This window comes from Myotis myotis, unplaced genomic scaffold (genome assembly GCF_014108235.1).
Source record: "Myotis myotis isolate mMyoMyo1 unplaced genomic scaffold, mMyoMyo1.p scaffold_m19_p_3, whole genome shotgun sequence".
Lineage (NCBI taxonomy): Eukaryota > Metazoa > Chordata > Mammalia > Chiroptera > Vespertilionidae > Myotis > Myotis myotis.
In genome coordinates, this window is record NW_023416335.1 from 192754368 (window position 1) to 192888378 (window position 134011).

The window sequence follows — 134011 nt, forward strand, 5'->3', positions numbered from 1 at the left end:
GGGCTGGGAGCCGGTGGGGTGGGGACTTGGAGCTGGAGCCGGGGCGGCTGCTGGCTGCACGCGGCCACCCGTCCCCTTTCTCTCAAAGGCGAGAGCGCGGAGGCTGAGGAACTTCTCGAGGCTCCTCGGTAGTGACACAGGAACAGCCGAGAGAGGGCGGGAGGGGCCCCTGCGCCCGCCGGGGGCCCTCTCCCAGCCCCCCTTCCCCTGGCTCCGGGCCTGTCTGGGCAGGGGGCCTGGGCCGGGCGCGGAGCTGCGGGGCCGGAAGGGTAGGTTGAGGGGGAGGCATCTGCGCTGAAGGTCACGCTGCCCTGCAGCTCGGGCAGCCGGGAGACCTGATCGCTGGGGCAGACATGCCGACCCCGTATGCACCAGCGGCTCCCCCCCCCCCCCCCCCCCGGCCTGGCCCGGCCGAGGGCGGAGGGACCACTGCTTAGGGGCCACCCACAAAGTCGCTCCTGGGAACCGGAGGGCTGTGCCGCCGGGAGACAATGCCCCTTTCACCCACTCCAGCCCGGGGCAGAGAGCGGGACGTGCGGGCGGAAGTCCCTCCCCGTCCTGGGACGTGCTGACCAGCCCGGAGCCAGGGGCTCTCCTTCCCTGGCGGTGCCCGGGCCATGGTGGGGGCAGGGTGAGGAGTCTGGAAGAGGGGAAAGATGGGGAGGTCCTGGGCACCTGGTGGCAACAGGTAGGGGAATGGAGCCCAGTGGGTCAGTAGCCCAGGCTGTGCCGGGTTTGGGCTGAAGATGGAGGGCTGGTTCTGAGCACTTGAGAGGGAGGGTTTAGAAGGGGGTGGGGTAAATGGACATTGCCCATCAACAGGTGTGGGGGGCCGGGATCTGGGGCCTCTGCTGGCCCAGCATAACCTGACACCAGCCCCCTTTTCTAACTAAAAGCCTGGAGCTAAGTTTAGCTGGTGATAACCTTTGCTTAAAAGGCAGAGAGCACGCTGTCCTGCACCCCGACTCCAGCCCCAGTCCCTTCCCTTTCTGGGATTGCCGCCTCCAGGCTGTGTCCAGGCAGCCATCAGCATGGTGGTGCCCAGGCTTTTCATGACCAGATCAGGGCCAGAGGGCACCTAATGCTGAGAGGAGGTGGGAAGCCCACACTGCAGAGTGGGCTGGGCGGTGGAGATGCAGCTGCTACTGCTCTGCCAGGACTATCAACCCTTCCTGACAGGGGCTTTAGGAGGCCCTCCATGCTCCTGCACTGCCCACAGCATGTGTCCGAGGTACTGGCTTCCCCTCTGCCTCCATTTTTTATTACTGTCTCCTGTTAAAAAACACACCAATAGAGCTCAGTGCCTCAGCGCCCACTGACGCAGTCTGTTGTCATGACAGCAAGCTCAGCCTCCATTTCCAGGTGACTCAGCAGATAATTGGGGAGGTAGAAGGGGTGACAGGCTTCAGGTGGTTGCACATTAGCAGCACCTGCACCCTAGGGGCTGACTTCCTGCAGACCCCGTACCATGGGGAGGAGTTCCAGGTATACAGACACTGTTTCAAGATTGTCTAAGCTGGAGGGGATTGTGGCCTGGCCTTACATCAGCCAGGCCAGGCACCTGTCTTTAGATAGGACTAGGGAGCACAAGTGGGGGTGGGGCCAGGACACAGAGGAAGCCACCTTTGGCCTAGAGTAGGGTTTTTCAAGCTCAGCACTATTGATTGACATTTGGGAGCAAACAATTCTTTGTGAGGTCTGTCCTGTACATTGTAGGGTATTTAGCATCACTCCTGGCCTCTGCCCACCAGATGCTGATGGCACCCCTCCCCTCTAGGTGGTGATAACAAAAAAGGTCTCCACACATTGCCAGAGGTTAAAAGTTGCCCCCAGGTTAATAAGCACAGAGCTGGAGACTGGACACTACACATTCCGCACAGTGGAGCAATGTCGTCACTTGTGCGGGTAGGGAGGTTGAGAAGGGAAAGAGGAGGCACTGAGGAACATGAGTTATCAGACCTTGAGGTGGGCCCCGTACCCCTGGGCTCATCTCTCTTTCTGGATCAATAACACTACGTGCTGCCTGCATCTGGGCTAATGTGAAAGGTGAAACAAAGACACGCTTAGGAAAAATGTCTAAAAGTATAAAAACATTTATTCATTACAAAACAAGGAGACTGGCAAACATATTCTAGTGAAAGCAGCTCAACTCACTTTAGTTAGGCTGGCTTAAGAGAAATGCCTTACATATAAAAATGATTTATGTATTAAAAGTCTGAAGAGACAGGCAAACAAATATTTTACAAGAGGAATGGAATTCAAGGTCACCCCACAAGATACCCTACACAGCAGGGATGGGAACAGGCAAGCCAATCTCTAGGATCGGTGCTTGCGAGAAGATGCTCGGCGGATGGGGGTCGTTTTCTTCGGAGTCTCATCTTCCGTCATCTCTGCTGAAAGCTCTATTCCAAGAATTGGAGGAACGAGAAAAAGCTGAGTCACAAAGGTGGTGAGCAATAGATCGCAGAGAATAAACGGGACAGGCCCAGCCACACTACAGAATAAAGCCCAAACTATAGGGAGGAAGACGACGGGGGGGAGAGGGGGAGACAGTGGGTGGAGGATCTGCACAGCAGGACCCCATGGAAACCAGTCCCCATCCCCCAAGCTGTGCCCCTCCTAGGCCTGCCATACCTTCCTCGCTGGACTCATCACTCGAGAAGACAATTTTGGGTTTCTTCTTCCTAACTCGCTGCTGGGTGTTTGGCTGCCGACGGGCAGTGCGGGCAGTGCGGCGGGGCTCAGGTGTGACAAAGTCGTTGTCTGAGGCTGCAGAAGCCAGATGCTGGTGCCTAGAGACTAGAAAGGCAGAAGCATGAATGTAAAGAAAAAAAAAGAACCTCCATCTGAGAGGAGGGCTGGGCTGGTTTCTCCACCCCTGGGGCGGCCTCACATACGGGAGGACTGTTTCTTGGCTGCTGGCGTTTTCTGGCTATCCCCTTGGCCAATCTCAAGTTCCTCTATCGCGTCCAACCCTCTTGTGTGACAGGCCCGAAGCTTCTGCTCAAATTCATCTATTACAGCCTGGAGGGGAAGAGATTGAGATCAGGCTTGGAAATAGTTATGTCTATAATTAAAAAGAAACAAGGCCATGAAGACATGGTGAAAGCTTAAAACTGGAAACGTAAAAAGATCAGTGGGTGCTGCTGGGGGTTGGGGGAGGGAGAAAGGGGTGCATGGGGAGCACAGAGGGTTTTTAGGGCAGTGAAACTATTCTGTATGATACTATAATGGTAGACTCATTATACATTTGTCCAAAACTACAGATGTACAAGCAACAATAGTGAACCTAATGTAAACTATGGATTTTGGATGACAGTGATGTGTCCATGGAAGTTCATCAATTGTAACAAATGTGTCACTCTGGTGGGATATTGATAATGGGGGAGGCAGAGGGCATATGTGGGGGCAGAGGGCATATGGGAGAACTCTATACTTTCCACTCAAGTTTGCTATGAACTTAAAACTGCTCTAAAAAATAAAGGCTATTAAGACAAAGAGAAAAAGAAACAGGAATTGGAGACAGAAAGATCTGGTCTCAGGTCACCCTGGTTACTGGGGTGCAGTCACGCCGGGGATGAGGACGGCAGCACTGTGGGGGAAGAGCCTCAGAAGGCCCAGCTGCACGAACTAGCCCAGAACGCAGGAAGCGGCCCACCTTGCCCTCGGGCTTGGCTCCTCGGCGCAGCTTGCCCACAACTGACAAAAAAGCACTGAAGACAGACTCATCTGACAGTTTATCTCCAAAGCATTCAAAATTGTCCAGCATCTTGCGGAGGCCTCGCTCTGTGAGGGGCAGCTGTGACACACAGTAGGCCAGGTCCCGGTACTGCCGCTCGGTTCTGCAGACGGGAAAGGCCTTGTGAGGAGCATCGAGACAGAGGAAGTAAAGGCCCACCCTCACCCTCCCTGAGCCCAGGATGCTCTTTCTACTGCAGGGCCCCTCCTCAGCACCAAGAAGCCTCAGGAAGGCAGCATACCGGGCCGTGCGGAACCGCTGACACAGCTTCTCCACTAGGCTCTCGGTCTGCTTGTCCTTGGTGATGTAGGAGAGCAGCTGCCTGCAGGGAGGTGGGATGCTGATGAGCTATCGCAGGAGCAGCTTTATACCCACCACCACCAGCTTTATACCCACCCTTCTCCTAGCACTAGCCCCTGCCAATCTCTTGCCTTAGTAGAATCTTCTCTGGTGTGGCCCACGCCTACCACACTATTCATTTCTTCTGCCTTCTCCCAGAGAAGGGTCCATCCCACTCCCCTGAGGAATTTTCACTGTGAATGTAAATTTGTAACAAAAACAGCTGCCATCTAGTTAATACTATGGGCCTACCACCATGCCAGGAACTTATCTTACTGAATCTTCTCGAGAACCAGCGCAGGTACGGTGGTGGTTCCTTAAGATTCTAACGGAGCTGAAAAATCCCTACCACCTATTATAGCTGTCGTAACATCGAAGCACAACGCATCTCTCTGTGCCTGTGTTGATGCTGGTGTAAACTCACTACTCTGCCAGGAGTATACCATATACATACAATTATGTACAGTACATAATACGTGATGATAATAATCTGTTATTGGCTTATGTATTTAGTGTATTATACTTTTAATCATTTTATTTATTTAAGTATAATTAGTTGATTTCAGAGAAGGAGGGAGAGAAACAGTAAGGATGAGAATCATCGATCGGTTGCCTCCTGTATGTGCCCCACTGGGGATCAAGCCAACAACCTGGGCATGTGCCCTTGACCGGAATCGAACCTGGGACCCTTCAGTCCACAGGCCAACACTCTATCCACTGAGCCAAACAAGCTAGAGCTAATCATTATTTTAACATACACTCTATTTATTAAAGAAAAGTTTGCTGTAAAACACAATGCTGTTACCTGGCAGCAGCCTCATACCTCTTGTGTTTACCATGTACTTGGCTACACCATTTTCCCTTGTGCGTGATTTACCCTCACGTGGTTTGCACAGGAACCTGCTGTACAGGCTTGTAGCCTCGGAGCAACGGGCTATCATAGAGCCAAGGTGTGCACAGACTATACCATCTAGGTTTCTATTCTTGCACGCTGATGTTCATTTCACACAATGATGAAATTGCCCAACAATGCATTTCTCAGCCAGTATTCCTATTAGGTGGCACATGACCGTGCAGGTCTGTTTGATTGCTAAGCCTGTGCTAGGTGAAAAAATATGCCCCAAGGCCCAGGGAACCATACTTCATGATGGTGTGAAAAGGCTCTTCCTTCACCCCTCCCTCAGGGTCTGACAGGCGGCTGATAATATCTGGAAGCAAGTTATAGATTGCATTGCCCTGTAACAGAGAATCATGTTAAAGATAGGAGGTGACCTACATGCTCCCTCGGCAGCAAACCCCAAGCCTCCCTGCCTCCCTGCCTCTCACCTTGTGGGAAAGCTCATTGAAGAAGTTCTTGGCCAGGGCAGCGATCTGAGGCACAGGGTCAATGAGCAGCACAGCCATCTCGCTAACCTGTCCTTTCACCTTCACCATGTCCTTGAGGATCAGGTGCGTCATCACCAGCCCTGCTGTTTTCCGCACTTGCTGAGCTGGGTCCCGGAGACTAGGAATAAAACCTCGTCATTGGGACCAACACCATGGGCTATACCCCGACACTAGTAGAAAAGCCCTCAGCAGGAACTAGTACCCCTTCTTACTGATTCTAGAAGAAGCTAGAAAGTTGTCTAGAGCTGAAAGGTGGAATTGAGGAAAGAGGTCAAGCTTTAGCCAAGGCTTCAACAGTTAGTTTGTCAATCCCTTTCAGGTCATATGTAGCCAGGGCCTGTACAGGTCAAGTACAAAGCAGATGTTCCAGGGTGATCCTAAAGGCTAGGGAAATACAGCTTCAGTGATTCTCATACTGACTTAACTAGACCCTCCCAGAGCGAGCATGACTGCTCACACTTGTGAAGGATCTCTTACCGAGCATACAGATGAGGAGTCCAGGGGTCCACCAGGTTGGGGAAGCGGATGGCCAGGTCCCCAGTAGCAATCATGATGTTAGACCGGAGAATGGGGAGCGAGGACTTTTCTAGCATGGTGAACAGAAGACGAAGCTGGGAGTCACAGAAAGTGGCACTAGGGGCAAGGAGATGATCATTAGGGAGCTCATGCCATCTTCATCCTCCTTGAGAAGGCGTACCAACACCAGGGTCTACCTGATCATGCAGAACTTGCCAAGGGCAAGCGATGCAGCTGCACAGAGCTCTGGATTGCTATAGAGGCCAGGGTTGTTGCAGACTTTAAGCAGAAGTGGAACAAAGGCAGCCAACATCTGTTCGCCTATTGGAAGAAGAACTCTAGGTTTGGGATAGGTTATCTCAGTTGGGGAGAAGGTCACTCAGCAATTCTTCTTACCTCCGAATAGTTCCATCTCACAGATATTGCGGATTAGTTCTGCCTCTGTGTCATCAGCAGTGGCCCCAACCAGTCCCATCTCCTCCTCCATGGTGGTCTCAGTGCTTGTATTCTAATGGGAAAGAAGCCAGAGATTATGGGTGATCAGAGACTAGTTTTTATTCCAGCCTAACCTTCATTTTGCATAAATATCTGGGAAAAGGTGAATTCTGCAAAACCATTCATAGAATTATCTGTAGAGGAAGAACTCCTGAATTTAAGAGGAAAAGAATTAGGTCCCCTATATATGCTTTTAAATTGCCAAAGCATATTCCTACATCTCTTAACTCATCCTCATAAAGTAACTGATTTCCTGTAAATGGCAAATAGATGGATCACGCAAGACAATGGTTCAAGGTCATAGAGAAGGTCAGACTTTACCCCACTGCTGCAAGGCTGTGTCTTATATGTTTGCAAGACATCACTGCCTCTAGTGGAGAGAATACAAGGTCCCGTCAGGTGGCAGGCCCAGTCACAAAAGCTGATGGGTATGTGCATGTTCTGACAAATACTGCCTCAAGCAGAGCCTCTACTTTATGCTGAGGATCTAAGTGCTCTGTATTTACACAGAACTTTCTCAGGTGATCATGGGCACATTGTTCCAACTTTGTTCTCACTCATCTCAGAGTAGTAGCCGCAAGGAGGCAGTGTCGTCTTCATTTCATTTATTAGTAGGAAGAAACAGAGTTCCCAGAAGGAAATGTGAATGACCTGAGGTCATGAAACAAGTCTGGGAAATGCTTGGGACATGAACCCAAATGCCCAGGCGCTCCTTTACCTTCTCCTTCGGCTCTTTAGTTTTATTCTCCCGTTCTTCCCGAAGAACTCGGCGACGACAAAGCTCTCCACTGACGGCCTGTTCCAAATGTACCAGCTGCTGCAGAGCCACATCCCCAGCCAGGGACAGCAGGTTCATCAGCAGGAAAGTGGGGAGCATGGGGGTCTCCTCTGCGGGGGAGGAAAGGCAGGGAGAGAAAGACATAATCAAGTCTCTCAGGACGCTGCCTCCTGTTTCCACCAATCTTCTCCTTGCTCAGGTACTACACAAACTAGCGAAGCAAGAGATGGGGCGGGGGAATAGTGGTGATGACTGGTCCAACTTGAGTGACAAAGAAGCAAGTGTGGGCTGAGGGGTCAGGAGTTGTTGTAGGAAGTGGTGGTGGCAGTGGCTTCTGGCCACTGGGCCCACTGACCCTCCTGCCCACTTACTCGGGTCACCCTGGGGGGTGCTCTTCTCCACGAGCTTCTCCAGGGCCTGCTTCGCACATCTCTGCAATATCTGGGCACAGATCACCTCGGGGCCCTCTGCCAGCTGGTAAATGAGGGTCACAGCCACCTCTTTGAAGGGGATCCAGAGTGGGTCTGGGTGGACAAAGCCTGCACAGGAGAAGAGAGAAGTTGCCCACCACAGACAAAGGACTCAGTTCTGCCCAAGGCCCTTCGTGATGGCTCACCTTTTGTGACCATCTCCTGTAGTCGCTCAAATAACCTATGTTCCTGCGGCAGCCGGAAGGGAGGGTGACGTTTGCCCAGGGAAGGCTGTTGGGAACAGAAAGACAGCGTGTGGGTGTGTAGAGGTGGATAAAAGGACACCCCCCCCCCCCCCCCGCCCGCCAACTCCTTAGTTTGGATGTAGCCACCCTACATACCTTTCTCCTGTCAGAGATGTTGGCAATGGCAAGGCACACCTGCTGGGCCAGCCTGTAGTCCTGTGGAAACTTCTCTTCCAGCCCTATGCTCACCAGTGTGTCTAAGTTGCTACCCACAATTTCTGGTTTTCCTCTAGGGGAAGAAACCATAGTTAAAGCTAGTCACAGACAGGACTCTGTGGGACAAAGCCGGGGTAGGTAGGTACCTATGCCCACACAGGGCTTCCAGAGCCTAGCAACACTACAGAGGCTCTGACCCAGGCCGCCCCTCGGAATCCCTCTTTCTCTACCAATGCCACTATTTCTCCAGGCAGGGGGTGCTGGTACTTTCACTATCTTATTTTCCATGTAGGTAGCCAGCTCAAACAGGGCTCAGCGGGGCTTAACTACTATTACTGAAGGATAGAGCGCCTTCTCAGAACCTCCCTTTCCTCTCTCACCTGACTGCCCGTCTGGATTTGAGCCTTACCGTGACATCATTCCAAGAAGCATGACGGAGGAACAGCGCTCCAGCGGGGAGCAGGGGACCTTCTCAGTTGCCCGCTCCCAAAGCAGCTGGGTCACTGCCGGTTTCAATTCATCCTTCTGCACAAACTCACAGAGCTGAAGAGAAAAAAAACGGCTGAGGGTAAAAGGTAACAATTGCCCTGGTCCTTGGTCCACTTCTCTGCAGAGAATATGGAGAACCTGAGGTGGGGAAAAGCAATACTCCGGAATGGAAATGGAAGGAGGAGGCTCAAAACGTAAAGTAGTTTGGGGAGGTACTTCCTGTTCTGCTACTTTTCTACTCTCATGTCATCAAAACTACGTTCATTAGGATGACACACGGAAGCTGACCTTGTTGAGCTCCATGTGCTCTATAGTTCTGACTACTTTCTAGCTGTTACTACAAACCCAACATGTCTAAAATGGAAGCCTTCCTTGCCTTTTCATTTTGCCAGTGATTGGTACCAATACTCTCTTAGTCCCATATGCTTAAAATTTCAGTTATCTAATTTTTAAAAATTTATTTTTTATTGACTTCAGAGAGGAAGGGAGAGGGAGAGAGATAGAAACATCAATGATGAGAGCGAATCATTGATTGGCTGCCTCCTGCACGCCTCCTACTGGGGATCGAGCCCGCAACCCGGGCAATGGGCCCGGGACCGGAATTGAACCTGGGGCCCTTCAGTCTGTAGGCTGACGCTCTATCCACTAAGCCAAACCAGCCAGGGCAGTTACCTAATTTTTTATTAACCAGTCACTTAGTCCTACCTATTCTTCAACATTTGTCTTCCAAAGTTCAATTCTATAGCTTTCCCTCCCACTCCCAGGGCCTAGCCCTACCTTGTCACTGTACACCAAAACAGCCTCCAGGGACCTTCCTGTCCCTCATCTCTGCTCCAACCAACTTGAATGTTGTATGCTACTGTTGGACCGTCTCCACTTCCTAATGCCACACCATGGCTGCCAATTAGAAGGCTCTCTCCTTTGCCTACTTTAGGGGCTTGGACCAAGAGCTAGAACATGGGCTCTCGGGCCAGTTGCCACCACCAGGCTCTTTTCCTCTTCCAGCAGGGAGACAAACGTGCTGGCAGGAGTGCTCCTGCCAGTGGAAGCTGGTGGTCCGCACCACCTCCACCCTTTGTCCCCACAATCCAAATGCTTCAGGGCAGACTTGTCTAAAATGCTGGGGTCCCTGGCTAACAAGATTAAAGTCCTAGACTCTGGAAAGGCATCCAGGGACTTTCACAGTTTTGTTTCAACTCACACCCCAGCTTTATCATCTTTTCCAGATAACAATTTTGAGCCGGAACATTATCTTCCTCATTTTACAACATAGACTGTGCCCTTTCTTGGCTTTCTGTCTGGAAGGCTTCCCTCCTTTTTCTAATTCTCTAAATCCTACTCATCAAGACCCAACTTGAGTCCTACTGCCTTCAGGAAGCTTTCCTTGCCCATTCCACCTCACACTGCTCTGTCCCACTCTGCATTCATCAGTGTAACATATAAGTTATGAGTGTGTTTTCTGGAGCTCTTCTGCCTGAGTTCAAATCTCAAACTTTGCCGCTAATTAGCTTTATATAGCCAAGTTCTTTCATTTCTTTGTGACTCAGATTTCTCATTGTAAAATATAGATAATAGAATTACCACACAGGATTGCTGTGAGGATAAAACACGTTAATATGAGTAAAGTGTTAATAATGCTTAGAATATACAGTGTTATTATATTACTACTAGAGGCCCAGTGCATGAAATCGTGCGTGAGTAGAGTCCCTAGGCCTAGCCTGCGATTGGGGCCATGTCCCCGCCCCTCCGTGACACCCTGCTCCGCGATGATTGCCGCCGAAGCCCCGCAAAGCTCCGTCAGGCTCACTGCTGCCCACCGAAGCTCAACAGTCCCCAATCATTGTCCCCACCCCCCAACCCCCTCCCGTTCGCTGTGGTTCCCTGTTTGCCATGCTGCGATTGGAGCCTGCGGGACGGGGGCAGTGGGGAGGGACCGAGAAGTGGTCAATGCACCTCATGGTGACTGGTCGAGCAGTCGTTCTGGTCGTTCCGCTTATGGTCCTGCCCTTTTATTATATACGATTGCTACTATAACCATTGCCTCGGCTGCATATTTGACAAGTGGTTTATGTATTTTGGCTACTAACTAGACTGTTGGTTCTTTTTAATTTGGAAACTTAGAAGCAAATAGTCTTATCCTTTGTGGGGCTGAATAAGTTGCTGAACACACAGTAATCACTAATACCTGTTGAATGAATAAAGAGGAAGTGAGGGGACTTACAATTTCCTCAAGACATTGAATTGTCCCAACTGAGGCATCCACTAGCAGCAAAGAGAGATTCTGAATCAAAACCTGGGCCTTGGCTCTGGGGGAAGAACAAAGATTAGGGGTCATTAGAAGACTGATCACCGAATCTTGTAAACAGGTGATTAGGGCTACTAGCACCCCCGCACCCCAGGGCCAATAGTGCTTAGGGTGGGTTTTACTGAAAGGTCAGCCCCACTCTGAGCCCCACTCCGAGCCCACTCTATAGACCTACTGCTTACACATTCAGAACTCCTCTAGAAGGATGCCCCCCAATTCTCAGGAGACTAGAAATATTGAGAAGCTCACCTTAGAAAAGTCAGCAAAGGCAAAAGTACCCCATATACCTGGCAGAGTCCCCTTTGGGGTTGAGGTAAAGTTGGTGGTAGGCATTAAGCACAGCTTCCCGGATACCAGGCTCCTTAGACCAGATGAGAGGCAGCATGCGGCGTACCCCAAACAGGGCCTGAGGTACCCCAAATTGGAATGCCATCACAAAGAATTCAATCACCTCCTGTACCACTGAGAGAACACACGAATGTCACCCATGTGCTTGGCAAAACTGTCTTCCTCCAAAATCAAGACAGAACTTTCTTGATGTAGCAACACACAAGGAGACCTTCCTCATTTTCCCTGAGACTGTTGTCTCCTATAATGCCTTATCATGAAATACCACATGCAGTAAAAAAGGTGAGCTCCATGAGGCTATACAAAGCAAACAAAAAAAGGATTCCTTATATATAGCAAACAACCAAAAAAAAGGATTTTTTTAAAAAAATTGATTTTGAGAGAGAGGAAGGAAGAGGGAGATAAAGAAACATCAATGTAAGGGTGAAACATTGATCAGGTGCCTCCTGCACACCCCCTACCTGGGATTGAGCCTGAAACCTGGGCATATGCCCTCCCGGAATCCAACCGGCAACCTTTTGGTATATAGGATGATGCCCAAACAACTGAGCCACACTGGCCAGGGCAAGAATTCCTTCCTTCCTTTTATTTGTTAATTTAAAATATGTTTTTATTAATTTGAGAGAGGGGAAGAGAGTGGTAGGGATAAAAACATAAACGATGAGAGACAATTTTCAATCAGCTGTCTCTTGCACACCCCGCAAACGGGATTGAGCCCACAACCCGGGCAATGTGCCCCAACCGGAATGAACTGTAACCTCCTGGTTTATGGGTCAACGCTCAATCACTGAGCCACACAGGCTGGGCAAGGATTCCTTTCTTTTAAAGGAGCAGCTAGGTATCAACAATATATGGACAAGACTGATTTTTCCAACCTCAAGACCCATCCTTACAGAAAGGAACTTGGTATACCACACCTGTGGTTGTGTTTTCATACATCATCTTGCTGATGATGCCAATGGCCTCTGTAATCTTCAGAGAGAAGTTATAGGCATCCTGCAGATACTGCACCAGCATCTCTTGCTTCACCAGTTCATCCTTTCCCTTGGATTTCTCAAGCTCTGACACACTGGGATTGTCTTTATAGTCAGTCTGTCCTGGGCCCATGTTCTCTGCAGATGCCGGGGGACTCTTCTCCTGTGTGGAAGCTGATGCACCTACGAGTTAGAGCATGTTCAAGATGAGGAAATTCAACATCTATAACATCCTGGATATTTCTTTTCACAATAAAAGGTACAAGTTTAGAACCTATTCTAAAATATTAGTTCATTTCTCAAAAAAAGATTCCTGAAGTTCTCAGTGGTTTGGAAATACCCTTTCACAGCCTGTGACTATCAATCTTGACCTTGGGTACCTCCATTACAGAGCAGAAGCATTGCCAACTCCCCTTGGGTCTCTTTCAGCACCAGGTTCTGTTAGGTAGGCCCATGTCTGGCATAAAGTAAATGGTCCATGAACACTAGTTGAAATGTTCTGTTTGTTGACGGAAGAAAGGGAATTACCTTTAAAAATAGTTCCTAAGAGATTCAGAAATCTGGTCTCCTCCGACTCCTCTGGGTCCATATGATTGAAGGGTTCAGACTCCTGGAAGTGGCTTAGGGCTTCTCGAGTGAGAATGATGGCCTGCCTAAAAGAACATCAACTGTCACCAACTTAGCACCCATAAAAGCATCACTGCAGCCTTTTGAAAAAAAAAAAAAAAAAAAAAAAGTATAATTGACATACAAGAGTGTCACTGTAGACTTAAGGAAGCTACATGATAATCTCATCAAGCACCTAGACCTACTGTCCCAAGGAAAAGGAGCGCTTCTCACACTGATGCATATAAGAAGGGGTGGAGCTCAAACACTTATTTCTGAAGTGATAAGGCTTAACTATAGTCTTCAAAACACTCAAATAAGGCCTTTGAATTTTAAAAATCACAAACATCTGTTTAAAAATTTTGCCAAGAGAAAATGTGGAAAAAATTAACTTTCAATACAATGGGATTATATGTAGCCACATTTTATTCATATTTAGCCCTTTTTGAACAGCCTAATTAAGTAAGAAGTAAATAAATAACTGTGGCCAAGGTTTAAGAATACCTGATGACAGCTCTAAGGTCTGTTTCTGCAAAGCTGCTTCAAAGTTCTTGTGGTCTCTGCTGGAAGCAGCAGATGGATGTTTCCCTCTTGGTCAGGGCACATACTTATATTTACAGGTTTTCTCCTCAAAGAGGGACTTTTGTTATCTTTAATACAATGCTATTTATATTTAGTAATTTTAGTAGTTTAGTAGTTTCTCTTAAGCATTTGTAAAAGTCCAACAGTAGCCTGAGCCAGTTTGGCTCACTGCATAGTGTCAGCCTGAGGGTCCCGGGTTTGATTCTGGTCAAGGGTACATAGCTCGGTTGCAGGCTCCTCCCTGGCCCAGGTCCTGAAGGGCCTGTGCAGAGGGCAACCAATGGATGCCTTTCTCTCACATTGGTATTTCTTCTGTCTTTCCCTCTCTCTTCCACTCTCTAAAAATCAGTGGAAAAATATCCTCAGTGAGGATTAAAAAAAAGTCAAAAAAGCATGCTTAATTGTGGACTATGCCTTTGGTATAAATCTGATGTTCAGACCATTACTACAGTGAAAACACGTAACATCACCTGGTGGCAGCATACTCTAAGTACAGCTCATTTTAAAGAAACATTGTTTCTCGAAGGTTAAACACTAAACCTAAACAGGCCATTAGAGAATATCTCATTCTTCACATACTTGTAACTAGCTTTGGCAAGTAACTGACGGATGCGTCCTTTCACCTCTTCTGTGGTCTCTGTAGTAGCAATTTTTTCAGGAATCTCCTCTTCTTCCTGGGGAGGTGTGAGCAGCTGTTGTAAGGTAGACTTCAACTCCGGCAGCATGGCTTCCCACTCCTCCTCGGGGTCCAGCACTGCGGCTGAATGAGAAAGTCTCACTTAGGCTCTTTCACTGGTGTTTCTGCTGCAGGGAGGACTGTCTGGGGTGGGATTCCTACGCATTAACTCACAAGCAACTGCAGTTTGCCTCTGCGCCCTCATCTCTTGTAATTTCTGGGTTTCCTTCTGCAGCGGTCCAGCAAGGTCAGTATCGCTAAGCTATCAAGGTAAAATGAGCATCAGGGTCACCAAGTCACAGAATTCCATCCCCTGTTCCCTTTAATCCCTTCTCTTTTGGATGGCCCAACTCTACTTACCTTGCAGGAAAAGGGATTATTGGTGAGAAAACTGGCCAGCAGCTGGATAGCGTTTTTACAAACTAGCACTGACTTGTCTGCCAGACGGCCGACTGCCAAGGCCACCACTGCCTGGAATCGTGTCAGGGGGAGAGCCTATGTGGGATACAAAAAGAATCAGCTCACATCCCACATCATCCTTTCTGCTCAAGATGTTCTTGAAGTAACTTTAAATGAGCTACCTATTCATTCCTATTTATATCTGTGGGATATAAAATAATTAAGGAGTACTCTTTGCAGTGGTTAAGACACAGTACAGTCCTTAAATGGAGCCAGACATCCTAGGATGCCCTTTGGTAGACAAAGACCTTTATTACTGGCAGTAACCACCTGAATTCTAGACTCTTGTTTGGGACAGATTTTTTTTTTTTTTTTGACACTGATTCCTCTTTTCTCTGGCCTATACACTGAATGGTACCATGTATCTTTATTAGGTAGAAGGCTGTTCACCTTCTGCTGGACGATTCGGGTGAAGAGTTGCAAAACACGGCTTCGTACAAAGGAATTGACATCATGGCCATGGGCTTGCAGGGTGTCCAAGAACTGGTCTCTGGTGTCTCGGGCTGCTTCCTCCAGCTGATCACCATTCAGAACCTGCAGTATCATCTCTGCCATGGCTGCGAGCACAGCATTGCGCATCATGTAATTCTGAGAGAGAAATGAAGTTGGTATAAGCCTCTGCATCACTACTCACTTTCCCTTTCCTAATTCTTAAGCCTGTCCAGGCACTCAGAAGGGGCAAGGCCCTTTAGTCAAGGTTAAACTTGCTTGTCTTAGCTATAACTTTCCCTGGAAAAAGCTGAATCCCAGAGGAGCTTTGTTTGCTCAAAGAAGAATGTAGAGATAAAATAAACAAGAGCCAAAAACCATTCCCCCCCCTAAGGTTCATCCAGGTAATCATGGTGGTAGCCAAATATGAAATTGAATCTACCCACCAATATACATTTGAAAAGCATTAATGACTACCTTTCACCACCTTTGATCCTTACTAATAAATACGCCCTTTCCTCCCACTCCCCTATTTTACTGACAGAAAAGGAAACACAGAGAAATAGAAATCAGTCCTATAGTGCCAGCAAGTCCATTACAGAATCTGGTAGAGAAGAGGGTTTAGGGTTATTTTCTAGGCCAAGAGCCAGAGAAGGGGGTCTTGCACAAGAAGTTAACAATAAATTAGATGAACAAGTGGGCCGTCTTTGTCCTTGATATTATTCACCTAGGAGTGCCCTGCATTAGTTTGGGAAATGACCAGGTTGGCATTCAGGGACAGAAGAGAATTGAGCCAGGCTGGTATGGCTCACTGGTTGAATGTCGACCTATGAACCAGAGGTCATGATTTGATGCCTAATTTTGGGCTCAACCCCCTAGTACAGGAGGCAGACAATCAATGATTCTCTCTCGCCATTGATGTTTTTTCTCTCTCCCTCCCCTTCCTCTCTGAAATCAATTAAAAAAATATATATATATATGTATGTGTATATTTCTAAAAAGAGAGAATTGAGAGAGATGACATGGGTTGATTGGAGAAAGTTTACTGTATTGAGGAAGAAAGGCAAGCCAGATGGTAGGAAGAAGCTTCATCCTGATAAAGAAACGGATGGGATTCAGAATCACAGCTGTCACTCTCTCTGAACTTAAGCTGTGGAACTGTCACCTCCCCTACCAGACCTAGAGAACACCAATGTGACACTGAAATAGGCTCTTTATTCAATAAACTTTATCTGCCTCTCTACAGGAAGGAAGTGCCACAGTGATAAGGCCAGACAACTCGACTTCATGTGAAAGCTACCTCCTTGGTAAAAAAACATACATAAATCCCCAGAAAACCTGAGATCCCCAGTGTACCACCTACCTCGCCATCCAGGTGATCTAGCAAAATGCACATGCTGGACATCAGGATGGCTGGGATACGTTCTGCTAGTTCTGTCAAGAAGGCTGCAAAGCCCTTTGCCCCTGTAGGGTCCCGACTCAGTTCCTGGGGACACTTCTGTCCAATCTCTCTATGCAGGAAAGAAAACAGCCACAGCAAGATACTCAATTCCCAGTAAGAGGAGGTAAGACTGGTATCTAATAGCTGAAGGAATCTAGTATTGCACAGAGAATATACTGTATTTCTAATCTTTCCTTATGTTCTCCCTGAGAGAAATGAGAACTAGAAACGTAGAAGCAAAGAGTTACCTTACAATCTCTCCCACTATGCTCTTCATTCCATAATCAGTGGCCCACAGACTCACAGCTGCCACCAGTACAGGTGCCAGGTGTTCAAAGTGCTGCAGCATCTGGATGATTTTCACTGTGGCACCTGTGGAAGTACTAAACATGAGGAATTATGGGCAAAATGAAAAGGATAGGGGCACAGTGAAGGGCTAACTTACTGAGCATATGGTTGTAATGTGTCAAGGCGACACCAAGCAGGCGTGTTATGGCTTCCCGGGTAGAGCGGTTCTTCTGGTGACTAATGGTGGGGTTCTCCAGAAGGCGGTAACAGCAACCAGTAACCAAACTGAGAAAGGAACAAAGTGAGATGACGAAATCTGGAGTCAATTGTATTGGGGTCTGCCTCATTCATTCTATTTCTACTGCCACCAAAGTCAGGGTCTTCTAGTTTTCTTCATTTATCTACCACCTTCCATACCAAGTTGCTTTGCTGACCTCAGATAGGTACTTGGTCCTTTGAGATTACCAACCTTAAACCAGTTAGGATGCCTGTACAGAACCTGAATACAGGGGTGCACAAAAGTCCGGTTTACAGTTGTGAGTATGTGAAAGAGTTTATTCGTGTATTATTTATTATTGCACTATTTACCATACAAACAACTATACACCTACTTTGCCCACCCCTGTATATGATAAAAGATAGGACAAAATCACCAGTGACTTCTCATTGTTAAACATAAGTCAATTCAGTCCTTAGCTTAATCAACTTTTCAGCTCCATTTGACATAGTTGGTCACTCCTTTCTCCAAAAGAAACATGCTTCATATGGCTTCTAGAATGCCAGTCTCCTCTCAGTTTCTTTGTCTGATACCTCCTCATCACCCCACCTTCTTAATGCTGAAGTATCCCAGGGTATAGTCTTTGGATTTCTGCTCTATTGTGGCTACTTACTGATTAATAATCTCCTTCAGTCTTACGGCTATAAAAACATATATTCCCAAATGTGTACCTCTAGGCCACACCTCTTTCCTGTGCTCCAGATCTGTACATTCCCCATCTGAATCTGACATTATTTGGATATCTAATAAGCACCTCAAACTCTGTATGTTTAAAACAAAACTTCTAATGGTCTTCCCCAAAACATACCCCCATAGCCTTCCCCATGTTTCAGTTACAGACAATTCCATTTTCCAAATGCTCCGATTTCGTCATCCTCCCTCAAACCTCACACACATCTGTCACCTCATCTTGTAAGCTCTACCCTTAAGAAAATAAAGTATGAACTACAACCACTTCTCTTTATCTCCACTAACACTCTCTGGTCTAAATTATCATCATCTCTTTCCCAAGTTACTGCAATAGCCTCCGAACTGGTCTTCCACTTCTTTCCCTCCATAGTCTGTTTCAGCACAACAGCCAAGATGGCCCTGTTAAAGACCGAGAAAAGAACACCCGTTTCCCTGCTCGGAACCCTTGAGGGATCCCACCTCACTCTAAGAAATGCCAATTACCATGAAGACCTATAAGCATCTGCAGTTTGGCTCCCCCATGCCCGCCCTGACCTATAACCTATCCCTCTCTCTGGCCTCATTGCTAGTCCTTGTACACGCTGGACACGCTCCCTCCTCAGGGTCCTTGCCCTCTCATGGCTCTGATGACTTCCTCGGGGTCTTTGCTCAAATGTCACTGAGTCAGAGATCTTGCCAGAATGACTGAATTAAAATCACAACCTTCTTCCATTAAATGCTCCCCCGCCCCATTTTTCTCCATAGTAATAAACCATAAAATATACTATATATTCGTATTTTAAAAATTGGCTTCTGCTCTATAAAATAAACTGAGGGCAAAAATTTTTGTTTCTGGTGCCTATAATGATACCAACTATGCACTTAGGAGATTCTCAGTAAATAATGTTTCATGAATGAATACATGGATATTAAAGACGAGAAATTAGAAAAAAAAGATGGGAAATTCACAGCAGTTTCTAACATTCATTATCTACTTCCTAATAACTTAATGTTTTGAGTATATTTCTAGTATATTACAGATATAACTGAGGCATGAAATGAAGTATTTACAAGGTAGGTCCAGCAAAAGAGCCCTCATCCACATAGCTCAGTATCATCTGTAGTCGCTCTACCTGCCTACCTGACAAATTCCTCTTCAATTATTGAGTGGTTCCATAGGTGACGAATGTCCAACTGGAGCAGCTGTGTTAAAAGCTGAAGAATTGGTTGCCTCTCTTCTTCCCAGTCAAAGCCATGGGCTGACTTGGCCCTGGCTTTCTTGCCCTAAAAAAAGATCATGTATACATTTAGGAAAAAAATAAGGAAAAAAGTAAAGATCTGCTAGTCTGAGTGCCTAAGCTAACCAGTATCGAGACAAGATAGAAGGTAATACACAAGAGACATAAGTTCCAAAATACAGAAAAGCTGATTGTCACGGAAGGGTATGTTGTGATACTTTTGAGCATAAACCCGAAATAAGAACAGAAAGGAGTTTCAGAATCATTGGCTTTCCTTCTTTCCTATCAATTCACCCATCCTTCCTATTAAATGAGCCAGGAACTCCAAGTTACCTTCCCACCAAGGTCCAGGTCCACGAGATTCGTCTGGGTGGTCATAGTCTCAAAGGATTCCAAGAGGCGTACCAGAGCATAGCAGTTCATTTTGAGGGCATTAAGGTGGGCGCTTCTATCTGATACACTCAAAGTTGCATCATCGAGGACAGCTGGAAGTTCCTGAGCGTGGCGGGATACCACTGCCAGGGTCAGAATCGGAGTCAGTTTCATTCCCTTTCCTCATAGTACCCCAACCTCCAAACACCCTGCACGCGCAGCCATCAGATTACCAAAGATCTGTGTTTCATTTCTCAGTGGCCACAACACCAGCTAAGTCCTTTGGGACCCTTGACCCTGATACCATGAACATGCCTTGTCCCTCCCTACTCACTCCAGTTACCACAATTTCTTCCTGGCAACTGGGAAGAAATATCTCCATGAAAGAGAGATAGTTCAAAAGCAGGAAGAATTTCTTGTTGGTCTGCCCTTACAGTGAACACACATAACTCTGTATTGCCCACCAAGATTACAGACCTAATAGGTCAAAGGTCCCTGGGCTTAGCCAAACCAACTGAATCACCAAAGCCTTGATATCATCATGTGGCTGATAAAATGTAGTAAACAAACAACAAACACTTTCTATCCCATTCTTGCCCCTCCCACCCCCCCCCATACACACCTTTTATCAGGAATTCCAGGGCATCTTCCTTGAGGCCAGGATCTATACTTCGAAAGTGACTATGAGGGAAAGAAAGTGCAAGGGTTGAGACAGGAACCTGCAGAACCCATTCTAACAGATCAGATCTAACTTGAAGAACCTAATGGCGCCCTAACCGGTTTGGCTCATTGGATAGAGCGTCGGCCTGCGGACTGAAAGGTCCCAGGTTCGATTCCGGCCAAGGGCATGTACCTTGGTTGCAGGCACATCCCCAGTAGGAGGTGTGTAGGAGGCAGCTGATCGATGTTTCTTACTCTCTATCCCTCTCCTCTCTGTGAAAAATCAATAAAATCTATTTGAAAAAAAAAAAAAAAAAAAAAAAAAAAAGAACCTAATGGCTAAAAGTACATGTGAAATTGCTCAACTGAAAAAATATGGTGGCAAGTTGGTGTAAATGCTCATCAGTAGAGATATCAGCACCCAGAACAATTTTTTTAAAATGTATTTTTATTGATTTCAGAGAGGAAGGGAGAGGAAGAGAGAGAAACATCAATGATGAGAGAGAATCATTGATCGGTTGCTTCCTGCAAGCCCCACACTTGGGATCAAGCCTGTGACCCAGGCATTTGGCCTTGACCGGAATCGAACCTGAGACCTTTCAGTCCGCAGGCCGATGCTCTATCCACTGAGCCAAACCAGCTAGGATGCACCCAGAACAATTTATCAATGAACATAATTTAGAATTTCAGGACTAATATGCAAAGTTAGTTCAAACAGCCACCAGTTCTTTCTTTCTTTTTTTAAAAAAATAAATAAATAAATAAGTATTTATTTATTTATTTTAAATATATTTTATTGATTTTTTACAGAGAGGAAGGGAGAGGGATAGAGAGCTAGAAATATCAATGAGAGAGAAACATCAGTCAGCTGCCTCCTGCACACCTCCCACTGGGGATGTGCCCGCAACAAAGGTACATGCCCTTGACCGGAATCGAACCCGGGACCTTTCAGTCCGCAGCCCGATGCTCTATCCACTGAGCCAAACCAGTTAGGGCGCCACCAGTTCTTTCTTTACTTACTGTAGAATGCTGTAGACAGTATCAAAGTGCTCCAGCATGGCCAGGGGCCCCTGAGCTCGGAAGGCAGCCTGAAAAGCTATAAAGATGAAAGAATCTGATCAATACAGAGGGGAGAGGCACTTTTGGTTCATTCTATTCATGGCAGAAAATTGAGTTAATTGCTTTTATTGGCAGAATCACAAAACAGTTCATTTCAATGTAACCTATTATAATATCTTACATTTTGTCCTGTTTTATAAGTAAAGCCTTTCATCGTATTTCTGAGCTAGACAAAGCAGACAGTATTACGCCTATTTTATGGGAAAAGAAATGGTCAAAAAGTAGTTATGTGACCTGTCTAGCTTACAGTAGTTAGTAGTGAACTAATTTTAATTTTGAAATTATTAATTAATCTATAAATCTTATTTGAATTTTGCCAGTTGTAGCTATGCCCCTTTCTGGTTCAGGATCCTATCTAGCACACCACAGTGCATTCAGCTGTTGTCTCCTCTAATCTTTCTTTCATGATCTTGACACTTTCGAAGTATACTAGCCAGTTATTCTATAGAATGTCCCTCAGTTTGGGTTTGTCTGATATTGTCTCATGATTAGAGTGAGGTTAGATTAATTTGTATTTTTATTAAATTACCATGGAAGGGAGGTTGGGTCCTTCAGATGCATCATACAAACAAGTATGTGATGTCAATGTCTTAGTATTGGTGATGTTAACTTTGATTAGTTAGTGTTTGTCAGGTGTCTCCACTGTAAAGTTACTATTTTACCCTTTGCAAATAATAAGTATCTTGTGGGGAGATACTTAGAAACTATGCAAATATCCTGTTTCTTATCATATTCGCCCACTAATATAAGCATCTATTAATAATTCTTGCCTGCCACAATTATTATTGTGGTATTTTCTAAATGGTGACTTTTCTATCTCCATCATTCCTTTTACACTTACTAATGGGAATGCCACTATGAGGATGAGCTGTGCCTTTCCCCTCATTTATTTATTTATAGCAGAGTGGATTCATGGATATTTCTTTTATTCTGTGTCTTAATCCATTCGTATTACTATTTATTTTGTTGCTCAAATCATCCCAAACTTGACTATTGGTAGCTCCTTTAACTTGGCCTGTGTCCTGACATGCCTCCTGCACTTGTTCTCTTGTACTTTTTTGTACCACATGATGTTCCAGCTCATCTTATACTTTCACTGACCCTGTTCTGGCATCAACATTCTCAACAGGCCCTGGCCGGTTTGGCTCAGTGGATGGAGCGTTGGCCTGCGGACTGAAGGGTCCCGGGTTCGATTCCGGTCAAGGGCATGCACCTTGGTTGCGGGCACATCCCCAGTGGGGAGTGTGCAAGAGGCAGCTGATCGATGTTTCTCTCTCATCGATGTTTCTAGCTCTCTATTCCTCTCCCTTCCTCTCTGTAATAAAATCAATAAAATATATTTAAAAAAACAAAAAAAAAACAAAAAAAACATTCTCAACAGAATTCTGGTTCCTTTTATGAGAGTATGTAGAAAGCAAGTTCTAGGCACTAGTTAGGCTTACTGCTATTGGAGCATCATTGCTTTTAGACCCTCTCAGTAGAGAAAAGCAGGATATATACATATGTATGTACACACATATCTATTTTATCTCTGTCTATATTAAACATGTGAGTTCATTTACGTATTAGCTTAGTTAACCTAGTAAACACATAAAGCAGTTTTAGAATTACTAACCCACACCTTATAAAAAATAAATTTACTGCCCTGGCTGGTGTTCTCAGTGGTTAGACATTGGCCCACACACTGAAGGGTGGCAGATTCAATTCCCAGGCAAGGGCATGTACCTGGGTTGCAGGCTGGATCCCTGGCCCTGGTTGGGGCGAGTTTGGGAGGCAACCAATCGATGTTCTCCCTCACATTGATCTTTCCCTCTCTCTAAAAAATCAATAGAAAAAATATCCTCAGGTAAGGATTAACAAAAACAAGCAAACAAAAAACCCCACCAAAACAACACAAGCAAACAAACACACCATCATGCTGGCTATTTTCACTTTAAACTTATGAGTTACTAGAGGCCTGGTGCATGAATTCGTGCACAGGTGGGGTCCGTCCATCCAGCCGGCCCACCGGGATCTGGCTGATCAGCCGGGGGGAGGGGCCCCGGGCGGTTGGTGGGCCCGCCCTGCCCCCTGGTTGAAGGGACAATTTGCATATTAGCCTTTTATTATATAGGATTATTTCTTAAGCCTTTTACAAATCCCTAAGGTTACTCACTTTCTTCTAGGCAATGTTTCACTTTCTTCTGCTTATGACATCAAGAACTCCTTTCTTTTTTTTTTTTTAAATATATTTTATTGATTTTTTACAGAGAGGAAGGGAGAGAGATAGAGAGTTAGAAACATCGATGAGAGAGAAACATCGATCAGCTGCCTCCTGCACATCTCCCACTGGGGATATGCCCGCAACCCAGGTACATGCCCTTGACTGGAATCGAACCTGGGACCCTTCAGTCCGCAGGCCGACGCTCTATCCACTGAGCCAAACTGGTTTCGGCAAGACCTCCTTTCTTAACTCACCCTCACTTAAAGGCATCACTTCCCATCTCACGGAGAAAACAGAATTGGGACAGAAGAGAACTTCTAGCTGCCCCAAGCTCTGTATTCACTGCACTACCTGCATCTGTGCTCATAGACTGCCTGCCTTCTCTTTTGCTACTGCACACAAACTGTCCACGCTCTAATAAAACCATTTCCCACCTATGTACCAGACCACATACTCTTACCTACTAAAATATATTGTTCCAATAATTGTTTCCTCTCCCTTCTGCATCTTTAGCTTTTCCCTCTCTGATCATTTCCATTCAGCACAGACACATGTAATGCTGCCCATCTTACCAAAAATATCCCCCATTGACTCTACCTCCCCTTTTAGCTACCATCCCATTTCTCTGATACCCCTTAAAGCAAAACAAAAAGTTATCTAAACTTACCACCATCTCTAATCTCTCTCCTCCCATTTTTTCATAAGCCTATATCATGGTTGCCAGCAACTGCCAAATCGCTAAATTCAGTAATCTCATTTTGCAGTTGATCTTTCCTTTTTGAAATGTTCTCTTAATGTAGCTCCCACTTAGTGCCTTAATTCACTTTCTGCTTCAATAATTGGTCCTTGGTTTCTTCTACAGGTTCTTTCTCATCTCTCCAGCCTTTAAATATATTTTTATTGATTTCAGAGAGGAAGGGAGAGGGAGATAAAAACATCAATGATGAAAGAGAATCATTCATTGATTGGCTGCCTTCTGCACACTCCCTACTGGGGATCAAGCCTGCTACCTGGGTATATGCCCTCACAGGGAACTGAACTGTGATTTACTGGTTCATAGGTCAATGCTCAATTACTGAGCCATGACGGCCGGGTTCTGCAGCCTTTAAAGGTTGGACTTGTTTCTGGTTTTATGACTTCAATTGTTTTTCTTCTCCAACTGCTTTCACTCCAATCTCATGACTTTAAATGCCCTCTACATGCTGAAAATTAAACCTCAAATATCTTTAGCTGGAACCTCTCCCCTGAATTCCACAGTCTAAATCTGCTCCTCTCACATCCTGGTCTCAATAAATAACAACTCCATTCTTCTAGTTGCTCAAGTCAAAAGCCTTGCAATCCCTTCTTTTTTTCTAGCCCTATAAATCCAATCTGATCCGACAATAATCCTATTGGCTCTACTTTCAAAATATACTCAGGCCCTGATCAGGGAGCTCAGTTGGTTAGAGTGTCATCCTGATATGACAAAGTTTTGGGTTCGATCCCGTCAGGGCACATATAAGAACCAACCAATGAATGCATAAATGAGCGGAACAACAAATCAGTTTTCCTCTCCCTTCCCCTCTCTCTCTAAAATCCATTAAAAAAACACACACACAAAATATTCAGAATCTAACTCTTTATGATCCCCTCCACTGCTATCATCCCAGGCAAGCTACCAGTTATTACTGTAATAGCCTATTACTCTCCCTGCTTCTTCCCTTGCCCTTTACAGAGAGTCTCTGTTCAACAGAGTAATCCTTTTAATTTTTGTTTTGTTAATCCTTACCCAAGGATATTTTTCCATTGATTTTTAGAGAGAGTGGAAGGGAGCAGTAGAGAAACACCGATGTGAGAGAGACACATCAATTGGTTGCCTCCCACAAGCTCACTAACCAGAGCAGGTGCAACAGAGATAAGTGCCCTTGACTGGAAATGGAATCCTTGACTCTTTAGTCCTCAGGCTGACATGCTATGCACTGGCTTTTCTGTCTGATTGGAATGCCCTGCCTTGAGATCTGCATAGATCACTCCCTCACTTTTAAGATCTCTGATCAAATGTCACCTATAAGCAGGCTTTCTCCAATCATCCAACACAAAATGCCAGTCCCTGCCAATGGCACACTCTATCTTTTTCATCTTGTTTTACTTTTCTTGTTGGCACTTACAACCACCCGGCATACTCCATATTTGCTTATTACTTGTTGAGAGCCTTGAGAAAACTGTCATCTTGTCTGTTTTGTTTACTATTGTGTTGCCTAGAACAGTGCCTGGCACATAGCATGTCCTCAGTATATACCTGTTGAACAAATCAAATGATCTGATTTTGGATATTTATAAAACTTATATTGAGGATTTTAAACACCAAAAGCAATGCAAGTGTTATTTAAAGACTCTTAAAGAGAGTGACCATCCATTTAAAAAAATAATGCATTATAATAACTGAAGAACAGTTTGCTATAGTGTGCAACATGTGCAATTGGTGATACATATATCTACGCAATAAGGACAGAACAGTCTGTGACACTGTTGATTGGCCGCCCATCAGTCAGTCGACCTCCACACTCCACCTTATTCCTTGTTTACCAAATGGTGATATGTTCAGGTTTAGGGAGACTAAACCTAGGTAATAATCTTGATTAATTTAGCCAATTTTAGTAATTCCATTTCTCTTACTAGTAACTAGTTAGGGAAATAGCGCATGATCCAATTATGGCTAAATCTGTTGGGAAGTTTCTGGTAAAAATTTTTAAAGAGAAAGAAAAAGCACAAGATGGAATGGCTAAGAGGAGATAAGCGGGAGTTTATCAGATTATCAAGATGCTGCATTAACTGACCCTCCTGTTGAAGAAGATAGTAAGTGAAGTACAGTGGGGCCTTGACTTACGAGTGTCCCGACTAACGAGTTTTTCGAGATATGAGCTGTCTCTCAGCCGATTTTTTGCTTTGAGTTGCAAGCTAAAATTCGGGTTACGAGCCAGCTTCAGATACCCCACCGCTAGTTGGTGCAGCGAACGTCACAGTGAATGCCACAACATCAGCCCAGCATCACGTGTCTCACTCGTTCACAATTGATTTGACATAGGAGTAATTTGAGTTACGAGCTCCATCACGGAACGAATTAAACTCGTAAGTCAGGGCTCCACTGTATTATGCTTTTTCCCATTATTGCACACTCTTAGAAACAAGAGTTCTAGACTCTAAAAATAAAGTTTTACTTGAAACAGGTCAGGTAAAGTCCCAGACACTCTGAGAAAGCTATCTTCTCCTGTACCCCTTAAATCTACTTATTTCAGCATATGTAAAGAGGTAAAGACCTGAAATAATCCCCCCCGCCCCGCCACCCATATACACTAAGGATGTTTATTGAATAACTGAGATAAGGTGGTCAATGAGTGCATTCTTCCTGTAATGCATCCCATGCAATGCTGAGGAGGAAATATTAGGGAAAATGAAAGAGTTTCCTTGCCCTTATGGAGCTTAGTGGTGTAGTGGAACAGACAGACAATTTGATTACACGTGGAATGGTTGTTTTGAAGTGCTAGGCACAGTGCCAGCTATGGAGTCTTACCTTTAAGCTGTGAGGGAAGATTTCTGACGGACAGTACCTCTTGCACAACATACTGATTCACCCCTCCACTTTTCAACAATTCCTCTGGGGTTAAGGGCAGATGGAACTCACACAGTTGGGGAGACATCCTTCTCCCACTGGCTCACAGGGCTGGAAACCAAACAGAAAATATCTAAGGCCTATCTTTTCTTCTAGTTCTCCTCTCCCTCCCAATATAGAGTGATTTTTAGTCTTACATCATGCAGGTAACATCTTAGAGGATATGAGATCAACCCAGGAGTAGAATCTCATTTCACTCATGACTCTGCCACTTGGTCATGCCATGGACCTCATCTGTACAATGGGGTTACTAGTTTCTGGTCACTTTACATAGGTGCTCTGAGTCAAGGGGTATTAAAGTGTGTAAAGAACTGTAAAGCGGCCTATCAATCCCGTGTTTGCATTATTATTTGTTTTTATGGACAAAGCTTATTAAGTAGAATGTCTCTCCTGAGACCAGAACAATGGCCTGGCATGTGGGTTTCCTGGCTCCAGAATGGGAGAGCATTAATATTTATTACATGTTTACTGTATGCCAGGTCCTATTAGGCTATTTGAATAGACCATATCTGATTTAATTCTTCGGATCCCACTCTCATGGAGTACATAACACAGCCCAATTAACAGATGATGAAAATGAGGCTAAGAAAGCTTAAGCCTTAAAGCAAGAGACTCACGCAAATTCTGCCGCAGACTTATCAGCCTGTTTCTACCACATCGTACCCCCAGGATATGCCCACTAGACCTCCCTGCCTCTCGCAGGCCGCCTAACACCGCGTCCTATTACCCGTGCCCCCGGTAGCCTATTTTCCCAGTCTTTCCATCATCCGCTCTCCATTACCCCCACATCTTACCCGAGAACCTCACCGGTCGTTCCTGGGACTCGGGTAGTGGAGCTGAAAAGGAGAAAACCGGGCGTGCAAAATACGCACCAATCAGCGGGGCAGCACTCAAGCGGGCAGAGAAACCGGCCAATCCCCAGCAGGCGGAGGCAAAAACCTGCCTCTGAGCCGGGCGACGCGCGGGCAAAGCCACAAATGTGGAGTTCAAATCCCAACGGCCGCAAGAGGGCCAATCGCGACGCTCGCTGCAGAGGCCGACCAATCACAGCGCAGGATCCGGAAAGCCGGGCCGCGCCGCCTAGAGAGGGGCGGGGCCTCGTTACAGAATCTGGACTCCAGTGCCCTAATCTTGCGGCTGCTGCCTTCCCTGCTTGGTCCTTGCTCTCAGTCGGTGGGGAGGAGGCCCCGGCAGTGTCCGCCAGGGATGCCGCGTTCCTAGCTGGGCAGTGGTAGAGCCCCTGGAGTAGTGACCCACTCAGTCAAACCCAGGACTGGAGCCAAGTCCAGGCCGGGACTGAGAAGGTTTAGGATCTAGTCCGGGTTCCGCCATTTCCTCTGCTACGTGACGTCCACCAAGTCACTTCACTCAGGAGCCCGATTTTCTCCTCTGTACAATAGGGGTAGTAAAAAAAAAAAAGCGACAGCGCAAAACTGCTGTGAAGCATAGAAAAAGGAAGCTCTGGGTTCCAGGGTCTGAAACATCTCCCTCGCAGCTGAGGGACGGCCAAGGAAACAAAAGAATGAATTTTCTTGAAATCCAGTTTGGGGACACACAACGGAGAGACTCCCTCACCTCTTCTACCGCTCCAAGACTTCCGGCTCGCAGAACGGAAGCGCCTAGGCGGGGCAGGGTCTGAGTGACAGACACCCCGGGCCGCTGTGCGCCGGAACCCGGAAGGCGGGGCTTGTGGCTGGGGAAGGAGGGGCTTAGGAGCTCGCTGCGCCCAGAGCTACCTGGGTAAGGCCCAAGATGGCTGCTTTCACCTAGTACCGACGGGAGGGCAGCACGAGCGGTCCCTGCCATCTCTTTGAAGCTCACGTCTGGCCAGCACTCTGCCATAGCTGCATGCTGTTGTAGGGGAGAGACGAGAACAATGGCAGGGTGCCTCGCTGCGGACGCAGGAAGGCGCCTGTGGAGCTGGGTGCCCCAGGCCTGCAGAAGTTTCTCTCTGGGTAAGTGGCGGATGGAGAGAGACGCCCGGAGAACTGCTTTTCAGTAAGCGGCCAGGATTCAGTCTCTTCCTTCTCCATCCCTAGGTGTTCCTGACTTGTATTTTGTAAGGCACACCGTCCCGCCCCCCAAAGTGGTTGATCGTTGGAACGAGAAGAGGGCCATGTTTGGGGTGTATGATAACATCGGGATCCTGGGTAAGACTCGACTCCCTTGCACAGAATTTAAGAATGGCAATTACGTTGCAACAGTGGCCTTTCCATCCCCCACCCCACCCCAGCTTTTTTAGGAATGGTACCGTGCTCAATAGCAAAGAGCAAACACTTATGTGGTTATTTACGTTATACTGGGCATTGTTCTGAGTGTCCTACATGTATTAACTCATTAATCCGCATAATAACGTTTTCATTTTATAGGTGAGGAAACTGAAGCATAAAGAGGCTAAGTAATTTTTTCAAAACTAGCAAATAGCAGTGTCAGAATTTGAACCCCAAACAGTCTGGCTCCAAAGTCTGTGCGCTCTTGATACTGTAGTGTGATGTGTCTTGTCTGGAGGGGCTGCTCTGAGCCGTGCAACTGTATGTGGAAGGCTTAGCAGCTGGTCGAGGCTGTGTTGTTTTGGAACTAGTATGTTCTCTCACATTACACAGGAAATTTTGAAAAGCACCCCAAAGAACTAATCAGGGGCCCCAAATGGCTTCGAGGCTGGAAGGGGAATGAATTGCAGCGTTGTATCCGAAAGAAGAGAATGGTTGGAAATCGGATGTTCAGTGATGACCTGCACAACCTTAACAAACGCATCAGCTATCTCTACAAACATTTTAACCGACGTGGAAAGTACCGGTAGAAGAGTAAGCTGGGGACTGTGGAAGAGGCATATCTAACATCCAGGTGAAGGGAAACAGTACTTTTTTCCCTATGAGGAAAGGAATTTGTATGCTCTCCGTAATAAAATGAGGCTTCTTTAGAATCTGTTATCCACACTTTATTTTCCTCTAGATGCTACTTTTACTTGCATAGACTATGAAGTCTGACTCATTCCTAAGTCTTAGAGTCTTAGATTTGGGCTTTACCACTTGCCTTTTGCAGTCTAGCCATGTCTATGGCCTTTAAAAAAGAAAAATTGTTGTTGGCATTTTTTGACATTTGGGCTTCATATATTGAAAGTAGTAATTTTTAATTGCCTCTTAATATTAAATATATTTTAAAAAATCCACAGTGGGTCTGGCTGGTGTGGCTCAGTGGTTGAGCATCAACCTATAAACCAGGAGCCCAGGTTTCAGGCTTGGTCCACAGTTGGGGGCAGGAAGGAGGCAGCCGATCAATGCTTCTCATCATTGATTTTTCTATCTCCCTCTCCCTCTCTGAAATTAATAAAAATATGTTTTTAAAAATCCACACTGGAGTGAAATGTAACGGAAAAGTGGCATTATATTTCTGTACTATTCTTATAAAAACTATTGGTTACTTTTTCTGAGCAGAAAATTGTAGGAGAAACAAAAATGTGTAACATATCCTTGACCCACTCTCTGCATATGCTTTTCTAGTTAGGGATATCCTAGCCTATCCTATATAATAAAAGGGTAATACACAAATCGACTGAACAGCAAATGACCGGTCGCTATAACATGCACTGACCACCAGGGGGCAGATACTCAATGCCGGAGCTGCCATCTGGTGGTCAGTGCGCTTCCACAGGGGGAGCGCTGCTTAGCCACAAGCTGGGCTGACAGTTGGCAAGCACAGTAGCCCACCTCTGGCAGCACTAAGGAGTGGGCCTAAGCCGCGGTCGGACATCTCCGAAGCTCCTGGACTGCGAGAGAGTGCAGGCTGGGCTGAGGGAACCCCACCCAAGTGCATGAATTTTGTGCACCAGCCTCTAGTGCAGCAGTTCTCAAACTGTGGGTCACAACCCCTTTGGGGGTCGAATGACCCTTTCACAGGGGTCACCTAAGACCATCGGAAAACATATATAATTACATATTGTTTTGTGATTAATCACTATGCTTTAATTATGTTCAATTTGTAACAATGAAATTGGGGGGTCACCACAACATGAGGAACTGTATTAAAGGGTCGCGGCATTAGGAAGGTTGAGAACCACTGCTCTAGTGTGTGTGTGTGTGTGTGTGTGTGTGTGTGTGTGTGTGTGTGTGTGTATTCTTCAGAACACCTTGCACTTAGCAGTCTCAAATATTTGATTGTCTCCTCTCCAGTCCCACCAAATCATGTAAGGTATTCCAGAGCCACTCATATTTCATACCCACCTCTCCATTCTTATATCCAGCTCTTCTCCAGCCATCACTTTGAAAACACTCTCCAATATTATGAGCCCCGATACATAATATATACATTTCCATAAGACCCAGGATCGTAATTTATGTTCACACATACCCATATCCATTTCTCTGAAACCCTAAACTTTTCACGTGGGGAGCAGGCCTAAGCTGGCAGTTGGACATTCTTAGCGCTGCCGGGGGAGGCCAGAGAGGCTCCCGCAACCACCGCTATGCTCGCCAGCCGAGAGCCCAGCTTCTGGCTGAGCGGTGCTCCCCCTGTGGAAGCGCACTGGCCACCAGGGGGCAGTGTTTGCCCCCTGGTGGCCAGTGCGTGTCATAGCGACTGGTTGTTCTGCCATTTGGTCGATTTGCATATTAGCTTTTTATTATATAGGATATTTTAGTAGAACATGTGAGTATTAGTGAAGAGGAAACTGATAGTTCAGTTCAGTGAGCGTTTATAAAATGTTTCCTGCTGTGAAAATATAAAAGGTCTTGTTTTCAAGGACAGAACAATCTTGTTTTAGGTGTGAAACAGTATATAACATTTTCATTCAATAAACACTGAATCATATGTGCAAGGTTATTTGTAGGGACATAAATCACTGTCAGGATTGATTCCTAACTCTCAGTTGCTTTCATTCTACTTAAGAGATATATATGTAAACAATATGAATTTGAATATGGTAATTGCATAGAAAAATTAGAGACTTCTAAGAGTTTTTTCTTGGCTGGGGTGGGGGAGTGGGTAGTCAGAAAAGGTATTTGTTGAAAAGATGACATTTGAGCTAAGTCTTGGAAAATTTCAGCTTAAGAACATGGGAAATCAATGTTAACTATGAACAGTAACATATGGGCAGCAGCTTTGATGAGTAAAAATAATTGCGGTGGGTAGGGGAATGGGGGATAGCCTTGTCATGGGAACATAGACATGTGAGCAAAGGTGGCAACTACTGACACAGGTCCATAGGATTAAGTTAATGATCATTAACATATCAGTAATATTTTTCTAATAACAGGAAATAAGTTTTAGATAGGAAAAATAGCGCAAATGACCAGGAGTCTAGCCAGGATGAAGACCTTAGTTTTTTTTAACCCTGTAGACCAGAGCTGTTCAATCCTGGTTACATGTTAGAAACTTCTCAGAGGCTTCAACAAAACAAACAACAACAACAAAGAAGACTCGGACCCATCCTACACCATGAAATCAATCTGAGACTGGGTTCCAAGCATTCATGTTTTTAAAAGCTCCCAAGAGGTTCTAAATTAGGATTGAGTACCACTGCTTTGGAAAATGGAAGAAGGCAAGGGAGTGCTTTTTAGGGTTCCTTTACTTTGATTTGGCTGAGTCTCTGAACTCATAATATTTTTGCTGTTTGATTTTGCTTGGTTTAATGTGTCTGTGTCTGTCTTCCCCATTAGTTAAGCCTCATTCCCACTGAAGGTAGGGACTGTCCTGTACATATTTGATTGCTGCAGTAGTTGAATATCTGGCATATTAGATATTTTTATATATGGGCTCTTTTTAAAAATATCGATTTTAGAGAAAGAGAAACATTGATTGGTTGCCTCCCATAGACACCCCAACTGGGGATCAAACCTGCATCTTAACTATGTGCTCTGACCAGGAATTGAACTGTGACCTCCCGTTTCATATGTCGACACTCAACCACTGAGCCACGCTGGCTGGGCTCCTTTTTATGATTAAAATAAAACCTGTTAAACTAGTAACAGAGGGAAATTTCATTAATTTGATAAAGATTATATACTGGAGATTAACAACATACATTTATGGACATGTATTCCCTTTAAAAATCAGCAACAATACAAGGATGCCCACTATTACTGCTGCATTATAACTTAGTACTAAAGGCCCTAGTCAGTGTTACAAAAAAATTAGTGTTTGCTAAGGGTTAGGGGTGGGGTGGGTGTGGCTATAAAGAGACAGCTCCAGGGAGTCTTGTTCTAGTGTAATAGTTCTGTACTCTGATTGTGGTAAAAGGAATCTACACTATTTCATAAAACTATATACACATGCAGGCGCGCACACACATACACAGGAATGCATGTAAAAATGGCAAAATCTGAATAAGCTCTGTGGGCTGTATCAATGTCAATTTCCTGGTTTTAATATTATAGGTGAAGGGCTATAGGGGAACCTCCCTGTATTATTTTCTTAATTTTAAAAGTATTTCAATTAAAAAAAAATTCAGTGACTTAGTTTTCAGGGGAAAGTTGGTGGGGATACTTAGGTGTTCATGCTGCCAAAAATAATTCTTCCCATTGATTTTGTCTTTGAGGGTTTATGATTTGTTTTCAGTTCCTACAAGTTGTCATTTTGGTGTGGTTATAGGAGGTAGATGGATAAACACATGATCAGTACATTATGTTTCCAAGAGCAATTGTTCATTAGTTTTAAGCAGGGTTGTGACATTTGCATAGAGCATTCTGGTGGTTCCTTAAAGGATGGATATGAGGGAGGGCAAGACTAGAAACACAAAGATATTTCACTAATTCTAAAATACACTTTTTAAAAAATGTTAACATCTAAATTAGGATGTTTCAATATAACTGTTAGCCAAATGAGTGTCTGAGGCATGGAAGAAAATTCAGGGACAGCAGAGGAACACTTTGAGAAATGCTGTCTCACCAAAGTTCTTGATGACTAACTACATTGTGTGGAAAATTATGAAATCTAAGATTGAGTCAAAAAAATGAATCATAAGAGCCTCAATATGACGTTTTAGGAATACTGTTACCGTGTTATTCTTTTGTATTTTCTTTTTTTACATATGCACCAGAGTGAAATATAAAAATCTCTATATAAGTCTATACTTTCAATAAATATAAAAACAGTTCTGATAAGAAAGCATCGAGCCGAAACCGGTTTGGCTCGGTGGATAGAGCGTCGGCCTGCGGACTGAAGGGTCCCAGGTTCGATTCCCATCAAGGGCATGTACCTGGGTTGCGGGCATATCCCCAGTAGGAGATGTGCAGGAGGCAGCTGATCGATGTTTCTCTCTCATCGATGTTTCTAACTCTCTATCTCTCTCCCTTCCTCTCTGTAAAAAATCAATAAAACATATTTAAAAAAAAAAAAAAAGAAAGCATCGAGTCAGTTTGCTACCTTGTTTTCCTAGCGGGAGCTGAAATAATGTTGAGTTTTACAACGGATAAGAACAGTGAGACAAGGGGAGAGCATTCTTGAAATACTAACAAGGAAAAATCGACTCGACTTGGTGAATTATTAGAGGAGGGGTAAGGATGAACGGGGAGTTAGTCCAGGGTGGTGTCCGTTTGGGCCACCTGGTGGGTAAGGTACCTGGAAGGCACGGGAGGAGCAGGTTTGGCGGGAGGTTCAGTGTCGGATACACGGCGTGAGACGCTTGTCGGCAGCGTGGAAGGAAACGGATGAACGAAGCCTGCGTATCTGCTTTGTGGGGACGGAACCCCCGCCCGGTACTTGGGCCCGAGAGCCTGCCGTTCTGCCTTGACGGACTCTGCCTCCGCGGAGTTGTTGGTCAGAGGCGGGCAGGTGGGTGGGACGCCGGACAGATCTGGGCGTCAGGGCTGTGCGTGGACTGACATACCACCGACTTCCCCGGGAGTCCCGGCCACTGTGAGCCGGGACACTCGGCCGCGGTAGGCGAGAGCGGCGCGATTGGCTGGAGCTGCCGGCGCTGGGACCTTGGGCGGGGCCAGGCTTCAGAAGCTGTTCAGCGATTGGCTAGCAGGCACCAGAAAAGGCTTAACTCGAAATGTTGGAGTTGCCCCTCCTGAGTGTTGAAGCGTGTTTTCACAACCCCCTGAAGCTTAGTTACAGATTAGCCAACTATAGTCATCTTTGTCGCTGAATGAGGAAACTGCTCCTTTGATTGGCCAATTTTCTCGGGCTTCCCTTCTGGACTGCGCCTGTCCCGGGCTTGGATTGGGCCGCGGGATTGTCAATCTTTTTTTTTTTTTAAATATATATTTTATTGATATTTTACAGAGAGGAAGGGAGAGAGATAGAGAGTTAGAAACATCGATGAGAGAGAAACATCGATCAGCTGCCTCCTGCACACCTCCCACTGGGGATGTGCCCGCAACCCAGGTACATGCCCTTGACCGGAATCGAACCTGGGACCTTTCAGTCCGCAAGCCGACGCTCTATCCACTGAGCCAAACCGGTTTCGGCGGGATTGTCAATCTTATCGGGGAGGCGTGGCCGGCACTAATAAAGACCGGGACCTGCAGCTGCAGTAAGTTCCACCGCAGCTAGAGCTCCGGGTGGTCAACTAGACTTGCAGCTCGTCAGTTCCGTGGACTTCAGCCGCAGCGTTCCCCTCGCCGGGTGTCTCGCCGCAGCCTCTGGAGAGGAGACCGATCCTCACTTCTCAGAAAAATGTGAGTTGACTCTGGTGTAGGGAGCTCGACCCTCCATGCCAACTGTCACCGCCAGCGTCAGACTCTGCGGGATGGAAATGGCGCATTGCAGCAGATGCAGCGACGCGGGGAACTACCCCCGCGCGCAGCCCCCAGACCTGACCACCCCCAGCGAGGAGGGCAGCACTCCACTTCTGCACCAGCCACAGCCAGCACCCCACGGGCGGGGCAGGGGCGCAGGGGTCCCACATTCATTGCACCCATTCTTCTCGCCCGAGGGGCGCCTCATGCAGCTCTCGGTCTAGCGGAGCCCGGGAGAGGGCGAAGGTGGGGCATGGAGTTATCGGGTAGGGTCTGAACGAATCTGTACGTGGTTCCTCTGGAAAGACAGTCGTAGGTGCATCTGCTAGTTAGTAATTTCTGTATGTCCCTCACCCCAACTGTTACGTGTTGCCTCCCTCCCACCTTGGCAGTGAGCAAAGCTCCAGATACTTATCTGCCAGTTCTCAGAACTCAGGGGGGGCAGTGCCCTATGATTCCAAACTGCCTTCCTCCCATGGCCACCCTGAGGTGTTTCCCTTCACTGAGTCTCAGCCAAGTTCCGGGAAGAGAAATAGACCTGAGGATCCCGGTCTTCCCCAGCGCATTGCATTTAGTCTCGGACCATCTTCAGCATCACCCGCATCCTAAGATCCGAGGGAGAACCGTGGCTGGAGAAGTGAAGCACTCCCCTGTCAGGACCACTGTCTGCTTGATAGAGGTCTTTCTTCCTTGCCATTGCCTGGAGTCCTGGCCTGGTCCTAGACAAAAAACGGGAAAAGGTTTACTTATCCTACATAAAGGTTGTAACTGTTCTGGATATTTTATTGCTGAGTGTTCCCAACTCCCAACAAGTCGTACGTGGAACGGTCCCTTCACATGCTTTATAACCATGTCACATTTTCTCAATTGGATTTCTGCAGCTTTTACTCTGTGACATTCTGTGCATCTTGGCCAAGTCCTAGGAACCCATTTGTTTGCATTTGGGGAAGGAGGATCCTTCTCGGCTGACTGGTTCCCAGGAGCACCCATGTGGGATGCACCAAAGGGGGTGGAGAAAGTGCGGGGACCAGCAGGGCATCACAAGGCCTCTGACTTCAGTGTTGTCATTGCTGCCGCCATCCTGGACTGCTTCCAAGACCAGACAGTGGCTCCTACCCACTCACTGGGTTTTCCGTCTTCAGAGAACTAGATTGCTGCTGAGTTCAGTGGTGGCACAAGAGCCTTCTGGCTTCCATGGCTTTGGGTCTTCCCTTTGCGCCTTTACGCCTTAGAAGTGAGACAGTGATGTTAATGGGGACACGTCAGATGTAATCTGCTAGTGTCTCCTTTCTGAGGTGTTATTCTCTATCTTTTTAGACTTGAAAGAAATTCATTTAGGGAGGAGGAACTTCTGGGTATTAGGTCTATTGTGAGTAGTCAAGGCATTTCCTGCGTGGTGACTTGGTGATGGTTTAATCCCTCTATCATTCATTCTTAGACTGCTCCTAGGAGGTATGTTTTGTGGGATTCAGCTTCTGTTTGAGGAGTTCTTATTGTAATTTTATTCTCCATCAGATTTGAGAGACCTCCCTCCTGCTGGTAGGGTCTTCCTTGGGAGAGAAAAATCTCATGCCGTAGGTTAGACTTCATGAAAAAGAGTTTGTCCTGAACATGTTAATCCCTTCTAAGGCAAAGGGAATGAGGAGAGGACAATCACTGTGGGTAGTAGTGTAAACCAAAATTTCTCTTTGGGACATAAGGGACATATGTCTCTTTGGGACACAGGGTAGTTTCCTGAGATTTGTTGCCAAACCTAAAAAAAGAAGGGACAGAATGTCAAAGATGCATGTACACTGAGGCCCATTTCTCTTCATTTTGCCTCCTGTCTATACTCTTGGAACAGTTCCATAATTAATGTAATTGTTTTAGGCCCCAGTTCCATCTAAGTGAAATTTCCATCTTCTCTGCCAAAAACAAAGCAAGCAAACTGTTCTGACTCACTGCACCTACAGAGGCTCTGCCTTTGGTGATTCTCCAAGTTGTCCTTACAACAGCCCCAATATACTAATTGTGGAATGAAACATAACCAGTAAGTGGATCCCCTTAAGCAGAATCTGTCAGCTTGCTCTTTGTAGATTTAGGCTTTGGGGAAAAGGGCTGTTTAGTCCATAGGCTTATCCTGAGGGTTTAGTCTTTTGTACAAATTTTTTTTTTTTTTTTTTTTTTTGGTTTTTTGGTTCAATTGTTTTTTTTTTTTTTATTAAATCTTTATTGTTCAGATTATTACATTTGTTCCTCTTTTTTTCCCCCCCATAACTCCCCTCCTCCCAGTTCCCGCCCCACCCTCCGCCCTCACTCCCCACCCACTGTCCTCATCTATAGGTGCACGATTTTTGTCCAGTCTCTTCCCGCATCTCCCACACCCCTTTCCCCCCCAGGAATAGTCAGTCCATTCCCTTTCTAAGTCCCTGATTCTATTATATTCACCAGTTCATTCTGTTCATCAGATTATTTATTCACTTGATTCTTAGATTCACTTGTTGATAGATGCATATTTGTTGTTCATAATTTGTATCTTTACCTTTTTCTTCCTCTTCCTCTTCTTAAAGGATACCTTTCAGCATTTCATATAATCCTGGTTTGGTGGTGGTGAACTCCTTTAGCTTTTCCTTATCTGTGAAGCTCTTTATCTGACCTTCAATTCTGAATGATAACTTTGCTGGATAAAGTAATCTTGGTTGTAGGTTCTTGCTATTCATCACTTTGAATATTTCTTGCCACTCCCTTCTGGCCTGCAAAGTTTCTGTTGAGAAATCAGCTGACAGTCGTATGGGTATTCCCTTGTAGGTAACTGAGTTTCTTTCTCTTGCTGTTTTTAAGATTCTCTCTTTATCTTTTGCTCTTGGCATTTTAATTATGATGTGTCTTGGTGTGGTCCTCTTTGGATTCCTTTTGTTTGGGGTTCTCTGCGCTTCTTGCACCTGTAAGTCCATTTCTTTCACCAGGTGGGGAAGTTTTCTGTCATTATTTCTTCAAATAGGTTTTCAATATCTTGCTCTCTCTCATCTTCTGGCACCCCTATAATTCTGATGTTGGTACGCTTGAAGCTGTCCCAGAGGCTCCTTACACTATCCTCGCATTTTTGGATTCTTTTTTATTTTGCTTTTCCGGTTGGGTGTTTTTTGCTTCCTCGCATTTCAAATCATTGACTTGATTCTTGCGCTCCTTTGGTCTGCTGTTGGGAGTCTGTATAATATTCGTTATTTCAGTCCGTGTATGCTTAATTTCTAGTTGGTTCCCCAATATAAGATCGAGGGTCTCATTAGTTTTCTTGTAGATCTCATTAAGTTTATCGGCGGCTTCTAAACAGTTCTTGAGAGACCTTAAAAGTGTGGTTCTGAACTCTATATCTTCCATTGACAATTTTGTCCTGTTTCTTTGTCTCCGCATTTTGTTATGCTTCCTTGGTGCACCCCCTAGTGGTCTTTGTTCGAAGTCTTATAGTTAAATCTTGATTGTTGTAGCTAATACCAGGGAGGGTTTGACCTCCAGGCCAAGTGGCTATGAGAATCAGCTGTGTCAGCAGTGAGAGAACTTCTGTCCTCTAGGGAGGTGCTAATCTAGCCTTTGCCTGAGGCTATCCGGCAAATGCCTGTGTGCAGGGCTTGGGCGGGGCGGGTCGCACAGGATCAACAGGGTGGGCCGGAGAGAGCAGTTATGGCGGCTCTCAGTCCTGTCCCCAGGGGCTCTGCCTCTCTGAGTCCCAGCACCCGCTGCAAAGCTCGGAGAGAAAGCTGCACTCGCTCTGACCGAAGCCAGACAGTCCCGCTTCTCCCGTTTGAGTCTGGGTCGCTAAAGACTCGCCCGGATCTGGAGCTCAGAGTCTGCGACTCCCTCCCGATTGAAAACGCCAACCGCGCCCTCCGCCGCCAGCCCGCTCCGCGCACTCCGCACCTCAGAATTTGACTTCAGCACTGCGCCTCCTCTGAGTGTCCATATGCGTTTCTCTTTCCTCCTAGTTGTAGAACTTCCACTCAGCCAGCGTTCCTGTGGTTCTGGGTGATGTCCCTTCCGTTTTTTGGTTTCACTTTTGAAGTAGTTGTTCAAAGCAGCAAACTCCGGTGTTAACCTATGCCGCCATCTTGGTTCTCCCCAAATTTCTTCTAACCTGGATTGCAGGTTTCCAGTTTGACTTTATGTGAAAGGCTCTGACAGCCAGGGCAATGCCATTCAGGCCAAAGGTAGCACATTAGTCCCTGGAACTATTGTGTCAGAGGATGTGTGTGAGTTCAGGTCAGAAGATGGCCCAAATAAGATCTCTTGATATCACCCTGGACGTCCCTGACCCCCACTAAATGTTGTTACAGGATCTTTTGTGAATATCCCACGTCCCGCGTGGCTCAGGGTTTGGGATCTGGAGAAGGGGCCGCATGCAAATGAAAGAGACGAGACAAGAAATAATAATTTGGAAATATTGGGGGCCAGGTGGAAAGCCCAGTGCAAGGGAAAGGACTTCCACTGGTGCCCAGGCCTTGCCAACCTTTTATTCAATTTTGGATACACATCTAGCTCTTAGGCAGGTAATTGTAGTAACAGGCAGACTATCTTAAAGGTCAGTAAATATTAGAAAGATTTACTCTGAAACTGTTCGGTCAGGAAATAGCTTGAGCCCCCATTGTCTGGACTAAACAATCTGTGCATAGCTCTGGCCCTTGCCAGGGGCTCAAGGTTCACCAGCTTTCCAGGATCCTTGTTTACACTTCCCTGAGAGTGAAGACAATGGCTGGCTTCCCGCATCTTTTATCTTTTGCTTCTTGTCACTGTGCTGTATCTCCCTCCTTAGTAGGGCCAAGGAGCTAAAACCCCTTCTAATTACATAAAGTAACCTAATTGCCATGAATTCGATGGTGTGGGGTGAGAGTGCACATGATTTCTTTCTTGTTTTGGGTACTTTGTGTACTCTGTACACTTTTCTTTCTTTCTTTCTTTTTATTATATTTTCTTTTAAAAAAATCTTTATTGTTGAAAGTATTATTCAGGCCCCCCCCCCGCCCCATTAACCTCTTCCAGCCCACTCCCATCCTCCCTCCCACCCCAGGCCCTCAGCACCCCATTGTCTGTGTTCATCCATGGGTTATGCATATATGCCTACAAGTCGTCCACTTTTCTCTACAGGTCCGATCCAGCTCAGCCGCCCACTGAAGGGGCAGCAGAAGGGACTGCCCCAGGTGGGGGTCCCCCTGGCCCTCCTCCTAATACGACCAGCAACAGACGACTACAGCAAACCCAGGCACAAGTAGAGGAGGTAGGTGGAGCGTTTTTCCCCGAGGGTTTCCAAATCTTGGTGTTTAGAACTTTTCTTTCTTATAGAGCAGTAGTTCTCAACCTTCTGGCCCTTTAATACAGTTCCTCATGTTGCGGTGACCCCCAACCATAAAATTATTTTCGTTGCTACTTCATAACTGTAATGTTGCTACTGTTATGAATTGTAATATAAATATCTGATATGCAGGATGGTCTTAGGCGACCCCTGTGAAAGGGTTGTTCGACCGCCAAAGTGGTCGCGACCCACAGGTTGAGAACCGCTGTTATAGAGAGATAGCTAAAGGCTTTGGGAGGCAAGGCATCCGTTGGAGTTACACAGGGCAACCCTGTGATCCCCTGGTTGTTGTTCTTTCCTGTGTCCCTGGTGGAGAGCTTGGCAGCTTTGTTTCTGGCCCCCCTCAGGTGGTGGACATCATGCGTGTAAATGTGGACAAGGTCCTGAAGAGGGACGAGATCCTGTCAGAGCTAGATGACCGAGCTGATGCCTTGCAGATGGGAGCGTCACAGTTTGAGAGCAGCGCTGCCAAGCTAAAGAGGAAGTATTGGTGGAAAAACTGCAAGGTGAATTTTCTTGTCCTTTCCCCCTTCTTTTTCCTGGGCCACAACTCACAGAAGGCAAGAAAACCCTCCGGTTCTAAAGGGTGTCCCAAAATTCACGCAAGAAGTAATTTTGATAGAAAACACAGGTTTATAATTAAAAATTGTAAATTTTTTATTGATTCATAAAGTATACAATATAGGGTTATGTATGGAATAGCATATCGGGTAAATGGCCTCCATAGCACAAAAAACTGGATTATCATGTCGCAAAAGCGAGCACCATTAACTTATTGCTTGAGCAGCCGCATTTTGGTCATGGAAAATTTCAACAAAAGAGTGCGTATGTGCCAGCAAAGCTGTGGAGGCCATTTACCCGATATGCTATTCCATACATAACCCTATACTGTGTACTTTATATGTGCTGCCGAAGCGAGCACAATAACCCTATACTGTGTACTTTATGAATCAATAAAAAAATTTACAATTTTTAATTATTAACCTGTGTTTTCTATCAAAATAACTTCTTGCGTGAATTTTGGGACACCCTTTGCATTCCTCCCCTTTAGTGATACAGGACCTTCACCCTGCAGAACTCTTCTTGGGAGGGAAGTCTTAAAAGCCTCCTTGAGCTGCATTACCCAGAATTGGCCACCAGGGTAGGCTAGAGTATTCAGACCCACTCACCGGGGACACCCTGAGGAGTTTGGAAATGGTTAGTCAAGCTGCCTTTGCCAAAAGGACCCCTGGGAAATTTTTCACCTGGCCCTTCCTCAAACACCCAACATGGACACAATGACTGGAGTAGATAAATGTACTCAAATACATGCAGCTTTGAGGAATGAGCTGAACACTTCACATTGAAAAATGAACCATCTGACTGCAGATCCATTGCAGTTCTTTTCAACACGACAGGACCTAAGGAAAAAGAAGCAGCTACAAACGCTCTGATGTTTCTGAGGAGCTTCCCCTGTGGTGCAGGGGTTATTGTCTGATGGGGAGCATGGGGGCTGGGCTCTCGCCAAGAGGCCTGCAGATCTCCTGGGTGATGTGTGTTTCTTGCATTGTCCCAAAGACAGAGTAAATTCTCTTCCTGGCTCCTTCCTTTCCCAAGTCCAAGGACCCATTTTTTGTCAATTTCTCCTCAGATGATGATCATGCTGGGGGTTATCTGTGCCATCATCGTGGTAGTTATTGCAAGTAAGTATTCCTGAGGTTTCTGGTGGGGTGAAGAGGTGGGAAGGTCCTGGAGTCTTCTCCCAGCCCTGCCTGCTTGCCTCCCTGCCTGAGGAGTGGGGCTGCTCTGACTGAGGTATGGAGATCACTGTTGTGGAATCGTCACCTGGCTCAGGAGGGAGGAAGGGCAAAGACAAAGGACTCCCTTGATGGACAAGGCTTCCCTCTGCTGTTTGTCACTGTCGTGGGTCAGAGGGAGACATGGGGATGGGACACCTACCACGGAAAGACCCGAACGCCTAGTAACTTGATGTAATTTGTGCTCTTGTTTTCTCCTGTCTCTCTCCCTTCTCCATCCTGGACTTCCTGACTCCTGTGTCCAGTCTACTTTTTTACTTGAGAATGTGCCACCCCTTCCCTGTTCTCCATTGCCATCCAAACTCATGTTCCTCTCCTTGTTTGCTCTCTCAACAACTTCCCCATCTACCTTCCTCCATCCCAGCCCAGCTTCTCTCTCCATCGCTCACTCCTCCTTTGCTGTTGCTTTCATTTGCACTATGTCCCTCAACACTGGAAATGCTGCTCCTGGCGCAATTTGAAGCAACTATCCGAAGAGCAACAGCTGGCACCTCCTCCCTACCTGCTTCTTGTATACTCGCAAATTCCTCCAAAGCCAAAAAGAGATGGAGGCCAAGGGAAGGGGATGGGCGTAGCTGTAGTGATGTGTCCACAAAAGTGTCAAGATTTGGGGAGGAGAAGGGTATCAGTGCCCGTGGTGCCTCCAGGAAAGCCAGGCCGCTGGCAGGAGGAGGCCTTAAACACCTGCGAAAATGGTGGCTCACTCAGGGCTGCCCTGGTCACTTGGAGCTCTTCTCCTATGCCGGGCCTGAAGAGGATCCTGGGTGGGCACAAAGTCCAACTCGGTCCTGGTGCAATACCCTCTTAGAGAGTAAAACCTGTTTTTTGCAGTTATTTCTAATCTGTTAGTCCAAGATTTTCTACGTCTTCAGGGATCTTACAGCCTTTTACTTTGTTCTCCAGCGACCTGGAGAACACATATTAATTGTGAAAATACCAGAATTCTCATTGCCATCCTAGAAGCAGTCCCACAAGCTCATAACCGGAAAGGGTTGTCCCTTGTCCACATTTTCTGCAGCATTCTGTACTGTTCATGAGAGTACCAAATAACTTCATCTAGCCCAAGTTTGGGGCTCTTGATTAGTTTCCACTGTTGGCAGAGAATGCCTATTAGTTAGAGAGAAACAGTGAATGAAGGGCCTAATTTGAAAATAACAAGCTCAGTGGAAGCCACTTCTTGCCCTCTCGTGAAGGAGGGTCCTGCTCCTCCCTTTCTGTTGATTAAGGAGTGTGAGGGGTCCTTGGACTTTCAGGGACTTCCTGTACACCACTCCTGTGTACTTGCCAAAGACAGGGATGAGGCAAGATGTCCTTCCTGAGGCCTGGCCGATTCTGAATATTTTAGAAAAGCCCAGTATACCCACCAACTCAGTCTTGGGGTAGGAGACGGACAGTGTAGAGTTTGTGCTATCACGGGGCCCTTTCACCTAGAGCCACCTGTCTGTCCTTCCTGCATTGTACTCCCCTTCTAAACCACGTGTACCCATCTGAATTCCACTTTGCCGCCTTTCCTTTCCTCTTTGCATGGCTTGTGGGTACAGACAGTGGAATCTAAGGATAGGAGCTACTCAGCCTGTGCAGGGGCCACTGCTGGGCTTCAGGATAGGGTATTGTGAGGGGAGGCAGGCAGGCTGGGAACAGAGGGGAAACACCCATGCGCTTGTATTCCTTCTGTCCCCTGCCCACAAGCAGGAAGAGGCTGGGGCCAGGCTGGGCCGGGTTGGACGCTCACTTTCCATGCAGCAGCATTTCATTGCGCAAAACCATCCTTCCTCTCCCTTCGCCCCTGTTCCCCACCTTCCCTTTGTCCTGCCCCAGGGTGGGACTGAAGAGCTGGAAGAAAGCAGTCAGTGTACCCTCCCAACGGTTCCCCCCGAAGGTCTCCACTCTCCTCTGGGCTCCTCTCTGCCTAATGCAGGGGGTCACCGCTGGAGAAGAGCCACCACTGTCCTCGATGTGTCACAAGCCTGGAGCAAATTTGCCCTCTTAGCCCACCCACCGCTGTCACAGGAATTATTTCCTGGGTGTCTGTCCCTCTGAGGCTCACCAGATATAGTTGGCTTTGTTCTTTTGGAGATGTCAGCCCTTCTACTTTCTTTCTCATCCCACTGTGTACCCTCTTTTGTGTCTTTGTTGTCCCCTTTCCCTCCTACCACCCATGTGCATGAGCAAATGTGCAACTAAACCCTGGGACTTTGCAGTCAAATGAAGCTGAGCTTCCCAGATCCCCTTCGGTTTGCCATGAGACGATGTGGGGTTTCCACTGTGTGTCTGTCATCACCTCTTTGTCTTTTCCCCTAACCTCAGTCTCATACGTGTATAGAATAATAATTGTACTACTTCACTAAAGGCATGTGGCATATTTACCAATGTCATGTATTCTAAACAAAGGCGCAAAAAATATAAATTCCTAACTACACTGACTTGGGTGTTGTTTGGGTTGGAGTAACTGAGCAGAGAGGGGGAGATGGGGAGTGTTGCTTCTTTCTAGTAGTCTGATGTTGCTTTAGGCCGGAAGGGCTGGCTTATGTGTGTCAGATGGTCTTCGGAGATTAAAGCTCTGTGTTGGCAAAGGAAGTGGTCTCTGCTCTCAGCATTCATGCCTGACGCAACCCAACTCTTCAGGTGCCAGTGAGAGGAAGTGACAACAGGAAGTTGAGTGAGGATCTCACACTGATAAACAACTGCAGGTTTTCTCAGACATTTCCTATCTACCTTCTTCCTTCCTGGGGAGTCCCACTGTATGGACTAGCAGATTTTAGAAATGAATAAAAAAATATCTCTCCCTGGCAGCTGAGTCGTGTGAGGAGTAGGGATGAGGAGTTGTAGGTATCCTGAAGTGACCAGCAACTGTCTAAGGAGCAGAACCTAATTACAGCTCCAGGTTACACAGAGCAATTGAGACGGGCCCTGGGGCTGCCTTCGAGGGCCTTTATTTCACACCTTGAACACTTTGCAGCAAGGCCCGGGACACAGCTCAGTTGGGTCCAACACGGGAAGATAGGAAAGTGGAAAAGCTTTGCCGCCAAGGGCCCAAGAGGCTTTTATTTGGATAGAGTTCAATATTTGTGTGTGGTGGCCCAACCTCTATCCCTTTGTCCCACTGCCCCTCACTTGCTCCTTTCTTAATTTCTTCCCATTTTCTGTTCCTACCACTGTACCTCAAATCTGGTTCTTGTTTTAACTTCTACCCAGACCTTCCTGATGTCCTCTGTCCTGTTTACCCCAGGCAAAGCCCAGACGGCACCTACAGCATCTCCTCCCTGACGCAGGAGGAAGGCAGAGTCCTGCACATGTTCAGAGCCAGTGCCCCAGTGATCTGTGCTTTCTTCATGCTTTTCTTGGGGTATTTTTGAGCTTTGAGGCTTGGCTTAGAGTCCTTCTGGGAGAACGTGACTACTCTTTCTTTTTACTCGGAGGCAGGAGAGTGGTTTCCCAGAGGGCCTCGGAGTCTTGGCAGACCTTGGATGAGGTAGCTAGGAGAGAACAAGAGGGAGTGAGGTTGGTTTCAGCTGTGGTAACCCCCAAAGCTGTGGGCTGTGGTGGTGGTGGGGGGCCCGGCTGGAACGTGGGATGCTTGGGCTTCATCCCTGGTCTGGGTGGGGAGGTGGTTAGCGGAGGCTGGTCTGTAAGTGAGGTGGGTCGGGCTGAGCTGAGGGCAATGGACTCTTACCTTTCCATCTCTGTAGTCCCAGGTACAGTAGTGCAAGGAGGAAGAGGGTGCTGGCAAAAAGGACTCCAAAGGCCACAGTTCTCTGCTCTGTAGGTGAGAAGAGTGCAGGCAGGAATCAGTGCGCAGGAACCAGCTCAGCCCACGCCAGCAGGAGGACAAAGGGGTGTGTGTGAGTGTGTGAGTCCCCGTGTGGGGAGCTCTTATCAAGAGTTCTGCTCTCACCCAGGAACTGGGCACACAGTAGGATTTGTACTTGCTCAAGGTTGTTGGATGTTTGTGTGTTTCTCCACACAGAATTCCTACCGTTTCCCACCTCAGGACAACATTTTTTTTTATTTTATTGTTTTGCAAGAGAAATTTAAGTTAGATAGCGGTTGGCAGTTAAACTAGGATTTTATAAATAGCTGGAGAATGATGTAAGCTGAGACAAAACCCCAGTCTCAAATAATAATGCCCAGTGCTCCTGGATGTTTACATTCTAGGTACTGATTCTTTCCTGTTTAAAAATTTTACATAATATTCTGTGGCTTCAGGATGAAGTTCCAGCTTGAAGGCCCATCAGTATCAGCCCACTAGCCCTGGTCAGCGTGCCCAATGGTTAGAGCATTGGCCTGCACACCAGAGGGTCATGGGTTCAATTCGCTGTCAAGGGCACATACCTCGGTTGCAGGTTAGTTCCCCAGCTCCAGTTGGGAGTGGGAGGCAACCCCAATCTCTCTTCTCTCCTCCTTGCTCTCACCCCTCCTTTCCACTCTCTCTACAAATTAATGGAAAAACATATCTTCACACCTCAGGTGAGGATGAAAAAGAAAAAGTGTCACCCCACTAATAGCAGTGGAGGGTTTGAGGTTCTAGTGTAATCAGGCTGCCTGATTTTTCACACTTCACCCTTTACCATTTACTAGGTCGGTGACCTTGGGCACATTACTTAACATCTGTAAGTGCCAGTTCACTCATTAATACAATGGGAGTCATGCTAAGACATGTGATCATACATCTAAGTGCTTAGCATAGTGCTCAATTCATGTCAATGCTCAGTAAATACAATTACTTCTCAAGCTTAAGGCCACTTCCCAGTTTTCCCACACACTCTCGGCTCTAGCTGTGCAGTTCCCCGAGTGCTCTTTAGGCTGCGTTATACTCGGCCTTCATACATGTCGTTCTTTCTGTCTTGGTGTTTCCTTGCCCCTCGAGCTAGCTAACTTGGTTTTCATGCCCTCCCCCTTCCCAGGTCATCTTCCCTGCCTGCCTAGTCGGTCCCTCCAACTGGGCTAAGCTCCTTAAGGGCAGGATCAGGAGTTATCCAGCCTTCATTTCCAGCACACCGCCTGGTGCCCTGGCACCTGGGGCGTACTGAAGTCTCAGGATGGTGGTGGCAGCTGTGGAGGCTGCTGCCCTGGAAAGAAGCTGAGACTGTGAATGAACATAGTGTGATGGGAAGCAGAACAAGACCAAAGATGAGCTGGAGGTAGGAGAGCCACAAGCCCAGGGTAGAGGTGGGCACCCCAGTACCTGGTGGGGCAGCCCAGGTGCTGGTCACAATGGGCTCATCCAGGGAGATGTGGGTGACCCGACAGGTGTAAGTGGCACCAGCAGAGCCAGGTTCCGCTGTCAGGGAGGAGGAGATGCTGTAGGTGCCCTCTGCGCTTTGCCGGAGGCTGGAGAAGGAGGCATCAGAGACTGGGACTGGGGCTCCACCCAGTTCTTCTCGGGTCCACGTCACAGTCACGTCCAGAGGATAATAGCCAACGATGTTGCAGATGAGAGTGGGTGGCAGAGCTTCATTTGCCAAGCCCAGTCGTACTTTGGGAGAAGCTGGAAGAAAGAATAATATTCCGAGGGGTCAATGGGACAACAGAGAAGCCTAAAGCCTTCTCTCCCTGCTGAGAGTGAGCTAGGATGTGGAGGCTGAAGTTTCATCCTCAGTGGAGTGCCAAGGGGCGGTGAGGAGTCCCCCCTGGATGCAGGCCATAAAGGAGTACGTTTTCCACAGGTAATTGAAAGACGCTAGTAAAACCAACTAATGGCGGGCTTGCTTCTTATCATCACTATAAGCAGTGACTTGAAAGGGTATCAGTGATGAAACCCTCTTCTCGATCAGGGCCACTCCCACTGCGCCTCCTGGGCTTGCTCTGCTCCTTTAGGGAGTGTGATTGGAGGCAGCCAGCAGGGCAGGGCAACCGGATCCTGGGCTGGAAAGTTTCTCGATGGACTTATCCCGAAGTGTGACAGAAGACAGTCTGATGCCCTCTGCACCTCTAGGGCGGAGATGGCATTTAGGTTGTGGGAATGCAGTCTGCCTCTCAGGAAATGCCCTTATAGTTGGACTCCACTATGGAAAACACTCCGAATAAGCATATCCCTTTCCCTCTCCCCCAGAGAAGTGAGTTCTGGCCTCACCTTGGACATGGAGCTGGATGATTTGTTGAGCTTGGTACAGAGAGGTGGTGATCTGGCAAATGTAGGTTCCCTCGTCCTTCAGAGTGAGGCTGGGTAGCGTGAGGGAGGCGTCCCCGGCCAGGAGGAGCTGCTCAGGCCCCAGGGTAGCGCCCTCTCGCTTGGCCTGCCCCTGCCCTGTGGTCCAGCTGTACACCAGCTGGCCGCTGCCTTTATGCTGCAGCCGCCACTCCACTCTGGTGAGGTCCAAGCCTGGCGTCATGGAGAAGCCGCAGTGCAGGGAGGCTGAGGATCCCCGCTGGAAAATCAGGGATGGGGTATGTGTTGTCACCTGGAACTCCACTGTGGTGAGAGAAAGAGGGGGATGTGCTCGGCGGCCGCTTGAGACCACCTGATCTGAGCCGTGGGCATGTTGTGGGTACACATCTGCCCCTCCCACCTTTCTTGGACAGTGAGGGCGGTTAGGCTCATTTCCCAAACAGATGGAACCACAAAAAAGGGGGCTCTAGAACCACATGATTTCACTCACATGTGGAATATAAAACTGAAACTTACGAACACAAACAGCAGCGTGGTGGTTGCCAGAGGGAGGGGGGTGGGGGAGGAAAAGGGGTCCAAATGTGAGGTGACAGGAGAAGATGTGACTTTGGATGGTGGGTACATGGTGCTAGAGACAGACTTTGTAAGTTAGTCACCCACACATGCAACCTGTATGTTCATGTTGACTAATGTCACTCCAATAAAATTTTATTAAAAAACAAAACAAACAACAACAAAAAAAGAAGTGGGCTCTGGAAAGGCAGTGTGACACACAAGCTGATCTTAACTATTTTGGAGTCGCCCCCGGATAATCTGAGGAAAGCTGTTGGCCTCTCGCCAGGAAGATACACATGCAAAATGGTGGGTTACTGTTGGCTCTTGGGTAAGACCCACGGGAGCAGATAAAACATTTTGGAAGCCCGATTCTTCCATGTGGCCGCTCTGTGGCCTTGGACAAGTCTCTTAGTGTTGCCAAGCTCCCCTGCCGGAGGCAAGGCTGCTGTGAAGTCTAAGTAGGAGTAAGAGTTTAAAAAGTGCACTGTACGCCCAGCCGCTGTGGCTCAGTTGGTTGGGAATCGTCCTGTGCACGGTTGCCGGTTCGATTCCTGGTGGGGGCACATACCTGGGTTGTGGGTTCAATCCCCGGTCAGGGCATGTACGGAAGGTAACCGATCGATGTTCCTCTCTCACATCACTGTTTCTCTCTCGCTCCCTCTCTAAGCATGAGGATTAAAAACTAAAATAAAAAGCACGCAGTAGTATTTGTGCCAGACATGCTAAACCTAAATCTAATGAGGAAAACAATCAGGCAGTGGGATATGCTACCAGACAAGGGCCTAGGCTCTTCAAAGACGTCAGGGCGATGAAAGACCGTTCTGGAGTAAAGGAGCCTAAAGGCACAAGACAGCGAAATGCGTGTGTGGTCCTTGCTTGAATCCTGGACTCTACAAGAACCAGAGAGCTACAAAGGACATTATTGGGGTAACTGGAGAAGTTTGAATTTGGACTTCATACTTGACGGTATTATTATCATCAATTTTTAAATATTGACCTTAAGTATGATGCTCAGTGGTGTAGCAAGGGGGACTGCCCTGGCAAATACGTTCTTAAATTCTTGACACACTGTACCCCCTTATTGTCTGCACCATGGTAGACCACCCCACCTTGGTTTGCTGAGGTGCTGGTTCTGTGATGATGGAGGATATCCCTGTCTTTGGTTATAAACCAAATGCTATAAACCACATGCTATACATGGCAGTATTTGGGGTGAAGTACTGGGATTTCTGCAGCTTTTAATTTATTCAGCAATATCTATAATGAGAATTCAGTTGATGGGACCTAGGTGTACGACATACAGGTGTTCATTACATTATTCTTTCACCTTTTGTAGGCTTAAAATATCCCAAAATAAAAAGGGACTATCTAGCTATACCAGGACTATGAGGACTCCTCTTTTCTGGTGTAGCAGGATACACTTAGGTTGGACCACAGAAAGGTCGAATGTTCTGGGGCTTTCTAAGGATAGGTGGGTAGCTCCCTAATCTTTGGACTTGGTTGTCTCCTTTTGGAGGTAAAATTGTAGATTTAATGAACCCTGGAGAAACTTATCCTCATGTCCTCAATTCCCTGCGCCCTCTGGGATGTGCTGGAGAAGGCAGGAACTGGGTTTTACTAATAATATTAATAAGGGGCAACGAACAAATTCCGAATCCCTGTGCTTTGCTCTCGTCAAACACCAGACCAGGATGGCTTTTCACTGGGAGAAAACTGGTGCTTGGCCCAGTAAGCCTACTATGAACAGCAGACATGGAATAGAGCACCACATGTCATTTCCTCAGGCAAAACAGTGAGGAGAAAGTTATCCCCGTTTTGGACCTTTTGAAAGAAAGGACTGAGGTCGAGGGGACACTTTGAGATGACATGTGGATGGAGGTGAACTTGTTCCCTCCCTTCTTCTATTTCTTGCCCAGCTGGCGTGGCTCAGTGGTTGAGCGTTGACCTATGAACCGGGAGGTCACATTTTGATTCCCAGTCAGGGCACATGCCTGAGTTGCGGGCTTGATCCCCAGTGTGGGGCCTGCAGGAGGCAGCCGATCAATGATTCTCATCATTGATTCTATCTCTCCCTCTCTGAACTCAATACAAATATATTAAAACAAAACTTTCTGCTACTTTTCATTTTCTTACCTGTAGTCAGCACAGTCCCCTGGGGGCCCAGGGGCAGGTTCAGTGTGGGGGGCATGACAGCCCTGTTCTCGGCATCCCTGAGAGCCTTCATCAGGATGGAGACCCTGGGTCCCCCTCCAGAGACCTGCAAGTTGGTGATGAACCAAGCTGCTGTCTCAACAGCCGCCTCTTGTCTGGCCTGGAGAAAATAGCGGGAGATCTCGCAGGTCACCTCCTTCTCGCTGCAGTCAGCATGGAGCAAGGCCTCTGCGTGGGGAATCTGCACCAGACTCACTGCGGGAGAAGGGTGGGCGGCACAGGGTGGACTGGATTGAGGACATGGGAAGCAGATGCAGGTGGGCGCACTGGGAACTGGGCTGTCCCAGTGGAGGGCGCCCAGCAGGACTGGGACACGGGGTGGAGGCTCTTACCTGAGGCCTCAAAGGTAACAGGTGGGTTGTCTTTGGACAGTGTGCTCACTTGGAAGTCGGTGAAGCCTTCCAGGGAGCCATCATCCAGCACTGGCACCTGCTTCAGCACCAGCAGGGCCTTCACCATGTTCTTATCGCTGGCAAAGCCTCCATGGTGCTTGCCTTCCTCCACCAAGAAGCAGTCCAAGACCACGTCCACGGCCCGCCACTGCCTTTCTGCTGCAGGGAAAAGAGTGGGCTGCAGCCACACCCTCCCGCCCAGAAAGTTACTTCTGTGCCTACTCCCTGCCCCAACTGCGGAGTCACTGGGGGTAAAGGTTGTGTTCCAGGGGCCCAGCTGTCTCTGTCCCTATCTTGTCACCCCCCAGGCCAGCTTTCTGGGAAGCACCTGCCTTTCCAGGTACTTCTTGATGCGAGTGATTTAAAGTCCTGGGTTTGCCTTGCTCCGACGGGTTTATGCTTTTACTTTCATTTCCAACCATCGAATGAAAGCTATTTTCAGGAAAAGGAGTTCTCAGCAAAGCAAATAAGTGAGCAGCATTGCCAGGGGGAGAGGCGACAGGCCATCATGCAGCCCAGGGTGTTGGCAGCCATCTTCTCTACTTGCCAGCCGACAACAGGTCTGCTCTGCTTTCTGCCCCAACATGTGGCCTTCCCCTCCCACCTCCCGATCACCTTCCTGGTGACTTCCTAGCTGGGGACCCTTTCTCTTCCAAAGGTGTCCCCTCTCCCAAGGACAACAGTCCCACCACATTCACTGTGAAGGCCCCTCTTTCTCATTTGGCTTTTCCTCCCGGGTCTCTGCCTTTCTCCCCAGCACAACTGGTTCCATTGTCAGCCACTGAGCCTTTCTCCCCTTGGGCTTAGAAGCGATTGGCTCCTCTCCCCTTGTGTAATCCAGAGGGTGGCTGTCCGCAGCTTCCCTGGCCTCACACTTCCCTCCAGCCTATCCCACTCACCCATGTCCACGGCAGCTCCGGACAGAGCCAAGCAGAGCAGCAGCCACCAGCCCTCTGTGCCCATGGGGGCTGCTCTCAGGCCCCCTCCGCTGCCCGTCTCCACCGGCTCCCTGCTGGCAAGGTCCCAGCTGGAGAAGAGGGGTCTCTCTCAACACTCCTTTCAATACTCCTTGGTGGCCAACGGCTTGTGAGTTTCTCTCCTGTCCTCCGCCTACGTCTCTTTCACTTTCACTTTGAGGAAGTGCCACTGCGGCTGCCTTCGCCTCTGGGTGAAGCCATTTCTTGCTGGTGCCAGAGTCCTGTTCACTGTTCTCCTCTCCAGCCCCACTGCCCACCCCCGTCATCCCCTGGCGATTTCAAGACCTGACTTCACTGCGTGCACCCTTCTGCTCCCCACCCTCCCCAAGAAAGTGGAGCTGTAGGGAAAGGGAGGTGGGAGGAGGAAGGGAGAGACCGAAGCTAGAAGCAGGAACCCCCTGAGTCTGGGAACCTTTTCTCATTTTCTGTTGGTGCCACACCTCCTCCCTCCCCTGCTGGGCAGGCCCCAACAGCAGACCGCAGGGGGGAAGGCTCCTCCCTCCGATCCCTGATGGAGATGGGGCTGGGAGTGGCCTGCGTTGTGAGTGGAATGTCAGAGAGGCGGCATGTGGCAGTCTGTCACTTTATTCTGCTGAGTTTGTAAATACAGCACGTGGGGCTTTCCTGGGCTTCAGTGTATTTTACAGCTGGAACCCCAGCTCTCATCCAGCACGGAGGTGAAGCTGGCTGGGCCAGCACACATCCCGCTTCCCACCCCCCACCTCCCGCTGTCCTTGTCACGCCAGTCTCAAAGGGTACTTTCTCAAGTCTGCACACAGGAAAGGGCCCTGCCAGGGTATGGTACTGAATTTGCGGTTGCTGGGTCTCATTGCCTCTGGCTGGGCAGTGGGCCGAGGTGGAGGCCAGGCCTTTTCTGCAGTGATGACCCCCTCTGGGGAGTGCCGGCTCAGAGGTAGGAAGCAGGCTCAGGCTTTCGGTAATCCTCCTGGACAGGGATGGCTTCGCCTTCCTCCTCCCTGGGACAGCTGTAGGGACAAGGCTCAGCAGGCGCCGCGTGACTTTCTCCTTTGTCTGCAGAAGCAGAAGCAGATGACTCTTGGCCAGTGGTCAGGGGAGGAGGCGAAGGAAGAGGAGATAAGCAAAGCAGGAAAGCTTGGGGAGGGCTGTCAGGAGGACCTCAGCTAAGAGGAGAGGAAGACAAGGCAGGAGCCAGGGTGGATACAGATGGAGCGAGGGAGGCTTCCAGCACGTCCCAGGCATGGGTGGCAGGGCTGCGGAGGTGAGGTGAGGTGGGGTCAGAAGCAGGACTGGAGACTTGTATTTTGTCTCTTACTTAGTCCATTTTTTCTTCGTTGATGGAGGAACAGGGCTCCGCCCATGGTGAAAACAAGGAACATTCCAGACAGGATCACGAAGATTCTGATGCACTCTGAGTTGCATAGGAACCTCTGGGCTGTGATAGGCAGGGGCCACACAAGGGTTTGGGAGAAGGGCCCAGCCCTAGATGCCTCTCACCCCAGCCCTCCCCTCATCTTTGCCTCTCTCCTCCGGCCTTCCTCTCCTCCCCCCATCATTGGACCAAGTCCTCTCTCCATCCCTAGACTCTGCTCCTCCTCCTCTTCTCCCCACTCCTAGGAGCTGGCTTCTCTCTTGGACTCTCCCATATATATTCTCTTGGAGTGGAGAATGTGGAGAAAACTCACCTGGCCGTTGAGTCGAGAGAGCTGGGGCAGGCAGCCTGAGGTCAGCCAGAGTTTGCATGTGCCTGGCTGTCCTGGCCTCCAGCAACTCTGGAAAAACAGACATAGGGTGAGCAACAGCAGGGAGCCTGCAGGGAAAGACCAGGCTGAAGGCCTAGAGGCCTGGGAAGAGTTGGATGAGATGGAAAAGCAGAGACAAGCCAACCAGGCAATTCATGTGGGGGGTGAGCTCAGACGGGGTGCTACTTGAGAGTGACCCTTACCCCAAACTGGACAAAGAGTTCCCTGGAACTTACTTTTGGTGTAAGGTAAGTGGGTGGGTTGTGGGCCGGGGGCCGATGATAGATGAGGGGTCAGCGTGGGGGTTCTAGCAGGATCACACTCGGTACACTCCTTGTCCTTGCACTCCCAGCCTGTGGGGCAGGTACACACGGCATTGGCGGTGGGGGTGCAGTTTCGAATGAGATGACCTGGAGACAGAGGCGGCGGGAGGAATAGAAGACACTCAGGCCTCACGACCTGCAAGCCCCCCTTGCTTAATCCTCTCCCCCAGGCCCACCCCACCCACACAGAGGCTGGCCTCTCTCTCAACACCACCCAGTCCCTTTGCCATTAGTATTATTGTTATTAAGAAAAAGAAACTTGGACCTTTTAGAAAATTCATGGTTCAGAAAGAGACACTATGAAGAGTAGAAACAGTCTGAGATTTTTACAATTGGATTATAGAATAGAGAAGTTTGGTATCAGTTGGTCTCACAAGTATAACCAGCAGCAGGTTAAACAGAAGATGACCAGTAGGGGGTGATCATGCAGCTGTTTGTCTAAAAGAAGGGAAGGGCTAAAGAAGGGGCTGGGCCTGCTGGCCTGGCTCAGCGGTTGAGCATCCACCTATGGACCAGGAGATCACAGTTCAATTCCTTGTGAGGGCACATACCCGGGTTGTGGATGTGCAGGAGGCAGCCAATCAATGAGTCTCATCATTGATGTTTCTCTCTCTCTCTCCTTTCCTCTCTGAAATCAATAAAAATGTATATATAAAAAAAAAGAAGGGGCTGGGATTGGGTAAAAATGGATGAAATGCCATTGTTTTCAGTGATGAGTATCCAGAAATCTGGAGGTTTTTTTTCCCACCATGTGTAACATGTGCACAAAATTCTAGGCTATCTGGTACTTCTCCATCTTACAAATGGGAATACTGAGGTTGAAGAGGACCAAACTCATTCAGCCTCCTCCCTCCCAGGCCAGGCCCCTCCACTCCCCTGCTCTGTCCAGCAGCCAGGTGCTGCCTGAGTGCTTTGAGGAACGTATGGGCTGTGTCTCATAGAGAGAAAGATCATGGATTGGGCTGGGCTGGAACATAGCGAAGGGAACACAGGCTGGCTCAGTGCTGGGAGAAGGCTTTCTGGTGGGGCCTGCAGAGGGACTGGGGCAGGTTTTGAATTTTAAAAGTCCAACCCTGCTGGGGTTGCTGTCAAGAAGAGAAAAACGGCTGTTAATGGTCACATTTTTAAGTTACGTGGACTGGGGAACGCTTCTTGTGTATGCAAGCTGTTGCTGTTTGATTTGCAATGGCAAAACCTTTTTTATTTAGTTAATTTTTTAAAGAACACAGTGTTAAAAGCCCAGTGAGACCAAACACATTTTAAAGGCAAGTAGTGGAATAGCTCAGCTAAGTCGTCCGTCCTCACAAGTGTCGTGCCGCAGGGCACCTGTTCAAAGGGTCCCCGTTAAAACCTGCCACTCCTTGTGCACTGGCACCTCCTCATTCCTGAAATCCCAGCTACTGTGGAGGAATAATAAAAGGATTCCGAACACAGCCACAGATATTACACTTCCTACTTTAAAAAAATAAAAGAAAGTACGAAATTTCATTTGTGTGTGTGGCTGAAATCAGGGGTTCTAGAGCCACTTCCTCTTTTTTAGTGTCTTGATGCCAACCATGGACCCGTTCTCAGCGGTCCCTTGGATTTTGCCTACTCTTTCCCTAAACACTCGAGTTCTCTTCATATCAGCATCCCTGCTCCCCGGTGCCCCATTTCCCCAGCATTGGCTCCCTTGCCCTAGCCTTGAACTCTACCCCCTCTTTGCTCCTCCACACCCAGCTCTGCCACCTTGCTCCCCGGATGCTTGCCCATCTCACCGGAGTGACAGTGCCGGCAGCTCTCGCAGTGGGGCCGGGCGTTGTGGTCTGGTGAGAAGGAGACCCCCGGTATACACGGTTCACACTGAGCAGCCGCTCTCTGCTGGTCGCAGTGCTTCTTGAGGAACGTTCCTGTGAGCAGAGGTCCAGGGTCAAGGCTGCTTCTCTGCCCTCTGCAAGGTGGTGCCTCGGGCACTGCAGGATTCCTCCCCCTGCTGGAGCGCAGACTCCCGTTCTGCTGCTCTTCCCCCCAATCCCAGTCCTCTCCCATATCAGCCTGCCCCTGGCAAGGCGTCCTCTCTTACCTGGCTCACACATCTGGCAGCACAGTTTCTTCTGAGCCCGGTAGTGCTTCTCTGGGCAGCTATTGGGGGCTGGGGTAGCTGAGAGCCCTGCCAGAGCCCCCAGAACCCACAGCCAGCAGGAAGGTGGCCAGGCCATGGCTCCTGCCCGGGAAGCTAACTGCTGGCCTCTACACTGGGCGCCGTTTCCTCCTCTTTGCACCTCCTGGGCAGCAGCTGCGGGTCTCCGTGTAGTCCTGCTTCAGGTGGCAAGCTACCTTTTGATGGCAGTTGAAGCTCTACTGTGACTGTTTTTTGTTGTTGTTGTTTGTTTGTCTTTTCAGCAGCAACCTCTTACTCCTCCACCCTTTTTTCGTGCTGGGTGCTGGGGAGAGTCGTTAAAGGGCAAACTCTGTCAGAAGACCTGCTGCTCTTCAAAGTCACCCCCCTCCTCCCCCCCAACATGCAGCTTCTCCGTTTCCGTCTCTGCTTGGTGCCCGTGAAGAATGTAACCCATGTACGCCCGCCTCTTTTATACAGCGTTGAGCATGCAGTCACCCGCCTCTCATTCACACACTTGTACTCAAAGGTGCCCACATTACGGCCCTGTTCACAGGTACAAGCTAATTGGCACGTCCCTTCTGCCCTCTCCGCAGAGGATAAATTAATTTTTTTCACAGAGATAAGCAATGCAGAGAAGGAAGGGGAACAGGAACTGAGGATCTGAAACAGGGTCAGGTGAATTTTAGAACTGAGAAGTTTTCAGGTTTGGGGAAGGAACTAGCACCACAAGACACCTTCACGGGCAGGGGTAGCAATCGCAGTCCAGTGCAGTATTTCTGCAGCAGGACGGTTGACTATTCATGCTAAGTGGGGTGAATAATGGCCATGACTAGCCTTGGTTTTATGGCCAAAAGAGTTTGTGATGGAAGCGTTAAAATGGCATCCAAGGGACGTAAACCTCTGTCACGCTCTGCGCTAGATCACACATGACCTCATTTAGTGTTCCTGCCAGTCTGTGATACAGGTATCACCCACTGCCCATCTGTCCTTCCCTCCTCACCCCACTAGCACCTTCATCTTCCCCTTGCCACCTCTGACTGTGTCAGTTGCTGAAGTCCTGGAGCCCCCAGGGCCTCTCCCCCATAAGCCTTGGGCACTGAGGTTAAAGGTCCATGCCTGTGAGTCATCTCGTCCCTACTTCTATGGTTTGGGGAATATTGGACATAGCTGGACTTTCCCCTCTGAGTTCTAGGAACTTATGGGTCAGACGGCTGTCCCCTCCTTTTTCCCTGAGGAATGAGGCGTGGGTGCCTCATTTCTCTAGGGCCTCGAGTCTAGGCTATTTTTCACTCAGGGGCTTTGCAGTTGTTTTCACAGGTCTTGTAAAATGTCACACCCCTGTGATTTCACTTGCTATATTGGTTCTCTGTCTTACTCTTTCATTTCCTTTCTCTTCATTTTTTCCATCCCCTTGCCCTTCCCCGACCCCCTCAAGTCTTCAGGTGGTCCTGTCTACTGGGGAGCCATATATGGGTGTGATTTGAATAGCTACTTATGCAAAAACCTTCATTTTCACTGTTGGGCAGGGTGCCTGAATTCCCATCTCAGAATGTTAACTTTGGGATCTGAGGATTTTGCGGTCGCTAACAGTCCTGCCCCATTCTCAGGTGATGGTCAATTTCTCTACTGTTAATTTTCAACATCAAGGAGGCCATGGAGAGGTGGGATCCTGTGGGGATGGACGTGACCCCAGAGGAATGATGAGTTGGGGGCTTTTAAGGAGAAACTTGCCGCAGGGGGACTTGGAGGACACAGAAGACTAACAACCTTGACTAGAGACCCTGAGCTGCTCACTCACATGAGTCTGTGTTTTCTGTGCCAAAGCCCATGCCCCCTCTTCTACTCATCACTTCTCTGTGGGGGAGAGGGCAAGAGAAGGGTCTGCCTGGCTCTCCTGGAGGACCCCTGGTTGGGAGAAGGAGAGCCACGTTTCTAGATCTTACTATTCTCCTGCCTTCTGTGATGCAAAAGTTGCATCAACTTTTGGTGAGCATTAGCCTGTCCTAGGCTGGCTTCCTGGACAGTCTACAGGCTCTGAAAGTGCAACCTGCTGATCTTTCCCTCAAAATCTTCCATCACCTCTTTTTCTTTGGGGTTCAGCTCCCCACAGTTGTCTGGCACAGATATGTGGTGTTTTTCAACAACTCCCTCCTTTTCTTACATCTTCAGAGACAGACCCACCGAAGCCTCTCTTTTGATGACTTTCATTACTTTTGAGGGGTCCTGACCAAACCCTCAGTCCGGCTGTTTCCTTAACCTTTGCCCTACCACAGGTCCTAAATTTGGGATACAGTCCTTTCTTGAATTTTCCTATAAACCAGCTGTAAACAGAAGGTTGTTAGGTGTGCAACATTTTTACAGAAGTTTTATATATCATAAGGATACCACTTAAAATAGTATTTGGCATATTCCTGTTCTTTTTTTTTTTAGATTTTTTAAAATTACAGTTGACATACATTATTATATTAGTTTCAGGTGTATACCCCAGTGATTAGACATTACATAACTTATATATGATCATCCCAATAAACTTCGCACCCGTCTGGCACCATACATAGTTATCAGAATACTATTGACTATATTCTCTATGCTGTACTTTACAACCCCATGACTATTCTGTAACAATCAATTGTACTTCTTAATCCCTTCACCTTTTTCATCCAACCCCCCAACCCTTTCCCATCTGGCAACCACAAAATGTTTTCTGTATCTATGAGTCTGTTTCTGTTCTGCTTGTTTATTTTATTTTTTAGATTCAATTGTTAATAGAGATGTTTTTATTGCCATTTTGTTCATATTTCTCCTCCTCCTCCTCCTCCTCCTCCTCCTCCTCCTCCTCCTCCTCCTCCTCCCCTTCCTCCTCCTCCTCCTCCTCACCCTTAATATTTCATGGTGATGGATTCCTTTAGCTTTTTCTTGTCCGGGAAGCTCTTAATCTGCCCTTCAATTCCAAATAATAGCTTTGCTGGCTAGAGTAATCTTGGTTCCTTGCTTTTCATCACTTTGAATATGTCTTGCCAGTCCCTTCTGGTCTGCAAAGTTTCTGTTGAGAAATCAGCCGACAGTCTTATGGGAGCTCCCTAGCGGGTAACTAACTGCTTTTCTCTTGCTGCTTTTAAGATTCTCTCTTTGTCTTTAACTTTTGGCATTTTAATTATGATGTGCCTTAGTGTGGTTCTCTTCGGGTTTATCTTGTTGGGGAGTCTATGCGCTTCCTTGACCTGGATGTCTATTTTCTTCAGTAAGTTAGGGAAATTTTCTGTCATTATTTTTTCAAATAGGTTTTTAATTTATTGCTTTCTCTCTTCTCCTTCTGGCACCCCCATGATGCGAATGTTGGTACACTTTAAGTTGACCCAGAGGTTCTTATACTACCCTCATTTTTAAAAATTCTTTTCTCTCTCTCTCTCTCTCTCTCTCTCTCTGCTTGGGTGTTTTCTGCTTCCTTATCTTCCCAATTTCTGATTTGATTCTCTGCTTGCATATTTTTGTTCTTAATGGTCCTTTCCACCCCTGAGATTGATCAGTGTTCTAGTTACCCTACAAAGCAGTAAAGGCACTGGCCATCTTGCTGACACCTCTCTCCTCTCCTCCTTCCTTTTTTCTGGTCCCAGATTAACTTTCAGAAATATGTCAGGCATCATATCTCATCTCTCTTCAGCCCCTAATCCCAAAATCAATCTTGGCTCTTTATAAATCAATAACCAGAATCAAAGTACTCCATGGAATTAAACTCTCTTCAAGATGTTTCCTTAGAAGGAAATTTTGTTATATTACATAGATGTCAGAAATCACTGTTTGTGATCCTTATCAACCAAACCCTTTAGTTTTTCTAGCCTTCTTTGTCTCTCACTCCATTTCTTATTTCTCCATTCCCGTTTTCTTTGATGACCCCAGCCTCTCCCCCACTGCTTTAGATCCTCCTTCCCAGAGAGCCTTTAGAGAACAGCTGGGCAGGAAAGTTGGGTGGACTGATTAACAAGGGTCTGGTTACTCATGTCCCCATTCTGTAATTTGCATTCCTGGGGCTCCCCAGTCTGGGTCTCAGGGGGACTCTGCTGTGGGCATTTCTTTCCATCTCTGATCACTTTCAGCCACAGCTCCTAGTATCTCCTAGCATGTAAGGCACTCACTATATATTAGATGGTCCAGTCTTAGCCTTGTTCCTTGACGGTTCTATCCACAATTATAAAATTGAAATTTTAGGGATCCCAGGCCACATTGACCTCCTAAATTCTACTTCTCATTCACTTGACAAGTATTTGTTGCAAATCCATTCATTCCAGGTACCAATTAAGTAATAGGACACAAAGGTGAAAAAAAATAAACACATGATTTCTGCCCTCGTGGAGTTGAGACAACAGTGAGAGAGTCAGACACTGATAAAATAACCTCACAAGACAAATGTAAAGTTATTAGTAATGGTCATTATTCAGCACCATGAAGGGGAGAGTCAGGGTGCAATATAGGTGCCTGACCATTAATAGGGGGGTTCAGTGCTTCAACCAGGAAGCAAAGTTTAACTGAGAGATGTGCAGATCTGACAGCTCTCACCTCTGGAAAATTGTTTCTTCCTTTGGTTTCTAGATATCACCCTATTCTTCCTTTGACCACTTCTATTCTTTGATCAATGATAAATTTTCTCATATACAGATTTTACAAATTAGGGATGATCTGTTCCTTCAAGGCCTGGAGTGTGTGTGTGTGTGTGTGTGTGTGTGTGTGTGTGTGTGTATTTTGAGTGTAGATTTTTTCACTGCTGATTATTCTAGAGTCAGTTTCAGTAGGTTATATTTTACCAGAAAACTGTCTATTGAATTTGTTTCATATTAATGGGCATAAATGTTTAAAGTCATCATAAGATCTGCAGTTATTTCCCCCTTTTCACTCCCAATATTATTTATTTATAATTTTCTCATTTTTTCTTGATACATTTTGCCAGAAATATGTCTAATTTATTAATTGCTTCAAAGAACCACCTTTTGATTTTGTGTTTCCTTATTATTTCCTTCTCTGTTTTATTTTACACTTTGATCTAATTTTTAAAAAAATATATTTTATTGATTTTTACAGAGAGGAAGGGAGAGGAATAGAGAGTTAGAAACATCGATGAGAGAGAAACATCGATCAGCTGCCTCCTGCACACTCCCCACTGGGAATGTGCCCACAACCAAGGTACATGCCCTTGACCAGAATCAAACCTGGGACCCTTGAGTTCGCAGGCCGATGCTCTATCTGCTGAGCCAAACCGGTAAGGGCTTGATCTAATTTTTAAATTATTTTCTTTCTTTTACTGTCCTTAGGTTTATTCTGCATTATTTTTCTAACTTCTTGAATTGGATGCTTGGTTCATTAATTAAATTTTTTCTTTTGAATATATGCATTTAAGGCCATAAACTTCCCTCTAAGAACTACTTTAGTTACATCTCATAAGTTTTGCTATATTGTGTTTTTATTATTGTCCATTTTTCTTTTTTCCCATTATATTATTATTATTTTAAGTATTCTTTTAAAATATATGTTTTTATTCATCTGAGAGAGAGAGGAAGGGAGAGGGAGAGAGAAAAAGAAACATGGATCAACTATATACTGCATGCTCCCTTCTGGGGATTGAGTCTGCAACCCAGGCATGTACCATTGACCAGGAATCAAACCGAAGACCTCTGGTTGCATGGGACAATGCTCAACCAATTGAGCCACACCGGCCAGGGCAAATACTCTTTTTTTTTTTTTTTTTTTTTGGTTTCTTTGTTAATCCTCACCCAAGGATATTTTTTTCCATTAATATTTTTAGAGAGAGTGGAAAGGAGGGGTGTAGGGGCGGGGAGAGAGAGAGAGAACATTGATTTGTTGTTCCACCCATTTATGCATTTATTCATTGGTTGATTCTTGTATGTGCCTTGACTGGGGATCAAACCCGCAACCTTGGCATATTGGGACAATGCTCTAATCAACTGAGCTGCCTGGCCAGGGCATTAAAATGCTATTTATTTATTTATTTATTTATTTATTTATAAATTTCCCTTACATGTTTCCAGCTTATGTGGGAGGATGTCCTTTCTAATTTCCTGGCTGATGGGGCCCAAGGTTTTCCTCTTTGGACCGATGTGGGGTTAAAACCTCAGCCCCTAGGTGACTAGAGGCCCTCAGTGGCTGTTTATGCACTTACCCCAGTAATGTCCAGTTCTGCATGCTTCTCTGGCACCTAGGATTCCCCTTTCTTTGTTGAGAGCTCCTCTCTCTTTTTCTTTTTCTTTTTTTTTAAATATATTTTTTATTGATTAAGCTATTACATATGTGTCCTTGTCCCCACGTTACCCTCTACCCCCCACCCCCCCACCCCCGCTCATGCCCTCACCCCCCCGTTGTCCATGTCCATTGGTTAGGCCTATATGCTTGCATATAAGTCCTTTGGTTGATCTTTCCCCCTTACCCCCACCCTCCCCTACCTTCCCTCCAAGTCCCGACAGTCCAATCAATGCCTCTCCGTCTCTGGATCAGTCCTTGTTCATCAGCTTATGTTGTTCATTATATTCCACAAATGAGTGAGATCATGTGGTATTTATCCGCTCTCCAGTTCCATCCATGCTGTGGCAAATGGTAAGAGTTCCTTTTTCTTCTTCCTCTTCTTAAAGAATACCTTTCAGCATTTCATATAATGCTGGTTTGGTGGTGATGAACTCCTTTAGCTTTTTCTTATCTGTGAAGCTCTTTATCTGACCTTCAATTCTGAATGATAGCTTTGCTGGATAAAGTAATCTTGGTTGTAGGTTCTTGCTATTCATCACTTTGAATATTTCTTGCCACTCTCTTCTGGCCTGCATGGTTTCTGTTGAGAAATCAGCTGACAGTCGTATGGGTACTCCCTTGTAGGTAACTGACTGTCTTTCTCTTGCTGCTTTTAAGATTCTCTCTTTATCTTTTGCTCTTGGCATTTTAATTATGATGTGTCTTGGTGTGGTCCTCCTTGGATTCCTTTTGTTTGGGGTTCTCTGCGCTTCCTGGACTTGTAAGTCCATTTCTTTCACCAGGTAGGGGAAGTTTTCTGTCATTATTTCTTCAAAAAGGTTTTCAATATCTTGCCCTCTCTCTCCTTCTGGTACCCCTATAATTCTGATGTTGGTACGCTTGAAGTTGTCCCAGAGGTTCCTTACACTATCTTCATATTTTTGGAATCTCTTTTCTTTTTTCTTTTTCGGTTGGGTATTTTTTGTTTCTTTGTATTTCAAATCTTTGACTTGATTCTTGGGGTCCTCTTGTCTGCTGCTGGATCTCTGTAAATTATTCTTTATTTCAGTCAGTGTATGCTTAATTTCTAGTTGGTCCTTTTTCATGTCCTCCATGGTCTCACTATACTTATTGAGGGATTCATTAAATTTATCGGCGGTTTCCATAAAATTCTTGAAAAACCTTATAAACGTGGCCTTGAACTCTATATCCAATCGTTTGCTTTCCTCCATTTCTGCCATTTGTGACCTGTTTCTTTGTCTCCGCATTTTGGCAGCTTCCCTGTGTTGATAGAGTGGCCCTGTGCGCCAGGTGTCCTGTAGGGCCCAGTAGCTCAGCCTCACCAGTTACCTGGGGTGGACACTCTTGGTGCACTCTTGGTGCCTTGGTTGTTGTAGAATCACTGGGAGGAATTGACCTCCAGGCCAATTGGCTGTGAGAATCAGCTGTGTCTAAAGTGGGAGAACTTCTGTGCTGAAGACACCCTTCTGGGGCAAGACTTGCTTCAGTGGGGCTTTGGTGCTCACTGAGTCTGCTCCCTGAGTGTGTCCCTTATGGATCTGAGGAGTTGCAGTCTGGATGGACCCCCTCTGACCACTGGGTACAGTGGCTCCTGGATCTAAGGAGGTGCTAATTCAGCCTCTGCCTGAGGCCACACAGCAGGAGCCACGAAGAGGCTCAGCTGTGAAGCAATGCAAGCCGCGGCGGGGCCAGTGAAGGACAAAACTTCTCTTGGAAGTTCAGGGTCTGCCTGGTTCGGCTGCAGTTAGGTACATTCACATGCAAAAGCCTCTGCCGCAGCCTGGGTGGGGCGGGGTCTCAGGGAGTCAAAGGGCGGAGAAAGCAGCTATGGCCGATTCTCCGCCCGGAGTCGCGCGTCTCAGTGTCCCGGTAACGGCTGCAAGCACCTCTGAGGGAAAGCCGCCCTCAAGTTCGCCCGCTGCCGGACAGACCAGCCTCTCCCCGTATGAGCCCTGGGTCCCCAGAGACTTCCCGGAACTGGAGTTCAGAGCAGTCAGGAGCTTGTGATTCAAAAAGACAGCCGCGTCCTCAGGTGCTACCCCCTTTCCTCGCGCGCGCGCCGCCGTACCTCTGCACTTCACCTCCGCAGCGCCTCTGGCTCTCAGCGTGCTTTTCTTTCCTTCTAGTTGTAGAATTTACACTCAGCCAGCCTTCCTGTTGTTCTGGATGATGTTTGCTCAGTCCTTTGCGGTAATTTTCAATTGTTGTGTGAGGCGACAATTTCCCGGTGTTTACCTATGCCGCCATCTTAGTTGCTTCCTCTCTCTCTTTTTCTTTTTAAAAAAACTTTATTGTTGAAGGTATTACATATGTCCTCTTTTGTCCCCCATTGACCCTTCTAAGCCTTCATTACTCTATTGTCTGTGTCCATGGGTTATGCATTTATATGCATACAGTTCTTTGGTTGATCACTTCCCACCCACCCACCCTCCCCCACCTTCTCTCTGAGATTCCGCATTCTGTTCTTGCTTCTATGTCTTTGGATCTATTTTGTTCATCAGTTTATTTTGTTCATTAGAATCCACATATGAGTGAGATCATGTGAGACTTGTCTTTCTCTGATTGGCTTATTTCGCTTAGCATGATACTCTCCAGGTCCTTCCAGAGAGTTTAATTCTTCATGTAAAAGAATGTTATGTAGCATTTCATGACCTTTGTTGCAGAAGTTAGAAGTCCCATTTCACAGGGTGCTCTGTGACCTTCTTCCTAAGCACTCTTTCTTATTTAGAGCTTGTCGAGTATCCTGATTTTATGTGGTATGTGGTTTAAAGAAGTAATTCTGGTTTAAGGTAAAGCTAATTTCTGAAACCAGACATTATATAAATAGACCCATGGATGGTTTGACTGCTCAGGTTTTCTGTCAGTCATGTAGCCAGTGAAGGACAAAACCAGGAAAGGGAAATTCTCAAAGATGCCCGGGCAAGGGGAGAAAGAGTGAGGGTCCTGGGTCCCAAACCCACTGAGACACAAGGATCCCGGGGTAGGTGGACAGAGTATTGCTTTCAGAATCACCCAGATTGGTGGTCCACAGGCATCTCCTCCAGTTATTACCCGGACCTTCTCGGGTGAGTCCTAAAACCTCTCTGAACTGAGTCTGTGTCCACTTGGGGATAGTGTAACGTACTATGCAGCATGTTGGGAGAATTATGGGTAACTATGTAAATAAAATGGCTTGCCTCGTTTGGGTACTCAATAAATGCTCATTTCTGCCTTCCCTTTCTTGGTGTTTGAGGCTGCAAGTTCCAAGAAATGGGGTTGAAGGAACACACAGTCTATTCAACTGGAAAATAAGCCAAAGGAGCATGAAAGAGACAGAACAGCTCGCTAAACTGAGCAAGCTGTGCATGGGCACTAGGTCTATTGTACTATTCAGAGTCAGAGCATTCTTCATAATGCAGAAACGTGATTTTGCAAGGGGTACGGGATATTTTCTCTTACAGTGGACTCCTGGGCCCTAGCATTTCCTACTTGCTCTTTTCCTGAGTGATTCCTTTTGCCTACCCAAATTAGTAAAGATTGTATACAGTGACATTCCCTGCAGGGGGGAGGCAACTCTGATTTCTCCAAACTTACACTGAGTCTAAAGCACTGTGACTTCTGTGAGTAACTTGCCTTTATTTCCCCTTCTAGCCTCCAAGGCTGTCATTTGAGCCTTAACTCTCTTTTTTTAAAAAAAAAAAAATATTATTTTTTATTGATTTCAGAGAGGAAGGGAGAGAGAGAGATAGAAACATCGATGATGAGAGAGAATCATTGATTGGCTGCCTCCTACACGCCCCACACTGGAGATGGAGCCTGCAACCTGGGCATATGCCCTGACTGGGAATTGAACCATGACCTCCTGGTTCATAAGTGGACACTCAACCACTGAACCACACCCATTGGGCTTACCCACCTCTTTTATACCTAAGACTAGAGGCCTGTTGCATGAAGAGATTCACGCAATAGGCCTTCCTTTCCCCTGTCTGCTGGCACCAGTTTGCCTCCAGCACCCAGGGCCCAGGCCTTCACTCTGGCCGAGTTCTGGCCGGAGCCAGCCCCGGAAACATCAGGCCTCGCTGCTCCACTGGCCCTGGAAACGTCAGGCCTCGCTGCTCCGCTGGCCCTGGAAACGTCAGGCCTCGCTGCTCTGCCGGCCCCAGGGCCATGAGGCCTTGCTGCTCTGCTGGCTCCAGAAACGTCAGGCCTCGCTCCTCCACCGGCCCTGGGCCGTCAGGCTTCGCTCCACCACTTGGAGCCTACGTATGCAAATTAATCGCCATCTTTGTTGGCAGTTAATTTGCATATCATGCTGATTAGCCAATGGGAGGCGTAGCGAAGGTACGGTCAATTACCATGTTTGTCTATTATTAGGTAGGATGATCGACAGCAAGGACATTTAACTTTCCCTTTCTTATTTGGGACATGGTAGATTGCTTATGTTCTCCAAAGGAAATATTACACAAGTCTGCAGTGATCTAACACAAAGCAAGAAGTAAAGCCTAGGGAACAAATCATGCATTGGCTCTCTCTGCTTGTTAAAAAATTAGCTTTTGGCCCTAGCCAGTTTGACTCAGTGCATGGAGTGTCGGCCTATGCACCGAAGGATCCTGGGTCGATTCAGGTCAAGGGCATGTACCTCGGTTGCAGGCTCCTCCCTGACCTGGCCCTGATTGGGGCACGTGCAGGAGGCAACCAATCTATGTGTTTCTCTCATATCGATATTTCTCTCTGTCTTTCCTTCTCTCTTCCATTCTCTCTAAAAATTAATGGAAAAATATCCTTGGGTGAGGATGAAAAAAAATTATCTTTTAGAAATGGCAATTTCATGTATTTTTCCCCCTTTAATTTTAATATTGATTTGACCAAGAGAGATTTATTATTCCACTTATTTATGCATTCATTGGTTGATTCTTGTATGTGCCCTAACCTGTGATCAAACTGGCAACCTTAGTATACCTGGACAATGTTCTAACCAACTGAGCTACCCGGCCAGGGCTCTGCTGCATGATTTTCTTACATTGCTTTTAAAATCCATCTTTTCTGTTGGCCTAGCATCTCAATCTGGCAGGCAGAATTCTCCAAGGGCCCCAGCACATTTGTATTTTGGCTCCTCTCCCCCCCCCCCATAAATTATATATATATATATATATATAGTATACTAGTATATCCACCTAGAATTTGCTTTTTGCTTTTTAAATCCCATAATATATCTTTGGAGATTATTTTATGTTATACAGATATAACTGCTCATTTTGTTAAATAGAGAATGGCTGAAAATAGGCTTATTAGCCATTCTTCTATTCATGAATTCAATAATAAGGTTTTCCCCAACGTTTCACTATTACAAATAATGTCACATATATAACTTACATTTCCCTGTGCATGTGGGAGTTTCGCTTTAGAGTAAATACTAGGCATTAGGATCGCTGAGTCATAGGGTATGCACATTTTTCATTTTATTAGATGCTGGCAAGTTGCCCTCCAAAGTGGCTCTACCACTTCACACAGCAGTGGAACAAGAGCACATATTTTCTCACATCTTGCCAACCGCTCATATTAGCTAACTATTTTTGACAAGCTAAATGAGGAAAAATCCTGCCTCAATGTTTCAGGGTACATTCCTCTGATGGCCAGAAAGGCCGAGCATCTTTCCATGATCACTGGTGGTTTGTATTTTCTCCTTTGTGACAAATGTCTTCTTACCCTTGTGTCACCACCAGTGATCTAAAGTCCACTCTTGGCTCTTCTCTACGAAAATCCTCTATCTTGTGACCCAGCCTGTGGGCCCCTGCAGATATTGGCCATCGGCTCCAGGGACCGGGGAAAGCCTCCTGTGGCAGGGGAGGTGTCCCTGTTACCTTTTTGCAGACTCAGAAGACCTCAGACCTGGCCCTCACCTCATTTGTGAGATGGCATTTGGGACTTGAGTGACCCCTAGACTCCTCTGCTTAGCACTGAATGCCTCAAGACTACACTGGCCTCCAGCCCAGACTGAAGGGCTCCATGGTGCCTGCTGACTTTTTAAATTGAGATAAGATTCAACATTTTAGCCACTTTATAATGTACAATTCAGTGGCTTTTAGTATTTTCACAAAATTGTGCAAATATCAGCCACCATCTAATTCCAGAACACTATGATCTTCCCTATAAGAAAACTCATACCTAAAACTTATCATGTCTCCCTCCCCCTTCCCCTGCCCCCTCCCCCAACCTCACTAATCTATTTTCTGTCTCTATGGTTTGGCCTATTCTTGGCATTTCATATAAATGGAGTCATATAATATATGACCATTTACGTCTGGCTTCTTTCAATTCAGCATAGTATCTTTAAGGTTTATCAATATTGTAGCATGTATTATCAGTACTTCAATCCTGTTTGTGGCTGAGTAATATTCCATTGTATGGATATGCCACATTTGGTTATCTGTTTATCAATTGATAGATGTTTGGGTTGTTTCCACTTTTTGGCTATCTATATACATAAAAGCCAAGAGACCAGAACACCGGAAAGATGGGAACAACCGCTTGCTTTGACGCACACTATGGCCCCGATCAGCTCCCCCCCCCCCCCTCACCCCGATCAGGCCAGCCTGCCAACCTCCTGCGGCCCCTCCCCCTGGCCGACCAGCCCGATCAGCCCAATCAGGGCAGGCCGGCCGGACCCTACCCCTGCATGAATTCATGCACTGGGCCTCTAGTTATGAATAATGCTGTTGTTGACATGCATGTACAAGTTTTCTGTGAATATATGTTTAGAATTCTTTTCAGTATGTGCCAACCAGTGGAATTGTTGGGTCATATGAAAACTGTGTGTTTAACTTTTTTTTTTTTTTTTCTTGTGTTTAACTTCTTGAGAAACTGACAAACTGTTTTCCATAGCTGAATCATTTTACCATCAGTGGTACATGAAGGTTCTAGTTTGTCTGTGTGCTTAACCAACACATATTAATTTTCATTAAAAAGTATAGCCAGCCACATTGGTATGAAGTGGTATTTCCTTGTGGTTTTGATTTGCATTTCCCAAAGATGAATGGTGCTGAGCATCTATCATTATTTAAAATTGATATTTGAGAGAGAGAAAGAGAGAGAGAAAGAAACATTGATTTGTTTTTCCACTTATTTGTGCATTCATTGGTAGATTCTTGTATGTTCCCTGACTGGGGATCGAACCCACACCCTGACATATTAGGACGATGCTCCAACCAACTGAGCTACCACCTGCCCAGGACCTGAGCATCTATCTTTCCAAGTGTGCAGTGGCCATTTATATATCTTCGTTGAGAAATGTCTGTTCAAATCACTTGCCTGTATTTAAATGGGATTATTTGCCCCTTTTTTTGAATTGTAAGAGTTCTTTACTTATTCTGGATACTAAGTCCTTATCGGAAACATGATTTGTAAACATTTCCCTATTCTATGGGCTGTTTTTTCATTTTCATTTTTTGGTTAATCTTCAGCTAAGGATATTTTCCCATTGATTTTTACAGAATGGAAGGGGGAGGGGCAGACAGAGAGAAACATCCATGTGAGAGAGACACATTGACTGGCTGCCTCCTGCACACACCCCAGCCAGGGCCAGGAACCTGCAACTGAGGTTTGTGTCATTGACCAGAATTGAATCCAGGACCCTTCAGTCCACAGGCCGACGCTATATTCACTGAGCCAAACCATTTAGGGCTGTTTTGTTTTTTAAAAAAATATATTTTTATTGATTTTCAGAAAGGAAGGGAGAGGGAAAGAGGGATAGAAACATCAATGATGAGAGAGAATCACTGATCAGCTGCCTCCTGCACGCCCCCTACTATGGATCGATCTGCAACCCAGGCACGTGACCTTGACCGGAATTGGACCAGGGACCCTTCAGTCCGCAGGTCGACACTCTATCCACTGAGCCAAACCGGCTAGGGAAGTTTTTTCATTTTCTTGATAGTGTCCTTCGATATACAACAGTTTTAAATTTTAATAAAATCTAATTTTTCTTTTTTCTTTTATTTTTTGCTGCTTGTGATTTTGGTGTCATAATAAGAAATTGTTGCTTAATCCAAGGTTACACAGATTTACACCTGTTCTTTCCTAATAATTTTATAGTTTTAGCTCTTAGATTTATTTTGAGTTACTTTTTGTATATGATTTGAGTTGGGGTCTTATATCATTATATCAGTATCACAGTATTTTTTTAAATATAAATTTTATTAATTTTTAGAGAAAGGTGAAGAGAGAGGGAGAGAGAGAGAAACATTGATATGAGAGAGAAATATCAATTGGTTGCCTCCTGCACACTCCTTGATCAGAACCTGGACTGGGGATCAAATTTGCAACCTGGGTATGTGTCCTGAGTGGGGAATCAAAACCTGTGACCCTTCGGTGCATGAGACTATGCTCAACCAACTGAGCCACACTAGCCAGGACAGCACTACACTATTTTTTAAAAATGTTTTTATTAATTTTAGAGAGAGGAAGGGAGAGTGGGAGAGAGATAGAAACATCAATGATGAGAGAGAATCATTGATCGGCCGTCTCCTGCGTGCCCCACACTGGGGATCGAGCGCACAACCTCGGGCATGTACCCTGACCAGAAATTGAACTGTGACCTCCTGCTTCATAGGTTGACGCTCAGCCACTGAGCCACGTGGGCTGGGCTGCATTTTCCTCTTTTTGATGGTATTGTAAATGGAATTGTTTTCTTAGTTTCATTTTCAAAGTGTTCATTGTTCACCTCTCACGTTGGCTTTTGAAGGAGGCAGTTGTTTACTCCACAGAGTTGGAAGGTGATGCCTTGGGGTGTAGGTGTGTTGCTATTACATCCTGTGGGCCGTTGCTTAAGCTTCCCTGTGACTGATCTGAAGTCACAGATGTAGAGTTTGGTTCTATGACACAAAGGGAAACATGTCTGACTCATCTTTCCCACACTCACTTTACTTCTGATGGCTCCCTCACTGGGAGAGGAACAGACTGGGTATTCTTCAGGGTTTTGGGGGCACCTCTAAAGCCCTGAAGGCAGGGCTGTGGCAATCTTCTCTTACTTGCAATTTGGGCCAGCATCCTCCCTCTTTTAATGGACGTCATGCCAACAGAGCAGCGATTTTTAATCGGTGGGCAATGGCACACTGGTGTGCCACAAGAATTTTTAAACATGCAATACCTGACTATTTGGTTAGGAGTATTGACCTGTTTTCCCTTAGATTGTCAAATCAAAAAATGACAACAGCCAACGTAACAATAGCAGTCCAGTGTGAATGAATCACAATTATACCTATATTTTTGAACATTTTTATTTTATTGATATTAGAGAGAGAGGAAGGTTGGGGGAATAGATAGAGATAGATAGAGAAACATTGATTTGTTGTTCTGCTTATTTATGCATTTATTGGTTGATTCTAGTATGTGCCATGACTGGGGATTGAATCTGCAGCCTTGCTGTATCAGGATGATGCTCTAACCAACTGAACTACCAGTCCAGGGCTATACCTATTTTTTTTTTTTGTCAGTTAGGCAAAAAATATATATTTCTTGATGTGTCACAGAATTTTACTAATTAGTTTATGTGCCACAAGATGAAAAAGGTTGGAAATCACTACCACAGAGGAATATTGAGAGTGACAGGTTCAGGCAGGGTCCTGGAGGCAGTGGAGTTAGAGGAATCAGGAGGGTATATAAGGATCAACCATATGGTAAAAATCAGAGAAGTGGAGGACCATTCAAGGTAAATATGTGCTGCCTGAACCATGTCCGAGGCCATCTCTCTGCTTGATCCCTTGTTAGCAGGGCCAGTTGCTCAAGCTGCTCGTTTCCACTATAACATGGGGATGAGGGAACTTACCTCACAGCGTGGATGTGAGCAGTAACATGTACAGGGGAACACCCTGTACAGGGCTTGGCCCAGAAGGTGCCAGTTAATGTTCCTGGGAGTATGAGTTGATTATTAAGCTCTTTTCCTTCTTGGGGTTTGGGCAGTGTGAGAGTTCATGATTGCTCAAGTGGCATAGAGCTCATAATGGAATGGAAAGAGTGGGAAAATCCACCAGGAGGAGGTATATGGGAGACAAATGGGGCAAATCTCACCTTTCCTAGCGCTCAGAGTTAGCAATTCAGATGGGCAGTGTGGTGGCTCTGGGGCTAAGGAGACCCCATAACATTTTCACGCCAAAGGAATGGAACAGCTAACTAGGGACAGCTGCAAGAAGCAGGCTATTGCCAGTTTCTGTGTTTTGATATTTGAGGGCACAGAAAAAAAGTCTATGCATAGTTACGGTATTTAAATTTTAGATACTAGTTTATTAAAGTCATCAATGTCAAAATCTATTTTTCCTTATGTTTTTAAGTTCAAATTATAAATTGTCATTCTATTTTGAATCTAATAGAAATTTGAAAATATTACTTGTTTTTCTTTCATTTCAACCTATAGATTTTGTTTGACAACTTATAGTAAAACAAATAAAATAATCTTGACTTTTTGGGTGACATTTTTTATTGTGGTGAAGTACATATAAACTTGACCATCTTAACCAGTACATTCAGTTCAGTGGTATTAAATATTCACATTGTTGGGATCATATTTGTCCTATTTCAAGTTTGCTGATTCTTTCTTCTGGATGCTCAAAAGTGCCTCTGAATTCCTCTAGTGAAATTTTCATTTCAGTTATTGTGATTTTTAGCTCTAGAATTTTGTTGTTGTTTCTTTTTAGGTTTTCTATTTCTTTACTGATATTTCCATTTTGTTCACACATTGTATTCTTGACTTTCTCCACATCTTCCTTTTGCCATGGAGATGCACACAGGCCTTGCCGTTGCTTCAGTTCTGGCTTTTTACCTTTCAAATCTCATAACACATTTCTCTTGTGGCCAACCCTAACCAGGAACCATACTGGGAGGGAATTCCAAGAAATGTAGTTTCACCTTAGCTAAGATGACATACTAAAAAGCCACCCTGTTAATTCCAAACTTTCCTGGAGTTAAAAGTATACCTGTCCACTAAGGGAACAGTTTTACTATCTCAAGTGGACAGTCTATGACCATGATCTGTAATTATCATCTTAAGAACATTGAAGTTGTCTATTTGCCAGAGATTTGATGATGGGATGCCAGACCTGGGGTCTACATACATGTAGACAAGTCTTCTTGATTGAGTACACTAAAGTTCCCATAAATGTTTTGAACTCTAAGCATTTAATGTTTTTGATTTTGTCTAAGTCCATACCCTTCTGATGGGTTCAGATTTGCGTCCTGACTTCTGGATCTAAGTTGCATCCTCACTAGAGTACAATGCAGTCGGGATCCCTAACCAAGATACAGCTACTCTTAGTAACCCGGTCTAAGTGAATACTGGATCCTCTCCTTATTCTTCTTGTCTGAGTGGATCACAGCTCTAGAGATATTTTATGACACCCCCTGCATACCTCTGCAGGGCTCTCTCACAACCCCGAAATCATGCTAATGGCTCTGAACACTGGGTGTGAACCCCGAGGGCCCAAGAGTAACTCCAAGAATGGAGACCAGAAGTGTGTGTGCTACCCTCACCCAGAATCAGGATCTTTGCCATTCAAATGACATATCCAGGGGAGACTCTAGGGAGGAATGTGGGGTTCAGGTCACCCCTAGGGAGAGGACTGAAGCCAGCAAGAACCATACACAAACTTTGCGCTAAAAAGAGCATTGAGGACCCTTAAAAGATACTGGGTGTGGGTAGAGGGCTTTGGGGCCGACTGTAATACCAGGAGCTTCAAGCGTTGGGTCCCCGTGGAGGGACTAATCTGGTCTCCAGTCACAGGCTTGATTTGAGTGGAGTCAGGATGTTTGGTGTCCCATCTGTCTGGGCTTTGGGTGCCCCCGTGTGGCAGAAGTGATTCTTGTTTTCAGAGGGTCTGTGCCCTCTCAGGAACCCAATCTTCTGTCTCTCCAAGGCCATTACTGCTATTGAAACATAAGAGAAGAGATGTCACACCTCCGACACCCCCCTCCCTACCCCCAAAAAAACTTTCCTGTATCTGCAGAGCAGGCTGGATTTCAGCAAGTCCAACGGATTTGGAGAAGCCCTTAGGGAGGACCATTGTATGGGCAGAGGGACTCAGTCCCAAGGACTCCCTTCTGTGGCTGTTGGGGAACCCTTCTTTAGTATAATCCAAATAATACACCAGAGCATTATCTAATCTTCAAAGCCCCTTTGAAGTACTTTCCAGGCTATTTTAGCCCAGACTCTAGACCAGTGGTTCTTACTTAGCTTTTTTGGAGTTAAGGGGCTCCTTTGAGAATCTGAAGAAAGTTGTTGATCTTTCTTTAGAAAATACATATGCACACAATGTTGTGTATGGAATTCCAGGGAAATAACGAACACTTTGGGGATCCAGGGACCCACATAGTTTGTAAAAGCCCCCACTCTAGATCACTACTTCCATTGGTCTCAGAAACTTGTTGCCCTTGGATAGATTTGCTGCCCTTCTGGGGAGATTGGCAATGTCCTCTTAGGGACAAGATCTCTGGAGGGGGAGGAAGAACACAGGGTAAAATTTCTTATCACAAGAGAAGTAACTTTAGCCTCTTTGAACCTAAAAAGCTTCCTTGTGTTGAAAACAGTTGTCTCTTTTGGGAAAATATCTAAGAAAGACAAATAACAGAACTAGGTTATCCACATAATGAGGTGAAAGGCAAGCCATTCTCTGGAAGGCCTTCCTAAAGCAACTCTTCTTAAACTCTATTTCAGATGGTTGGCAATGTCTCTAAGGAGTTTCCAGAGGCAAGGCAAAATATAAAAGAATAAAAAAATGCATACTGCCTCGCTTCTAGAAGAAAACTTAAACAAATTGACTCACGTCCCTTTAAGACACATCTTTAAAGGGATTTTTCTTTTGGTTGGGTGCACTTTGTTCACTAAATGTTTACTTAATGTATATTGGAAAAGAGAATTTTAGAGTTGGCAGGAATTCCAGGCATCTCTTAATTTGATTCTGTTATTCTCAGACAGGCAACACGAGGACCAGAGATGTAAAATGTCACTCATTCATTCATCCATTCATTCAAGCTTATCAATCACTTCCTATGTGTCATGTGGGCTTTGTACGAGAAATAAAAGAAGAAAAACACTGATGAAAATAACCTAATTGGGTAGAGAGGTATGTAGGCAAACAACCATAATTTAATAAAGATAATGGCTTTAATGGAGGCTATTCAAAAAATAAGGGAAGCCAAATACATCAGCTAGCTAGAGCAAGATGACTTAACAGAGGAGGTAGCATTTGAGCTGTGACATGATGCATGACAAGGGGTTTGCTAGGTGGGCTAGCTGAATTTGTTCCAGGTTTTGGAAATGGTCTGCAGGCTGGTCAATGCAATATGGTGTTAGGCCAAGGGATGAGTGGGGCCAGAAATTTAGCTGCACTCCACAGGGTGGAAGAGGCATCTTTTCCTAATTATTAATTTTTTTATTTACTCATTTTAGAGAGAGAGAGAGAGAGGAAGGGAGAGAGAAAGACAGAAAGATTGATTTGTTGTTCCACTTATTTATGCATTCATTGGTTGATACTTGTATGTACCTTCACGGAGATCTAACCAGCAACCTTGGATCAAATGCTCTCACCAACTGAGCTACCCGGACAGGGCCATCTTTCCCTAATTTGTGTGAAGGCACAGTATAGGCTACCATCCTGAATGTGGGCAAAGGCATAGAAATGTACAAGAGCAAGGTGTGTTCTGAAAACGATTAGTTCTGACAACCATTATCTCAGAATTCCCAGTGTAAATGCATGGAGTGAGGTGATGAGTAGGGACAGCGAGGCCAGGTCCTGAGGGCTTTGCTATGATCACAATGTTAGTAGTGGTAATGTTGGGAATGGAACCTTGGTGTTTTCCTTCCAGACTGTTACTCGTTCTGCAGCACCAAATTGCCTCTAACTAGGTACTGAGCTGTGTGCTGGGTCCTGGTGAGGACACAGTGAAGAATATGCACAGGCCAAGCCCAGGGTTTACAATCAAGGAAGAGTGCGCCACCTATGGACAAAGAGTAATAATAGGAAAATGTGATAAGTAGCAAATAGAGAAGAAGGAGCACAGAGCACGAACTCAGCACCCAAAGTGGTATAGCCACTTTGGAAGATGGTTTTGGACATTGCAGATGTGAGTTGCCTAAGGCCATATGCCCGAAGCCAGGATTCACAGTCAGGGGGTCTGACTTCAAAGCCCTAAAAATGCCTACACTCTCTAATGAAACAAGTCTACTTCTAGGAATCTATCCTAGAAAAATAAATGAAGATATATGCAAATACTTAGCTATAAATATGGTCTATGGAAATTTTTTTATAACAGCACTTTTTTTTAAAAAGGAAACAATCTAAATGTCCAACAAAGGAGATTGGATAGTTGTACTGTATTATAAAAGATGGAATATAAAATAGCTATTAAATGATTTTTAAAGTATATTTATTAATGGAGAAAAGTTAGACATCTTATTGGATGAAATAAGAAAAATAAACCACATACTGCATAATTCTGTTTTTAAAAATTTATTGAAGAATTTATACCTGGTAGGGCATAGTAGTAGTAACTTAAAGAGATGAGATGATGGATGACTTTTACTTTATATTTTTTGCTAACCTGAATCTTCCAATTTTTTCCTATAATGAATAGGAACAACAAAGTCATAACAGAGTATTTACAAAGAGTTTCTAGTTCCTCCTCTGTAAGATGGGGAAACTTAGAATTAAATAATATAAAGTAGCCTGGCCAGGGTGGTTCAGTGATTGAGCGTCGACCTGTGAATCAGGAGGTCATGGTTCGATTCCTGGTCAGGGCACATGTCCAGGTTGCATGTTCAATCCCCAGTAGGGGGCATGCAGGAGGCAGCTGGTCAGTAATTCTCCCTCATGATTGATGTTTCTCTCTCTCCTCCTTTCCTTTCTGAAATCAATATAAAAAATAATAAAGCATTTAAACATTCAGTTCAGGGCCTGAAAATAGTTGTGCCATTAAATATAAGCTACTGATGCTACTATAATAACAACTACCACTACTCTAATTACTAGTCCTATTGCAACAACAGCACTACTCCCACACCATGACTTTCACCACATTGCTATTACTGGCTGTGGTTCAGGGCCAAAGCTGAAACCAGGAAAGGGACAGGCTGGGGCTATAATTTTGGTTTCCAATGGAAAAGGCTTTGCTTCAGCAGCAACATTTGAATGGGAGGTAGAGTTAGAGATTAGAAAATGAAGTGGAGAGTCAGTTATCAGGCCAGGTCCTGGCCTTGGTGCTGGGTTGGAGTTCTGAAAGTGACTCTGCTTCAGGTCAGGGCAGCCTTGGTCTGAAGGCCTGGGAGTGGGAAAAGGGCTGCAGAGGCTGGGACCCCTCAGAGAGCCGCACTAAGCCTACTGTTCCCAGGAAGGCTCAGTCACTCTTCCCTTTGTCCATATTTCAAACCTGCGCACATACCAACTGAGAATCCTGCTCCTGTCTTGAGTCTATTCCAGTGACAGTCTTGCCCACAGAAAAAGATCACTCTGACCCTTTAAAAAATATATATATATTTTATTGATTTTTTTACAGAAAGGAAGGGAGAGGGATAGAGAGTTAGAAACATCGATGAGAGAGAAACATCGATCAGCTGCCTCCTGCACACACCCTACTGGGGATGTGCCCACAACCAAGGTACATGCCCTTGACTGGAATCGAACCTGGGACCCTTGAGTCCACAGGCTGATGCTCTATCCACTGAGCCAAACTGGTTAGGGCTCACTCTGACCCTTTGTATCACTTCCTTCCAAGATCTTACCCAGCTAGGGTTTCTCCTTCCAAGCCAGACCTAACCAGTAGTGATGCTTTCTGAACTCTGTTATCTTGCTCTTCCAAAATTAACTCCCGTACGAGCTCTTGAATGGCTCCACAACATCGTAGCCCAAGCCAGCTAAATTAAGCCACTTATGGGCCATTTAATAGATATATTAAAGCAGGATCCCTAAATCTCAATACCCCAAAGATAAATGATTGTGCCTTCTTCATTTCTGATAACATTTTCCAGTAATTGCAATGTGGCAGGATGCAGAAGCACCTGAAAAAAGCTTTATTTTATTTTATTTTTTAAAGAAACTGATATTTGTTTTGAAGTATACTTTACATAACAGTAAAACACAGAGGTCTTACATGTACAGTTGGATTAATTTTGACAATTGTATTTACCCATATAACCACCATTCCGATCAAGTTATGGAATATTTCCATCACCCCATGAAGTCCCCTTATGCCCCTTTGCAATCTATCTGCCCCACACCACCAAATATTTCCTTGGTTTCTTCCTATTCCTGTGACTATTGCTTTTCAGTTTCCTTTGCCAGATCTTCTTCCTCTACATGACCATTAAATGTGGAGTTCCATGGGTCTTGTCTTAGGCCCTCTTCTCATGTCACCCTCACACACTCTTTTTAGGTGATCAACCTTATCCACTTTTATGCTTAACTTATCATCTATGTATCCAGGACTCTCAAATTTGTCTCCAATCTATTTGGCACCAACATTTGATTGTCTCACAGGTACTTCATGCTCAAAATGCTCAAAACTGAATCTTTAAGGTCCTTTGTCATACTTAACCCAAACCTGTTCCCTTTTATTTTACTTTATGTGTGAAATATACATTTTAGCAAAAAATTGCATAAGTGTGTGTATATTTGATGAATAATTATAAAGTGAAATTACTATGTAATTACCACCTACATCAAGAGATGGAGCATTGTAGGATGCTCAGAAGTCATTCATGTGCCCTTCTCTGAACATAATAAAATTCCTCCTTCCTAGAGCAATGAGTACACGGTCTTTGGTGGTAATAATTTCTTTGCTTGCCGTAACCGGTTTGGCTCAGTGGATAGAGTGTTGGCCTGTGGACCGAAGGGTCCCGGGTTCGATTCCGGTCAAGGGCATGTACCTTGGTTGTGGGCACATCCCCAGTGGGAGGTGTGCAGGAGGCAGCTGATCGATGTGTCTCTCTCATCGATGTTTCTAACTCTCTATCCGTCTCCCTTCCTCTCTGTAAAAATCAATAAAATATATTTAAAAAAATAATTTCTTTGCTTTTTGTTACATTAGTTTCAACTCTTATGTATGCATCCCTAAACAATGTACTTTAGTTTCTTAAACTTTATGAATCACACTGTTTCCTTTCGAAAAATTTTTTTAATTGAGTTGAGAGAGATTAAAGGGGGAGAGAGAGGGAGAGAGAGAGAGACATTGATTTGTTGTTCCACTTATTCATGCATTCATTGGTTGAGGCTTGTATGTCCCCTGACCGGAGATCGAACCTGCAACCTTGGTGTATCAGGACAATGCTCTAACCAACTGAGCTACCTGGCCAGGGCTCACTGTATGTTTTCTTTTCTGTCTCTTTCTCAACAAAATGATTTTGAGATTCATGCTTATTGCCAAGTTTCACTATAGTTCACCCACTTTCACTATTAGCAATGATGTGACTATACCATTATTCATGATGATGAACATTGGATTTATTTCCAGTTTTTGGAACCAATATTATGAGCACTGTTTTTACTGACCCTATTGTACTAGTATCCTGGTCAGTGTATGCATGCATTTTTCTAAGTATGTACCTCGGGGTAGACTGGCAGGACCATAGAGTATTGTCAGATAGTGGAAACTGATTTCCACGGCAATTGAACCATTTTACACTTCCTGGGCATTATGTGAGACTCCTGGTTGCTCCACACATATATCAACATTCAGTATTGTGTACTGTCAGAGTTTTGACCCTTTGCCAATCTGGTGGATGTGGTTTTATTTGTATTTCTCTGATGTCTGTTGAGGGTGAGCACTTTTTATGTGTTTATTGGCCATTTGGATTTCCTTTTTGGCAAAGTGAGAGTTTAGCTTTTGCCACCTGTATGTCTGGATACTCACTGTCTCTCAGATTTTTTTCTGGGTAATTACTTAGTATCTTGTCATCTCTGGTGCTTTTTGCATGATTTTTAAAAAGTATCCATTATTTTTAGTTGCTTTCAGCCAGAGGTTTGGACTAAAAAAAACCTATTCTGTTATTACTGGAACCTGTAAGTTCTCTCTATTGTTTTCTTTTTTAAAAATATTTTTAATGAAATATTTCTGGCATGTAAAAAAGTGTAGATAATAGTATCTAATCACACATGTGACCATGACTTAGCTTAAAAAATGAAACATTGTGTGTGAAATTGAGGACCTTTATATATCCTGAATTTGATTTCATCATTTTCATGCATATTTTTATAATTTCCTACAAATATCTCATATATATATATATATATATATATATATATATATATATGGCTGAATTGCTCTTCAAAATGATTTTATTTATTTATATTATCCTTAGTAATGTATGAGAGCTCTGGTTGCTCTAAATCAGTAATGGCGAACCTATGACACGCGTGTCAGAGGTGACACGCGAACTCCTTTTTTTGGTTGATTTTTCTTTGTTAAATGGCATTTAAATATATAAAATAAATATCAAAAATATAAGTCTTTGTTTTACTATGGTTGCAAAGATCAAAAAATTTCTATATGTGACACGGCACCAGAGTTAAGTTAGGGTTTTTCAAAATGCTGACACGCTGAACTCAAAAGGTTTGCCATCACTGTTCTAAATCCTTGTCAGTTCTTGGTATCATCAGATTTCTTAATTTTTGCTGAATCTGATATGCATGAAATAGTATCTTGTTATTTTAATATGTATTTTCATGACTATTGGTGAGATTGAATAATATATATATTATATCCCATATAATAAAAGCCTAATATGGCTTAGTATCCGACCATTTGACCAGTCACTATGATACACACTGACCACCAGGGGGCAGACACTCCAACTGGTAGGTTAGCTTGCTATTGGGGTCCAGCCGATCAGGACAGGGTGAGAGGGGCTGGACACACCCTGGAGCCAACCTCCCGTGGTCCCTCCCCTGACTCTAAAATATTTCTTCTAATTAATTTCCTTTCAATGTGCACAAATCTGTGCACCGGGCCTCTAGTTTATATGTAAAAATATATGTATTTGGCATTGGAACTATCAGTTCTACCCACCCATCCTCCAGGAATGCGAGAGGGGCTGGAAATTGAGTTAATAAGCGATCATTCTTATATGATGAAGCTGCCTCCATAAATATCTCTAAATGACAGGGCCCAGAGAGCTCCCAGGCTGGTGAATACTCCATGAGCTGGGTAGTGTTGCGCCCCAGGCTCCATGGGGACAGAAGCTCTTGTGGTCAGGACGCTTCAAACCTCTTACTATGTATCTCTTTATCTCGCTGCTCATTTGTGTCCTTTATAATATTCTTCATAATAAACCTGTAATAATAAGTAAAGTGTTTTTCTGAGTTCTGTAAATTGTTACAGCAAATTATCAAAACGGAAAAAGGGTCTCGGGAACCCCTGATTTGAATCCAAGTTGGACAGAATTGTGTGTAATTTGCTAACTCTGGGTAGTTAGTATCAAAATGGAATTAAATTGTAAGACACCTAGTTAGTGTCTGCAGAGAATTAGAGCATATACTGGTGTGGAAAACCCACACATTTGGTGTCAGAAATGTTGTGAATAAAAATGGATTGTATTAATTGGTGTCAGAAGTGGGATTGGGTAAAAACAGCCCCGGCTCACAGAAACGTGGTTTGGGAAAAGAAAGTATGAAGTGGGGGAGGGATGAGAAATCTCTGATGCTTTGGTCTCTGGATGGCTACCTAGTCACTCATGGTCTGAAACTGTATCTGTGCTGCCGTTAGTAATAATGGAATTTATAAATGATGGTAGACTTGATTCCTATATTGGATATGTAAGTAAATGCAAAATGAAAGGAAGCAGGCTAAACATACAGATCCTTGGTTGTTGTTATTGGTAATATGAAAATAAAAGAGAGTACTAAAATGAAAATAAAAGAGAGTACTGGATCAGACCTTAATTCTTGACCAAACACAGATTTGAGAAGTTAGGACCCTCTTGGCCTGAGCCCCAGCTGGGGATCCAAGACCATATGCATGTGTGGATAAAATGGCTGGGGAAAGACTTTTTCTGGGACTCCTTGACACAGGAGCCCAATGCATTGTGATTCCAAAATCACAGTGGTGAAGTCTTAATGGGGGTGAGGTTACATTAGATTAGGAGAATATGCAGATGCAATGGTTGATGAAATTAAGGTGAAAGTTTGGATGAAAACTGGTGGTAGTTCTAAGATGAATGGACAGCGTCCTGTATGAAAAGCTGCTACAGTAAGACTGTTCGATGGAAGGCTGATTGAAACAGGCCATCTCTCACTGGGTTGAATTGCATGCTGTTTTCTAGCAGTGATGAAAGAATTGAACAATGGTAAAACAACAACAACAACAACAACAAACCGCCTCCAAATCCTATGTTTGGGTTTTCACAGACTCATGGGCAATAGCCAGTGGCCTAGCCATATGGTTAAGGTAGATAGGTGATGGAAAACTGCACTATTAAGGGGATGCCTGTATGGGGCATGGCCCTGTAGAAATCTCTCTGGGAATTTAAGGGGTCTGTTAAAGTAGGACATGTCAATGCTCATCAGAAGAACCTTCTTCCAGATTCAGAAGGTGATTGGAACTGTCAAGTGGACCTGATGGTGTGGTCTCTTGAGATGGCCACTTGGACCCATGAAATGAGTGGACATGTGGGTGCTGTAGTAATGCAGAAATGGGCTGAATATAGATATACTCCTCTTGCACCCTGTGAAACTCAAAAATGCCAACAAGAACTGTTCTTTCAACAAAAGAGACAGAAACTGGCTCTTGGGAAGATTTCACTGGGTGTGGGGTTCGGGGAGGCCCTGCTAGTTGGCAAGTAGATTACATTGGACCAATGCTGGTAGCCCCAGGGTCCTGACAGGGAGAGACATTCTGGACTTTGCATACCTGGTGGTAGACAAAGTTAAAAATAAACAACCTACCCAAAATGGAGTCACTGTGGTAAGCCTAACTTAATTGCAGTTTCAGCCTCTCCCAGGAGTGGAATTTTAAACCAGTCAGTCTAGAATTTTCTGGTCAGCACTAGTGAGGTAACCTGCCTGATAAGACCCCTTGCCTTCTCCTAAGGGAAGATGACTTTGCTTGAAACCATCCACTCTTTTAACTTCCTTGTCCCACCCTGTTTCAGCCTATAGAAACTTATAGCTCCTGAGTTTACCACATGGGATGCTTCCTGCTTCATGAATCATTATATAAAGCCAATTAGATCTTAAATTTATTTTATTTTATTTTTTTAAAAAATATATTTTATTGATTTTTTACAGAGAGAAAGGGAGAGAGATAGAGAGTCAGAAACATCAATGAGAGAGAAACACCAATCAGCTGCCTCCTGCACATCTCCCACTGGGGATGTGACCACAACCAAGGTACATGCCCTTGACCGGAATCGAACCTGGGACTTTCAGTCCACAGGCCGATGCTCTATCCACTGAGCCAAACTGGTTTCGGCAGATCTTAAATTTACTTGGTTGAATTTTTGTTCTTTAACAACACAGATGCTCAAAATACTACAAAAGGATTGGTATACTAGTAGAAGATACTGTACCAAATTTGGCCTCTGAGTTAATGTTTCTTTAGACCAAGGGATGCATGCTATTTATAGCCCATAGTGCCCAACAGTAGGCAAAGAGATATCATATCAAATGGACAAATCATGTTGCATATCATCCTCAGAGTAATGGTCTAACAGAGAATTGGAATGGGCACTTGAAACAATTGCTGTCTAAAATGGGGAGAGATAGTCCTGGCCTGGTATTTCAGTTGGTTAGAGTATTGTCCCAGTACGCCAAGATTATGGGTTTGATCTCTGGTCAGGGCATATACAAGAATCAACCAGTGAATGTATAAATAAGTGGAACTACAAATCTCTCTCTCTCTCTCTCTCTCTCTCTCTCTCTCTCTCTCTCTCTCATAATCAATTAAAAAATTAAAATGGGGAAGATAAAAGCAAGATAGACTAGCTTGCATGCCTTTCCGAGTGTGTGCTCACAACACAAGGGGGGCCAAGTGGGTTCCTCCTGGATAGATTCCTCCAATTTTCTGGAGGAGATGGGAAAGAGGGGGTTAGGGAGAATGGTGGCGTCACTATGCCGGTCTTCCCCACATCATTTCAACTTTTGTTTTCCCTATATGATGCAATGGTTCCAGGATCAAGGGTGCAACTATGGGTGCTGGAAGCAGGAAGGATTCCTAAGCAAGCAACATTAATCATACCTTTAAACCTTCATGCCAGAATTCCTGAGGACCTGATAGGGTGTACTGTGCCTTCACTGATCTGGCAAAGTCAGGGTTAACAGTGAATTCTGCTGCGTTGCCTAGTGGTTGGGTCAGCCCATTAGTTCCATCCCTTTATGAATGCGAGTTGACTGTCAGGGAGGGACTTGCTAAACTAGAACTGCTGCCAGCAATCTGGACCAGCACAGTGGCTAAACTAATGTACTTTCCAAAGGTGGAAATGTTGGGAGAAAAATAAATGGTGAAAAAGAGAAATAATAGCTGAGAGTAAAGGAATAAGTGGGTTATGCAATGAGGGAAATCCAACATAGTATTAATGCCTCTAGAAAGACTCAGAACAAGAGAATAATATTATCTCTTAGATAATTATACCAGATGCCTAGAAAGGTAAAGCTATGTTTGCTGAGACAACCCCTGCTTTTGTAACCTGACAAGGTCCCATGGCAGCCTGAATGGACATTGCTCTAGGAGATATCCTGCTCATATGATATGATGGTGACTTACACCAACTGAAAATGACTAAATGGAACTTCAGTAATATGCCAGTATCTCTCTCCCTCCCACCCCCAAACCTGACTTCCTTTATTCCCACATTAGCAGGGCTTATTTATAAGAACTATTCCCTGAAAATCCCTCTTCAGCTCTTTTTCCCACATCATTTTTACTATCTTTTTTTTTTCTTTTTTTTCTTTTTTATTATTAGTTAAGGTATTACAAATGTGTCCTCATCCCCCCCATTAACCCCCAACCTCCCCCCCACACACAAACTCATGCTCCCATCCCCCTGTTGTCCATGTCCATTGGTTTGGCTTATATACATGTTGTATACAAGTCCTTCGGTTGATCTCTTCCCCTTACCCCCGCCCTCCCCTACTTTCCTTCTGGGGATTGATAGCCTGATCGCTGTTTCTCAGTCTTTGGGTCTGTCCCTTTTCATCAGTCTATGTTGTTCTCTATAATCCACAAATGAGTGAGATCATGTGGTATTTATCTTTCTCTGACTGGCTTATTTCACTTAGCATAATGCTCTCCAGTTCCATCCATGCTGTTGCAAAAGGCAAGAGTTCCTTTTTTTTTTTACCGCAGCATAGTATTCCATTGTGTATATGTACCACAGTTTTCTAATCCACTCATCTGCTGATGGGCACTTAGGCTGTTTCCAAATCTTAGCTATGGTGAATTGTGCTGCTATGAACATAGGGGTGCATATATCCTTTCTGATTGGCGTTTCTGCTTTCTTGGGATATATTCCTAGTAGTGGGATCACTGGGTCAAATGGGAGTTCCATTTTTAGTTTTCTGAGGTAGCTCCATACTGTTCTCCACAGTGGCTGCACCAGTCTGCATTCCCACCAGCAGTGCAGAAGGGTTCCTTTTTCTCCACATCCTCTCCAACACTTGTTGTTTGTTGATTTGTTGATGATAGCCATTCTGACAGGTGTAAGATGATAACGCATTGTCGTTTTGATTTGCATCTCTCGTATAATTAGTGACTTTGAGCAGGTTTTCATATGTCTTTCGGCCTTCTGTATGTCCTCTTTTGAAAAGTGTCTATCTAGATCCGTTGCCCATTTTTTTTATTGGATTGTTTATCTTCCTTTTGTTAAGTTTCATGAGATCCCTGTAAATGTTGGAAATTAAACCCTTATCGGTGGTATCATTGGTAAATATGTTCTCCCATGTAGTGGGTCTTCTTGTTGTTTTGTTGATGGTTTCCTTTGCTGTGCAAAAGTTTTTTATTTTGATGTAGTCCCATTTGTTTATTTTCTCTTTAGTTTCCATTGCCCTAGGAGCATTATCAGAGAAGAAATTTCTTCGGCATATGTTTGCGATTTCGCTGCCTGTGGATTCCTCTAGTATTTTTACTATCTTAAAAAATTTTTTTTTATTGATTTCAGAGAGGAAGAGAGAGGGAGAGAGAAACATCAGTGATGAGAGAGAATCATTGATTGGCTGCCTCTTGCATGCCCCACACTGGAGATCGAGCCCTCAACCTGGGCATGTGCCCTGACCAGGAATCCAACCGTGACCTCCTGGTTCATAGGTCGTCACTCAACCACTGAGCCATGCCAGCTGACTGGGGCTATGCCAGTATCTTTTAACTCATAATTTTCAGACTACATCTGTTACATAAGATATCATACTGCGATAAGGTGTAATACTGGTGGTGTTGGTAAGATTTGACTACCTCATGAAAATGTCTTATGATAATACTGATATTGATGATCAAATGTATTGGGAGTGAATTAAAGTCTCCTCAGGATATAATACCTATGGAAAATGACCTGTGCAAGAACTGGATCTATCTAACCATCAGCTGATTTCTGTCCTAAATAATTCTGCACAGATTTACTATAAGGTACAAGTAGCAGTAGATCAAGGTGGGAAAAGAGTAATCAAATTAGTACAAGAATATAAAAATGTATGTAGTGGCTTTATAGAACATATTAGTTGTTTCTTTTTGGCTATCCCTATTCCACACTGGCTTCTCCAAATGTTAGGCATATTAGTGTTTGTACAATTGCTATAGCTAGCCTATAAATGCCGCACTAAGTGTAAATGCTCTGACAGAAGTGATCATTTGGCTGTAAGGAGTTTATGACCAGAATTCCTATTCAGTATCACACTGGAAGTCCTAGCCATTATCTTAATTAGGCATGAGAATAAATAAAAAGCATACAAAATGGAAAGGAAGAAATAAAACTGTCTTTGTTTAAAGATAACATGATTGTCTATGTAAAAGCACCAAGGAATCTACAAAAACTTTCTTAGAACTAATAAGTGAATTTAGCAAAGTTGTAAGATACAAGGCCAATATTAAAAAAGCAATCATAGCCTGGCCAGCATGGCTCAGTGGTTGAGCATCAACCTATGAACCAGGAGGTCATGGTTCCATTCCTGGTCAGTGCACGTGCCTGGGTTGTGGGCTTGGTCCCCAGTCTGGGGCATGCAGGAGGCAGCTGATCAATGATTCTCTCTCATCATTGACATTTCTATGTCTCCCCTCCTCTCTGAAATCAATAAAATATATTTTTAAAAGTTTATTTTTAAAAAATGCTTCTTTAAAAAATATTAGAAATATAAAAGTTAGAGATAAGTTTCACATTATTTATAGATGACACCCTAAGATAATCACTGCAAAACTATTATCCTATATAATAAAACCCTAATATGCAAATCAACTGAATGGTGGAACTACTGGTCACTATGACGTGCACTGACTACCAGGAGGCAGTCGCTCAATGCAGGAGTTGCCCCTGGTCAGTGTGCTCCCACAGGGAGAGTACTGCTCAGCCAGAAGCTGGGCTCATGGCTGGCGAGTGCATGACAGTGGCGGGAGCCTTTCCTGCCTCTGCTGCGGGTGGGCAGTAAGGAGTGAGGGGTCCAGGACTGCAAGAGCTCCAGCCTGCGAGAGGGATCTATGACTGCCAGCCCGGGGGATCAGGCCTAAGCTGGCAGGTGCACATCCCCTGAGGGGTCCCAGACTGTGAGAGGGCACAGGCTGGGCTCAGGGACTCCCTCCTCCAGTGCATGAATTTAGTGCACCGGTCCTCTAGTACTTAATAAGAGAATTTAGTAGGTGGCTAAGTAGAAAAAATTAAAAGATAGAAAAGATCCCCTTCTATAACACAGAGATACAGCACCTGTGAATGAATGAACTTAACAAGAAATACTCAAGATCTATATTTTTAAAAATTAAAATACTACCGAGGGACACAAAAGGAATCAACAAATAGGAAGGAAAACTATGTTCTTGAAAGGAAGACTAACACTAGGAAGATGTCAATTCCCTCTAAGTAATCTAGATGTGTAATGCAATCTCAATACAAATAAGATAAGTTGATCTTAAAGTTCATGTGGAATAAGAAATAAGAAAATATAGTTAGGAAAATTTTGAAAAAGAAGATTAAAAGGAGCTCAAATAGATATTAAAATATAAAGCTAAAATAGTTGAAAGACTGTGGTGCTAACAAATTAAAAAAAACAGAGGGGCCCCAACCGGTTTGGCTCAGTGGATAGAGCGTCGGTCTGCAGATTGAAGGGTCCCAGGTTCGATTCTGGTCAAGGGCATGTACCTTGGTTGCGGGCACATCCCCAGTAGAGGGTGTGCAAGAGGCAGCTGATCGATGTTTCTCTCTCATCAATGTTTCTAACTCTCTATCCCTCTCCCTTCCCCTCTGTAAAAAATCAATAAAATTTATAAAAAAAAAACAAAAAACAAAACAAAACAGAGGGAAGAGAATGGAAAATCCAGAAGTAAATTCAAATTCATACACAAATTTGATTTATAATGGTAGCATTTCAAATTAGTGAAGAAAAAATTATTGTTCAATAAATGATTTGGGATAAGATAACATTAGGAAATTGTCCAGTGAAAATAGTAAGAGATATGAATAGTTAGTGGAAAATAAATTACAAATGACTCTTTAACATATGAAAATGTTCACTCACAGTGAAATAGAAAATTTCCCTCACAATAAAAAATGCAACTAAAGATTACACTGAGATAGCATTTTTCACCTTTCAGATTGACAAAGATCAAAATGTTTGATAGCACAGAAATGTTGGTATTTATATGTGGAAATAGACGCTCTTAAATATTGCTGACATTCAATCTATGTGGAGGACAATTTGGTAATCTTTATCAAAATATTATATGTACCTTTGACCCACAATTTCATTTCTAGCAAAATTTTGATAGCAATACTCCTACATGTGCAAAACTACATAGTTTATTAGTATAGAATGTAATAGATTGGAAATGAATTTAAAATCCTCAAAGGGGCCCTAGCCGGTTTGGCTCACTGGAGAGAGCGTCGGCCTGGGGACTGAAGAGTCCCAGGTTCGATTCCAGTCAAGGGCATGTACCTGGGTTGCAGGCACATACCCAGTAGGGGGTGTGTAGGAGGCAGCTGATTGATGTTTCTCTCTCATCGGTGTTTCTAACTCTCTATCCCTCTCCCTTCCTCTCTGTAAAAAAGTCAATAAAATATATTAAAAAAATAAAATAAAATCCTCAAAGAGATCTAGTGAAGTGGTGGAGCCATATAAATGAGACAGTATGCTGACATAAAAAAAAAAATTTAGAAGTCTTGTGACAGTGATATGGAATTATGGCCAAGCTATTTTTAAAAAAATATATATATTTTTATTGATTTCAGAGAGGAAGGGAGAGGGAGAGATAGAAACCTCAATGATGAGAGAGAATCATTGATTGGCTGCTCCGGCATGTGTCCTTGACCGGAATCAAACCCAGGACCCTTCAATCCACAGGCTGACGCTGTATCCACTGAGCCAAACCGGCTAGGACTGCCCAACCTATTTTGATAAATGAAAAAGGCAAGGGGAAGAATATACAGAGAACATGCTACCATTTGCGGGGGGAGGGGTGGGTGGAGAGGAACGAAATATATATGTATATATATTTGGAATGTGCATAAGTTACCTCTGGAAAAGCATCAGAAACAGTCACATTGGTTGCTTCAAGGGAGAGGGCCATGGTAGTTGAGGGACAAGACTGAAGAGACATTCCACTGTTTACTGTTGGATACTTTTTGGATTTTGAACCATGTCAATAAATTATTTGGCCAAAAAAAGGAAACAGATAAAATTAAACCTAACAAAGGCGAGGAAAAGTTGACTGACTGTGATGTACACAAACGAGGGTTTGCTTTTCTCTCATAAAAAGAAGCCCAAACTGACTTGTTCAGCTGCTCAAGGATGCCTCGTTCTTTCTTTTCTTCCAGGACCGCCGTCCTCAGAGGATTGGCTTTTTATCTCCATGGCTGCTTCCTCGTGACAGTAAGATGGCTGCGACAGCTCAGGCTTCATGTCCTCAAACAAACATCCCCCGAACAAGAAAGAAAGGACAAGGAAAACCAAAAACTTTTCCCTAATGATGCTTTTTGTCCTAAGAATGAGACGTTTCTGTACTGTCATTGGCCTGAAATGGATCCTAGGCCCCATCCTAAACCAATTCCTGGCAAAGGGAAATGGTTTTTTACTGGCTTCTAGAGGAAGGGCCGCTCCTCCTGACATCATGGAATGTCTGTATTGGTACAGAAAAGGGGTTCTGTTGCTAGGGAAGGTGTGGAAGTCTGCTGGGTAGGTTGCAGAAAGACTCCATCACAGATGCCAATGTGAACCACTCTATCTTCTGAAAAAGAAATTCTTAGTTACCAGGCCCGTCTACCCCGACATATCCCACTGCTGCCACTTGACACAGTTAAATCCATCTCTCTCCTGGGCTGCTGGCGTGGCCTCCTCCCTGGCCTTCCCGTACCCATGTTCACATTGCTGGATTCAGTATTGGCTTTTTGCTCCCTGTGATATCAGAGTGGGGTTCTCAAAATTAATGTATGAGAGGCTACCTGGATTCAGGCTTAATTGTCCCATTATTAACTACTATTGTAACGGGTCCCATCTTTCTAAGGCAACTGTCAAGAGGCTGTCTTCATTGATTTTCTATCAGCTTTCATTCTAGACAGGAGCTCCTCAATCTAATGCGTGCTCCTGGAGTCTGTATGAATTCGACCCTGGTAAGACAAGCATGGGCAGCGTTATGGGCTGAGTCGTGTCTCCCACAATTCAGATGTTAAAGTCCTAACCTTCAGTGCCTCAGAATGTGACTGTATTTGGACGTAGGGTTTTTAAAGAGAAAATTAAATTTAAGTGTGGTCATTAGTGTGGGCCCTAATCCAGTATGACTGGTTTCCCTATAAGAAGAGGAGGTTAGGACACAGGCACAAACAGAGGAGGACCTTGTGAAGATACACAGAGAAAACGCCATCAACAAGCCAAGGAGAGAAGCCTCAGAAGAAACCAACTCTGCCGACACCTTGATCTTGGACTTGTAGCCTCCAGAACTGTGAGAAAATAATTTTTTTGTTGTTTAAGCCTCCCAAACTGTGGTACTTTGTTAGAGCAATCCTAGCAGATGAATACAGGAAGGTATAAATCTTACATTTGAATGGTGTTACGTAGAACTCTGTCTTCGCACCACTTTCTAAAAGTGTTTTTCCTTTTATATCGTTGACAGTGTAGAAGAGTTGTTTTTTATCTGAACACATGGGAACAATGATTAAGGATTCATGTTGTCTGGCTGTAGCGTACTGCAAAGCAGGAGGGTTTAACTATCTAAACATACAGCTCACCATTGTTGACTTCTCAACCAAGGAAGATGGTTGGAATACTTTCATGAGGTCAACCTTAAATAACCCATCCCCTCGCTTGGATCAGGCGACTCCTGGAGTATGTGTTTTAGAGCCACCCAATCTTGATGAGCCCCAGCCACAGAGTTCTTAACATGAGACCCAGATGGTGGCCTTTTATGGAAGGAGCCGTCAGCTGGCAGCTGCTCCCTTTACAATCCTTCACGCTCAGATTGCCTCTACCGGGCAGCACGGTAAATCAATTCTGGGGGCCCAAACATGTACTAAGAGAGCTTGAGAAGATTTCAACTTCTTTCAGGCAAAAAATAAAATAAGGCGAAAAGAAATAAACAAAATAAAAGTCGTGAGTGCTCCTTCTGGGTGACAGGAGGTCAGCCTAGATCTCGACACTAACAGAATGTGAACTTGGCCTCTCACATTTTATGCCTCAAGTCATATTTTCCCCCTCAGTCAACCCCGCAGAACATGTCTGCACTCTGCAATGTGACTGTGAGGGTTCATGCCTGTGGAACATGCCAGGGGGTCTGGCTCCCTGAGAAAACCAGCCCATTTTACCCCTGCAAAGAAATTCTGGAAGAATGTGGTACGTGGAGTTTTTACTCGAGGCCCCTAGAACCAGGCTAACTGGGTGCAAATCCCAGCTTTGCCATTTGCAGTTGAATTGGGCAAGTGACGTACGCCTCGGTTTCCTCAGGCGTTAAACGGGAATCGTAGTAGTAGTAGTATCTAGCTCATAGGGATGTTGTGAAGATTACATAAATTATTATTGCAAAGCATTTCAACACGGCCTGGCATGTTGTCAGTGATCGCTGGCTAATACTGTTATTAACAGAATCACATATACCAGTCCCTCATAGACATACCTCTGTGGGATTATATTTTAGTTTTGACCTTTGCCTTTGACATTGCCCAGTGGCATAGTGTTTCTATATGAATCCCCAGAAAATAAATGATCTAGGTCTCAATCTCCACTTTATTTGCATGTGGTTACAATTTATAAATACACTTGCCATTTTACTTCCTCTCCGAAACTTTCCTTTTACCTGGTAACCCTACCCAAACCCCCAGTTTTTAATGACTCCTTTTCTTCTCCAGAGGAGAGGGGTGATGGTCCATGTAACTCCATATTCATATAGGGTCTACCTCAGTCCATGCGAAGTGCAGGTCCTCAAGGGGCCTCTGAAGCTTGGGATGAGTGCCACGAATCTGTCAGAGGTTCCGTGACGTCCTTGCAAGTGACCATGTGGCTGGCTTCCTTCTATGCCATGCTTTGGGTGCAGAGCGCCATGGTGGGCAGCAGCAGGCATCATATGCTCTGTCTGCCTGAAGCTGAGCTGGTGCAGCTCCAGTGTCCAGGGGATCTGCAATGAAGTCTCAGGCCTGTTCAGGCAGTAGTGAGAGTCCTGTGGCGGGCACCGTACCCAGCCAGTGCCCGGCCCTGCTCTCGGAGGTGTCTGAGGCCTGGGCCCTTAGGACTTGCCTCTCAGGGGCCCTACCCAGGCCCCCTGTCAATCCTGTGTGGGCAGGGAAGCCTCGGGGAGAAGGTGCTCTTGTGCCTCCCTTCTCCTGGCTTCTTCCAGACACCATGAGGCATGGGTGACAGATTGGGTCCTTTGTCCCGTTAGAGGTCATGGCATCCCAGTGTCTCTGTCTCGGCCAGGTGCCAAGCTTTGCCATCTTCCTGGTAGGGTGTAGAGAGCCCGGGAGGACCAGGGGCACCCTCTTCAGGAATGGGGTATGGAGGCTCCGGGGGCGCAGGGGGGTCTCCAGGACCTCGTGCTCCCCCCAGTACGGGTCCATTGTAGATGTAGATATTGCCAGTGACAGTCACAGACCCGCCTTTGCCGACAACAATGCCATTGGTACCTGTGGGAAGGGAGGCAGAGTGAGAGGGGCTGAGGGGCACTGTGGGGGAAGGAAGGCCTGTGTGCCCCCTGCATTGGTGCCCCTACATCCTGAATGCCCTCACTCTTCTGCCTTCTCCATTTCCTCTCTGGTCCCACTCCCATTTGCTATTGGTTTCTTGAGCCCTGCATTCATTTCTGTTTCTGGGTTTCTCAGACTCTTCCTTTCTCTCTAGCTGGGACATTCTGGCTGGCTCTCAGTCTCTGTCTTGCCTCACACTTTCTCTCCCTGCCCACCATCCTTCCCACCGCACATCCCCACCCCACCCCTCCCTGCAGCCTGCTTACCATGGGCCACCTGGCCTTGCTCTGGGAGCTCAGCCTCCAGCTCCCGGGCTTGGCTCAGAGGACTCTGCTGTTGTAGCACCTCTTGTTCCACAACTGGGGGTGTTGGGGGCCTGGCTGAGGCCAGGGGCAAGTCTCCAGGGATGGGCAGAAGTGGCTTTACCAGGTCAGGGATATGTGGGTTGATGCTTGGAGGCTGCCAGTTTCCATCAGCAATATTGGATTCCTCTCCCTGCAGGAGGGAAGCAGAGAATCAACCAATGATGTGGGCCTCAGACCCCCATCTTTCTTTAATTCCCACATCCCAACCCAGCTTAGGCAGCCCAGGGCCCTCCTCTGCTCCTCCTCAAGCTCCCTGCCGCAGGCCTTTGCACTTGACATTCTTGCCTCTTGGAGCATTTCCCCAGGCATCCCGATGCCTTCGTTTCTTCAGCTCTCTGCTCAAGATTGGCTCATCAGAGAGGCCCTCTGTCCACTGTCTAAGGTAATATACCCCCATCCTCTGCCACGGTCGTCCATTGTTCCCCTATCCTGCTTTATTTGTCCGTTATCAGGACCTGATACAACTTATTTACTCTTGCTCCACTGGTATGTTACTCCAGGAGGGGAGTTACTTTGTTCACTCACTGCTATATCCACGTGCCTAGAACAGTGCTGGGCAGATGGCATGCTCAAAGGTTATTCATTGAATGAATGAATGTTGAGGCCTGCACGCTCTTTTCCTGCCTACCCCCACATTGTTCACTTGTACTTCCTGCCCCTCCTTGCTGCCTTCTCAGCTTCCCTCATTACCTCCGGACGGCTCTTGAGCAGGGATCCTGCAATGAAAATAAAATGGATGTAGGGCCTCCGGCAGACCTCAGACCCCAGGCTTTCACCCTCCACACCCACCACGAGGTGTTGCTGCCCACCCTGGGGTCCCGGAAGGAATAGGCTATCATGACCCTTCTCTCTAGGCTCAGAATGGAGGTGGGGTAGGGGAGGGGCTAAAGGGTGACGATGTCTATGTTGGGAGCAGGCACTGGGAGTCTTGGGCATGTGGAAGGGTTGTATGGGGAAGATGAAAATTCCCTCCCACCCCCCTCCCGCATCCAGGTCGGGACTGACAACCACATCCCTGCCTGCATCCAGCCCTTCCTACCCTACCCAGCTTTCTGCAGAGAGACGGGTGGCTCTTCCAGGTGCAGGCGAGGATGGCGGAGAGGAACAGCAGGGAGACCAGGGGCAGCAGGATGGCCAGCACCAGCATAGTTCCTGCCAGGACAGCAGACAGCAGGCGGCATGATGGGGGGAGAAGGGCAGAGGGGAAGGAAGTTCATGAATAGCTTTTCAATTCTCCGGGCAACCCAGACAAAAAATAAGTTCCTAAAGGCAGAATTAGAGACAGACACTTCCCTGGGTGGCAGAGAAAGGGAACTCAGTTGGACTTGGGGGGACCTCCAGATAGCCAGGAGAAAGTGTGGGAGATGGAGATGTTTGGGGTGGTGCAGGTCCCAGCGGCCTGAGGCAGTTGATTTTCAAGGGCTGGAAGTGGTGGTGAGAAGCAGTACAGGGAGGGCGGGGCTTAGGGCTATAAGCAGACTCAGGCCACAGGGTAGACTGTCTTACAGAGAGGCCACCGCAGGAACCGAGAGTGTCCCTCTGTACCTGCGGGGTGTTCACAGAGGTGGGAGAGTGGGGAGCCTCGCTTCTGAATTCTGCCTGTGGTTGCCTGAAAGGCTAGGGGTTGCAAAGTCTCCACCCGCTTGCAGGTTCCAGGACGTTATGGGAACAGGAGGCTGGGTGTTCAGTTTCCCAGGACCTGATGTGGGGCAGTGGATAGCTTCTGTCTTTCTATGGGCCTCAGTGCTGCCATCCACAGCCTGGAGTCTGTGGTGCCCATCAACCACACCTGAGGAGGGTCAGGAAGGCTTGGACATTTGCACCTTGGAGGGGGCTCTCTCCAGTCCACCTGGATCTGTGGCTGAAGGGAGTACAGGAGGGAAGCACGGGGAGAAACTGGACCTGGAGTCTTGGACACCTGGGCTGCCCAGCTGTGTGACTTTTTAAGTCAGTCCACCTCTCTGAACATCAATTTTTTTCATATATAAAGTAAGGTGGATTCGACTCTCTAAAATGCCAATCATATTTGATACACAGTTAAAAATTAATAAGGGGACATGGAAAATATTTATGACATAGTTGAATGAAAAGTCAGGTTACAAAATACTCAAATGACTCCACTTTTAGAAAAAAAATTATCCGTATAAACATACATAGAAAAAATGTTTGGGAAGATATATAAAAAAATGTTAAAGAGTGGATATTCTAGGTCAGTGGTCGGCAAACTCATTAGTCAACAGAGCCAAATATCAACAGTACTTCTTCAAAATAGACTCGCCCAGGCCGAAAACCGACTTCTGCGCATGGGCCACGAAGTTTCAATCGCACTGTACGTGCGCCCGCACGTGGTATTTTGTGGAAGAGCCACACTCAAGGGGCCAAAGAGCCGCACGCGGCTCGCGAGCCGCAGTTTGACGACCACGGTTTTAGGTGATGGTTCTGTGGGTGATGATTAATTTTTATGTGTCTGAATTTTATAATTTTTTATAGTGTGCATGCATCAAAAAGTAAATGACCCGAGTCCAGGTCTTCATAACACCAGTTACCACATGGGTGATCTTGGGCAAGTCACACAACATCTGAGCCTCGTTTTCCTTATCCTGTCAGTGAGGCTGATAATAGAACTACTTGATAGGATCAATAAGAGCATTAAAATAACTAGTGAATGTTAAATATTGAAGAGTGCCTGACACACTTGCTCTGAGTAAACGGAAGCTAAGATTAAAAATATTTGCTAATTTTAAAAAGCTAATAAAATAAACTCTTTCCCAATGAATAATGATTCCAGCCGTTAGAAACATCCTGTAATTGTCTATTAGGCTAGGAAACCAATAACTCCACCAAAAAACCCCAAAAGAGTCAAATGTGGAATTACCTCTCTAACAATGAAAGTGTGCAATCTAATAAAGAGGTACTCAGTCTAGTAAATGGATTATATGATGGTGGCAAGTACAAAATGGTGACAGTGACGTCAACACTGACATCTCCTTAGCCTAATATTATATGTATAATATGTAATGTAAAAAGTGTGTGTGTGCAAGTGGGAGCGTGTGTACGAGCGTGTGTGTAAGTAAGCTGGCTTGGGGACACCCCAATTTCTCTTTAAGGAACTTTTCTTCTTGACCCCATTCTGAGAGAAGGATTCACCGTTTCCCATTTTTTCAGATGGGAGGAATTAAGGTATTTTCCCAGATACCCCCACCCCATGTCCCCGACCCCCAGCCCCTCACCTGGCATCTCGGGGGTTTCTGGTGGATTTCTGCAGCTGGTGTCAGTCTCGGTGGTGCCTGGCACTGCTTCTACCAGGCCCTGGTCCTCACACCTGTGGAGGAAAGAAACGCCCAATTCAAGAGGGCATGCGACTGGAAGAGGCAAGTGGCAAGGAGGGTCCTATAGAGTTGAGCACGGGGGTGGGGTTGTCAGCAGCTGGGGCTTCTGGGAGGGTGGGAGGAACATGGGCACACTCACCTGGTGTGGGGCAGGCAGCGGGCGTTGGGGGAGGAGGTATTCTGGAAGTGCCCTGCCTTACAGGGCACACAGTGGTGATTAGCCTCCCCAGCCTCACCTGGCAAGAGAGAGGCCAGGCCAGCCAGGATGAGTGGGCAGAAGGAGCCTCTTGCCCAGCTGTGAGCTTCCTTTATGCCCATGGATGGCCCCTCCCTGCCCACCCACCCTATTCTGAGCTGGTACCTTTCCTGATCTCCCCCTTGCCGAGTTTCCCCAGTGCTGAGGGGACCCCCCACGATCCCTGCCCCTGTCCCACTTCCATTTCTCTGCAGGTAGAGGCTTTTTAAGCCAAAGAGAACTACCCGGAGGCTCACCATGCACACGGTACCATGCTTCCTGCCCCCATGCAAGATCACCAGCACCCAGCCTCCTCCCTGCCTTCTGCCCTTAGTGACCTCTGACCTTTGAGCTCAACTTCAGTGCCTGGTTGGCAGTTGCGGGGTGGCTCGCAGTGCATACACTCATGGTTCACATAGACGCAGGACATTCCTGGCTGGCAGTGGCACTGGGTTTTCTGTTTGCTCGTGCAAGGTGCAGTCTCCTGGAAGCCCAGGACTTGTGGGGAGATAAGACAGCTCGGTGGAGGGGCTGCACTCCAGGGGATCCCGGTCCTCCCCAGGCACACCTCACTCACTCTGATCACAGGGGCGGCACAGCTGGCAGTGGGACAGATGGTTCCAATGCTCATTGTAGGAGTTTTCAGGGCACGTGTCACAAACTGTGTCCTGATCGCGGCTACATTCAGCAGAGACTCGAGTGCCTGGAATATGAGTGGGGCAGTAGGAGTGTCAGGGGACCAGGGTTCCACCCTTACTTCTGCCACCGGCTGTGTGTCCCTGGGCCCATCCCTCTCGGTGCCTGCATATGAAGGATGGCCAGTGTCTCTCACTGTCTCTGCCAGCTGGTTTTCCTGGGAGATGGTGGCTCCCTGCCTTTGGAGGCAGCGAGGTGGAAGGAGTCCCCTGGAACCCGCCTCCCTGTCCCAGGCTTCCTCCGGCCAATGCCTCTCACCTGGGGGGCAGCGGGAGCAGCAGGCCTGATGCTTGGGTTCGTAGTATTCCTTTTCCTGGTCCCGGCAGGTTTGGTTCTCCGTGCGGTATGGGGGCAACTTCAAGGGGAGATAGATTTGGGGGAAGAATTATTGAGGGGACAGTTGGGGAGGGCAGAGAGACCAGAGAAGGAGCTGCCCTTATCCAAGCCAGCACCCACCCACCTGCGTGGCCCCTCCCTCACCAGTCGGGGCTGGGATGCTGTCAGGAGACCGCAGAGGCCTAGGACGAGTGGCCCCCAGGCCAGGCCGCCGGGGGAGGCCCACAGCGGGCGCATGGCCGCCAGTCCAGCCGGGTGGAGGCCTGGGGGTAAGGTGAGAGGCCTAGCTCTTGGGGCAGTGGTGACAGCAGCCTCCGGAGCCCGGGGCTGGGACAGGACTCAGGCCGAAGTGCCCCGGGGGGCCAGAGCGGCCGGGCTGGCCTGGCCTCCAGGGCTCCAGCGCCAGGCTCAGGAAGTGGGAGTGGAGCTGGCCGGCCACGGGGCGGGGACAGGGAGCGCTGGGAGCTGAGCCTCTGTCGCAATCGGGAAGAGGAACAGGCTTGGCTGCCCTGCTGCTGGGCGGGAGGGGGCAGCCGGGAAAACACGTGAGGGCAGCCGGCCCGGAACCGACCTCCTCCCTTCTTCGGAAGCCCGGCTGGGAGAGGGCTGCCGGGGGCAGGCCCAGCTGGTGGGAGAGGGGGAGCAGAGCCAGTGGACAGTGCTCAGATGGGCCTCAAGAGGCTGGCTGGGGCAGAGCTGACCAGAAGAGATGGAGTTCCGGGTGCCAGATCTGAAAAATGGAGTGCCTGGGACTGCCAGACATGGAGGGTGCAGAGGCCCTGGGACCGCCCGCTGCACAGCCAGCCAGACACGCAGCATCTGGGAACCAGAAGTCCTGGGTGCAGACTGTCTGGACTCCTAGGTTCCTGCCCTGTTGTGTGGCTTTTTAAGATAAATTACAAAGGAATAAAAAACTAGCCAGTCCTCCCCTCCCCTGATCCAGCCAGTCCCCACGCTGATGGGCACAGGTCACCTACAAGACACTGCAGAGGGTGCAGCTCCGGCTCCCCTGTCCTCAGAGGAGGGAGAGGAAGGAGACAGATCCTCGCGAGCAGGGCAGCGCAGGAGCCTTTGAATCCCTTTGAATGGGAAGGAGCTGAGGGGGCACCCAGTCCAGCCCCCTCACATAAAGGATGAAGGGACTGAGGCTCAGGTAGAAGAGACCAGGACTCCGCAGGGCTTAGTCCAGGGCTGTCCCTTTTCTTTCTCACCGTGAACAGTGGCCCTGGAGTGACTTGCAGTAGCCTGTCCCCCTCCCCCTGTGTCAGGTTTTCTGGCCTCCTAGCTTCTGTGCTCCTGGCTAAGTCCCACCTATCCTGGAGGTTCCCTGGGGCTCTGGGCAGCACGCCCACTCCAGGCTGCACAGCTCCACTCAGCCTGCTCTCTGTGACCTGCTGCTTACCCCTTACGGGCTGACTGCGAGCCCAGCAATGGCCTGGACCTTTATGTCTGGGTTTCCAGTGTTTAGTCTGACATCCCACGTGTCCAGTACATATTTATGGGTGAAGGACTGATGCCTTGCCCGTGTCACATAGCTAGGCCTAGAGTCCAGGACGACCGATGTCTGGGTCCCAGCTCATTTTAGCAACCACACTGCCTCCCGGCAATGCAGATTGCTGCCCTTAGTGTGAGGGGCTGACTTCCTCTCTTGAGATAGGTCACCTGGGCACTGTCCCCACCCTGCACCCTGGAGAGCCCAGTTCAGGGCTCATCCTTACCCTTGGTTGGTCTGACTGGCTGGACAGGCTCTAGGGGATGGATCTGAGAAGTCCTGGTGCAGGAGTGTGCCTGGGGAGGAGGGCTCACGGGATGAAGGGTTTGCCTGAACTTAGACACTTCACTGTCCTCTCCTGGTGCAGGCCTAGGGCCCACACTCTGCTGTAGTGCAGGCCTCCTGGAGAGGGAAGAAATGCCAGAACAACGTGCACTGCTCAGGGGGCACTTATTTCCAGGCCAAGGGAACTGGGGGCCTGGACCGGGCTTATCACTGAGCTCCTAAGGGTGTAAAAGTGTATGTATGTAGTGGCCTTAGATTATTTGTTCACTCTACTCTTTTATTGTGAGAATTCACACATAAATATAAATATACATATACAAAAGGAGAGACAATAGCATTGTGAACTCCCAGCTTCAACTCAGGGCCAGTCTTATTCTTCCATATAATCCTCCCGCACTCATCTGATCTCCCCTTAATTATTCTGAAGCAAATCCCACACATATGTGTGATTTTGTTTGAAATTACTTCAGGATGTTACTCTAAAAGACAGCAACTCTTTTTCTTACGTATGCGGATCAAAGACCTTCCCTTTTCTGTATCCCGTTATCTCCCCAGAATGTTTGCTGCATGCCCTTTCTGGTCAAAGCTCCTGGCTTCACAGTAGGCACTATCTCAGATTCTTTTCAAGCCCAGCTGGCTGAACTTCATCCTTCTTTCTGCTGTCAGTCTCATGCTCTCACTTCAGCCTGCAATGACTCTCTGCATCCTAAGGAAAGAGCCCTAAAGAGATGAACTTTAATCCTGGCCCCACCACTTCACCTCTCTGGGGCTCTTTTATTTGTGCTAGTCAATGGCTGGTTTCCTTGCAGATCTGTTCTCCACCCTTCCCCTGTTCTGAGCTGTATCTCTACTGGGAACTACATTTCCCAGACTCCTTTTCCCCTTGGCTGCTGGATAGGGTCAGCCAATAGGAAGACAGGTAGGTGGAGGACAGGTGGGTGGGAAGAGAGAAGCAGGCTGTTTCGCCACCACCCTCACCCCACATTTGCTTTCTAACATCGCCTGCAGTTGGCTGTGTTTCTTCCTTCTCTTCTTCCGTAACCCCATGTCCTACCAGGCAGCCCCTACTATTTAGTTCCTGGCAAATAGTTCTGGAAGCTTCTGGGTCTATAATGTGACATTACCATGTTGTCTTTCCAGCCCTAGAGATGATAGCTGCTTCCTGCTTTGCTGTTTTCTAGATTGCCTCACTGTCTCCTGTTGGCTCCTCCATCAGCCATGTACCAGTTGCCTGTGTTAAATTTCTTTTGTTTGAAAGATTTAGAGTGTTTCCTGTTTCCTGGCTAGACCATGATTGACAAATCTTGTCAATGCATGGTTTTTATGTCTACCCAACCTTTTCCAAGAGGATGAAGGGAGACTCACAGGAGTGAGGAATCCGTGGATTCTCTGTGATCAGGGCATTGTCTCTGCTTCTTTTCTTTCATGCTCTTCGCCAGCTTCCTTGAAGTGTCACTGGTTTCCATTGGGCTACACCAGCCTCAGACTAAGTGCCCCATAGACTCTCAGAATGTGGGTGGGTGGGGCACTTCTCCCAAGCCTTCTTTGGAGGAGATTGCTGAGTGAATCTTCTTCCCACAGGCCCATGAAGAACCCAAAAGGGGGTTGGTGAGAATTAATTCAGACCCTTGGAAAGGGTCTGATAAACACTGAGAAACGTGTATTTGATGAGCGTTGTCCTTTTCTAGAGCATTTCCACTACCACTGGGGACAATCCCTTAGCCCAGTCTTCTCAACTAGGGTGACGTTGCCCCCCAGAAGACATCTGGCAACATCTGGAGGGGTTGATTGTCACAATGCAGGGGGTACTATGGCATCTAGTAGATAGAGACCGGGGATGTTGCTAAGCATCCTATGGTGCACAGGGCAGTACTTCCCATGACAATGAATTGTCTAAATGTCAATAGAGCCAAGGTTGAAAATTCCTGCCTTCACCCAAAGGAATAAACTTGTGATGGTGAACTTCTATGCATCCTGCCAGGTGACTGGACTAGGAGTGGCTGGAAGAGATTTTCTGGGGCATCATTTTAGATTAAAGAGAAATTCATGCTATATAAGTGCAGATGAAAGGACCACTTTTCCCCACACTGGGGTGGCCACTGTGGAGAGGCTTATTATCTCTACGTTTTTAAAACTAAAGAGTTGCATTTCAATGAATGACACATTTTTACCCTAGAAAGGATACAGGCTGAAATGGAAAAAGCGAATAAAATGTAGGTAAATTAATAGACCACAAATGAACAGGTTGCCAGAGGAAATTAAGATGTAGTGGGGATGCTTTGTCATCTATGTCACACTCTCAGTCAAAATTGAACCTTGGGTCTTACCCCAGATGCTAATTCTGGTGTCTTTTGCACAGTGGGTCAGCAAATAGGGCCACCAAGATGAATACGCCTGATGCCTGACTTCAGAGAACTCATAATATGACCCATGCATATGTAGATGCACAAATGCACACTCATACACCAGGATAAGAACAGTATGCAGATGGAAGTGCTGCAATTGTGTTTTAAACACGGCTCTGTCTCGAAGTGTGGTGGAGAAAGTGGTTATTTCTATAGTCTCCTGTTCCCCAGAGAGCAAGAGGCAGGAAGACCCTTTGAACTCATAACCCTCATCCCACTACAGACCCTCTTGTTTCACTTCTCTCCCTGTAGCCTGTGCACATTTTATGGCCACACCACAGGGTTAGAGTATGGCTGGTGTTGGGTGTGGGGAGGCAGCCCTAAAAGGAAGGAAGGACTGGAGCTCTGAGAGAGGCTGGGGTAGCTTCCAAGACAAAGTCTGCAAGATCCCAGGTCCCCACAGAACAAGACTCGGCTTCTCTGGAAGTTAGGGGAGCGGCACTGAACTTGGAGAGTGGAGTCTCAGCTCTGAATCTGGCTCCGCTGAAACCCCTGGGTGACTGTGGGCAAGTCGCTCTGCTTCTCTGGGCTTTTCAGTTCCCTCATGTGTGAAGCAAGCAGCTAGTTGCAGAGTCAGCTGGGAAGGGCCTTTGCAACCGCCTGGGCTGCCTTATCCACCCGCTCCTGCCATTTTGTTTTTCAGAGAGGTCAAGTGTCATTTTCAAAGTCACATACAGAGGACACACACACACACACACACACACACACACACACACACACATTATTGATTTCAGAGAGGAAGGCAGAGGGAGAGAGAAACATCAGTGATGAGAGAATCATGGATCGGCTGCCTCCTGCACAGCTCCTACTGTGGTTGAGCCCAGAACCTGGGCATGTGCCCTGACTGGGAATTGAACCCGGGACCCTTTAGTCCACATGGCCAATACTCTATCTGCTGAGCCAAACCAGCTAGGATCAGAGTTTAAAGGCAAAAATGAAACTCAAAATATATGAGTGCACGGTAGAGGGGGTCAGTGGGGCATCTGTAATACTTTCAACAATAAAGATATGTTTAAAAAATACGTGCAAGTCTATACAGGCACCAAAAAGATAGAAATGGATACATCAATTACATTGGCTCCCCTTGGGCTGAGGGGTGGGAAAGGAATGGGACTAAGAGAAGCTTTCAGAGTTCTGCCCACTTATGTATTACTGGAAAATTGTATTGCCACAAAAAATGTATTTGGGTATTTCTGTACTTTGAAAGATAATATTTAAAATGGAGCTATGACAAAAGTGCAGGTTTCAGATTTCTGTTTTTCTCCCAACAACAAACTTGCTCTGGCCAGTTCCAGATCCAGGCTGCTGCGGTCTCTGAGCTGCCACCCTGTACCCTGGCAGGCAACTGCAGGGACACTGCACTCCCGCTCAGCCCAGACCCAGCCCTTGCAGCTCTCCTCCCAGAGCCCTTGAGATGAAAACTATTTGCTTGTGCTTCCGTAAGCCAGCAGTGGGGTTTCAGGCACCAGGCAGCAGATGGAAAAGGCAGGGGAGTGTCTCTCAGAACCTTTGAGATCAAACAGGCTGGGCGCTGCCATCCCATTTGTAGGCAGGATTGTCCCTAAGTTAAGGACCTGGATCAAGGGAGAATGGAGCTTCTAGGGGTGTCTGGGTGCCCTGGGAAGGTGGGAACAAGGCAGAGAGGTTTTTGCAAGGCCAGGGAGATAATCCAGGACCAGACTGCTGATGAATCCATGGACTCTGTGTGAATGTGGGAACCTTCCTGGCTTTCAAAACCAGGGCCAGAGTAGCCCGATTCCCCCGGAGCCTGTGGCTGGTCTGTCTAGGGAAGTAAATGGCAAAAGCCCGAAGTAGACAACCCCAGAGGAGGAGAATTCTGATTCTGTTTTCCCTCAGTTGCTATTTTGTTTTGTGCCCTCATACAACTGGCTTATCTCTGTGGAGGCTCAGTTTATTCACCTGGAAAATGAAGAAAAAGCCAGCCTTTCCCTTCTCAGCCTTCCCTTCCCCAGCAGACATCAAAGGAAAAAAACAGGACTGGGTTTGGCATCCTGGTTGACAGTAGCTCTCGCTTTAAGAGACCATAAGAGACTGCCCAGACAGAAAGCACCCTGGTTGTATCCTGAGCATAGAGTTCCCTGCTCCCCTCTTCTTTGCCTGCTAAAGTCCCTGTTGTTCCTTACAACACCCAGCTGAGATGCCACCTTCTCTAGGAAGTCTTTGTGACTCTCTCCAGGCTAGAGTCTCTCCCTCCCTCCCCAGGCTCACTAAGCCCAGGGCTTAAAATATATATATATTGATTTCAGAGAGGAAGGGAGAGGGAGAGAGAGAGAGAGAGAAACATCAATGAGAGAGAATCATTGATTGGCTGCCTTTTGCACACACCCCCACTGGGGATCGAGCCCACAACCAGGAAATGTACCGTCGACCAGAATCGAACCCGGGACCCTTCAGTTCACAGGCGGACACTCTATCCACTGAGCCAAACCAGCCAGGGCAAGCCCAGGGCTTTTATCTCTGCCACTAGAATCCTCCTCTTCCTATATTGCAGGCCTGTCTTCTTCCACCCTGTATCAGTGCCTGTGCTGGGCACGTCAGCGGGATGCCCGTGCCTGCTCCTCTGAGGAAGCAAGGAGGAAGGAGAAACCAGTGAGCACACTCGGGGCTGCTTGCTGAGGGTCCACAAGGGGTCGACCTCTCGCTCTCACAAGGGGCCTGGGCTGTGTGGATGGGTATCCTGTGCCTGTTTGGACCCTCTTATTGGGCCTGATTCTCTGATCCTTCCCTCTCTGCCTGGTATTTTACTGTTTATGCTCTTGCTGGATTAAGTTTGGGAAGAGACTTTGGAGGAAAAGCCCCGACAATGAGCGTTTCCTTCCTTCCAGGGCTGGTGTAGACTTGGCCATGCCTGCCCTCTTCCTCCCAGACATCCAATGCGACTCACATCCCTCCCTGCCCCCTCAGTGCCTGCTGTCCCTGGGCTCCGGGTCTGTGCCTAAGTGCTCCGGCCTGTCCCCTACCTGCCTCTCAGTGCCCACATTCCTGCAACCCCGTGACCACAACAGGGGACATTACACATTCCTGGTCTGGCAGCCAATGGTGTAAAAAGGAACAGAATGTCCCAGGGCCCCGCCTAGCCCCCAGCTTCACCTGGGCCCCTCCCCGGCCTGGACAAGGTAGGGGGTGATGGTGAGGAGTCAGGAGGGAAGAGGATAAACCAGGAGGGAGAGGCAGAGGGGAGCTTCGTGCTGAGTGCCAAGAGGTACTCCCACTAGAATCCTCTCCACCACCTGGGGGGTGAGGCTGACCTGTGGGTGCCCTTGGAGGGACTCCCCAGGGAGGGGACCTAGCTCCTGGAAGCCCACTTGAGGCTCCCTCCATTGCTCTCCTGCAGGAGAGGGGAGAGCCCCTTTGGGGCTGGCTCCCGCCTTTTCACCTTCCTCTCTCTGCCTCTCCTCCATGCCCCCTCCCAGTCCTTCCTGCATCTGTCTCCCTTTTTCTGCCTTTCCTGCTCTCCTGGTCTCTCTCCCTTAGTCTCACAGTCCTGGCTTGTCCGTTTTCCTCGTTTTTGCCCTCCTAGCTTTGTGTTTGGGATCCTTCTCCCCAGTCAAGATTTCTGACTCTCACTTGCCAGTCTGTTCCTTGCCTGTCAGCTTCCTATCACTCCCCAGGCCGACTCTGCTTCTCTGTCCCTACTCCCAGGTCAGCCCTCGGGAGTCCTCCTCCTTCTGGTTCTCGCAGCTCAGACTCCTCCTCTGACCCTCCCCCGCTCTGCCCTGCTCACCTTTAATTGAGATGCTAATGAGGCTTCTGTTGCTTCCACCCCAGCCGGCAGGCGGGCTCCCAGGCCGGTCTCTGCACCTGTCAGGTGAGGGGGAGGAGAGGCTCTTGGCTGCCAGATTCAGCTAGAAAGGAACCAGTCCCAGTCCAGTCACAACTTGGGAGTGGGGAGCAGGTGGCAGCCAGGACTCCTGGAGACCTGCCATCCTTGGGACCTGGGACAGAGGGAGTCAGGACACAGCGAGTCAGGACACAGACCAGGCAGGAGCAGGACGGGAGACTGGAGGAGAGAACCTGGACTGAGAGGGGAGAGGGGGAGGAAGAGGAAGAGAGGCAGGATCAGAGAGCCTGGCACACAGAAGAGCCAGTCGAGGAAGGAGAGAGTTGGGAAAGAAACCCAAGAGAAGGAGAGAGAGGTGGGGGGAGAGGGAGAGAGAAAGAGACCAAGAACGGGACTGACTACTAAGCAGAGGCTGATGGCTGAGGAAACGAAAAGGGAGGTTCTGGGACTGAAACCAAAAGGTGACCTTATCAGGGAAGCAGAGGAGAGGCCACTCCAGCGAAACCCAGCTCCAGCTCTGGCCCTGGCTCCATCAGGTCAGCTGGCTCCTGGGCAGGTGGAGGGAGGGAGGAGTGGGAGGTGGGCATGGCCTGGAGCAGCCTCTCTCTGGGGTCAGGCTGATGATGGGAAGGGCACTTGGAGCCAAGAACTCTGCCCTGACCCTGACCCTGACCCTGACCCTGACCCTCCACAACTCACCAAGGGCTCATGAAGGGAGACAAGTGCGAGGAGCCGGGGCCAGACCCCAAGCCCGCGGCAGCCCCCCTGCAGCCCACGGAGGAGGAGGAGGCCCTGATCGAGTTCCACCGCTCCTACCGAGACCTGTTCCAGTTCTTCTGCAACAACACCACCATCCACGGCGCCATCCGCCTGGTGTGCTCCCAGCACAACCGCATGAAGACGGCCTTCTGGGCCGTGCTCTGGCTCTGCACCTTCGGCATGATGTACTGGCAGTTCGCCCTGCTGTTCGAAGAGTACTTTAGCTACCCTGTCAGCCTCAACATCAACCTCAACTCCGACAAGCTTGTCTTCCCCGCCGTTACCGTCTGCACCCTCAATCCTTACAGGTCAGTTGGGCTCCCCACCACTTCCTGGTGCCTGCAAGGGTGGCGCAGAGGGTACCGAGGTGCCCACTGGGCAGGCAGACCCTCAGGCCCAGGGGTAGAAGCCAAAACCGTCCCCAGGCAGACCTCCCTTTGGGCCAGATTGGGAGCTCCCCACTTGCTGGGCTGGCAGTTCTTTCCAGTGGAGTTTTCCTAGTGTCCAAGGCTTATTCAAAGTGTGGTTGTTGGACTGACAGTGCCTTCCTCCTCCCTTCCTCCTGCAAGCAGTAGGGGGCGCTAATGAGGGCAAGGTGCTGCTAACTTCCCAAAGGGCAGGGTGGAGGTCATCCCCAGCCTTTCCCTGGAGGCAGAGGAGAGCAAAGAACAGGGCCTCCTCCTCCAGAGAACCTATCTCAGGTGCTATGGCACGGATGGTGGGAGCTGGCAGGGGTTAGACCAGCCGTGAGCAAACTACGGCCAGCGGGCCGGATCTGGCCCGTTTGAAATGAATAAAACTAAAAAAAAAAAAAAGACCGTACCCTTTTATGTAATGATGTTTACTTTGAGTTTATATTAGTTCACACAAACACTTCATCCATGCTTTTGTTCCGGCCCTCCGGTTCAGTTTAAGAACCCATTGTGGCCCTCGAGTCAAAAAGTTTGCCCACCCCTGGGTTAGACCCTGCTATGTCTGTCTTGGGTCAGATGGGGAGTTTGTGTTGGAAAAAGCAAAATGAGGGATGGCGGCAAAGCAATGGTGAGCCTTGAGACTGGGGGTGGAGAGTTAGGGAGCCAGAAGGAGAACAGGACAAGATAGCTGTTCCCCTGTTCCCTTGTCCAGCTGGTTGCCCAAAGACCCAGGCGAAAACGGGGAGGTGACCCCTGCCCAGGAACCTGGGTGTGTCCTGAAGTTTTGGGTTTCATCAGAGCTTTTTGCCAACGTTTGGTCTGGAAGCCAGAGCGGGTGGTAAACTGTGGAGAAGAAAGGAGGGTGGGGCTGGTGTTTATATGTACCTTGTATTTGTGGTCACTCAGCCATGCAGCACGGTGGGAACTCCTGCCTCAAGCCAGACACAGTGCTAGGCACCTGGCAGATGGGCTTCTTAACAATTCATACAATTTTCATGGAAGGCCAGATAGTTTGCCTGGTACGGGGAAAGAAAAAATGGAAGCGCTAGGCATATAGACAAATGCCTGCAGCGCACTGTGCTAAATATAATAAAGATTGTGTGAGGTCTAGGCTCTACCTTCAAGGAGTGGAAGATTGATGGGTGCGTGTGTTTGCAATTGTGTGAGTGTGTGTATGTGGGTGAGCAAACACATTGGGTGTGCGTGCAATGGAGGATTGGGTTTGGTCACATGTTGGCGGTGAAGGTCCCATATATTCTATTGTACCCAAAGGTGTGTCTTGGGCTAATAAGGATTGGGACGTCCTGTCCTGCAGGGAAAAAACTGCTGGGCTGTTTTGTAGAGTGTCCAGGGTAAGGGGCCATATACTACGAAGCTGCTCTATGCACCAGGCACTACTGAGTCCTCTACAGGCCCCTCCTTTAATTCCCCCAACAATCCTCCAGGACAGGTACTATTAATATCCCACTGGACACTTGAGGAAACTGAGGCAGAAAGAGACAACTCACAGGGCCACAGAGATAGTAACTGAGCTGTGACTTACCCTCTGTTTGCCCGATCACAAACCCCTACCTCTTCTCAATACCCAAGATGCGGGACGTAGAATAAGTGAAGTTTCCTGAGATGTTTACATGCCATTTCCCAGTTCTTTATTATTCCTCCCTCAGCCTCTTTTCTCTTCCCTGGGTAGCCACTGGCTTTGCTCCTCTTCTTCCTGGCCCTCTGTAGCTCTTCTGCCCTAATCCTTCCCCCATTTCCCCACCCCTCATCGCCTTTAGCCTTGGTGGAAAGGAGGGACACTGGACTGCTCTGAGCCAGCAGGGAGGGAAGGGCTAGCAAGCAGGAGGGACAACAGGCAGAGTAGTAGGTGCTCAAAAACTACTGTAGTTGAAAGATGTAGGTGAGAAATGGAGAGGGCAGGGGTGAGTCTGTTGAGGCCTGCATATTTGCTAAGGTTCTGTTGGGTGCAGGCCCTGGACAGTCCAGGAAAAAGCCTCAGAGAATGAAAACCAGAACCTCTGCCTCCATGTGCCTGAAGGCCGGGAGACAGGCACCCATACAGAAAGAATCCCTTGTGCCCGGCCGGTGTGGCTCAGTACTTGAGCACCGACCTATGAACCAAGAGGTCACGGTTCAATTCCTGGTTAGGGCACATGCCCAGGATGCAGGGTTGATCCCCAGTAGGGGTCGTACTGGAGGCAGCCCATCAGTGATTCTCTTTCATCATTGATGTTTCTATCTCTCTCTCCCTCACCCTTCCTCTGTGAAATCAATTTAAAAAAAAACAAAAGAAAAAAAATCCCTTGTGCATGATGGGCTGGGCTGCTGCAGGGCCTAGTGGAGAGAGCACCCAGGAAGGGAGGGGAGTCAGGGGAAGCTCCTCAATGCAGAGGAAGGTTATTGAATACCTACTATGTGCTCGACCGGATACTGGATGCTTTACAAGCACTACCTCATTTAATCCCGACAAGCCCATGGAGGCAGGCGTTATTATTATTTCCATTTTGCAGAAGAGGAAATGGAGGCGAAACAATTGAGCAAGGTCACACAGCAACTAAAGCAACAACAAGAGCACCAAGAGCTAGAACTTATATAAACTTAATATGTGTCAGACAAATTAAATTCTACATTAATTATTTAATCCTCACCACAGACCTCTGAAGTAGGTACCAGTATTACTCTTATTTTATAGAAGAGGAAACTGAGGTGAAATAACTTGCCCAAGTTAACACAGGAAGCAGGTAGTAAACCTGGGATTAAAAAACAATCCCCCCGCCCCCATCCCCAGAAGCCAGTGCCTCCCCGGTTAGCAGCCAAGTAACAAATCAAATGTGTTTGATTTCAAAGCTCTTTCTCCCATTGCACTTTGAGGGGCCAGGTAGAGGCATCGAGTGTTGAGGGGGTGGAGGGAGGAAGGGCAGCTGGTGAGAGTCCCTGGGGAACAGCAGCAGTAAGAGGAGGGGGTACTAGTCAGGAGTACAGGAGGGAGGGGTCTAGGGCTGTTGGCTTCTGTTTAAGAAGAGAGGCAGGAGTGGGTGGATAAGTTAATGCAGCCTGGTAGGTAGTGACCCAAGTGTGAATCATGCTGGTGGCAGGTGCAGGAAGCAGAGGTGAGATGAATGACGCCTACGGGGAAGAAGGGAGGAGGTGGGAATCAGTAGACAAGGTAACTGAATGAGGCAAAATCAGACCAGGGATGCCCACTTAGTGGCAGCTGGGCAGGGCCAGCAGTGAGGGAGGAAGGAGGAGGAGGTGCAGGATTCTCGGCTGCTTCGTAACTTCCAGGAAAGGGGTAAAGGCTAAAGACCTACCACTCTAAGCAAGGATGTTCTAAGAGTCCAATGTAAAGGGTCAGCCACTGTGGTTCCTTTTTTTTTTTTTTTTTTGGCCAACACTGGAGAAGGTTTTGTTCACCCAAGAGAGAGGGCCAGTCTTCCCATCTATGGAAAACAGAACATAACTTTTCATCCAATTCTTAGAAGGATTTAGGCTTGAGCTATGGAAGGACTTGAGATTCTTAATAATGGAGGAGGTCATGGACACTCCGGAGATGGCAGAGCAGAAGGCAGGGCAGCAGGAATGGGGTGAGGAGAGGGGCTGTTCCCCAAAGGCAGAAGCTGCAGGGAGGGAGGGCAGGAATCTGAGCTAGGTCTTCCTGTCCCTATCCCTGGTGGGGAGATCTACACTTTCTGCAGGATCCAGAAACCAGGGTCTGGGGTGGCAGGCCTAGCAGGGACAGAAACCCAGACCTTAAAGCCGACTCCTCCCACTGTCCTTTCAGTGATGGGCTCAGGAACCTCACTACCTCTGGGAAGCTGCTGTAAGAAAGTTCTTCCTCAGTTAAAGCTGCAGCTGACCTCATGATAGTATCTACCCTCTGGTCTTGGTCCTGTCTCTTTGAAGCAACCCTAAAGAAATTGCCTCCTTCTTTACCCAGCAGTCATCAGCTCTGTTGCCCCTAGGAGAGCAGAAACTGTGTCACAGCTTGCAAAGTCCAAGATTGCTTTCTGATCCTCGTAGCCAGCTTGTTAGGTGAGGAGGGAAATACCACCCTCGAAGCAGATGAGAAAATGGAGGCTCTGCGATCACTTAGCTGTTAAGTGGAGGGGTCAGAATTGGAATCTGGTCTTAGGATCCACTTTTATTAAGAAGAGAGTCACACGATAGATGCCTGGCAGGCAGTGCTCCTGTGTCTCCTTAGCGTTTTCTTCTCCAATCATAGTGATAGTAGCAGTAATGATAATAAGAACAACAGCAGCAGTTGTACCGTGCCTACTCGGCCAGGTGTTTTGAGCTGTACTACTTTTCATATGTTAGCTCATTTCATTCTCATGGCAACTCCATGCAGCAGGTCCTATCAATACTCCCATTGTATAGATGGTGAAACAGAGGCACAGAGGATAAGTAACTTCTCCAAGGCTAACTGCCTAACCTGGCAAGGTTATGAGCCTGGTTAGAACTTAGTTCCTGTGTCTTTTCCCTGGATGAAATGGTTTCTAGAGCTCTCACTACCTAGTCGCCTATCCTCTGAATAATTATTGGTTTGCGAGCATCTATTACTCTTTTTTTTTTTTTTATAAAGGCCATCAAAAATTTTGGTTGCCTCCCCCAAAAAAATTGGGAGAGAGAGAGATGTGAGCATCTATTACTCTTAAAATGTCACAGCCAGGGCTGCTTCCACGTGTGATCTGAGAGCTCAGAACCAACTCTGGAGGGGAGGACTGTCCCCAGGGGGATCACAGGTGAGGAGATGCTGTGGTGCTGGCTGGGTTCATATAGGGGCCATGGTGGAGGGAGCATGTCTCCCAACCTGGGAGACAGATTGGAGGTGCTGAGATGTGGAGGAGAATGGAGCTGGGGAAGTGAAGACTTCTAGGTGATCCTGGAGGAAGGAGGGCTAGGTCCCCAGATGCACATGGCAGGGGAGGAAGCTGGTGAGTTTCCTGTGCCCAGTCCTGTCTTGTACTTCCAGAATGCTGACTGAGAGTGCTCAACTAGGGGCTGCCTGGTGGGTGTGTGTGCAGGATGAGGGTTTGGACTAATCCCAAAGTTGCCTGTTGAGCATGAGGATCGTGTGAGAGAAGATCACGAAGGGGAAAGAGGGAGGGAGGAGGAGACATAGGTAAGAAGAGAACAGGGTATCAACCCCAAGGCTCCCAGTGTCCCTGACCATGCCAGTCTGTCCTGGGTGGAGAAGAAGGGCTGGAGGGGAGATGGCCAGCTGCCAGGAAAGATTTTGCTGCCTAGTCTTAAGTGTTTCCAAGCCTCAAGGCAGAGTACTAAAAACAGCTGGGGCCATGGAGTCCAAAAAGGCTGGGTTCATATCTTACTCTCTGTACATCCTAGCTGAGTGACCTTGGGGGAAGTTGCCTGGTTGATGGGCCTCAGATCCCTCAACTGTAAAATGGAGATAGTAATGCTTGCCTGATCGAATTGTGCAATGGTTCACCACCCCCTCTCCCCAGTGCAGGGCTGCCAGAGCAGATGAAAATGAGGGTGGTGATCATGACCTGGGTAGGAGGTCAAGGTTAGAAGGGCTGGACTGTCTTGCTGAAGCCCTCTTGTCTGCATTCTACACCCCCGCAGCCCTGGTTAGTTCTCACCTGGGTCGTCCTTCTTGCAGGACATGATCTGATGTAATCAGTGGTTTTGGTCAGTGGGCAGTTTTTTAATGCTAGGTGTTAACTGAAAGGGAGGGAGAGTTTCTTTATTGAAGGGGTGATATGGGAATACTTCTTGCTGCCTCAAGCTAAATACTGTAAGGGGAGAGAAGCAGAGGTTGGGGAGTGATGGCATTTTGTATGAGCCTGGGGGCCTTGTCACAGGTGGGAGTCCAGGAGCTGGTCAACAAAGGCTTCTTTGGAAGAGGCAGGAGGGAGGTGAATATGAGGAGGGCCACTGAAGGGTGAGCCTGGATTGGCACAGCATGGGCTCAGTGGAGAAGAGAGATGTGGCTTGAGAAGTGATAGACAGCTTGGAGTTGGTGATGAGAATGAGGGAGGTGCAGGAGGCAGAAGAGGGGCACAGAGGGACTCGAGACAGGTTGGGATGGGGGCTCAGGCAGGGATGTGATGGCTCATGTTGTGGAAATAACTCCAGCTAAGTTGGGGCACCTGGATCCTTGCAATGTGACTACAAGGAAGACATTTGGGCTTCTGGGTCCGGTCTGTGTCTTGCTGATATTTGATGGCCTCTTCACTTTGTGTCACTGACTATTTTCTCATTTAACCTCTGAAAGCTTCATATGTAGGCAGATTTAGTGTTAGGCCCATTTTACAGATGAGGAAATAGGTTGGATTCAGAACGTGTCCTTACAACATCACACAGTTAGAAAGTGCGACTGGGACACCAGGACCCACATCCAGCCGACTAACTCTGGTGTTCTTTCTGGGGCACCTTTACAACTTCCTGAAATAGCCAGAGCTGGTAGGGACACAGTGAAGGGCAGTGTGATGGTTAGAGAGCTTTCTGACCCATTTCCGCATTGTGTGACCTTGAACAAGTCACCTGCCTCAGGTTTTTCATCTGTAAAAGGGAATGGCAATAGTATTAGCTAACAGTGGCTAATAGTATGCTGAATACTCTGAAGATTACATTAAATAATGTACATTCTAATACCACAGTGCCTGGCTCAATAAGTACTAACTATTACAGCTATTCTTTTAATTACCAGTAACAAACAAATCTCTCAGAATATCACACACACACCTTCAACCTGAGCTACATTTTCTCCTATTAGGAGATGAGGCTGCAGCTGGAGCTGCCAGAGGTCTTTATATTTCAGGAGGAGTTCTTCCGTAGATATTTATCCTCCAAATATCTGCCTATCCCAAGGTCATGAAGATATATATCCCAAGGTCATGAAGATATACAGTATATATACTATATCCCACGTTCAAAGGCTGTTAAATCATGTTGTTTACCCATATCTTCAGAAAAAAAATCACTTCTACTGTTGTGGAAAACAACCTGCTTCCCTATTTATAATGGTCTGGCCCTCTAGCAACTTCAGCGCGAAATTATAGCTAATTTGCCTACAAACGTCAGGTGGTCATAATAATCTGGCCACTCAGTGTATATCTTTGAGAATCTTTATGGTTCTGAATTTTATGCTTGGGTCTATGCCTTAATTTTTGGGTATGGACTGAGGTAGAGGTTGAAGATCATTTTTTTCCTCCAGTACAGTATACGGATTGTTCCAGCACCAAATGTTTAAGAAAAGTTATTTTACTGCCTCATCTGGTGTGGCTCAGTTGGTTGAAAGTCATCCCATTCACCAAAAGGTCACTGGTTCAATTCCTGGTCAGGGCACATACCTAGGTTTTGGATTCCCCAGGTCGGTGTGTGTGCAGGAGGCAACTCATCTATTGCATTGATGTTTCTCTCTCTCCCTCTCCCTCTCCCCTCCTCTCTCTCTCAAATCAATAAACACACACACACACACACACACATTTTCCCCATTGAATTGGACTGGTGCTTTAGGAAAAAATCAGTTGACCATATATGTGCGAATTAATTTCTGGACTTTATTCTGTTCCATTGATCTACTGTCTGTCCTTACATAAGTACTACCCTATTTTGATTATTGTGGTCTTACGGTAAGTCTTAAAGTCAGGAAGAGTAAGTACTTCAACTCTGCTCTTCTTTTCTAAAATTATTTTGGCCTTTCTGAATTCTTTCCATTTTCATATAAGTCTTAGGACCAGCCTGTCAATGTCTTTAAAAAAATGTTTGCTGAAGTTTTTATAGGGATTGTGTTGAATCTAAAGATCTATTTGGGAGACATCTTAACTCCATTGAGTTTCTGATCCATAAACATACATAACTCTCCATTTTTTTGGTCTTTGCACTCAGCAGGATTTCTAGCGTAGAGGTTGGTCTTGCACATCTTTCATTAAATTTATTTCTAGTATTTGATGTTGTTTATGCTATTTAATATGGTGTTTTTATGATTTCATTTCCCAATTTTTTGTTGCTAGTATGTAGAAATATGATCAATCAATTTTTGTGTATTGATGTTGTATCCTGCAACCTTGTTTAATGTATTACTTCTAGGTGTGTGTCCGTGTGCGTGTGCGTGTGCGTGTGTGTGTGTGCTGTTTGGAAGGTTCTATCCCTAAGGCCCTGCTACTCTGTACTTTCATGATAGAGACGGTAAGAGGACCAGAATGAGGAAGAATGTGATTATTTATGCTGCACAGTGTTTAACTTAGGGAGTTTGGGCCCCACCCAAAACTCATTAAAATCTAATCCTGGTGGGGAGGGGCAGTCAGTGTGCAGCACTGGTATTTTTTGAAGTTCCTCGGTAGAAGTGCAATTGAGAACCCCTGGTTTAGAAGGTGCGGGTGGCAGACAGGACCAAAGGCCAACCCCCTCCGCCCCCACGAGGGGATTCGGGTGGGATGAGTGAGGGGCCCAGATCAAGGCCCTCTTCTGTCTCGGGGAAGGGTACATAGTTCCGGGTTCCCTTCTAGGCCGCGGCGAGTGGGAGGACAGCGCCTCATTGGCGGGCGCCGCCTGCCTCTCCCTTTCAATAAACAGGACACTGGCCACGATAAATGCCGTCACCGCTGGGGCTCACTGTCGCCTCCGCTAAACCCGGCGGACACACCTGTCCACCCCCCTCCCCCCGCCTCACCAGTTTCAGAGGAGGAAACTGAGGCCCAAAGGCCAGGCGAGGCTGCCCCCTAGCCGACCCTTTCCCCATCGCCCCTCCAGGTACACGCAAATGAAAGGGGATCTGGAGGAGCTGGACCGCATCACGGAGCAGACGCTCTCCGACTTGTACAAATACAACTCCTTCAACACCCTCGGGAGCCACCCCCGCGGCCGCCGCGGCCTCCGGGAGACCCTGCCGCACCCCCTGCAGCTCCTGTGGGACCCGGCCTCGCCCCACGCGGCCCGCAAAGACCGCAGCGCCGCCTCCAGCTTGCGGGACAACAACCCCCCGGTGAACTGGAAGGACTGGAAGATCGGCTTCAAGCTGGTAAGGCCCCGCCCACCGCAGGCCCCGCCCCCGGCCACCACAGGCCCCGCCCCTCCCCGCTCACAGGCCCCGCCCCCTGATGGCCCGCCCCCGGCCCGGCGAGCGCAGCCCACGCCTTTCCGGTTGCGCCCACTCTCCGGACCCCGCGCCCTTTCCCCACCCGCCTCTGTTGGCTAGTGATGAGCCAGCGATTGTCAGCTGGCTGTCAAAATTAATACATTTTGAAAAATAAAACGAAATAACATCTCTCTGAGCGTCAGCTTGTGGGGTCTATCCTCTCCGGGGGCTCTGTGGGAACGTTTAGGTGGCCGGAAGTCAAATCTGCTGTGGAAAATGCCCCTTTCTGAAATACAGGTCCCCCTGGTGGGACTTATTTGGGAACCTCCAGTGTGATAGGGAACCGGGGTTTTGCAGGTCTCAGGTAGAGAATCAGGAGACTGTGAAAACGCAGACTTTAAATGTGTTTCAATGAAAAATTTTAAAAAATAGAGAAAGGCCATACCACCCTGAATGTGCCCGATCTCTTCTCTAAAAAAAAAAAAAAAAAAAAAAAAAAAAAAAAAAAAAAAGAGAGGAAGAGGAAGTGGGAGAGCAGCAGGGGGAAGAAAAAAGAGAAGCCTCCTTTAATCATAGCTAGCTAGTCCTAGCTCTATTGCTGGGACAAACCTGTTGGTCCCTCAGTCTTCCCATCAGTGAAATGGGGAGAAGAATCCTTGCTCCACTCTCTGGCAGAGACTGTATACATGACAGCTTCTGGTCTCCTTGGCCTCCCACTCCCTTAATCCCATGCCCTCTGGTCCACTCTCCTACGGGCTTCTGCTCCTCTCTGCCTTCTGTTCTGGTCTACTCCTGGTTCCCCACTCCTGTCTGTCAGTCCTCAGGACCCCAGACCCTTCAGTCCTTGATCTTGGCCCTGCCCTGCTGCCTGACCCCTGCTGCTGGCCCTCTGACGCTCTGGTCTCTGTTTCCAGTGTAACCAGAACAAATCCGACTGCTTCTACCAGACATACTCATCAGGGGTGGATGCGGTGAGGGAGTGGTACCGCTTCCACTACATCAACATTCTGTCGAGACTGCCAGATTCCTTCACATCCCTGGAGGAGGACAAGCTGGGCAACTTCATCTTCAGCTGTCGCTTCAACCAGGCCTCCTGCAGCCAGGCGTGAGTCTGTCTTGCCTGCCTCTGTGCTCCCCACCCCTGGTGTCTCCCTCCCAGAGCCAGCCTGAGGCCCAGCAGGAGTGGCACCCAGGAAATGCTTGTTGACTAAATAAATGCCTGTACAGAGGAGGGGATGCATTGACCTCAGGTCCACACCTCTGTCCCCTGGATCATTCTGTAAGACTTCTGCTGCTCCCTGCAGGGCTGGGTCTGAGTGAAGTAGCCTCAGATGGCTGCCCTGGGAAGGTTGGGGTGGAGGTCCAGCTTTGAGAAACCAAGAGCTGGAGGCATGGTTCCCTGTCTATCTAAGGCCTCTTGCTCACTAGCATCAAACTCAAAAGTGCCCAGAAGGTCGTCTGGTTCCATCCTCCACTTTCTCAGATGAGATGGGCAGGCATGTGGTGGAATAGCATGGACTAAGTGAGGGGTTACACCTGAGTTCCTGCTTTGGCTCTGTTACTTCCTGACCAGGTGAACCTGGGCATTTCAAATCACTCTTCAGAACTTGTTTGTTTGTAAAATGGGCTGAAAATGAGGTTTATTCAATGTTCATACAATGAATAGTTTTGACTGTCTAGGCCAGTGGTTGGCAAACTCATTAGTCAACAGAGCCAAATATCAATAGTACAACGATTAAAATTTCTTTTGAGAGCCAAATTTTTTAAACTTAAAACTATATAGGTAGGTACATTGTTATTAACTTAATTAGGGTACTCCTAAGGTTTAGGAGAGCCACACTCAAGGGTCCAAAGGGCCGCATGTGGCTCGCGAGCCGCAGTTTGCCGACCACGGGTAAGCTATGTGCCAGTCACTGGTCTAAGGCATTTGGGATGCATCAGAGAAGAAAACATATAGAATCCTTGCCCTTTTGGCACGTTTACTCCAGTGATGAAGATGGTGATAATATACATCTCCAAGTGCATGAGATGTCAAATTCTAGGGCACTTAGTAAACTACAATGAATGTTGGGTCTCATTACTCTGTACTCAAGCAGAAGTGACTTGCCCTAGGCCACCAGGCCAGCCCTAGTTTAAGGATTCTTTCCCCCAGGGATTCTTTCTGTTAAGATTCCTGCCATAATGACCTTGTAAAGAGGTCATGGCAGCTGCTAGCTCTCTGAGGGCTGGGAGAGGCTAGGAGTAAGGGAAGTTTCCTTCTGTAGTCTCTGGCTCCTCCTACCCCCACCTTTCCCTCCCTGATTCGGATCCTTAATTTTCAGGTGCCATCTTCTTGCCTCTGCCTGGCTGAGGAAGGGTGTTGAGGCAGCCTCTCCACTCTACAGGGAGCCCTTCCCTGCCATGTCGCTGCCGAATGGCAGCAGGGCCAGGTGTCACCTGCTTCTGCCTCCACCCCTCACCTGGCACATACACTCTGCCCAGCACACGATTTTGTTCCTGCCTCTATCTAGTCTTGTGTTTGTTTGAGGACAGGAGCTGCCAGGAAGTGGGACAGTAGCAGCACCTGAGCCTGGATCAGCTCACAACTGCCACCCATTCTCTCTAGCTATCTGTCACCTTCCCACCGATCCTTTCACTCTGCCTGTCCTATGCTCCTACCTCCCTATCAATGGAAAGACCAAGGTTCATCTCAGTGTTGATGCTTAGGTCACTTCCTTAGCTCAGAGCCTCATTATTTCTCACCTAGGTTATTGTTACCACCATCACCACCCCCTCCCAATTTGCCTTTCTATATCCTCTCTTCATTCTGTAATCACAGGAAGCTTTATACATTACTGTTCTTACTTCAATTCACTGTATTTAACTGTGCCAGTTAGTCCTGTTTAATATCCTTCAACATCTCTCATGGCCTTCAGAATCAAGTTGAAGCTCTTTATCATGTCGTTCTCACCCAACTCTTCTCCCTAATGTCAGGCACCCTTTCCCCTTCTCTCAATATTTTTTTATTTAATATATATTTTTTTATTGATTTCAGAGAGGAAGGGAGAGGGAGAGAGATAGAAACATCAATGATGAGAGAGAATCATCGATCGGCTGCCTCCTGCATACCCCCTACTGAGGATCGAGCCTGCAACCCAGGCATCTGCCCTTGACCCTAATTGAGCCTGGGACCCTTCAGTCTGCAGGCCAACGCTCTATCTATTGAGCCAAACCAGCCAGGGCTCAACATTTTTTTCTTTTTCTTTCTTTTTTTTTTTTAAATATATTTTATTGATTTTTTACAGAGAGGAAAGGAGAGAGATAGAGAGTTAGAAACATCGATGAGAGAGAAACATCGATCAGCTGCCTCCTGCACATCTCCTACTGGGGATGTGCCCGCAACCCAGGTACATGCCCTTGACCGGAATCGAACCTGGGACCTTTCAGTCCGCAGGCCGACGCTCTAGCCACTGAGCCAAACCGGTTTTGGCAACATTTTTTTCTTTAAAAACAAATTTATTGAGATATATTTCACATACCATTAAAACCATCCTTTTAATATATACCATTTAGTGTTGTTGTTGTGTGTGTGTGTTTTGGTATATTCAAAGACTTTTGCAACCATTACCACTAATTTTAGAACATCTTCACCCCAAAAAGAAAGCCTGTATTGATTAGCAGTCATTCCCTATTCCCTCCTCTCCTCTAAGCCCTGGAAACCACTATTCCACTTTCTGTGTCTATAGCTCTTTCACTTAACATAATGTCTTCAAGATTCATCCATGTTGCAGCAGGTATCAGTACTTCATTCCTTTCAGTGACTGAATAATATTCCATTGTATGGATATACCACATTTTGTTTATCTATTCCTTAGCTGATGGACTTTTTGTGCCCCCCCCCCCCCCACACACACTTTTTGGCTATTATAAATAATGCTGCTATGAACATTCCTGTATAAGTTTTTGTATGGATATGTTTTCATTTCTTTTAGGTATATACCTAGGAGTGGGATTGCTGGGTCATATGGTAATTCTATGTTTAACATTTTAAGGAACTGCCAGACTATTTTCCAAGTGGCGGTGCCATTTACATTCCCACCAGCAATGTATGAGAGTTCTAAATTCTTCACATCCTCCATTTGTTATTGTCTGTCTTTTTTACTTTAGCCATCTTTTTTTTTTTTTTTTTAATTGATTTTAGAGAGAGAGAGGAAGGAAAAGGGGAGAGAGAGAGAGAGATTTGTTGTTCCACTTATTATGAAGGCACTTGTTGGTTCTTGTATGTGCCCTGACTGGGGATCAAGTAACACTCTAACCAACTGAGCTACTTGGCCAGGGCTGATGTTAGCCATCTTAATAAATCCCTATAATGTTAATAGTAAACTTATATAGCTCTTCCTAAGTGCTAAGCACTGTTCTGAGAGTCATTTAATCCTCATAACATCCCTGTGAGGTAAGTAGTATCCCATTTTACAGATAAGGAAATTACAACACACAGAGATAAAGTGATTTCATTGGTCCCACAGCTAATACTTGTCAGAGCTATGATTCAAATATGAGTCATTTGGTTCTGGAGTCTGTGCTCTTCATGTTATGCTGCTTTTCATATATTCTTACAATGTACTTAGTGTGTATCCCTTTGTATCTGTTTTTGCACAATGTGTACGTAATATAAGTGGTGTGTTGTATATCTCATTTCACCTCTTACTTTTTTTACTAAGCTCTCATTTTAAGATCCATCCATGTTGCTGCATCTGCTCTGTTATCTGCTGCTTAATGTGCATCCACACATGGCACCTGTCCCCTCTACCACTGAGCAGGGCTCACAGGCCCCTCAGCCCTGGCCCCTGCTCTCTTTTATAGTTTCCTCTTCCATCACTCCCTGAATCCAGCCTTTGCTCTGGAAATGTTGACTTTCTAGTACTTCCCAGAATGTGCACCAATATTTCACACCTCTGTGCCTTTGTTCTTCAAGGCCAATGGGATATTCCAGATCACCTTGTTCCAATCTCCTTATTTTACAACTAGAGGCACGATGCACAAAATTCATGCAAGAGTAGGCCTTCCTTCCCCTGGCACTTGGGACCCAGGCTTCCCTCGAAGCCCCATCTTCGTCTGGCTAGTCATCCAGAAGGACATCTGGTCTAATTAGCATATTAGCTTTTATTATTATAGACTAGAGGCCCAGTGCATGAAATTCTTGCACGGGAGTTGGGGTGTCCTTCAGCCCGGCCTGCACCCTCTTGCAATCTGGGATGCCTTGGGCGATGTCCGACTGCTGGTTTAGGCCCAATCTCGCAGTCAGACATCCCCCTCGCAATCTGGGAACTGCTGGCTCCTAACTGCTGGCCTGCCTGCCTGCCTGATTGTCCCTAACCACTCTGCCTGCCTGCCTGATCACTGCTAACCCCTATGCCTGCCTGATCGCCCCTAACCTTCTCTGCCTTAGCCCCTGCCACTGCAGCTTCATCTGGAAGGACATCCGGAATGATGTCTGGAAGGTCATTAGGCTGTCTGGTATAATTAGCATATTACACTTTTATTATTATAGACGAGAAGAATAAGCTTAGAAAAAAATGACCTGCTCAGAGCCATGCAACCAGAACCCTACTCATTTTTGCCTTGGGATCTGATCTTCCTCTTCTCAGCTCCATGCTCACCCCTGGCCTTACTCTCTGCTGTTCCCTTCCTTTTCACTCATTTATTAACTATTTACTAACTGTCTCCTATATGCCAACAACTATGCAATTAACCCAGAGATGATACAGAGATGAATGGGATCTGGCTCCCATCTTTAAGGAGATCAGAATCCAAATGGTGAACTATGCTTTAGACATGTGAGAAGCTAGAGACACTGCAAGAGTCTCCACAATGCAACACAGTGACACAAGAGAGGTCACAAGGCCAGGCAGGTCAAGTGGCCTGCTGGGAGAAACCTGGGCTAGCAGGTAAATGACCTGGGTTTGACTCCCAAGTTTGTCATCACTGTTTGTGCCCCATCTTCCTCTTTTGTGCTGTGGAGATGATGCCCTCGCAGGCTGTTGGCACATAGTAGATGACCAGGAAACAAAAGGTTCTGAAAGTCCCTCCCTCCCTGGTCCCTTTTCTCTGTGACCCTTCTCTCTCTCCCTCCTGAATAGGAATTACTCTCACTTCCACCACCCGATATATGGAAACTGCTACACTTTCAATGGTGAGAACAACTCCAACCTCTGGATGTCTTCTATGCCTGGGGTCAACAATGGTGAGCAACACCCCATACTCTCAATCCCTGACCTCTGCCTCAGCCCTTCCTACTGCCCTGCCCACCCACATTTACCCACCTTGAGCTCCATCCTAGAGATACCGTGAGCCTCTGGGCATTGCCGTAATGTGCCTATCTCAGTCCAGGAAGGAGTCCTCACTGTTCTTTCTCCACTATGGGTACCACGTTGTCCATTCCAGGTGTGATAGGAACCCTGTCCCAGTCCTTCCAGCCCGCCCCCAGAATCCATCCATTTGTAGGTCTTTCTGCTTTGTTCTCCTTGGAGCATTAGGAACTGGGCAGAGTGGGAGGGTGTTTTCCATCCCCTAATGCTTTTCTAAGACCTTCCCCCAACTCTGTTCCCTCTACACACCGCAGGTCTGTCCCTGACACTGCGCACAGAGCAGAATGACTTCATCCCGCTGCTGTCCACAGTGACTGGGGCCAGGGTAACGGTGCACGGGCAGGATGAGCCTGCCTTTATGGATGATGGTGGCTTTAACTTGCGGCCTGGTGTGGAGACCTCCATCAGCATGAGGAAGGCAAGCATGCTGCCTGGGAAGCCTGGGAGGAGAGCCCTAGATTGGTGAGGGGCATGGGAAGTGGACTTGACACCCAGAGGCTGAGGAGCGGGATCATGCAGGCTGGGACCTTGAGTATGTGGAGGTCTACAGGAGCAGAAACCAGGGGCAAGGGGCTGGAAGAGTGGACACCAGGAAGAAGGGAGCAGAGGAGTGGGCCTTGGATGAGAGTGCTTAGAAGGGATTCAGAACATGCTAAGGATGCTGTGGGCCTGGTGTCCTTGAAAGTGGCACTGAGGTGGATGTTGGGGCCTCTGGGAGCATGTTTTGAAATGGGGAGGCAGACAGGAGAGGCTGGCAGGGTAGGAGATGCAACCTGAGACTGAGGGAAGACAGAGGATTCAGGAGGAGGCCTGGGCCACTTGCTCTGCTCTGCGACCTCTGACATCTTGGTGTGTGTATATTCACAGGAAACCCTGGACAGACTTGGGGGCAACTATGGAGACTGCACCTATAATGGCAGTGACGTCCCTGTCAAGAACCTTTACCATTCCAAGTACACACAGCAGGTGAGGCCAGTCTGTTTCTATGGCAACCATCTCCCAGGCCTGCACTGTTGGTCAGTCAAAATTGAAGGGTGTGTGTATGAGTGAGTGAGTGTGAGTGTGTGTGTGTGTGTGTGTGTGTGTGTGTAAACAGGGGAAAGAGGGATGGCTGTGCAGCACAGAGAATTGTTTGTCATTCCCTTCTCTGTCTCTTCTGGGCTGTTTGTGGGCGAGCGCAGGCCTGACTTCCTCCCCCCTCACTCTCCTCTCTGTAGGTGTGTATTCACTCTTGCTTCCAGGAGAGCATGGTCAAGGAGTGTGGCTGTGCCTACATCTTCTACCCACGGCCCGAGCATGTGGAGTACTGTGACTACAAGAAGCATGATTCCTGGGGTGAGAGTCCAGGAGGGAGCCCCTGGGCTGCCCATCGACCAGGCCTTTCCTGAGAGCCCTCTCCTCTTAGCACCCTCATCTGTGGGGCTGCTTCTGCCTCTCACTGGCCCTGATGAATTCTCCCTGTCTCTTGTTTTCCAGTCCTTAGACTGGCCTCTCTCAGTTTTCTACGCACTATCTGTGTCCCTCCCTCACAGTTTCTCCCCTTCTGTTTTGGCTTCTGTGTGTTTATAAAGGAACTAGAGGCCCAGTGCACAAAATGAGTGCCAGGGGCTTGGCTCTCGCAGCAGCCCCAGCTGCCTCACGGCCCACCTGCCTCCCACTGTCTGGCCTAATTAGCATGTTAGCTCTTTATTATGTAGGATGGCTCTATTTAAAATAACTTGCGGCATAAGGTGTGTGAAAAATCTCCCCGTTCCCTCTGGGGCCTGCTGAGGTTTCTGTGCACACTCTGTCTGTAGCTTCCTCATCTCACTCAAGGCTCCGGGCCAACTCACTGGGTGCAGGGAGGGAATACCAGAAGTTAAATGTGTCACTATCATTTTCTTACACATCCCATTTTATGTATGTTTTATAATGTACATAATGCATCAATTCAATAGTAGCAGGTATGTGCTTTATAAACCAAATACATATACTGGAGTTGCTTATTTAAGAAGTTTTTACCTCCAGGAGGGCACAATCAAAGAAGTTTGGAGAGCCCTGGAGTCTCCTCCTTATCCTGGTCTGGGAGTAGACAGATCCCCTTTTCTGTTCACTACAGCTGGGCTACTCAGCAGGGAAGCTGTGTGCTAGGAAGCCCGGGGAGAGAAAATCCTAAACAGGAAACCATGGAAACAGAGGGTTGGCTTTCCTGGTGCACATGCTCTTATTTGTCGCAGCTGACTGATCCTCCGGGGTCTCCTTCTCCCCAGTTCCCCTGGGACCAACTCTCCCCCTGCAGGTGGGTGGCTGGCCATTGCTGGAGGACACACACCTTCACACCTCTCAGGACGAGGCAGGGGCCCTGCAGACCCTGGAGTTCCGTGTCTGCCTGGCTTGGCTCTGTCTGTGTTGATCTTGCGGCCTCCTTCCTTTCCTGGGTCTGCTCCACCCAGCTCTCTCCCCTGCTGGACTTTGTCATTGTGGCCTCCCTTCCCGTGTCTCTGACCTTAGAAAATCATAGAGCATCCGAGCTGGCGTGTTTCCTCCTGGCCTCACCTTCTCCTCTCTCAGATAAGCAAGCTGAGACCCTGAGGGGAGACATGGCTCCCTGCCCACTGCTCCCCTCGCCCCCAAACAGTGATATCTAAGTGTTTGTGAGTTTGAAGATCTGTGGGAGAAAAATAACAGTACTGATTGCTGAGAAGCTGTGAGGAGGAGGGAAAGGCACTAGGTTAAAAATTCAGTCTGTTGCGTTTCCTAAGGACTGCTCACTCCCCAGAGAAAAGGGCCCCACTGTTTCCCAGTCTTCCTAATTAAAGATCCCCAGTCCTGGTAGGCTGAGAAATTTGGGTCAGAAATGAAGGAGGACTTCCAGACTGGGTGACTAAGAGTAGCAAGAAGGACAATATAACCTTACTTAGACTTTGGCAAATGGGGGAGAAAGGGAATCTATAAACCTACTGTTCTTTCTTTCTTTTTTTTTTGGTAACAGCTTTTTGAGACAATTCAACCCATTTAGAGTGCACAATTCAATTTTAAGGTAGTTTTAGGTTTTAGTATAGTCATAGAGTTGTGCAACAATGGCCACAGCCGTTTTTATCACACCAGAAAGAAACTTTGTACCCATTAGCACTCTTCAAGTTCCCCATTCCCTGCACCCGCAGTGCCATTCTCCCTCTCCCCACCCCCCCACCCTTGGCAAGCACTGGTTTGCTTTCTGTCTCTAGATTTGCCTATTCCGTACCTTTCATATATGTAGAATCATATAACCTATGGTCCTTTGTGACTGGGATATTTTCAAGATTCATCCATCTTGTAGCATGTGCAAGAACTTCATTCCTATTTATGGCCAAATAAAGTTCCATTGTAGGGACAGACCACATTTGTTTATTCATTCATCAGTTGATGGACATTTGGGTTTTTTATACTTTTTTTTTTTTTTTTACTATAGTGACTATGAACATCTGTGTACAAGTTTTTGTGTGAGCATATGTTTTGAAGTCTCTCGGGTGTATACCTAGGAGTGGAATTTCTGAGTCAGATCATAGCTGTATGTTTAAAATTCTGAGGAACTGCCAGACGGTTTTCCAAGGTGGCCGCACCGTTTGACACGCTCAGCAGCAATGTGGGAGGTTCCAGTGTCTCTACAGTAACACTTGCTGTTGTCCTTTTTTAAATTGAATTTATTGGGGTGACATTGGTCTTTTGTTCAATTATAGCCATTCTAGTGGACATGAAATGATATCTCATTGTGCTTTAATCTCATTACTTTACACAAGTGTTCCCATTCTTTCTGACTTTCTAACTTTTGTTTAAATCCTACACATCTTTACATAGATGTAGTGCACCCCCCCCAAAAAAAAAATTAGCTTAATTTCTTAAGCTGTTTTGGGTGCAGCCACTCAGGAGACATCACTATAATCTGGTACTCTTGGGAAGGGGGTGCCCCGGGATCTTGAGAGGCCTCTTGGGTGTGGGGCAGAGAAGGTTGAGGTGTCCGCTCTGCACCCACAGGCTACTGCTACTATAAGCTCCAGGGTGCCTTCTCCTCAGATCGCCTGGGCTGTTTCACCAAGTGCCTGAAGCCGTGCAGGTGAGTGTCCCCTTCGCCTGGACACAGGTTGGGCAGCGGGCTGCTTGGCTGGGTGGAATACAGGTACTCAGCTAAGCCTTTGAGTGGGAGAGCCCCACCCCCATTACTGAGTGCCTCTCTCCATTCCCAGTGTGACCAGTTACAAGCTCTCTGCAGGTTACTCGCGATGGCCCTCAGTGACATCCCAGGTAAAGTGGGGAAGGGGAAGGACAGGGGACGTGTGTATGACCCTGTGGTCTTCTCTGGGTATATGTATATGGGTGTGTTTGACCCCACCCCCAACTCTGTGAGCCTGGAGAGTATGGGTGGCCCCCTTGACATTCCAATTCTCTCCCAGGACTGGGTCTTCCGGATGTTATCCCTACAGAATAATTACACCATCAAAAACAAGAGGTCAGTCCTACCCTGGTCCCAGCCCCAAGAAAGAAATCCTTGGGAGGAAAATCAAATCTGGAAAGAAGGATTGATATAGGTGATTAGAGGAGGGTGTTTGTGAGGTTCCGAGAAGTTAATCCTCTGCCATTTCTTCCCACCCTCTCCCCTTCTCCAAAGAAACGGAGTTGCCAAACTCAATGTCTTCTTCAAGGAGCTGAACTACAAAACCAATTCTGAGTCTCCCTCCGTCACGGTACGTCCTGCCTCACTGAGCCTGTGATTTTCTGGGGGGTCAGGGAAAACAAGGGGTTGCCTTTGTTGGGCCAGAGTGTCTGGGCCTTGAAGGTAGGGGACCAAGGAGAGGGGTGAGGGAGAGAGGGTTGGAAGAAGGGGATCTTGGCTGGGGGATGAAGCCTCTTGGGGTAGTGGGAGGGAAGGGTGTGCCAGGTGGGTATGACTTGGACAGAAGGGGTCCAGGGGGCCACCGAGAGGCTGAGAGGGGTGGCTGAGGACCTCAGGTAAGGAGGGATGGGACTCCTCTGCCGGAGCCCACCCCGGGCCCTCTGCCCAGTGGTCAGTGTGCCTTTCGCCCTCACAGATGGTCACCCTCCTGTCCAACCTCGGCAGCCAGTGGAGCCTGTGGTTCGGCTCCTCGGTGCTGTCTGTGGTGGAGATGGCGGAGCTCATCTTTGACCTCATGGTCATTACATTTCTCATGCTGCTCCGGAGGTTCAGAAGCCGATACTGGTCTCCAGGCCGAGGGGGCAGAGGTGCCCAGGAGGTGGCCTCCACTCCAGCTTCCTCCCTCCCTTCCAGCGTTTGCCCCAAGCTCCCCTCCCTGGCCTCATCCCTGCCAAGCCCTGATACTTCCCCAACCTTGACCGCCCCTCCACCAGCCTATGCCACCCTGGGCCCCTGCCCAGCTCCATCCAGCTTGGCAGGGGCCAGCTCCTCTGTCTTCACTCTGGAGGAGCCCTGAGAGGAAACCTGAGAGGAAAGGAGGGTGTCAGCCCCCGAGGCAAGCAGCTTCCCTTGGTGGGTGGGGACAAACCTTGGCAGGATTAAAGAATGTTTTGGGCTTGTTCTCAGCTGCCCCAACTGCCTTTGGTGTGAAGGAGGAAAGCAGGGTGAATAAGGAGCTACAGAAATTACTTGGAAAACAGGGGCCACGGAATTTGCCCAGAATTGCCCTTGGCTTCTGCCCAGTACCCCCTGGTCCTGCCTCTAGGACCCTCTGGTTTCCTCATCCAAGTGGAGAGAAATCTCCTTTTCCCTTGGATCAGCCAAGTCAGACTTGGAGCTTTGACAAGGAACTTTGCTAGGAAACAAATGAAGACCAGAACAAAACACACAAGGGCACACAAAGGCATGCCCAGGTCTCCTACCCAAGGATGACTGAAGCCAGCTCTGACTGGCCCGGCCACACTGCTTTCCAGCGACACGGACGTTTGCTCCTCTTCTTGAAGTTGGGTGGGGAACCTTACCCAAAAGCACCCTGAGTTAGTTCTTGGGCAAGTCCCCTGCCATGACTCCCCAGAGTAGGGGCTGGAGTGAGACCAGTGCAGTAAAGGTTTGGCGTTTCCAGTTGGACCCAGGACTCTTCCAGCCTCATCCATACGCCTACCACCGCCCCCCCGCCCACCCCCCCACAGCCCATCCTAGCACTCTGCCTGTATCCTTCACACCTCTGCAAGTCGTCTCAAACTATTTCCTAAACCTGGAAGCTTTCCCCACCATTGGCTGGAGAACTCCTATGCATCCCTTAGAACCCTACACAGACACAACTACTTCTATGAAGGCTTCTGCCCCATCTTGTCTTCCCCAGAATTGATCACTCCCATAGTGCACCATAACATTGGTTGGAATGCTGATTTTGCGTTTTACTTTCCTGTTCATTTGTGTCTGCCTCCCCAACTAGACTGTGGGCTCCTTGTGGTCAGGGACTGTTGTTCATTTATGTAACCTCAGGGTCTAGCCCAGTGTCCGACTTGGAGCAAGTAGGCAGGCACTCAATAAATATTTGTTGCATAAAAAAATGTCTGGAGAGTTGAATGGGGTGCCCTATAGGGGGTAGGGAGTGGATCTGAGTCCCTGGGTCTCTGCTCAAGCTCCTAGGAGGTCCTGGGGTGGGGGTGAGGGAGACAGACTCTGACCCTCAGCTTCACTATGGAAATGACCATTCTTTGGGGGCCTCAGGAGAGACAAACTGTCCTGCTAGTTCCTCCATGGACATTGATGTGCATCTGTTATGTGCCCATCACCATGTTAGGGTGGGAGGGCAAAGACGTGGGCACTCCCCTCAGACCTACTAGGCAGTGCTTGGGATAACTCCCCCACCTCCCCCAGTCGCGTACTCCCTCATCCGTCCATTGTCTGAACGTCCTTTTCCTCCCAACTTTAGTTACCATCATCAGCAACCTTTCATTCCGTTCGCGGAGCACCCACCACTCACCACCCAGCTGCAACATAACGCCCTCATCTGCTCCCTCCCCATCAGCTGCACAGTTGTGGTGGAGGAGGATGAGACTCAGGCCACATTCTTCTGGACCCTCAAAGCCTGTGTATTCTCATTCTTGCATCATCCTAGAGTGAGAGCAGTGGGAATCCTCCCAGGTTATTTCTTAAAACTATGTTTTTTATTGATTTCAGACAGAGGAAGGGAGAGGGAGAGAGAGATAGAAACATCAGTGATGAGAGAGAATCATTGATCAACTGCCTTCTGCACACCCCCAACTGGGGATCGAGCCCACAACCTGAGCATGTGCCCTGACTGTGAATCAAACTGGGACCTCCTGGTTCATGGGTCAGTGCTCAACCACTGAACCACACCAACCAGGCCCTCCCAGGTTTCAATAGAGGAGAGACTGAGGGATGTCTGAGTGGACCCCGGGTTTTCGAGCCCCTGGTTCCTCCCCCCACTGCAGCATGACACTTGGAACCTAGAAGTTACCCTTCCTTGTCACTTTGCGGACACTTCCCTTACTGCCCTGATCTTACTCCCCTCAATTACAGTCTCCCTGTCCTGAGGAGCCAAGTGCATCTTGGGAAAAGAGGAAGAGATGGTGAAGGGAGTGGAGAGATGGATAAGGTTGTGACCAGGAACTGATGTGGTGCTTTCCGACTTCCCTTTCCTAGACTCAAGCTGATGAGAGGGAAATGGTGGTGTTACAACAGTCTCTTCCGTCAGAGCCCTCAGGCTCAGTCCGCCCTGTGTACTCTCTGCCACAGCCCAGCCTTGCCCCACCTGTCCCCAGCGGCCTGTCCTCTGGCTGGGGTGGGCAGTCCTGTTGGACAGCTGACCTGTTACAGATAATGGCAATCAGCTCCTCCCCACCTGGAGTTGTCCTGGCCTGTGGAGTTTCCACTCTGTGGGGTTTCCTTCTCTCCATCCCGTATCTATATGCTGCCCCTGGACCTCAGGGTTAGGAGTTAGAATTTGAGTGTTAGGGAGGATCCAGTTAAGTTGCCTTCTTTTCCTTAGCAGGAGACATAACTTGCTCAAGTTCATGATTCTTACAGAACCAGCCTGGAACCTGGGTCTCTTTCTATGACCCACAGAGTCAGGATGGCAGGGCTGCGGCTGCAACCCACATCATCCTCATCTGGAGTCAGTGCCCTTTGGATCACTCTGTACTGCTGTGGAGTGTGTGCGTGTGCGTGTGCGTATGCTTGTGCGTGTGCGTGTGCGTGTGCGTGTGTGTGTGAGAGAGAGAGAGAGAGAGAGAGAGAGAGAGAGAGAGAGGTGATGGGGCAGGGGACTCTGCCATCTGAAGCTCTCTTCTGTATCCTTTGCTCCATAGACCCTAACAACCAATTCTGTCATCCCCTAATTTGCTCCTCTTTGATTTCTCCATCTATCCCATTCTCTCTCTCACCATTATTCCTTCTTCTTTCCCTGGAAGAAATTTCTCCATGAAACTAGTTAGCTTTTCATATTCCTAGGTCTATCTAACTCTCACCATCTTTTTAAAAACAATTTTATTGAGCCCTGGCCGGTTTGCTCGGTAGTTAGAGCATCGGCCCTCAGACCAAAGGGTTGTGGGTTAAATTCTGGGTCAAGGGCACATACCTGGGTTGCAGGTTGATCCCCAGCCCTGGTTGGGGCGGGTACAGGAGGCAACTAATCAATGTGTCTCTCTCACATTGATGTTTCTCTCCCTCCCTCCCCCCCTTCCACTCCCTCTAGAGTGAGGATTAAAAAAAATAATAAAATAAAAACAATTTAATACCACATTTCTCAAAACTTTAAACTTATTGAGTGAATTAGCATTTATCCTGAACAATGATAGAGATTCTCTTTTTCTACCAGGCTATGTGTAATGGCTTGAACAGTTGGCACAGACTATTAAAATTCCTTGTAACATTAAAACTAGGACATTGAGGTCATTATTAATTATTAACACAAATGATTAATATTGCTACCTCTTATTAAGTCCTTGGTATCCCGCAAACACTTGCTAAACACTTGTATGCATTTACTTATCAGTGCCTATGACGTGAGGGTACTGGGGTGTTCCCCATTTTGTAGGTGAGGAGCCTGTGGCCCTCCTTGCTTCTTCACAGTGGAAACTGGGCGTTCTGACTCTTGCACTTGATTCCAATGACTCTGCTTTGAGAGCCCTGCTTCCGGTCCACTGTGCTATCCTTGGAAGCTCCCTGTGTGTTGGTAGAGGTGAGTTCCTCTGAGTCCAGCTTCAACTCTCCAGTTCTTCAGAGGCTGGGGGGTGGGGTGGAGTGAAGTCAGCCCAAGGTGGGGACATCCAAGCTCCATTCTCACCTATGGATGCTCTGTCCTTAGGATCAGAGAGGGGAGGCCAGGAAAAGCCAGGCAGGGTGGACCCTGGGGTAGGGAGCTGAGCTGCTGGATCAAGGGGAGAAGGAACCAGGAGCTCTGATTCCAAGTCACAAAGCCCTTGGACCTCACTCCTCTGTCTTCCTGCATTTCTAGCAAACTCAGCCACCAGAGGACCACGGGCCTGGGCTGGGTAGAGGGAAGGTCATTTTGTTCAGAGGACATTTGAGTGAACATTGTACCCTTGTGTGATTCATTTTGGAGGTGTCCTGCACGAATTGGGGTGACATAAAATGCCCAGAGTCAGGGAGTTGGGTCTGAACCAGAGGGACAGACAGAAAAGTGGCCATGTGTCTAAGGTAGCAAAATGGGCCCCTGGGTTTCAGGGTCTTCAGGGTCTTCCAATAAATGCTCTGTGTGTCTCTGGCTCTCAGTTTTCTCATCTGTAAAACAAGAAGGTGCAGTAGATGATCTGGAAGGTCGCTTTGGACTGAAATACAGAATGATATTTGGGAGAAGGGCTCTGGGAGCGTATTAGTAATATCTGATTGAGATATCTGGAATTCCCAAAGCGTTTTCACAGATATGATCTCATTAATCCTCGTGACACCGCTTTCCT

At 47.0% G+C, this 134011-nt stretch overlaps 7 protein-coding genes, 1 long non-coding RNA gene and 1 other non-coding gene across 20 annotated transcripts; 4 read left to right on the top strand and 5 right to left on the bottom strand.

The window, feature by feature from the left end:
• Window positions 1-2077: 2077 nt before the first annotated feature.
• NCAPD2 (non-SMC condensin I complex subunit D2) lies at window positions 2078-28490 on the bottom strand. 6 transcript variants are annotated; one of them, XM_036296617.1, is made up of 32 exons: window positions 27781-28490; window positions 26810-26959; window positions 20958-21033; window positions 19900-19958; window positions 19239-19420; window positions 18809-18951; window positions 16879-17006; window positions 16682-16805; window positions 16356-16503; window positions 14954-15151; window positions 14465-14599; window positions 14279-14366; window positions 14008-14188; window positions 12769-12893; window positions 12184-12423; window positions 11206-11380; window positions 10835-10919; window positions 8534-8667; window positions 8065-8197; window positions 7870-7954; window positions 7625-7792; window positions 7194-7363; window positions 6377-6488; window positions 6178-6301; window positions 5942-6097; window positions 5405-5582; window positions 5220-5314; window positions 3981-4061; window positions 3548-3842; window positions 2898-3024; window positions 2635-2799; window positions 2078-2402 (listed from the first exon to the last, which is right to left on the bottom strand). In XM_036296617.1, exons 2-32 carry the CDS (start codon window positions 26934-26936, stop codon window positions 2317-2319), a joined length of 4323 nt encoding a protein of 1440 aa, XP_036152510.1. In that variant the 5' UTR covers window positions 26937-26959; window positions 27781-28490; the 3' UTR covers window positions 2078-2316. The 6 variants fall into 6 exon arrangements, with proteins under 6 accessions (XP_036152510.1, XP_036152512.1, XP_036152513.1 ...); XM_036296619.1 differs by having other exon boundaries at window positions 27716-28490; XM_036296620.1 differs by having other exon boundaries at window positions 3659-3842; window positions 27703-28490.
• Window positions 12367-15969, top strand: LOC118649505. The gene is made up of 2 exons (XR_004965671.1): window positions 12367-12499; window positions 14938-15969. It is a non-coding gene; the product is annotated as an uncharacterized LOC118649505 (long non-coding RNA).
• LOC118652403 lies at window positions 19497-19825 on the bottom strand. The gene has a single exon (XR_004966631.1). It is a non-coding gene; the product is annotated as a small nucleolar RNA U85 (small nucleolar RNA).
• Window positions 28491-28638: 148 nt separating the features above from the next.
• MRPL51 (mitochondrial ribosomal protein L51) lies at window positions 28639-29831 on the top strand. Its single transcript, XM_036296640.1, has 3 exons — window positions 28639-28863; window positions 28948-29058; window positions 29512-29831. Exons 1-3 carry the CDS (start codon window positions 28785-28787, stop codon window positions 29706-29708), a joined length of 387 nt encoding a protein of 128 aa, XP_036152533.1. The 5' UTR covers window positions 28639-28784; the 3' UTR covers window positions 29709-29831.
• A 5387-nt stretch (window positions 29832-35218) lies between these two features.
• Window positions 35219-93624, top strand: VAMP1 (vesicle associated membrane protein 1). Of its 4 annotated transcripts, XR_004965653.1 has the most exons (6): window positions 35220-35526; window positions 40702-40831; window positions 41254-41412; window positions 42537-42588; window positions 46909-47045; window positions 47607-47889. XR_004965653.1 is itself a non-coding variant. In XM_036296467.1 (5 exons), coding segments are annotated over exons 1-5 (396 nt in total). In that variant the 5' UTR covers window positions 35219-35524; the 3' UTR covers window positions 91349-93624. The 4 variants fall into 4 exon arrangements, 3 of the variants coding, with proteins under 3 accessions (XP_036152360.1, XP_036152362.1, XP_036152361.1); XM_036296467.1 differs by lacking the exons at window positions 46909-47045; window positions 47607-47889 and adding an exon at window positions 91296-93624 and having other exon boundaries at window positions 35219-35526; XM_036296469.1 differs by lacking the exons at window positions 46909-47045; window positions 47607-47889 and adding an exon at window positions 44521-45609 and having other exon boundaries at window positions 35219-35526.
• TAPBPL (TAP binding protein like) lies at window positions 45721-53002 on the bottom strand. 2 transcript variants are annotated; one of them, XM_036296464.1, is made up of 7 exons: window positions 52869-53002; window positions 51910-52125; window positions 51500-51772; window positions 48776-49114; window positions 47888-48190; window positions 46376-46462; window positions 45721-46178 (listed from the first exon to the last, which is right to left on the bottom strand). In XM_036296464.1, the coding sequence occupies exons 1-7, from the start codon at window positions 52930-52932 to the stop codon at window positions 46099-46101; spliced, it is 1362 nt and encodes a 453-aa protein (XP_036152357.1). In that variant the 5' UTR covers window positions 52933-53002; the 3' UTR covers window positions 45721-46098. The 2 variants fall into 2 exon arrangements, with proteins under 2 accessions (XP_036152357.1, XP_036152356.1); XM_036296463.1 differs by having other exon boundaries at window positions 51910-52128.
• On the bottom strand, window positions 53497-57456 carry CD27 (CD27 molecule). The gene is made up of 6 exons (XM_036296465.1): window positions 57053-57456; window positions 56748-56879; window positions 54904-55077; window positions 54611-54697; window positions 54241-54360; window positions 53497-53978 (listed from the first exon to the last, which is right to left on the bottom strand). The coding sequence occupies exons 1-6, from the start codon at window positions 57186-57188 to the stop codon at window positions 53854-53856; spliced, it is 774 nt and encodes a 257-aa protein (XP_036152358.1). The 5' UTR covers window positions 57189-57456; the 3' UTR covers window positions 53497-53853.
• A 51-nt stretch (window positions 93625-93675) lies between the features above and the next one.
• LTBR (lymphotoxin beta receptor) lies at window positions 93676-100046 on the bottom strand. 2 transcript variants are annotated; one of them, XM_036296462.1, is made up of 10 exons: window positions 99752-100044; window positions 99530-99626; window positions 99153-99278; window positions 98921-99073; window positions 98480-98576; window positions 98242-98333; window positions 96056-96163; window positions 95702-95727; window positions 94913-95141; window positions 93676-94586 (listed from the first exon to the last, which is right to left on the bottom strand). In XM_036296462.1, exons 1-10 carry the CDS (start codon window positions 99842-99844, stop codon window positions 94342-94344), a joined length of 1266 nt encoding a protein of 421 aa, XP_036152355.1. In that variant the 5' UTR covers window positions 99845-100044; the 3' UTR covers window positions 93676-94341. The 2 variants fall into 2 exon arrangements, with proteins under 2 accessions (XP_036152355.1, XP_036152354.1); XM_036296461.1 differs by having other exon boundaries at window positions 98921-99278; window positions 99732-100046.
• A 6883-nt stretch (window positions 100047-106929) lies between these two features.
• Window positions 106930-130651, top strand: SCNN1A (sodium channel epithelial 1 subunit alpha). Of its 2 annotated transcripts, none has more exons than XM_036296460.1 (13): window positions 106930-107618; window positions 108295-108658; window positions 117482-117749; window positions 118721-118911; window positions 123926-124029; window positions 124408-124571; window positions 125021-125119; window positions 125371-125488; window positions 128147-128225; window positions 128356-128413; window positions 128563-128618; window positions 128778-128853; window positions 129199-130651. In XM_036296460.1, the coding sequence occupies exons 1-13, from the start codon at window positions 107546-107548 to the stop codon at window positions 129577-129579; spliced, it is 2031 nt and encodes a 676-aa protein (XP_036152353.1). In that variant the 5' UTR covers window positions 106930-107545; the 3' UTR covers window positions 129580-130651. The 2 variants fall into 2 exon arrangements, with proteins under 2 accessions (XP_036152353.1, XP_036152352.1); XM_036296459.1 differs by lacking the exon at window positions 106930-107618 and adding an exon at window positions 107625-108127.
• Window positions 130652-134011: the final 3360 nt, after the last annotated feature.

Bases quoted from the DNA above. Each gene is read 5' to 3' on its own strand.
- NCAPD2 (XM_036296617.1), bottom strand. From the start codon at position 26,936: ATGTCTCCCCAACTGTGTGAGTTCCATCTGCCCTTAACCCCAGAGGAA. The intron at 16,504-16,681 runs GTAACTCTTTGC...TTTCCTGCATAG, and splicing joins ATAGTGGGAGAGATTGTAAG to AGAGATTGGACAGAAGTGTC. The intron at 3,843-3,980 runs GTATGCTGCCTT...TCCCGTCTGCAG, and splicing joins CAGCGGTTCCGCACGGCCCG to AACCGAGCGGCAGTACCGGG.
- MRPL51 (XM_036296640.1), top strand. From the start codon at position 28,785: ATGGCAGGGTGCCTCGCTGCGGACGCAGGAAGGCGCCTGTGGAGCTGG. The intron at 28,864-28,947 runs GTAAGTGGCGGA...CTCCATCCCTAG, and splicing joins CTGCAGAAGTTTCTCTCTGG to GTGTTCCTGACTTGTATTTT. The intron at 29,059-29,511 runs GTAAGACTCGAC...CACATTACACAG, and splicing joins TGATAACATCGGGATCCTGG to GAAATTTTGAAAAGCACCCC.
- VAMP1 (XM_036296467.1), top strand. The intron at 41,413-42,536 runs GTGAATTTTCTT...ATTTCTCCTCAG, and splicing joins ATTGGTGGAAAAACTGCAAG to ATGATGATCATGCTGGGGGT. The intron at 42,589-91,295 runs GTAAGTATTCCT...CTTTTCTTCCAG, and splicing joins CATCGTGGTAGTTATTGCAA to GACCGCCGTCCTCAGAGGAT.
- TAPBPL (XM_036296463.1), bottom strand. From the start codon at position 52,932: ATGGGCACAGAGGGCTGGTGGCTGCTGCTCTGCTTGGCTCTGTCCGGA. The intron at 51,773-51,909 runs GTAAGAGCCTCC...CTTCTCCCGCAG, and splicing joins TGTTACCTTTGAGGCCTCAG to TGAGTCTGGTGCAGATTCCC. The intron at 48,191-48,775 runs GTGAGGCCAGAA...TCTTTCTTCCAG, and splicing joins CATCCAGCTCCATGTCCAAG to CTTCTCCCAAAGTACGACTG.
- CD27 (XM_036296465.1), bottom strand. From the start codon at position 57,188: ATGGCCTGGCCACCTTCCTGCTGGCTGTGGGTTCTGGGGGCTCTGGCA. The intron at 55,078-56,747 runs GTGAGATGGGCA...CTCTGTCTCCAG, and splicing joins CTGCCGGCACTGTCACTCCG to GTCATCTCATTCGAAACTGC. The intron at 54,698-54,903 runs GTAAGTTCCAGG...CTGTTTTTCCAG, and splicing joins CCACTTACCTTACACCAAAA to AGTTGCTGGAGGCCAGGACA.
- LTBR (XM_036296461.1), bottom strand. From the start codon at position 99,844: ATGCGCCCGCTGTGGGCCTCCCCCGGCGGCCTGGCCTGGGGGCCACTC. The intron at 98,334-98,479 runs GTGAGTGTGCCC...TTTCCTCCACAG, and splicing joins CGCTGCCTGCCCCACACCAG to GTGTGAGGACCAGGGCCTGG. The intron at 96,164-98,241 runs GTGAGGGGCTGG...CTGTCCTGGCAG, and splicing joins AGAAACCCCCGAGATGCCAG to GAACTATGCTGGTGCTGGCC.
- SCNN1A (XM_036296459.1), top strand. From the start codon at position 108,007: ATGGCTGAGGAAACGAAAAGGGAGGTTCTGGGACTGAAACCAAAAGGT. The intron at 117,750-118,720 runs GTAAGGCCCCGC...CTCTGTTTCCAG, and splicing joins GGAAGATCGGCTTCAAGCTG to TGTAACCAGAACAAATCCGA. The intron at 118,912-123,925 runs GTGAGTCTGTCT...CCTCCTGAATAG, and splicing joins CAGGCCTCCTGCAGCCAGGC to GAATTACTCTCACTTCCACC.